The sequence below is a fragment of the Sceloporus occidentalis genome, unplaced genomic scaffold, assembly GCF_023333645.1.
Source record: "Sceloporus occidentalis isolate IW3139 unplaced genomic scaffold, rSceOcc1.0.p SCAF_1, whole genome shotgun sequence".
NCBI classification, from domain to species: domain Eukaryota; kingdom Metazoa; phylum Chordata; class Lepidosauria; order Squamata; family Phrynosomatidae; genus Sceloporus; species Sceloporus occidentalis.
Genome location: NW_028316981.1, coordinates 8,778,679 through 8,901,476, shown reverse-complemented (window position 1 = coordinate 8,901,476; position 122,798 = coordinate 8,778,679). Strand labels below are relative to the sequence as shown.

At 42.2% G+C, this 122,798-nt stretch overlaps 3 protein-coding genes and 2 pseudogenes across 8 annotated transcripts; 2 read left to right on the top strand and 3 right to left on the bottom strand.

The window, feature by feature from the left end:
- Nucleotides 1-13,251: 13,251 nt before the first annotated feature.
- LOC149320626 (uncharacterized) lies at nucleotides 13,252-50,700 on the bottom strand. The gene is made up of 8 exons (XM_089500057.1): nucleotides 50,601-50,700; nucleotides 46,158-46,283; nucleotides 42,457-43,112; nucleotides 41,338-41,449; nucleotides 38,284-39,705; nucleotides 19,797-20,503; nucleotides 18,282-18,408; nucleotides 13,252-15,969 (listed from the first exon to the last, which is right to left on the bottom strand). Exons 3-8 carry the CDS (start codon nucleotides 43,015-43,017, stop codon nucleotides 14,540-14,542), a joined length of 4,359 nt encoding a protein of 1,452 aa, XP_089356183.1. The 5' UTR covers nucleotides 43,018-43,112; nucleotides 46,158-46,283; nucleotides 50,601-50,700; the 3' UTR covers nucleotides 13,252-14,539.
- Nucleotides 50,701-51,121: 421 nt separating this feature from the next.
- LOC149320625 (zinc finger and SCAN domain-containing protein 26-like) lies at nucleotides 51,122-67,190 on the top strand. The gene is made up of 4 exons (XM_089505223.1): nucleotides 51,122-51,144; nucleotides 57,204-58,115; nucleotides 60,319-60,475; nucleotides 64,398-67,190. The coding sequence occupies exons 2-4, from the start codon at nucleotides 57,420-57,422 to the stop codon at nucleotides 65,111-65,113; spliced, it is 1,569 nt and encodes a 522-aa protein (XP_089361349.1). The 5' UTR covers nucleotides 51,122-51,144; nucleotides 57,204-57,419; the 3' UTR covers nucleotides 65,114-67,190.
- Nucleotides 67,191-72,011: 4,821 nt separating this feature from the next.
- LOC149320624 (uncharacterized) lies at nucleotides 72,012-78,716 on the bottom strand (annotated as a pseudogene). The gene is made up of 3 exons (XR_016279412.1): nucleotides 78,061-78,716; nucleotides 76,812-76,941; nucleotides 72,012-74,722 (listed from the first exon to the last, which is right to left on the bottom strand). The product of XR_016279412.1 is annotated as an uncharacterized LOC149320624 (transcript).
- A 4,773-nt stretch (nucleotides 78,717-83,489) lies between these two features.
- On the bottom strand, nucleotides 83,490-105,800 carry LOC149320623 (uncharacterized; annotated as a pseudogene). Its single transcript, XR_016279314.1, has 9 exons — nucleotides 105,687-105,800; nucleotides 100,647-101,167; nucleotides 99,024-99,132; nucleotides 97,417-97,487; nucleotides 96,098-96,218; nucleotides 95,017-95,127; nucleotides 93,357-93,461; nucleotides 91,611-91,709; nucleotides 83,490-89,561 (listed from the first exon to the last, which is right to left on the bottom strand). The product of XR_016279314.1 is annotated as an uncharacterized LOC149320623 (transcript).
- A 354-nt stretch (nucleotides 105,801-106,154) lies between these two features.
- On the top strand, nucleotides 106,155-121,049 carry LOC149320622 (uncharacterized). 4 transcript variants are annotated; one of them, XM_089503626.1, is made up of 6 exons: nucleotides 106,155-106,259; nucleotides 109,242-109,744; nucleotides 110,541-110,646; nucleotides 111,653-111,738; nucleotides 112,307-112,427; nucleotides 116,670-121,049. In XM_089503626.1, exons 2-6 carry the CDS (start codon nucleotides 109,277-109,279, stop codon nucleotides 118,226-118,228), a joined length of 2,340 nt encoding a protein of 779 aa, XP_089359752.1. In that variant the 5' UTR covers nucleotides 106,155-106,259; nucleotides 109,242-109,276; the 3' UTR covers nucleotides 118,229-121,049. The 4 variants fall into 4 exon arrangements, with proteins under 4 accessions (XP_089359752.1, XP_089359776.1, XP_089359768.1 ...); XM_089503642.1 differs by lacking the exon at nucleotides 106,155-106,259 and adding an exon at nucleotides 106,621-106,641; XM_089503634.1 differs by lacking the exon at nucleotides 106,155-106,259 and adding an exon at nucleotides 107,042-107,362.
- Nucleotides 121,050-122,798: the final 1,749 nt, after the last annotated feature.

Here is a 122,798-nt window from a genome sequence, read left to right as displayed (position 1 = left end):
AGGTCCTGGTTTTGATGAATAGGGAGAATAGAAAATTCATTGGGGTTGGGAATTGTGGGTTGTGGATTGCTGATCGGGTTGTGGAATGCCCACCACTGATTTAGTGTAATGGGAACAAACATAGGTGAGATTTGGTTCATGCAGTTCCTTTTTCTGTGCTCCTCCTGTGTAACCCCCAGGCAACATTTGGAAGCCTTTTTTTTTCTTCCCTTTCTTCTTGACAGCAGTGTGATATGTGATCCAACCACTGGTGGTTAATCTTAACTCTACTTTCTTTGAAACTGGACAACTTTAAACTATGAACTTTGAAGCTAGCTTGTTTTAGAGAACCATAGTTAAGATTAACCATGGTTTATCTTAACCAAAGTTAAGAGAAAGCGTAGTTTATGGTTTAGATTCCATGCTAAACTCTGGTCAGCTGAAACTCATCTTTTCCCAAACAACCATGCTGGAGGTGTTAGCAGGAGGTGTTGAGCAGGCTGGTTTTCATCATAGTAAGATAAGTTAAGTGTGAATCTGGTCGATGTATCCTGAGTATTAATTGCTACATGTGAAAGCTAGAGCAGGTACAGAAAAGAGCAAATAGGTAAGAGAGCTCTAGCATTTAATTGTTTTAACATTTTATTGTAAAGTATTTAATTGATTTTATTTGTGGGCCACTTTGGATTCTTTTCCAAGAGAAAAGGCGGCATAGAAATTAAATGGATAAAATAAATATCTCATGCAAGGAAAGTATGAAAGATGAGTGAGCAATTCTGGATTCTGTGGACTATTTCTCTAGTCATGGTAGGTTCTGGAGGCCATACAGACACAATTATTTCTCCTAACCTGTTCTATCCTTTCCGCATTCAGTATAAGCTCCTGCTGTCGACATTCAAAGCCCTCCATGGACTGGCCCCTCCTTACTTATCAGACCTTCTTTCTCCTCACCTTCCCACCAGGGCCCTCCGTTCTGGTAGTCAAGGTCTACTGTCTCAGCCCAGGATTTCCTCTGCCCCATCTCGGATTCGCCCCTTTTCCCTTGCTGCCCCTCACTCCTGGAACCTTCTTCCCCCACAAGCAAGAGCCATCACTTCTTTAACCAGCTTCGAAACGGAGTTGAAGACCGTCCTGTTCAGAGAAGCCTTCCCAGGCATTGCATAATTGTCACTTACTATTTGATGTTCTTTTGGTGCCTGTTTATCGAACCATTTCCTGTATTGCTATGTACTGTATATGTATTATCCTACTTGAGAGTATGTATTTTCCCTGGAAGAAGATTAACCATCCATTATGAAGCCAAGCCCTCCCTCCAGTCCATCTGCCTTGGTCCAGGCCTCGGAGGTAGAGAGAAACTGCTGGACCTCTTACCCTTCCCTCCACCACTCCCTTCTCCTTTTGTGTCATGTCTTTTTAGATTGTAAGCCTGAGGGCAGGGATCCGTCTAACTAAAAAGATTGCATGTACAGCGCTGTGTAAATTTACAGCGTTTCATAAATAAAGGTTAATAATAATAATAATAATAATAATAATAATAATAATAATATTTGGGGATGTAACTACACTTTGGCTGGCCAACGTGACTTTCATTCTCCACCAAAGATGAGGCACTGTAAAATTACTATAACTTACAAGGTGTCCACCAAAGACAAGACACCTTGTAATTTGCACATAAATTTGTGCCAGAAAAGTTTCTTTTCAGGATTGCAGCTTCCAAGATCCCTTAGCCAACATAGCTACTAACTAACTATGCCAACTAGGGACTTTGGAGACTGTAATGAAGAAGTAACTATTCTAAGCTATTCTTCTGTTGTTGCTGTTGCTATGTTGTTATTGTTGCTGCTGCTATTGTCATTTATTTTATTCATTATATCCTGCCTTTTCTCCAAAAATGAGAACTCTAAGCAGCTTATAAAATGTTAAAACCAATACAGATTAAAATGCATTTTTAAAAATCAGTCAAATATATAGAAGTGATTCTCCTTTTAAATACACTGCAGGACCCTCCCTGTATTCTTTAACATCACAAAACATCCATCTTCCAGAAAGAGACATCTAGTGCCTTCCCTTTTTGCTCTTTCATTTTACAGTTGGCCCTCCACATTTGCAGATTTGATGTTTGCGGATTTGAATATTTGCAGTTTTGATTAATGTGTTCTCTCTAGGCATCTTTAGGTCCTCCAGGGCAACACTGCCAGAAGTTGACCATATAGTTGTACTGGAGGACCTGGAGATTCCTAGAGAGATTTTTCTCAGGTAAAAAATAGTGTGTTTTTATTTGCAGTTTTTCCACCTTCCCGGGGGTCTTTCACCCCTAACCCCAGTGAATGCAGAGGGACCACTGCATTTTTATTTTTATTTAGTATTTGGGGAGGCCATGTGGCCCCTAGACAGTCCCAAGACACAAAATCGGTCTTCATAACTTCCCCAGTTGTCCACTGTTTGAAATGTTATGGGATTTGTCCTCCATGATACAACACGTTTTTTAAATAAACGCCAGCCTCAATGAGGGGGAAGATAGACAAAACAGTTGAAATTCATGATGATGCAATGAGAAGGGGGAAAAGGAGAGAGAAGGCCCAGCTCTCAGGACTGACCTAACAACCTTCTCCTTGCTCAGTTGTCCTCTCATAAGATCTCCAGGTCTCTCTGAGGTCTCATATCTCACGCAAAGCTCAATATGTTAAAATGGCAAGCCTGCAGCAGTTGAGAGGTTAGGAATCTAGCGGTAAGCATGATGCATAGAGTTGGCACAGAGAGGAGAAAGAGTAGTTGCCAGCTCAACAAAGAAGAAACCCAACCCCAGTCTTCGGTATATAATGTGAATGTTTTTACTACATACCAAATTTTCAGGGATTCATTTGTTGTGACCATGGCTGGTTCCCACTCACACTGATCAAACTACAGGATTTTGAGCATCCTGAATGACACTAATATGGGACAGGTTTTTCAGCCCCTAAATAAGGGGCATGCTGTACAAATCAAGACATTTGTGAACTCTAGATTCAATGTGTGTTTATGAAGTCGCCACTGAAAATGTGGTATGTGGCACGTTGATGGGTATGCTACTATCCTGGTGGCACCAACTCCTTTGAACTTATAACCACGTTGATATAGAGCATGGGTGGGGAAGCTTTGACTTTCCAATATTGTGGACTGGACTGTAATTAATCCATTTATATTCTCCCTTTCCCCCCAAGACTGGGGCTCAAGGCAGCTTACACTTTAAAAAGAAAAGCAAACAAAACTCCCACAATCCCTGACCATTGCTCATGATTGGCAGGGACTTCTGGGAATTGGAGTCTAAAAAATAAAAGCGGGGGAACAAAGGCCACCCTCTGGATCCTTTTCTCTTTTTTATTCCATTAGATGTGGGGCAGGCAAGTGGAAACAGAGAGCGCATCGGTCATGAAGACATCACTGAAGAACGTGAACCCCACAGGGTGTCTCCAAGAAGGGCAAGAGAGGACCTTTCAGATGGGCAGGGTGTTGCCAAAGCCTCTGAGAAGAAACGAAACAGGAAGCCAGGAGATGAGCCCGAAACCACTGGTGCTAAATCCAGTTCTTCTGAGGTAAATAAGATCTTTGCTGAGACAGGAATAGAGCCTCAATGCAAGGGTTGTGTTGTGGTTGGTAAACACCTGAGAAACACAGGGCTTTTTAAGGTCAAAAACAGCAACGGAGAGATGTACCTCTGCATGGAGTGTGGCGAAAGCTTCAAGCACAAGAAACATCTGACTATGCACCAAAGGGCCCACTGCAGGAACACCTTCTATGACTGTTCTGCTTGTGAGAAAAGTTTTGTGTGGATGGAAGATCTTACTCGTCATCAGAGAATCCATACTGGCGAAAAGCCATACACATGTTCAATTTGTGGCAATGGGTACAGCTCCCGCTCTGGTTTCATTCATCATCGGCGAATACACGCAGGGGAGAAACCTTTTCAGTGCTCAGACTGTGACAAGGGCTTTGTCTGCAAGTCACACCTCACTCGACACCAGAGAACTCACCAGGACAGAAAATTATACACCTGCACCGAATGCGATAAGAGCTTCTGTCAGATCTCACTTCTTATGCTGCATAAAAGAACTCATGCAGCAGAAAAACCTGGGTTATTATCCTGAGCTTTGGGATTATTCTTAGTTTAGTTTTTTGTGGGTTTTTCAGGCTATATAGCCATGATCTAGAAGAGTTTATTCCTGATATTTCGTCAACATCTCTGGATGACATCTTCAGTGAATGCTCTTCTAGAACATGGTCACATAGCCCGAAAAACTCACAAAAAACTATAGATGCCAGCCATGAAAACCTTCAACTTCATATTCTTAGTTTATTCTAATCCTCTGGTTCTCCTCTTTCCCATTTGCAGTCCTCGATATTTTTTGCTTCGCTTATAGTTTAGAGAAGTGTTCAAACCACGATCCTCTTCTCAAAGAGAGGAAAGATCACTTCTGGATTTTCTTTCCTGGGATTCCAGGGCTATCTCCATAAATGTTTGGTGGTGGACTTCATCCTGGTTGGATTGAGACCTTTTAAACTGTACTTGAAACATGTTTTGTAAATTCTTTCAGACCTGTTATTCTTTATGGATGTAAAACCAACAAAAACTCTGTACACGGAAGTATAAAAATAGGTAATAATAAATCTCAAATTGGGCTGTGTATTTTACAGGGATAGTGCACTGAATGTGCGGCTTTTAATTAAGTGTTTAATTAAGTTGATGTTAAAGATTCATATTGGAGATTTAATTACTTTGATATGTCTCAGGACCTCAGATCCTTTCTGGAACTCTCCCTCTAAAGAAGGTACTTTTAGATGCCAAGCAAAACCATGGGAGAAAAAAATCCTAAGTTTTTATATGACTCTTTATATGCTTGCAAGACACATGCACCTTTTGGATAAATTCTATTTGATTTTTTAAAAATTCATATGACTGTTTTTAGTGTTGTTTTGTTGTTGCTGGTTCTCTTGCTTATGATTTTTTTCAGTGAACCATCCTTTGGATACATTTTACGATGGCTGGTCTACCATTCCTTCTCTGTTTGAGCGTTGGACTCGGACAACGGAGACCAGTGTTTGAATCCAAACATGGCCATGTAAACCCATTGGGTGACCTGGGACAAGTCACACTATCTCAGCCGCAGAGGATGTCAATGGCAAACCCGACTCTGAAGAAACTTACCAAGAAAATCCCATGATATGGCCTTAGGGTCGCCTTAAGTTGGAATTGACATGAACGCACACAATTTCAACAACAATAGTTTTATATCCCATTTTTCTCCCAGCACAGAATCCAGATTTTAAAACCACAGTACAATTAAAATATTCTTTAATACAAAAGGTAAAACACAATTAAACTAAATTTCTAAACACAAGTTAAAAAGAGCCTTAAAAGGCACTTAAAACAAAATAAAAAAACTACATGCCTCCCCCCTCTCCGAAAGCTTTATCTGCTGCACTAAAACTTCCTTAAATAAAAGGAAGTACATTCTGTGTGTGGCTTGTGGTCTGCTTTTTCCCCCACCTGAAAGCATGCTAAGGAAAGTGGCCCTTTGTTCAGTAGCCACACAACACTGACCGCAGAGGCAAAAAAATGCAAACAGGAGAGAGGAAGTACAGAGGAGCAGGTGGAATCCTGAACAGAAGCAGCCTACATTGTAACATTTTGTAGTGAATCCACATTATTACAGTATTCAGTGACTAAAGAAATAAAAAAAGCTGGAAACTATTATAACACTGAGCAGTTGGGATGAGTTAAAATGGTGGCTGCAAACCTACATCACAGTCTACATTTTGTAATTTTATGAATTCATAGCTATGTTGCAGAAATGCATTGGTATGAATTACAAAGAGGCACGTCTGGGCACCAGCAAGTAAGTTCTGATGTGCATGAGACAGTCCTGGTGAGCACTGGGCACTTACGATGCGCATTGGGCACTTCTCATTCACAAAGGACATTCTGATATGCATTGGACCCTTCTGATGAACATTAGATGCTTCTGATATGCATCAAACACTTCCCATGCTCCTCAGGCACTTGTGATACATTGGGCATTTCTGATGTACGTTGGGCAACTAGGTGTGCTCCAGCACTTCCTTGCTCGTGTCCAGATATACAATGGAAAATGCCCTGATCAGGACCACAGCACTGGCTACTATTGCACAAAGGATTGCTTTGTGTTATAAAATCACATTGTGAAACGACCCAGTTCTATTTTCGTCACATGTAGGTTTCTTTACAAAGAGGTAACTTCCGTGCTGAATTCCAGCTGGCATTCATTGGTATGTGGCTTCTGTTACGTAGCGTGGAGCTGGAGCTCTCTTTCTAGCCTTGATGAGATCTGTTTGTGGACAGGCTCTGCTTGGCCACTAGTTATAGTGGTCCCCCCACATTCATCGGGGTTAGGGGTGAAGGACCCCAGTGAATATGGAAAAGCCACAAATAACAAAACCACTGTTCTTTTTACTTTAAGAGTACATCTCTCTAGGAATCTCCAGGTGCTCCAGTGCAACTCTGTGGTCAACATTTGCCAGATGTTGATCATAGAATCATACTGGAAGACCTACAAATGCCTAGAGAAGTTTTTTTTCTTCTAGGTTCTCCAATGCAAATCTATGGTCAATTTCTGGCAGTGTTGCACTGGGGGGCCTAGAGACTCCTAGAGAGGACATATTAATGAAATTCTCAAATAATCAAATTTGCAAAAGTCAAAGGCGCTGATGTGGAGGGCCAACTGTAGTTTTCTTCTTCCAAAGCCATTGCAGAATCCATTTTGAGCCACATCAAGTCAATGGGTGGGTTTGGAACTGCTAAGAAGATTCTTCCAGATAAATCATAGAATCATAGAGTTGGAAGAGACCACAAGGGCCATCCAGTCCAACCCCCTGCCATGCAGGAATTCAATGACATAGCCACGTTTGTCTAGATCAGTATGTAAATTGTAGCACCTTTGAGACTGAGTAAGACTAACATATCCTGGAGTAGCCATGTTGGCTGTATAGCAAAGTACAACAACATCCAAATCCACAAAAACAATGATACTATGTAGGGCCAACCAAAATGCACAAAATATGTGTTGCAAGCTTTCAAAGCTCCACTGGCTTTTTCTTCAGGCAAAGGGGTTAAAATCATACAGGAGAAAGAAATAAAAATTATGTTAGTCAAAATGATGTTAGTCATTGGTCTAAATTTTGTCAAGATGTTGTTGTTCTCAGTTAGGATGGTATGGCGGGATATCCATGTTAGGCAGAAGCCATTTCTCCCTTTTGGCCATAATAAGAGTTCTGGGAGACAGAGGCCTAAAGTCCAAGAAATAAAATTTAAATCCCATTAGCAACACAAAAAGGTACTTTCTTTACAATCCAGGTTGCCTTCCTCAGACTAAATCCACAATAACGTGGTTTGACAATGCTTCATGCTTCAGTGCTATGGAATACTGGGATTTGTAGTTTGTTGTGGCACCAGAGTTCTCTGTCAGCGAAGGCTAAATACTTCACAAAACTACAAATCCCAGAGTTCCATAGCATTGAGCCATGACACTTACAGTAGTGTCAAATTCCATCATTTCTGCAGTGTAGATGCAGCTTTGGTTTCAAAGGTACTATAATACCCCATTGTCTATTTGTTTATGTTATTTATTCATAAATTTATTTAAGACTCATCTTATTTACATCATTAAACATATATTTGATCTATATCCTCCTTTTCTTCCAGTATGGGCCTCATATTCTACATGTGGGGTACCATAGATAAAGAGATGCTATCTGATTCCAGTACCTTTTTCTTCCAATGGGATTTGATTTTTGCAAGAGTTTGTCCAGGTAAAGAAACTAAAGTTTTCAAAGGTTAAATTTACAAATAGGAACAGTTACTAATGAATACTTCTATAGATAAATGCCTTCTTCTATTACTTGTTAAAATTCATGAAAACACTAGTCTGAAGGTAAAATGTTGTAGCCAAGGACATATCTGTTTTCAGCTGACATTCTGTATTGCAGTTCTGGAGCCATAACTGCTCTGTATTCACTAAGCAATAGTGCCACTAGTGTAAATAGTGCTATTAGTGCAAATGCCTTCCCAAACCTACTTTAGTAAGCAGCAGTCGCATGAAGGGATGGAGGTCCATTCAGCCAGTGGTTGGGGCACAGGATGATGTTTCAGGGTGGCCAGATGTCCTAACCACAAAGGAGGACAAGGCATCGTAAAATGTAGGTCATTCAAGAAAAATGTAGGACACGACCAAAGAAAAGCTTGAAACACTAAGATTTTGGTTTGCTGTGTTTTAACTACTAAAGCCTGATTTTGTAGAACTTGGTTCCTGCAGGACCTGGCACCTGGTGGATTTCCAAGTCTGGTCTCCAGAGTCCTCCTACTTCATCTTGCGTAAGTCACATTAGCTCAGCTTCACAGGAATACACCTGCAAGTTATGTCCTTTCAACTCTGATGTATGGAGACCACATCGTGTTTTCACTGATATGGTGTGTCTCTAACACCGCCACTCAGTAGGTTTCATGGGCAAGCCAGGAATTGAACCCTGCTCTCTACAGTTGTAAGTCAACACTCAAACCACTATGCCATGCTGGCTCTCAATAGTTCCAGGGGTGAACCATTTTCAGTTGTTCTCCACAATGCTAGAAACCTGGGGGCTGAAGAAAATGCCCCCCCACCACATCCTGTTAGTTTGTTTTTTTTAGTTTGAAAAGGTTAATTTTTGGACCCTGACTCCTCTCATGGCAATGGGTTGAACTGGATGGTCCTTGTGGTTCTCTTCTAACTCTATGATTCCTCAGTCTGGGACTATGTTAGGTTATGATTCTGGGAGTTATGACGTGTAAAACTAACGTTTCCAGACACTTCTTCCTTCAGCTGAAGGTCTTCCTTCATACTATATTTTTTGTGTCACTCTTGCCATCTTCTGCAACTGTGCTGTGAAATTAAAATAAACACCTCTTTAATGAAAAGTACCGTCAGCTCTCTGTATCCACGGATTCCACCGTCCACGGCTTGAAAATATCCCTTTAAAAAAATTCCCAGTAGCAAACCTTGATTTTGCTATTTTCTGTAAGGGTCACCATTTTAGTACAACATTGTATATAATAGGACTTGAACATCCTCAGATTTAGTATCCTGGAACCAAACTCCAGCAGATACTAAGGGCCCACTGTACAGGATAAAAATAAACCACACACCATTTTAAGCAGATGAACTGCAAATAGAATTTTATTTCGACATTAAAAAAAGAAAAAAGATGTTCTCCCTTTGGATGGAAACTCTCTGTGGAAAAAACTAAATATCCCTTCCGTTCCCCAGCCCATTCTTAAATTGGTTTGAAGAACTGAAAGCCATTCTCTCACCTTGGCATGACATTCAGAAGAAAATAGGACAAGCAGAGATAGCCACAACCATCCACAGGAGGTCAGGCATGTCTTCTGAGAGACAAAAGGTTATTTTTCAGACTAGTTTCCAGGCTGGATGGGATTCTAGGAACTGGAACTACCAAAAGAAATGATGCCCAAGCTCTGCCACCGTGAGATGTATGTGTATCACATAATTACGTTTCCTGCTGCTACCACCCAAAAATTTACTACGTAGTCAGCCTTCCACATTTGTGGCTTTGACTTCTGAGGATTTAATTATGTAGAGATTTAAGCAGTGTTCTCTCTAGGTCCCCCAGCGCAATTCTGCCAGAAGCTGACCATACAGTTGCGATGGAGGAACTAGAAATTCCTAATACATCTCTAGGCATTTGTAGGTCCTCTGGTGCAATTCTGTGGTCAGCCTCCAGTGGACATTAAATACAGAACTGTACTGGAGGACCTAGAGATTCCTAAAGATGTGTTCACACAGGTTAAAAAACATAGTGTTTTGTTTAATTGTATTTGCAGCTTTACCACTTTCTTGGGGATCACGGATCCTTAACCCCAGTGAATGTGCAGGGCCCAATGTAAACAGCACAGCTCCCATCACTGCCATTTCCATGTTGTCAGATAGTGGGAGGTTGAGTGGGGATGTGTCCAGCTATTTTCTTGTACTTGAACTGGAACTCCAAAAGAAGTGACGGCCAAGCTCTGCCACTGCGAGATGTGTATCACATAGTTACTTTTCCTGCTGCTACCACCAAAAAACTATGTAGTCAGCCTTCCACATTTGTGGCTTTGACTTTTGCCACAAGGACCCCTGGAGGGTCTTTGCAGACGCCTGTCATAGCACATTACAGCTGGAGGAGAGTGCTTTGCTGCTACAAGGTAAGTTTTTAGGAAATGTTTTAGTAAATGAATGGTTGGAACAGAATTCTGGCTTATGGGGTATCCATAAAAATGAGCTGCGATGGTGTAACTCTGACTTTGCTGTTGTGTTCCTTCAAGTAAGTTTCTAACTTGTGATAACCCTAAGACAAACCTATCATGGGATTTCCCTGGCAAGATTTGTTCAGAGCGGGGTTGCCATTTCCATCCTCTGAGGCTGAGAAAGTGTGACTTGCCCAAGATCACTAAGTGGGTGTCATGGCCAAGTCAGGAACTGAACCCTGTTCTCCAGAGTCATACTCAAACCACTTAACATCACCATAATTCACTGATAGGATGCCAGCCAATGTTTCCAAGATGTGAACTACAGGAAACCCATGTTCCTAACAGTCTCTGGAATGCAACAATTCACCTTCACTACAAACCAGTTGCAAAAAAAGTTACTGGCCAGTATTCTGTTGGTGAATGATGATGGCTATCAGAACTCACCATTGAAGGGACCTCTAGAGGTCTCTGCGGATACTGTTTGCAGTGCATACAGCTACAGGAAAAGACCTTGAGACTTTTCCACGGATCCCCCTGCTCTCAGATGGCACAGAAATGGCTGTATTTCAGGGGCTGCTTCACTTGAAAGCAGGATTTTGGCCGATGGCATGCAAATGTATGGCACGGGGAGACATGCCCACATGCCATACAGACATCTTCCAGTGCAGAATCCCAGCCTTTATCTTCATGTTTTCTTTTGGTGGGGTGGGGCTGAGCTGAGACAGAACAATGGCCTTTTTGTATGAACACCAGAAAAGGGCTGAGAAGTGAATGGAGATGCGAAAAGTCAACCTTTAGCATCTTGCCTCAGCCTTTATGTCAGAATGATGTCAACATTAGAAGGAAATCAGCACCCATACAATCTTAGTGTTTCAGTGGGACTCCAGGAATCCTAAACATTTCACCCTTCCCTTTTCATTGGTATTCCATGTCAGGGATTTGAAGGGTTAAAACACAGCACACAGGGAAATGCTTGATGTGTGTGTGTTTGGCCATGAGCATTCAGCAGAAGGACAAGGTTGATTAGCACAGCTGAAGCTCATTGGCTCAAGGACACTTCAATGCCCAAGTGCACAGTCATGGATGATGAAACCACGTGTCTGGATTGCACAGGGGACACTTGTCATGGTTACACACAAGAACTCACTGGGTTTGGGAGACCACATGGTCTGGAGTCTATATAAACCCAGGGGTTGCAAGGGATAGCTTGTGGGTTTGTAGTAGGAGTTGGTTTGGTATGGTTTGGAGTTTTGGAGAGCTGTATTTGTATTATAGCACTGTGAATAAAGAGCACCGGGAGATTTGGCTTCTCTGGTGGTTTATCGGTAGAAGTCTTGCATCGCTTTACTGAGTGTCCCCGGAGGTTCCTGCATTGCTTCAGTTCCTGGAAGACATCCAGTTGCTGTTATCACAACTGCTTTTGGAGCCACGCTTCAGCTTCTAAAATTGCTAGCTCTGCTACAAAGGTCTGATTTAACCCCAGGACTCGTTTGAGTTGCTGACAGTGGTTGTTGGACCCCAGCAGTTGTGCTGACATTCCAAGCCATGCGCTGATCCCAGGAGAGCTCACAGAAGTTCCTCTTTTGGACTAGAACTCGCAGAATTGTCAGCTGGTCCATGTTTTACAAGTGCTGCTTCGGGGCAGGGTTAGCCCCAGCAATGAAACTATTGGCTCAGGTGGCAGAAGCTGGGGAAGGCCGTAGTATCCTGGCTCTTCTCTAAGAGTATACCCATACAGTACAGTTACTGCAGTTTGATACTAACTTAACTGCCATGGCTCCATCCTATGGACTCCCCTAAGATTGCTAATTTGGGGAAGGGCCTAGAAATCTCTAGTATATATCCCTGAACTACACAATTCGGTCCCAGACCATGATATACAGGTTGAGTATCCCTTATCCAGAATGCCAAAATCCAAAGTACTCCAAAAACCAAAACTTTATTCATGGGTGGCTGAGATAGTGACACCTTTCCTTTCTGATGCCACTGTGTACGCAAACTTTGTGTCGTGCACAAAATTATTTAAAAATGCACTATACATTTACCTTCAGAGTATGTGTATAAGATGTATATGAAAAAAACCTGAATTTTGTGCTTAGACTTGGGTCTCATCTCCAACATATCTCATTACATACACAGCAATAGCAATAGCACTAGCATGTACATTTCTATACTGCTTAATAATGAACTTAGCACTAAGTGCTTCACAATCTATAAGCCAATTGCCCCCAACAAGCTGGGTACTCATTTTACCAACCTATGAAATGATGGACGGCTGAGTCAGCCTTGGAGCCCCTGGGATCAAACTCACAACCTTGTGGTTGCAGTACTGGCATTTAACCACTGTGCAACCAGAGTCAATCCAAAACTCCTCTGGTCCTAAGTATTTCATATAAGGTAGACTCAACCTGTAATTTATAGCAATGCCATCCCATTTTAACTGGGATTTATAGTTTCATGGGTATTTAGAATTTTCTTCCAGAATTCTAGTGCTGTATCTCTGAGTAGACTGGACTTCTCTAGATGAGAATTCCAAGTGCCTCACCAAAGTCCAGATTGATCCCAGGATGAAGCCATGACACTTGAAGTGTTATCAAACTGTTATAATTATAGATATACCCTTAGAGCTCTCTAGCAACAGAATTCAAAGTCTTCCACAAAACTGCAAATCCCATGGTTTCACAAAATGGAGTCATGGGAGTTAAAATTGTATCGAAACACTATACCTGTGCAATGTAGATACACCTCTAAATTGAAATGCAACACTGCGACTGCAGTCAGCTTCTGTATGTGATCTGAAGGTAGGCGACACCCTCTCATTCTTTGTGTCAGGTAGCACAATGTCTTGGGCCAGCTTTGGGGACAGTGTGAAACTTCGCTCCCATTTCACAAACAAAACAAAAAACAACAGGTAAGACTTTGAATACTCACACAAGGTCTTAGAGACACAGAGGGGTCCCCCATAGGTACCTCTTCCTTTTTCTGGTTTGTAATTCCAGTCTACCCAAGCCCCCAATTAACTTTTCTAGGTTCACTTAATAAAGAATCCCCACTTAAACTAATTCTCAATCTCTATTTATTATTATTTCTTTTAGAAAAGCATCCACCCACCCCAGAACTGTGATCCATTTATACAATTCATGATACCAATTTCTAATTCTATTCTTGCGATCTTGATTTGGAAAGTTGGGGGGGGGGCAATCACATTCTTGAATGCTTCCCTGTGAATGCTTGTAGAAAACTAATGGGTCAAAGAGAAGGCCTCAACCTATCTGCATCCCTTACAGGCTATTTATCTACCTGCAGGGATGTATTGTTATTCACAGTCAGTGGGGAATACTCCAACATGGAAAACTCTCTCTCACCAGCCTGACACAGTACAGTCCAAGTCAAGATTTAGCACTTGATTCTGAGGATGGTATGAACTTTTTCAGTAAAAAACAAAAAACAAAGGCAGGGTGAAAAAAATGAACTAAAAATGCACCTAAAACCTATCTCTGGCTCTCTTTCTCTTTTTCTATTGCTGTCCAAGGCTTCAGACCCATTAGAGACAAAGTCATATAAAACCAGAGACTAGCTTTGGGGAAGAATGTAAAAACAGAACCTTGTCTTCAAGAAGGCAGGATCTAAAATGAAGGCTCATGAAACCACGTCCTCTCTCTTTTCAGTTTCCCCACTTGAAGATTGTTGGCCTTAAGGATCAGGCATTCTCCTTATGCCTCTTTGCTTTACCTTAGTCAGAATTGGTCCCTTTTCAGAATGGTAGCAAGCCACCTGACATCTTGTAAAATGCCAAAGAAATCATATCTAAGCTTCAGACAAATGGGTCCTTCTTCACAGATTTGACAGCCTCCTCCTACATTCTGAACAGTCTAAGCCTGCAAGATTTCCTCTTCTTGGGAAAGAAGAAGAAACTCTTCCAAAGATCTGAAGAACTTAGCCAGGACAGGCATCTAAGAAAAAAAAATCATCTTCTGTCTAGCTGACCTTCCATGCAATTAATGCATTTGTCGACAGCAAACAACCACCAATGGTTAAACCTCACCCATTTTGGTTTGGATGGACAAGCAACCCCCTTTTCATTTTTAAAGGGTCTTATGTTGGTGCCCTGCTCTGGAAAAAAAGTAGTACGTATCCGTTGCTGTTCCATGACAGCTGAAATATACACCTTACAAAGAAAAGAAGAGGAACTACTAAGGGATGACGTCTCGTTGAGAAATGATAGGAAGGAGGATTAGATAACCCCCAGCAGCTCATCCAACAGATTATTCAAGAATTCCCTTCTGCATGGATTCTCTGATGACTAATAAGGTTTGAGCTTTGAGTGAAGCTTTTCCCACAGTCCAAACACCGGTATGGTCTTTCGCCCGTGTGCGTCCTCTCATGAGCGACAAGGCTGGAGCTTCCGCGGAAACTCTTCCCGCAGACGGAGCACTGAAAGGGCTTCTCGCCGGTGTGTATTCTCTGATGTGTAATGAGATGTGATTTGTAACTGAAACTTCTCTCGCACACCAGGCACTGAAAGGGCTTCTCCCCAGTGTGGATTCTCCGGTGCGCACTGAGGCGAGAGCTCACACTGAAGCTTTTCCCACATTCCCCACAATGATAGGGTTTTTCGCCTGTGTGAATTCTCTCGTGGCTAACCACCTCTGAACTGCGCAAGAAGTTCTTCCCACAGAAAGAGCATCGATAGGGTTTCTCCCCGGTGTGTGCCCTCTCGTGAGCAAGGAGATCCGAACTTTCGCTGAACGTTTTGCCACAATCCAAACATATAAATGGCCTCTCCCCTGTGTGGCTTCTCTGATGTTTCCGAAGGCGTGAGCTTACACTGAAGGTTTTCCCGCACTCAGAACACTCATAAGGTTTTTCTCCTGTGTGGATTCTCTGGTGGCTGTTGAGGTATGAACTCTGGCTGAAGCTTTTCCCACATTCCAAGCACTTGTATGGTTTCTCCCCAGTGTGGATCCTATGATGTGTAATGAGGTTTGAGATGTCACTGAAACTTTTCTCACACACAGAACATTGGTAGGGTTTATCCCCGGTGTGGATCCTCTGATGGCTAACTAGGCCTGAATTGCGACGGAAGCTCTTGGTGCAGTACAAGCATTTGTATGGCTTCTCGCCTGTGTGGGTCCTCTCATGTGCGATCAAACCCGACTTCACACTGAAACCCTTGGCACAGTGCGTACATTTGTAGGGCTTCTCACCTGTGTGGGTTCTCTTGTGAGCAATCAGACTTGAACTCACACTAAAGCTTCTCCCACATTCAGAGCATGTATACGGCTTCTCTCCAGTGTGGGTTCTCTCATGGACTATAAGGCGCGACCGAAGACTAAAACATTTACCACATACTGAACATCGGTGAATTTTCTCTCCTGCTGAATCTGAACCCTGACTGAAGGTTTCTTCACAGACTATAATCTTCACAGATGCCTCATCATTGTTTGTTTCCTTTTCTCTTGTGGTTAGAGTGAGATCTTTGTAACCACCCACCAAGGGAACAGATTTTTGGACCCTTTTCCTTGTGGGCTTCTTGGGATGTTTCTCTGGTCTCTGTTGACTTTCAGACACAGCTTTCTGTTCACAAAAGAAGGGAAACTTCTCTTCAGCAGCTCCCTCGGGTGTCCTGCACAGTTCCTCACATTCAGCTTTTTTGGGCTGAGGACTCCGCACATTGTTTTCACTTTCACATGGCTGATCTAAGGGGAAAAGTATAAGATTAGCACGATCAATTGGGTTTTATTACCCACAACCCATATTTTATTTTCTCTCTCTTTTTCTTTATATAAAAAAGAAACAACATGAAGAGAATATTATAAAAATGCAAAATACACTCGGCTGCATCAACAACTCTTTGAAAGAAGCATCAAATTAATATCAGTAGCATTTTACAGCTGCTGAACCAAAACTAGTTGCAAGAAAGAAAGAGCAAAGAAACTGAAATTACAAGCCTACGTACTCTTCCCTAGGAGTAAGTCACACTGAAATAATGGTTGCTTTTAGATATGTATGAGATTGTGCTTCCCAATGATCAACTTTTGTTCATTTCAGGTCTGCCAGAAAGCTCTCACCAAACTGCAAATCACACGATTCTCAAGGACAGAGTCATGGCAGTTAAAGTGATGTCAAATTGCTTTAATTCTGTAGTGTGGCTACACCTAAAATAGAGAAAATGATTTTGCCTCCTCTTGTTCACCACAGTCTCAAGCAGCCAGAATGCACTCATTCCCATTAAAAAAATAAAAAATAAAAAATAAAACTGAGAAAAGGAAAGCATGGCCAGCAATTGGGATGATCAGATACTGTATCTTGTATTACACCTTATCACATAACATTTAGAAATAATTTGTGGAGAGTAAATTTATGAACATCTTGTTTTAAACATGCAAAGGGATCTTGAAGCACTTTAAGACTAACTGTGCAAAAGAAGGTGTAGGCTAACCTTTGGTAGACTTGAGGACATAAGCCATCCGTAGGGAGAGGCGGGAAATAGAAATAAATAAATAAATAAATAATAAGTGTATGTCTATGAAAGCTCATGCTACAACTTCTTTTACACAGTAAGTCTCAAAGGTGCTATATGATCCCTTTGCATAGTGATATCCAGACTAATATATTGCTATGGCTCTGATTGTATTAAACAGTGTGTGTGTGTGTGTGTGTGTGTGTGTGTAATCCATAATCTGATTTGTTTTTTTAAAACTGGAGGGGGGGGGGCTTTTAAAAGTGTTTTCCCTCTCTCATTTTTTTCAGTTTTTTTTCCAAGGCCTTCACATGGCCTAGTCATTGCTTCAGGGACCTCAGTGGATCAAGGGGCAATAAATAACTGCCTTGACTGAATGAATGAATAAATAAATAAATCTCTATCCAACAGGTTTGAGCTAGTTGGGAAAATGGGTCTAGTTGCAGAGAAAGTTATATCACATCTCCTCATCTCTCCAAGGATCCCAAAACTCAGGGTGGCTCATAGAGGAAGATACAGTCTTTTCATATACGAACCAAAGTATTTCCATAAACATTAAAAGACTAGCTGTGTTAGTCTGGAATATCAGTACACAAAGGGATCTTGGAGCACCTCTGAGACTGAGAGAAAGAAATTGGTAGTGTAAGCTTTCGTAAACTTAAATCTTCCTTACCAGATGCATGGAGTGAAGTGCCTAGGAACAGACCTTTATGGCGATGAATGAACAGGCTGCATATGTGAACAGCAATAGAAATGCAAAGCTTGTGGGTATTGTGATGAAGTGACATGTTCAGTTGTCACTATATGGGGGACAAAGGCAGAAGGAAAGATGCTGCCTACAGCCAAGCTGAGTAGATAACCATATGAATTGTGGAGAGAGTTATTGGAATGCACAGTTGGACATAGAATTACAGCTAAATCCCCTGTTGTGGTGATACGTGTATTAGCAAGGGAGTACTTTACATTGTCGAAAATAAAATACAGTGCGTCCGTGTGACATGTGGGCACGCCATAAGTGGCTTTCAGCACACCAGAACAAGCAATGGTGCATGTGGCCGTGGCATGCACACCGCACCACAGGAACAAGCCCCATTGTTTCCAATGGGGCTCGAGCATACGCAGTATTTCCCTTACTTGGGGGTGGTGGTGGTCCAGAACGGATCCCCTGCATAAGGGAAGGGCACACTATAGTAGCAGCAAAAGGAAATATTTTATATTTATTGAAAATGAAATGTTATCACATTTGTAGAAAATAAAATGTTGGCAGCCAGCAGAAAATGTTAGCAGACAGCAGAGCGGAGTATCCCCAGCAGTTTTCTATCCCGTTTTGCCAAAGATAAGCTCTTTCAGCTGTGTAGCCAGCTGTATAATATTTACATGATACACCTGCATTTGTGGTTTGTTATTGTTTAGTCAAGATGCCTCCAGAGGCCTCTCTTTTGTAGTGTGCCTGGAAACCACCATCAGTATGCTACCAATGTCTTTCTCTCAGTTAGTCTCAAAGGTGGCACAAGATCTCTTTGCATTAAAAGAAATATTCCACCTTACCTAAGGAGGTGCCATCTATAACAGTCTCTTCCTTAACCTCCAAGTACACCTGCCTCGGGTCAGTATCCAATGGTGCTGTGTCCACCATGGCAGAGCTCCTCATTGGTTCCTCAGGCAATCCTGGCACCTGAACGAAAAGATTGTGTTAAGAACTGTGAATGGGCCTGGGATGGGGGAGCAGTGGGATGGGAAGATGGGATTGTGTGGCCTCCATGTGTCCCACCACTGCCACCAAATGTAGGGGGTTCTCCTTGCTCCACATCTCCTTGCGCCACAGTTGTTGTTGCTGTATTCCTTCAAGTTGTTTCCGACTTATGGCAACCCTAAGGCAAACCTATCATGGGATTTTCTTGGGACAGTTTGTTCAGAAGAGGTTTGCCATTGCCTTCCTCTGAGGCTGAGAGCATGTGACTTGCCCCAGATCACCCAGTAGGTTTCATGGCTGAGCTGGGAATCGAACCCTGGTCTCCAGAGCCGTAGTCCAACACTCAAATCACAAAAATCCGTCTATAATAAAGACTTTAAAAACCATAAGGATAGGTCTTCTGAAAGAGACTAGTATTTTCCAATGGTCTTAGGCCGCCCCTGTGAAAGGGTCATTTGACCCACAAAGAGGTCGTAACCCACAAGTTGAGAACCGCTGCACTAACACCAACTGCTTAGGAATCTATATTTTATAGGACTGTAGAATTTTAACAAGTGGGAGGGACCCTGGAAGTTATCTTAGTTGGAATCATACTGCTAGGTGATTCTGGGAGCTAAAGTCCAAAATAAGTACCTTCCCCCACTCCACTTTACAAGCAGCCCAGAGACCTGTACTACTCCCAGTTACCTTTGGTTTCCTCTGCAGTCCATCTCAAAATGTCACCTTACATCACCGCTGATATTTTAAGAGGAACTGCAGAATAAAATATTTGGGCTTCCTGTGGGAGGAGGGTGGCCCACAGTGGAGGGTCAGGAAGGGGAATATTGGCCTCCACACAATTGCCCATCCTTGAATTACTGTAAATATACTCATGCATATGCCTAGAAATTTTAGTCCAAAAACTGACCCTTAAAACCTGGATCAATTTATCCATGGGTCAATGTAAATACTATACTTTAACTCATTAAAAAAGGAACCATCCCCTGGTGAAATGTGAGAGCATAATCCCTTTTCAGAGCACCAAAAAGAAACATCAACCCCTCTACTATATCATCTAACCAGCCTTTAGAGCGAGTATAAACAGTTATGCTTGTCAAAAAAAAAAAAAAATTAAGTCCTTCAGCACCATTTTCCTTTGCTTCACCCTTTACATCCTTTGTTACATGCTGCTAAATTTTGCCCTTGACTTATCCATGGGTCATATCAAAATCCATAATTTTGGCTCCCAAACCTGCCGGCTTATACATGAGGTTGACTTATAGTTGAGTATATACAGTAAATATTTCCAGAGTCCTTGTATCTGCACTACCTGCTTATGTCTGACCCAAAGGCTATGGGTTGACTGAATCGCCACGTATGAAGATTTTTACCTGCTGTGTTGGTCTCTCAGCCTCTTGCTGCTTCAGCATAAAATCCTCGGCCAAAGTCACCGCCTGGGCACATGTCTCTGGACAGCCATCTTTGACCCAGCTCTGGATCTCTGAGGGCAGGATGGTCAGGAACTGCTCCAGGATCAACAGCTCTAGGATCTGATCCTTGGTGTGCCGCTCAGGCTTCAGCCACCGGTGGCAAAGGAACCAGAGGCGGCTGCAAGCCTCGCGTGGCCCGGCGGCCTCCTTGTATTGAAACCGCCGGAAGTGCTGCCGCTGGACTTCCGTGCTGATAGCGTCGACCCTCAAGATGGCCGCCTTCACCTTCCCATAGTCCCCCATCTCCCTCTCCTCAAATAATTGCTGTCCTTCTTTGGAGCCTGGGATGAGAGCAGACATCCATTTTCCCGGATCGGCAATGACTGCCTTCTCAACGGAGGTCAGGAATACATCGTCCCAATGTGAGGGGACTGGGAAGTGGGATTGCTTCAGTTCTGACGGGGATGTTGTCAACATTTCCATGGCCTCAGGTTCGCACCCGGTTATGTCTTCATTTTTCACCAGGGCCACATGGTTGCTCATAACTACTTCCTCCAAGGCCTTTTCTTGCTCCACGGGACCTAAAGGTTGTTGTTCCACCATCTTCTCACCAGTCTCCTCAGTCACTAAATATTTGTGGAGAGCCTCCTCTTCCTGCTCTTTCGAAGCTATTTCCATTATCCCTCAGATTAAGGAGGACTTTTGCCCAGTCCAGTCGCTTCTGTCTCAGTCCTGGCCCCGTAACACTTCCAGCTTTTGTTACTTCTGGTTTTGGCAGCAAAGAGCAGGTGGGAGAGAGGGATACAACTTTGGGTCCACTTTGGGTCGGACAAGAATTCTGCATGTCACACAAGGATATAATTAATTTCTATTATTTAAAAGAGTACAATTCAAAAATGATACAAAAGCATAAAAAGTATATAAATATCAATAATATAAAGCTTAAAAAGCCATCGAACAATTTTAAAAAATTAAAACAATTGGGTTTTTTGTTTTGTTGTGTGCCTTCAATTAGCTTCCTATTTATGGTGACTCTATCATGGGGTTTTCTTGAAACAATTCTGTATTGAAAATATTAAAATGTATTAAAAACTACACTCGTCCCTCCACATTTGCAACTTTGACTTTTGCGGCTTTGATTATTTACAGATTTTATTAATATGTTCTCTCTAGGAATAACTAGGTCATCCAGAGCATCTCTACGTTCAACTTTAACCAAAAGTCACACTGAAGGACCTAGAGAGAACACTCTACTAGGCATTGGCAGCTCCTCCAGCACAATTCTATGGTCAGTGTCTGGCAGATGTTGACCAGAGTTGCACCGGTGGACCTAGAGAGTCCAAGAGAGGTGTTTTCTCAAGTAAAAAAAAAAAAAGCAGACAAGAAGAAAACCAATTCATTTGAGATAGGCTGCTGGAGACGAGTGCTAAGAACACCATAGACAGCCCAAAAGACAAACCAATGGGTCCTTGAACAAATCACGCTCAAACGCTCCCTGGAAGCCAAGATGATCAAATTGAGGGGGATCTAGAGGGGGCTGAGAGCTATGTTGAAATATCTGAAGGGATGTCTTATTGACGATATGAGGCCAGTGTGGTGTAATGGTTAGGGCATTGAACTAGGATGCTGGAAAACCAGGGTTTGAATCCTGACTTGGCCATGGGAACCCACTGGGTGACCTTGGGCAAGTCACACTCTCTCAGCCTGAGAGGACTGCAATGGCAAAAGCCATCTGAAAAACGTGCCAAGAAAACCCTATTATAGGTTTGACTTAGGGAAACAACATGAAGGCACACAACGACAACATATTCTGTGTCAGAACTAGGACACAGAGCAATAGATTCAAACTTCAGGAAAAGAGATTCCACTTAAACATGAGGAAGACCTTCTTGAAGACAAGAGCTGTTCGACAGTGGAATACTCTGCCTCAGAATGTGATGGAGCCTCTTTCTTTGGAGGCTTTTAAGCAGAGGCTTTGATTGTGAGTGCCTGCATGGCAGTGGGTTGGACTAGATGGCCCTTGGGGGGCTTCTTCCAACTCTAGGATCTTATGATTCTAGGTGCTTCCTTGGCAGGGAGGTAATTGGACTCAGGGCTATTTCACCATATACTATGAATGCATTGCAAAACCACTGAACTTTATAGCTATACATTTTCTAGTCTCCACTTCTCCAAACTGGAGAACTCCAAAAAGGACTGTGTATTAATTCGTCTTTTTATTGCAATCATTATTAATCTTTAATTTCTTAATGCCTGTCCATAAAGTTGCAATGAGGGCATCACTGTCATTATTGCTGATTATGATAACGACAACAGCAACAATAGCAATAATAATGATGATGTTCTGTGCGTAAAGTTGCAAGTTTACTGAAGCTCTTGCTGCCGCCTGAAGAAAAGGCAATCATTATTAATTTTTCATTTCTTAATTCCATGCTTCATCACTCTATGCATAAAGTTGCAATGAGGGCATCAAAGTCGTCACTGATGATGATGATGATGACAACAACAATAATAACAGCAATAATAATGTTGATGCTGTGTGTGTAAAGTTGCAAATTTACTGATGCTCTGTGCATAGAGTTGCTATGATAGCATGGCTCTCATCATTGGTGATGATGATTATAACTATAATAACAACTACAACAACGATGATGATGATGCTCTGTACAAATGCTCTGCGTGTAAAGTTGCAATGATAGTATGGCCATCATCACTGATGATGATGATGATGATAACAATAATAATATTAATAACAATAGCAATGATAATAGTGATGCCCTGTGCATAAAGTTGCAACTTTACTGATGCTCTGTGTGTAAAGTTGCAATGATAGCATGGCCATCATCACTGATGATGATAATGGTATTATGTAGTAGTAAGATTTATTCGGTTGTTAACCAGTATACAAAATAGCTTGATAAAATAATAATTGCAAAATGCAGTTATTAATAATTGTTAAAAACAATTTCAGATACAAATTCAAGGTCATGTTATACTCATATCAGTTTTCATCAACCAACTGGGAATGTATTTTACATACAATGTAACAAAATTTTGCTACATTGTGAACATCACTTGGTTTCTGATTGTCCAGAAGATAACGTAAATAGAAACTATTAGAAAGTAAATAGGAAGTAGCAGTATGTCCAGGGTGCTTGTTTAGAAGAGGAGTAATCAGCATGGCCATCATCGATGATGGCGATGATGATAACGATAATAATAACAATAGCAATAATAATGGTGATGCTCTGTGCATAAAGTTGCAACTTTAGTGATGCTCTGTGCGTAAAGTTGCAATGATAGCATGACTCTCCCCATTGATGATGATGAGAGTGATGATAATAATAAATAATAATAACAGCAATAACAGCCATGCTTTAGAGATGAGTGGCTCCAGTTTCTTTGTTGTTTTCCCTCTTTTCTTTCCCCTTCTGACTGCTGTGCTCCAATGCTTCCTCCATGCATTTCATGCAGCCCCATCCCCTCCTTCCTCTTTCTCCCTTCTCCCAGGTTGCTCACTCACCTTTGCAAAAGGGCCACCTTCTTGCAGGGCAGGTGCCTTGCAAAAGCCCTTTCCAAAACCACAGCCAATGCAAAAATAAAAATCCCTCCACCTTTTCTCTCTCCTCTCCTGCTTTCCAACTCCCCTCTTTCTCCTCCCCTCCAAAGACAGGAAGGAACTTGCAAACCCCCTAATCTTTCTGCATTTTACTCTTGCAAGTCCCTCCCTGGTCTTTCTAGCAAACTCACACTCTGTTGCCTTAACCCTTCGAGGGATCTGGCATGAAGGCTTCTCCTGCTCCAAAAGGACAGGGAGAAAAGCTAGACAATGCTTTTAACTCCTATGCAAAGGGATGCGTGAGGAAAAAGGCTCAAGCCTACCTACCAAAGCTCAGGCTCCCAGCTTTTTTCAGTCTCAAAGGGTGCTGCAAGATCTTTTTGCAGAGTGCAGAAATAATCCAGTTTGAGACTGCTGTAACTCAGTGCTATGGAATCCTAGGAATTGTAGTTTATTGTGGCCCCAGAGCTCCCTGACAGAGAAGGCTTAATGTCTCACCAAACTACAAATCCCAGGATTCCATAGCATGGAGCCATGGCAGATTAAAGCAGTGTCAAACTGCATTACTTCTGCAGTGCAGATGCCAGTCATCCAGAACTTAATAGAAAGAAAGACAAGTCACAGATGTAAAATAATCTTCACACATATCAACCCTGAGCATATATGGCTTTTGGGGGGTTTGTTTGTTTTTTAACTTCTAGGCTTTGTGATTCCCTCTTTGCAGTCTATTATTATTATTATTATTATTATTATTATTATTAACAACAGGCTTTTGAGAACTGAAGGGCTTATGTTTGAACTGCAGACTGTTGTGGGTTTTTATTTTAAAAATATCCTGCTTTTTATCCTTTTTAATTGTATGTTTTAATTTTTAAAAAGATCACATCTACAGCAAACCCTTGGTATCCGCTTTGGTTTAGTTTTAAAAATCCATGGATGCTCAAAGTCCCATTATATACAACGGAGTAAGAAAACAGTGTCCCTTATTTTTTTTAAAAAAAAGCCATTCAGTCTTTAATTTCAGGGTTTGCTTTGCCTCTGGAATATTTTCAAGCCATGGATGCTGAAATCCATGGATGCAGAATTTGTGGATAAAGAGGGACAATAGGACTAGAGCATCCACATATTTGGATTTTGGAACCAAACCCCAGAGGACACCAAGGGCCCACTGTACCAGGCTGAAACTGATGTTATCAATACAATAAAATGGATGTTTTGGTTTTATGATATCAGTGCAGACATCACCATAATAATAATAATAATAATAATTTTTATTTCTATCTTGCCGCCTCTTCGAATGGATCGAAGTGGGATCACAGCAAGGTTAAAATTACAATTACAATATTGCAGCATTAGTTACTGCACCATTAAAACCACAGTTAAAAGAATAAAAACATAAGAACATAAAAAACATAAAACCATAGTGGTCTTATGCATCTGAAGAAGTAGACTGTAGTCCAGGAAAGCTCAAGATGCCAACTTCTTTCTTTCAGTTAATCTCAAAGGTGCTACAAGATCCTTTTGCATACTGATTGTACAAACTAACATGGCCATATCTTTGAACAGTGGTCATGATTGATCATGGGAGCTCCTGAGCATGTCCAGATTGCTGTCTAGTATTCCTTTGAAAATCATAACCAAAAAGCTTCTGACCAGTGCTCAGTGGCTGATAGCCCAGAAGTTGCCTTAGAGTGGAGGCGCCACAACAATAACTATCAATACTTAATTGGAAGAAAAAAGGCCACAACTTTATTAACAAGAACAAGAACAGCTGAAAGTAGGGTTGGCCTAGAAATACATGAGGTCTGGATTTGTCATCAATCAATCCACTATTGATCAATGAACCCATTTGCTTGGTCACGGACAAGCTTCGGGATGACCAAAGGGGGTGACCAGTTAATCGCCCATCTGACTCTCTGTTAACCAGTTATTCGCATCTTCGCATCTCTGCCCTTTGTCACCAGGGGACACTGACATGATGCTGCACCTGCAATGGCAACACTGCAAATTCCAGCACCCCCAGATGCCCATAGGACCCCCGATCCAGTGCTATACAGCCCTGGAAACCATGCCCACCAGATCCAAGACCTATGCTACTGCCCCTAGGAAGTTGTGACAACACAGCCTAAACCAAGCATAGGGATGGGGTGGGGAAAGCCGGGCTGGAATAGCGCCGGCCAAGGCACCATGTGGCCTTAAATAGGCCATTTATCCAATAGGGAGCTGGGAAAGGGGGGAGAAGTCCCGCCCCCTGTCTCCCCAACCAATCATGGGCCCCATCCAACCCAGCCTCCCACCAATCCGGAGGCACTTTCTGATTTGCAGTACCGGTGCAGGCCTGGAAGTGCCACCCCAGACACCATCCACACCCAATCCCGGCCAGGCTAGCATTCTAGGGGCTCTGCCAGGCCAGTGGGCCCCACCAGCGGCACTGTTCCCTCCCCAGCGGCAACCAGGCCGGCCTCGTTTATCCTTGTAACCATGTTTTTGGAGACACCTGAGCCAGCCAATGGCAGCTCAGTATAACCCTGAGGTCATATGAACTCACAATGGAAGAGCTATGTATGGCCCATAAGTTTCCAGAATGCCTCCAGTTGGCCTTTGAAAACCTTAGGGTTGAAACATGGCTGACTTCAGGGTGTTTTGGCTCCCTTGGTTTTGGTCTGGTTGGTGTTGAACACAAGAAGTCAAAAGTCTTCTCCGGAGGAACCTTGTGATCAGCACTACACTACCACCAAGGGGCTGTGGAACTAGGGGCCAACTGGTTGGCCACTATGACCATGCTCAGCAGTGCCTGTGCCATGTGGCTCTTTGTCATCTGCGCTCTCCATTGCCTGTGCACAAAGAAGAGTCTCTGCTGCTGCAATGCAGAAGAGGAATGCCACACACAAGGGGAAGTGAGTAGTGGCCATCGTCTTCCATCTCCATCTTTGGAGATTAAAAAGCTCAGCACCTTGGATAGCTTCTTGATCCTTCGGATTCAGACCCAGAGCAGATTCGGACTCGAAGCCATAGCTCCTGATGGGGGAATGTGCAGTTTGTTATCTAAGTACAGCACGCTCCCGTGGTGTGCGCCATGCACACTGCCGCCGTGCTGCCGAGGGCACAAGCCCCATTCATTTGAATGAGGCGTGAGCATCTACGTTTTTTCTCTTCCGGGGGGGGGGGCATCCGGAACAGATCCTCCGCGTAAGGGAAGGGCACATTGTAATTTTCTTTCAAATCCTGAGAGACAATAAATTTATTTGTTTTTCTTCTTGCTGTTTCCTATTTTTCCAAATCTGTATCATGACCCAGTTCCTGGGCTCACCTTATCATGTATTCCTTGATATTATTTTTTTTGTCTCTAGATCTCTTTTTAAAAGAACCTTATATATTTTACTGATCTTTTTTTCCTTTTCTGGAGCCCATATTAGTTTATCTGTTTCATTTTCTCTATCTTCAAATCCTATTGACTGAATATCCTTATATTCTTTTCCTCAAGCTCCTCTCTTGTTTTGATGTTTGTTTTGCCTTCTTCATTCTTATATAATATTTTGCAGTTTGATGATCAAGGGCATCACAGCTTCAGTTCTGCTTACTGAGGCCCAAAACACTCTACAGAAATAACCCAGTTTGAGACAGTTTTGGCTGTTCTGGCTCGGTGCTAGGGTAGGGTTGCCATAACCCGGCGGCCCCCGTGACAATCACGGTTTTGGGGGGCCCCTCCCGGTCCCGGTCCGGTTTGGGCCCCCACCCGTGCCTTATTCCTGGTTTGGGGGCCCGCTCCGGCCATTGCCGCTGCTCCTAATGTGGCTGCTGCGGCGCCAACCCACATCCTCCTCCGGCTCCGCCTTCCTCCTCTTCCTCGGCGGCAGAAGCGCCACTGCCACCGCGCCCCCACTGTGAGGGCTTGCGCACCGCCCAGGCCTCAGCAGGGGCCAGTAGCAGCGCACGCGGCTGCCCCACTTCCCTCCGCGGGCACGCACCTGCCCTGCTTCCCTCCGCACACGCGCACCAGCCATCATAAGGAGGAGGAGGGGGGAGAGGAGGAGGAAGGAGCCGGAGGAAGGGTGCCTTGAAGGGGCCAGGGCAGAATTGGGCCAGAGGAGGAGGAGGAGGAGGAGGAAAGCTGAGTCAGTTGCCATTAGGTCTGCCTTGGTATTTTGGGGTTTTTAAATTATATTTAAAAATATAAAATACTTATTTTATTTAATTTTATTAATTTTTATTATTGCTTTTTATTTTTTATTTTATTAATTTTTATTATTGCTTGTTTTTATTTCATTTCATTAATTTTATTATTGCTTGTTTTTGTTTTATTTTATTAATTTTTATTATTGCTTGTTTTTGTTTTATTTCATTAATTTTTATTATTGCTTGTTTTTGTTTTATTTTATTAATTTTATTATTGCTTGTTTTTGTTTTATTTTATTAATTTTTATTATTGCTTGTTTTTGTTTTATTTTATTAATTTTTATTATTGCTTGTTTTTGTTTTATTTTATTAATTTTTATTATTGCTTGTTTTTGTTTTATTTCATTAATTTTATTATTGCTTGTTTTTGTTTTATTTTATTAATTTTTATTATTGCTTGTTTTTTATTTTATTACATTAATTTTTATTATCAAATATATACACTCCTGCCTTGTTTTTTATTTATTTTTTCATTATTTTTTTATTATTAAATATATGCAAGTGCATTTTTTGTGTATTTATGGTGCTTTGAATGCTAACAAGTCTGCCTTTCTTGGCCAATTATAGTGGTGGTGATGATGATGATGATTTGATGATGATGGTGATGGTGATATTGATATCACCAAGCCTCTGAGGCACGGCCAATGTAACTTGCTGTGATTTTTACAAACTCATGCGAAGTGAAGAAAAACCACAGTCCCTTGACCAAGTACACACTTCTGAGAAGTACAGTTGAACCCGAGGGCAAGTACATTTCTGCCATCTGTCTAGGAATAATGCCAAAATGTCTTCCATTTTGATCATGCCTAAAAACATGCATTTATATTAACATTTTTTTAAAAAAAATTTTTTTGCGCGTCCTCCATTTTTATAAAAATGTGTCCTACATTTGAAAATGTTGCACTACATTTGTCCTACATTTGTCCCGGTTTGGAGGTCCTCACTTATGGCAATCCTATGCTAGGGAATTCCTGCGAATTATAGTTTATCGTGGCCCTAGAGCTCTCTGACACTGAAGGTTTGATGTTTCACAAAACAACAGGTCCCAGGGCAGTTAAAGTGGTCTCAAACTGAATTATATCTGTGGTGTTCATGGAAAGATAAATGGGAAATTGTGATTTAAAAAGCGGAAGGTAAAATGGGGTATGAAAAAGTAAACAAATATAATTAATGATACAGTCCGCCCTTCTTAAACACGGATTTTTTATGCACTGATTCAAGCACCCACAGTTTGAAAATATTTTTAAAAATTATAAATTTCAAATATCAAACTCTATCAACGCCATCGGGCCTGAAGAGGAAGACCCTCCCCTCCCTCCTTCCAACTGTCATCTTCTGGCGTAGGAGGAAGTGAAAGGACAGGCCCAACGCCATCGGGCCTGAAGATAAAGAGCCCTCCCCTCCCTCCTTCCAACTGTCATCTTCTGGCCTTAGAGGGAGTGAAAGGACAGGCCCAACACCATAGGGCCCGGCCTCGATGAAGAATAAGAGCCCTCCCTCCAGTCCATCTGCCTTGGTCCAGGCCTCAGAGGGAGAAAATAACTGCTGGACCATTCCCTTCTCCTTTTGTGTTGTGTCTTTTAGATTGTAAGCCTGAGGGCAGGGAACCATCTATTATCCCCTCTGTTGTAAGCCGCCCAGATTCCCAGTGATTGGGCGGCATACAAATAAATCCTATTATTATTATTATTATTAGTGTGTTTTAAGTTGTATGTTTGTTTTTAATATTTAATAAAATTTTCTATTACAAAAACCACTTGATTTTCCATTTTTATAAGGGACACCATTTTGCTATGTCATTATATTTAATGGGACTTGAGCATACACAGATTTCGTTATACACGGGGGATCTTGGAACCAAACCCCCGTTTATAACAAGGGCCCACTGTATTTTCCACATCTCTGATAATGATTGTTAACTCAGTTGTAATGTATTTCACTCAATGCTGTTTTTGGGAGGGGGAGAGGGGAGAAAAGCATATTATGAAATGGAAATTGTATAATTTGAATTATGTACTGTGTAATAAAAATTAACTTGTTACAATATACAATTATTTTGTTAAAATATATATATCTGCAGTGTGTTTTGAACTGGAGTAGGGAAAAGCAATGGTTAGCTGACCTCAAGTGTTGAAAAGGGACCTGGGCTTGGTGGGTTGAAACATAGGGACTCTTTCATTCATAGGGATGATGGGTGATGCGCCCACTCCCTTCTGGGTTCATCTCACATTAGCTGAGTGCAGATGGCTAGAATTCTTGATCACAGTTTTCATCCCATAACTTCACACATGGTTAGCTATGTAGCAGAGGAGGTAGGAACCCTATCTGCTGTTCTTTCTTTCTCTGGCTGTGTATGCAATGCAGAATCAATGCAGTGTGACAATGCTTTTGTTAGGGCATGGAAAGATGTGCTGTGTCCACCACGACCACCTACAGAGTTGAACCACGTTGACAGGACGCCAGGGAGAAGGAATCTGAAGAGATGTTTGCAAAGGTATTCAGGCCAAGAAGGAAAATATTCCTTCACCACTGCAAACGGCCTTGAGCTCCCGGCTTGAGAAATAATGACAAGAGCACTTCATGCCTTCACTCTACACGAGGGCTTTAATAAATAAGTTACTTTAATAAATAAGTTACTTTGCCAACCAAACAACCATAACAACAAAACAGAGAGGCAGTTACTCTAACACCAACTGTCATAACTGACACTCTCTCTGAACGACTGACAGCATCAGCATTCCATAATTCAAGTGTCAACTGTTAACTGCCACTGGAACTGTAATAGGTTCCGCTACAGCTCTATCTTGTGGACACATAAATGTCATTTCCTAACAGCTTTAACTGCCATAGTTCAATGCTACGGAATTTGGGGAATGGCAGTTTTTGTGAGACATTCAGCCTTTTTGGTCAGAGAGCACTGGCGTCAAAATAAACTGCAATTCCATAACCATTAGCCATGGCAGTTAAAGTAGTGTCGAACTGGATTATTCATGCAGTGTGGATGCAGCCTAAATCTGCATCAAGTTGACTGCAGTGAGAGAATCCCAGCCTATTTCAGCCCAGTGCAGAACAGCGTATACAGTGTGCATGAGATCACAATCCCACACCTTATACCATCCACAATCTCTAGGCCCCAAGATCAAGGCTGTGTCCATAAGGGCCAAATAACACAGCCCTTACCTGTCCTCATGGCAATCAGTCCAGATGACGGAGGGCCCAATCCCCATTTCTGGTGCAAAATGTCCGTCCAACATGCTGTCCATACCAGGTACTGTCCATAAGTACTAGTGGCTCTACAGATGATGCCTTTTCATCACCAAATCCACCTTATGCTACCCTTTATGCAGATTTTTAAAACTGAGTTTTTTTCTCTGGATCTTCCAAGAAAATCCAGAGCCCTCTGGAGCAATGCCAGGTGGCTGTTTGCATCGTGTCCTGCCACCTGCCACCACTGATGCTGGCCCGAGATCAAAACGAGGTGCCCAGCCATGTAACTGATACTAGGCGCCTTGTTTTCAGCTTCAAAGCTGGCACAATGGGACACACATGAAAACAGCACTGGGCATTGTTCCAGAGTGCCCAAGTAACGGGGGATATTGTGGCAGGTTTGGGGTTGTTCCCGGAGTATTGTAACCCATGCAAACATGACCAAAGAGCTACTGCTTCATTTGCAAATCCCAGCATGTCCACAGGCTTCAGTTGCAAGTCCTATCATTTCCAATGCATTAGACGCCAGCATGTTCACCACTTCAGTCTTAGCTTGCAGCATGTCTCAGCATGTCCACTGCTTCAGTTGAAGTCTTAGCATATCAAATGCATCAGTCCCAGCATGCCCTAGCATGTTCACTTCTTCAGCTTCAGGTCCCAGCAGGTCCACTGCTTCAGTTGCAAGTCCTGGCATGTACAATGCATCACTCACAGATCCCAGCAGGTCCATCCCTTCAGTTGCAGGTCACAGCATGCCCTAGCATGTCCACTTCTTCAGCAGCAGGTCCCAGCAGATCCACTGCTTCAGGCTCAGGTCCCAGAATGTCCCAGCTTGTCCACTGCTTCAGTTGCAAGTCCTAGCATGTCCAGTGCATCAGTTGCAGGTCGCGGCAGGTCCGCCGCTTCTGTCTCTGAGTTCTATTAGCAGGGCACGACACCAGTTTCAGACGTCTGTCATTTTCTTCTTCTTCTTTTTTCTCTTGGGCAGGGGAGCCAGAGGTCTTCCAGAGAAACCAAGGAGACCAGAGTGGCCATGTGCACCTTGTCCTCTCAGATGCCTCCTGCATTCTGCCCTGATGTGGCTGTCGCTCACCTGTCTACACTCAGGTCCAGCAGGCCTATGCATGGCAATTGGCCTGCATGGCGCAAGAGCTGCAAGGTTTTATGCACGAGGTCCAGACCCAGCAGCGTTCCTTGGGAGATATCAGCGTAAAAGAACTGTGCCCACGAAGCAAGAGCCATGAAGAGAAAAAAACTAAACATCACGTTGTATGAAATTGCTGACCAGGGGGTGGTGGCTAGCCTAGGATTACAGAGAAGCCCAAGGAAGTGAGACTACGAAGTTGCTGACCAGGGAATGGTGGCTGGCCTGGGACCATGGAGAAGCCCAAGGAAGTGAGAGTACAAAGTTGCTGACCAGGGAATGGCGGTTGGCCTGGGACCACGGAGAAGCCCAAGGAAGCAAGACTACCAAGTTGCTGACTGGGGGGTGGGGGGTGGCTGGCCTGGGACCATGGAGAAGCCCAAGGAAACGAGACAACATTACTGACCAGGGAGTGGCGGCTGACCAGAGACCTCAGTGGATGCGGCTTCGGCGCTTGAAGCTCAACATGTCTAAGACTGAGCTTCTTGTCTTTCCACCTAAACCCACCCTTCACTATTCCTTTTCTGTTTCTGTTGACGACACTTCTATTCAACCGGTTCATCAAGCCCGCAGTCTTGGCTTCATTTTTGACTCTTCTCTGTCATTTATTCCCCAGATCCAGGCCACTGCCAAGGCCTGTAGATTCTTTCTCCACAACATTGCCAAGATCCGTCCATTCCTCTCAGCCTCTACTGCCAAGACTCTAATCCATGCCCTAGTGGTTTCACAACTAGATTATTGTAACCTCCTTCTGACAGGACCTCCTCTTTCACACCTCCATCCTTTAATCTCTGTCCAGTATTCAGCTGCCCGTATTGTCACATCCGCTCGCCGCTTTGACCATGTTTCACCTCTTTTATCCTCCCTTCATTGGCTCCCCTTCCCCTTCCGCATCCGGTACAAGCTTTTATTATTGACTTTCAAAGCCCTCCATGGATTGGCCCCTCCTTACTTATCTGACCTTCTTTCTCCTTACATTCCTACTCGCACCCTCCGCTCTTGTAGTCAATGTCTCCTGTCACAGTTTAGGACTACCACTGCCCCCTCCCGAATTCGTCCCTTCTCGCTTGCTGCCCCTTACTCCTGGAACCTTCTTCCCCCACATGCACACCTCATCACTTCTCTACCCGGTTTCAAAACTGAGTTAAAGACTATATTGTTTAGAGAAGCATTCCCAGAGGTGAGCCCCTCTCTGACCCAGGAAGCCTCCTTTCAACCATCCATTAAGAAGCCAAGCCCTTCCTCCAGTCGATCTGCCTTGGTCCAGGCCTCAGAGGTGGAGAAGAACTGCTGGACCTGATCCCATTCCCCACCACCACTCCCCTCTCCTTTTGTGTTGTGTCTTCTTAGATTGTAAGCCTGAGGGCAGGGAACCGTCTAACTAAAAGATTGTATGTACAGCGCTGTGTAAATTTACAGCGCTTTATAAATAAAGGTTAATAATAATAATAATAATAATAATAAGGAAGCCAGACTACCAAGTTGCTGACCAGGGGATGGCAGGTGGCCAGGGACCACAGAGAAGCCCAAGGAAGCAAGACTACTAAGTTGCTGACCAGGGGATGGCAGGTGGCCAGGGACCACAGAGAAGCCCAAGGAAGCAAGACTACCAAGTTGCTGACGGGGGTGGGGGGGTGGCCAGGGACCATGGAGAAGTCCCAGGAAGCGAGACTATGAAGTTGCTGACCAGGGGGTAGCACCTGGCCAGGGACCACGGAGAAGCCCAAGGAAGCGAGTCAGATAAAACTGTTTGGTAGATGAAGGGAATGCTATGGATATTACGTGTCTTCATTTCAGTAAGACCTTTCACAAGGTCCCCCATGATATTCTTGCCAAGAAGCTAATAAAATGTGGGTTAGACAATGCAATTGTTAAATTGATTTGTAATTGGTTGACCGGCTGAACTGAAAGGGTGCTCAACCATGGTGTAGATGAGAAAAGGCAGAATTGGACTGGGGAAGTACCAGTCAGTCACGATCCAGCTGCCTTCAGCCAAAGATTCTGGCTAAAGATTCCGTGTGGCAGTTGGGATTGGACAGTTAGGGAACTGCTTTCTAAGTCACTCCCTAAGCTCCCTAAGTCGCTCCTCATAAGGCATGGTTTCCAGACCCTTCACTATTTTGGTTGCCCTCCTCTAGACATGTGCTTAGCAGCTTGTCAATGTCCCCTTTGAATTGTGGTGCCCAGAACTGGACACAGTATTCCAGGTGAGTCTTGACTAAAGCAGAATAGAGTGCTACTATTACTTCTCTTAGTCTAGGCTCATATTGATGCAGCCTATGATCATATTGGCTTTTTTAGTTGCTGCATCACACTACAGTGGGCCCTTGGTATCCACTGGGATTTGATTCCAGAGCCTCCCATGGATACCAAAATCCTTGGATACTCAAGTCCCACTAAATACAATGACACAGTAAGTTGGGGTCCCTTGTATAAAATGGCAAAACTAAGGATTGCTTTTTGGAATGTATATATTTTTTAAATATTTTCAAACCGTGGATGCCTAAATCCATGGATAAAAAATCCATGGATATGAAGGGCTGACTGTATTTGTGATGTTAACCAGGTAAGCATTGTATTTGCCTCCACAAGGACTAGAAGCTAGAGGGAAGTAGTCACACTACTCTATTCTGCTTTGGTCAGTTATCCATGGGTCATATTAAAATCCAGGATTTTGACTCTGAAACCTTCCCTTGACTTATACATAAGGTCGACTCGTACATGAATATATACAGTAATTTGATAGATTTCATTGGACTGTCAGCTTGTAATAGAAGGTGCCATGTGAACATTACTATCTTAGCAAATTTCTTGTAGGCTGGAGTGGGAAACCTTTGGTCATCCAAATATTATGACCTAAAAACTCTAAGCTCCAATTAGGAAGGGCAGTGGCAAGGCCTTTTTTAAGTCCAAAATACCTATAATAGTAGTTCCAAACCTCCACGTGTTTTGGGGCACTGAAGTCCAAAACATCTAAAGGACAGAGTTTGAGAACCACTGACCTATAACCAACCCATCCTCCCATCTCCCTCTGCTCCCAATCTGGCTCAGCTCACCCTCTTTGGAGACAACTTTGCTCTGGTTCCTGGGAAATCTGGATTCCAGTTCCTCATGTGCCAAGAAGAGGAGGAGGAGGAGGGTGGGAGGAAGGCAGGCAGGAAGGGAATGGCTCCTCCGCCCTTGGACCTCCTGGGCTTCTCCAACTTTGCAGACCAACCCTGCATGGCCTCTCAGGCCTCATTTCCACTTACAAACAAAACTGGATTGCGATCCAAATCGATGGACCGATTCGACAGCAGAGCATGGTTCACACTACATTTGCCCCGGTCGTATTTTTTTTCCTGTAAAATAACCCACTTGTCGTTCACGTTGGCAAATGAATCGATTCAAAATGGACCCGCTTCATTTAAATTTAAATCGATTCCCATCCACTTCTCATTCACTCTTGTGCAGAATTGCCTTATCGAAAAAGACACTGAAAAAATCAGCATCAAAAAGATGTACGTTAAATGGGTCTAGCACATGGCCCCCCTCACCAAAACGCTTCAGCAATTCGGTTCAAGTGTGAACCAGGGCTATTTAAACTGCTTCAAACTGGTTTGCAAATTGGTTTAAAATGTAGTGGGTATGAGGCCCAGAATCTGGAGTCAGACCTCTTTCCTGTCTAAATGCAAAGAGGTCTCTAGGTCTTTGTTGTTGTGTGCTTTCAAGTCATTTTCTGACTTATGGCAACCTTATCATGGGGTTTTCTTGGCAAGTTTCGCCAGAGGGGAGTTTGCAATTGCCTTCCCTGAGGCTGAGAGAGTATGACTTGCTCAGGTAGGTTTCCATAGCCGAGCTGGGATCCGAAGCCTGGTCTCCAGAGTTGTAGTCCAACCTTCAAATTACTAAGCCCCGCTGGCACTATAGTTCCCTCAATACAGTGGTTTTAACAGCTGTTCTACCTCTACAAAACTAAGAACAATCCCATGAATGATTTGTTGCTCGTTATTCCCTGGTTATTCCTGGGATAAGGCCTCTCTAATTGCAATGTGCGTGATATTCTTAGTCATGATTATGCAATTTTCCCTGGATGCCTTTTGAATCCCCCGATTTCCCCCCGTGTGATAAAGTCCTGAGTCAATCAGTCTGTCCCAAAATGGCATGACTCTGAGCTACAGAAGCAATGCCCTGAGTCCAAGCCTTGCAAGTTTCCCAGCTGCCACTGCCACATGTGAAAGATGTGGCTAGAGTGAGCTTGCACAGGCAGTGAAGAGCAGGAGGCACCATCACATGAAGCCATTGGTGAGGTTGGGCGGTGGTTTTAAGGGACCCTGAAAAGAGTTTCATGCAAAACCTCATCCCCACCATGGTCCTAAAAGGCTGATGATTCCCTTTGTCTTACTTGTGCACAAATATTTTGACTAAAGGCCCCCTTGCTGCCCCTTTTCCCTCACTGGTTCTTTCTGCCACCCTTTGGTTACTGAGTTAACTAGAGGACCATCAATGCTTTGCATTCTGTCCAAGAATCTGTCTAGGAACCAGCAAGGTAGCATCAGATCATGTGTAATGTTCCAAGTAGTGTCACTTTCTACTGCTGTATTGTTGTGAACCTATCTGTGATGATTTCATTCAAACGTTTTGTCAAGCCCTTTGGATTCACTGCTGGAACCAGAGTTGTTTTCCCAGACATGCTGAATTTGTAGATCTCCACATTTCATAATCTCTCCCTTCTCACATTCTTTGCTCTTGCTATCCCCCAAGATTGCCACATCTATAATCCAAGATTTATTTTTCACAACTGCCATTGCATCTGGCATATTATCTCCTAACTTTTGGTCAGTTTGAATCTTAAAAGTCCTGCAATATTTTTATGTCACTATGTTCAGACTTATGTGCTCAACACTTCTTTATTAAAAAAAGTTCTACCACCCTTCACCACTTAAGTTTTCAGGGTGATTAACAAGCAAAATGAAAAACATTTTATCAGTACAAATGCCAGAATCTGTATTGTACTAAGCAATACAAGAAAGCCATCAAAATATCAGAGCAGGAGTGTATATTAATTTGCCGTTGTTATTATAGAATCTAGCAATGGTGTCAGAATGGGCCATAAATAGAATTTTTTGAATAAATGTCAGATGTGGAACATTTGCTGCTTTTCCTGCATCTATGTCTACTACCAGCAGAAATGTTTCTCTCCAGGATTTGAAGCAGGAATCCCATGCCCCCCCCCCCAATTCTTCCTGGAAATCTCCAGCATTCATTGGTATTCTTCCATCCAGTTATTACCAGTCCAGAGTTTGCTTAGCTTCTGAAACCAAGTGAGTTCCAAGGTGGTACTGCTAAGGGAGCAATACTAACCAAACACCCAAAAGAGACTTTGATGTACAGCCATACCTCCAATAGTGAAGCTCCTTTTTACAAAAGCTTGTTACACTCACTAAGACCTTTCTTTTCTTCCTCATCTGTCAAGCTGGAAGATTTTTAGCAACATCAACGTTTTCCAGTAATAAATTCTAAGTCCTTCCCTAAAATACAAATCCTAGGACTCCATAGGATGGCCATTAAAATCATGTCAAACTGTGGTAACCATGTAGTATGTATATATACACTGTATGATTCTTCTAATAAATTGGTCCTTCACAGATTTTGTGAAATGTCAGCAGAGCAATAATATTTCTATTTTAGAGGGAGGCTAATACTATAGTTTTCCATGTGCTGGCCAAATGGCTGTAATAAAGTTATTATTATAGTTTCCCCTCCCCATCCACCACTTTTAGTCATTACAATTCAGGTGCGGGGGGAAAACAGTGAGGGCAACTCAGAAAATAGTACAAGGCAATGAAACTGGATTATCTGTGAAGAAATGAGAGACAACAGATTGGCAACATCACACAGATCTTGCTGTATGCTTTCTAAATCCATCTTGGATTTGTGATTACTAGGACTCTTTGCAATTTACTTGTATGGGATTCCCCAGGATGGAGCCATGGCAGTTCAAATGGAATCATAACATTTTAATTATATAATGTGAAAGGGCTTGTATTGTGACTGAAGTTGGGCATGGGCTTTTCAGAGGAATCCCATTCCTGATGTATTTGCCAGGGCTTTCGAATGTTATTTTGGATTACACTTCTCAGAATTCCTCAGCCAATGTGGGCAAGGCCTCCATGCTGATTTGGAGGTGTTGTATTTCCCCCAAAACACAATGTTCTCTAGCTCTAGTCTTTACTTCTCCTTCTCCCATTTTGATAATTTGCAAGCTTACTTATTATTTCTCTCAATCATTCTATGAAATACTTTTTTACATTCTTCATAGAATTCTTCATGTCATGAAGTTAATGTTCCACATTGTCCCCCATAGTTCATTTATTTGTTTCTTTCTGCATGCATTCTTTGGTGATGAACAAGATATGAGCTGTTACGGAAGCTTTTCCCACAGTCTAAACATTTAAATGGTTTCTCCCCAGTGTGGATTCTCTCATGGACCATAAGGCAGTCGCGTACACGAAAGGTTTTCCCACACACCGAGCACTTGTATGGTCTCTCTCCTGTATGGATTCTCTGATGTGCGACCAGGTGAGCTTTATAAGTGAAAGCTTTCCCACATTCCAAGCATTTAAATGGTCGCTCCCCTGTGTGGACTCTCTTGTGCGTACTTAGGCGTGAGCTAACACTAAAGCTCTTCCCACACTCCAGACATTTGTAGGGCTTCTCGCCAGTGTGGATTCTTTCATGGCTAACCACCTCAGATGTACGACAGAACCTTTTCCCACAGAAGGAGCATTGATGTGGCTTGTCTCCAGCATGGGCCCTCTCATGGATGATGAGATCTGTGCTTGAACAAAACCTTTTTCCACACTGCTGACACTGGAACGGTCTCTCTCCTGTGTGGATTAACTGATGTTTCTTAAGACGTGAACTCACACTGAAGCTTTTCCCACATTCTGAACATTTGTATGGTCTCTCCCCAATGTGCATCTTCATGTGGAGAGCAAGCCCCTGTTTCTGGCAGAAGCTCTTGCCACACTCAGAGCATGTATAGGGTTTTTCTCCCGTATGAGTCCTATAATGTGCAAAAAGGGCTGAGAGCTCACTAAAACCTAGCCCACACACTGAACATTCACAGGATTTCTCCCCAGTATGGATTTTTTGGTGAGTTCTCAGATTGCCTCTTTGGCGGAATCTCATCCCACAGTCTAAACACTCGTATGGCCTCTCATCCGTGTGCGTTCTGTAATGCTTCTTGAGGGTCGAGCTGACAGAGAACCTCTTCCCACAGTGCGAACACTCATGTGGCTTCTCTCCTGTATGGGTTCTCTTGTGAGCCTTAAGACTGGAGCTCACACTAAAGCTCTTCCCACAGTCTGAGCACGTGTATGGCTTCTCACCTGTGTGGGTTCTCTCATGTGCAGTGAGGCCGGATCTCACAGCAAAGCCTTTCCCACAGAACAAACATTTATAGCGCTTCTCTACTGGGTTGATTCTCTGCGGCGGATTCAGAGCTGGGCTCACACTGACGTTCTGTCCACATTGAGAGCTTGTCTCGCCATTCCCATTATTCTGAATAACCTGGTCAACTGTGTTTACTCCAAGGTCATTCGAATAAGGAATATTAACAGAAATATTGTCTGAAGGAATTTCTAACTCACATTGGAGGTTCTGTTGGATTTTAGGAGTTTCTTCCTGCTCATAAGACAGGAAAGTCTCTTTCTTGGTGGATTCCAAGACTATTTCTGCCTGTTTGGAACCCTCCTCCTGGGGTGGATCTTCTTTCACCTCCTTTGTCATATTCTCCTCTTCTGTTGATATGAAGAGAGACATATTACATTAAAACAAATTCAGAGCATGGTTAAACAGGTTACACCAATGGCTACAACCTTTCCACATAAATACAGCAGACCTATTGGAGCAATGCTATTGGAGCAGCCATTCACTCAAAACCACAAGGTTGCGAGTTCAAGACCAGCAAAAGGGCCCAAGCTCGACTCAGGCTTGCATCCTTCTGAGGTCGCTAAAATGAGTACCCAGACTGTTGGGGGCAAATTAGCTTACTTGCTAATTAGCTTCCTTGCTGTTCACCGCTATGATCTTTGGAATAGCGGTATATAAATAAAACAAATTATTATTATTATTATTATTATTATTATTATTATGTACTGAGTTACCATTCAGTCTTGATTCAATTAATCTACTCTGGCTGGGGCTGCTGAATAGGATTCCAATCTTGGTCACTTGATAAATGAGAATCAGCTATAGTAAATTAATATCCAATATCACTATATAGTAAAATAAATTATAATAAATAATGTTCTTATTCTCAATTAAAGAAAAGTAGGAGAGGTTTTACCGCCACTAGACCTCTCTCTCTCGGCGTTGCTGCTGCTGCTGCTGCGCCGCCGCCGCCCCAGAGAAGCCAGAGGTGTTGTTGGGGCTTTATAGCCCTGGCCTTGCCTCTCTCTCTCTCTCTCTCTCTCTCTCTCTCTCTCTCTCTCTCTCGGCGTTGCTGCTGCTGCTATAGCAACACACACACACACACACACACATGCATGCATGCACACTAACTGCCTATCTTTTCTAGACTATCCATTTCTTTCATCCTTAATCTCGCCATTCTTACATATGCTTTTCCCTCCCTCACCACTGTTTTCCCCACTGTCAAAAATATGTCAGAATTCCCTGCTCCTCTGACTCATACAGCACATGTTCTGAGACATGTTTAGTCTCCTCCCCAGTTGTTTTGGGCCCAGACCAAAGTTTTCCTTCAAAGGTCTGGAAATCAAGCCTTATGAAGATCTAAAAAGGAAGGTAGGTATATTTAGCCTGGAGAAGAGAGGACATAGGCTGCATCTGCACTGCAGAACTAATGCAGTTTGACAACACTTTAACTGCCATGGCTGCATATTATGGAATTCTGGATTTTGTAGTTTGTTGTGGCACCAGAGCTCTCTTACAGAGAAGGCTAAATATCTCACAAAACTACAAATCCCAGACTCCCATAACATTGAGCCATGGCAGTGTCAAACTGCATTGGTTCTTGCAGTACAGATGCAGCCTGAGAGGAGATACAATAGCTGCCTTTAAAGAACTGAAGGAATGCCACACAGAAAATGGAGCAAGCTTGTTTTCTGCTGATCCAGAGACTAGAACATGAACCAATGGATTGAAATCCATGGATGGATTTGATGGGGGTGCTTTGATTGTGAATTCCTGCATGCCGGGGTTGGACTGGATGGCTCTTGTAGTCTCTTCCAACTCAATGATTCTACAATTTTAAGACCAGAAGTGTGTTCAGCTCTCCCCTGATTTTAACTCTTGACACAATGAGAAAGAAGAGTGATTCAGTTAAACTGATCCTAGTAATGTCTACTCTGAATGTACACTCTCTTGCCTTATAGGCCTCTAGCAACCAAGCAGTGAGGCTCAAGGCTTACCTAGCTCAGTGTCATCTCCATCAGCACTCTGCTCAATCAAAGGTGCCTCTTGCCACATTTCTGCCAGATCTTGCTCTTCCTTGGCAGCATTCATTTCCTCCTTTAGGAATACCTAAAAAATCACCATCGAGGAGTCAAAGAAAAGATGGTGATGATGGATTGATTAATAATAATGAGTCAGTTCAAGGCGAAAGACTTATATGGTACAGAAGTGGGTACATATATGCATGTGTGGTGGAACTGTAAAAAGGCTGAAAAGTTTTGGAAATTGATACACGGGGAAATGAAAAAGATATTTAAATTTAATAGTCGCGTGGACCCAAAGATGTATCTTTGGAACAGAAATTGGAAAGGCAAGAAGGAAAATTGATATTTTTGGCAGTAACTGCAGCTAGAGTAGTGTATGCAAGGTATTGGAAATCAGAGAAAATTCAAATCAGAGAAAATTCCTCAATAGAGGAATGGAAACTAAAACTCTATGATTTGTACGAAATGGATAATCTATCTTTTCTTTCAAAAATTAAATCATTAACAAATTTTATGAAGAATGGAATTCCTGGATTAGGTATGTACAGGTGGAAGGAAAAGAAGGCAGATATATTGTGATGACAGAATAAAGGTGGGGCACAAAAGAAGTAAATATAATTTAATACTGATGTAAAAGGTAGATGTATATGTATATATAGGTAGATGTATAAGATATAAGAACTTGTAGATAATTATAGATAATTCAGGATAATAGGTATATAGAAGATAATTGAAGTGAATGGGAATGGATTAAAACAGATAAATAAGGGTTAACAGTTGGGTATATTGGCTATATAATTAAGCTTCTGATGATAACAAGTTAGACAATGTTAAGAGTTTGTAATTATAAAATAGGGCTTGTTGAGAATTGTTTGTATAGTTTAGGAAGTTTTGATGTTTTGATGTGGACTGTATAATTGTTCTGTGTGTGTTTGTATGATATGTGTTTTATTGAATTGTTAATTTTAAAAAAATTCTTAAAAAAAGAGTCAATTCAAGATGGGTTTATAGCACTCCACTCTCATACTCAGATGGGAAGAAAACATTACTCGCTCTTGGTTTGCCCAAAGGTATCCAAATGGGTTTCCTCACCTGGTCCTCCCACTCCTCAGTCTCCTCTTCCTTTTGCAAGTAACCTTCTGCTAGGGCTACTGCTTCGGCACAGCTCTCTGGATTGTTTTCGCTAACCCAACTCTCCAACTCCGTGGGAAGGACAGCCAGGAATTGCTCCAGAACCAATAGTTCCAGGATCTGCTCTTTCGTGTGCTCCTCCGGCTTCAGCCACTGACAGCAAAGATTGTGGAGTTGACCCCAAACGTCTCCAGGGCCGTCGGCCTCTTGGTAGCAAAACTTCCGGAAACGTTGACGCTGTGCTTCTCGTTGCAGGACACCCTTCCTAGGCGTTTCTTCTTCTACTCCGTAGACCTCTGGATGTTCTGTGTGAAGTACTGGGGAGATCTGCATCACCCCTTCTAGTTTAGGGTGAAAGGTCTCTTTGCCAGCTGTTTCCCTGAAGGATGTCAGGAGATCCTTTGGATCGTCTGGCGCCTCAAACGGATGTCGGTTTGCTGATCCCCAGGCAGCAAGTTTGACCTGCACGTTGCGTGAGCCTGTTACCCAAAGCTGGGGTAGCTCCTTGCCATTCTCCTTCATGGTCTTCCACAATTCTACAGAACCTTCTGAGATATTTGTTAGCCAACAGAATGAAGCCGCAGGTCTTGAAGATAGCAACAGGCATATATTGGGTCCTACAGAAGAAGCCATAGATCAAGAAACATTCCTATTCCAACAAGCTTTTAGGAACGGAGTGAAGTGGACTTTTAATTATTACAGTGGGTCCCTGTTATCTGCTGGGGTTTGGTTTGAGGATCCCCTGTGGATACCAAAATCCGTGGATGTTCAAATCCCATGAAATACAACAGCATGGCAAAATAGAAAATCAAGGCTTGCTATTTGGAATTTATACTTTTTTCAGTATTTTCAAAGCCTAGATGCTTAAATCCATGGATAAAAAAATCTGTGGATAAGGAGGGCTGACTGTGTATTGTATTATATTATATTATATTTTTATTTTCTATCTAGCTATCTTGCTAGTATCCAGTATTGCAGTTACAGATTTGTAACCTAGACTTACGGATCTGTCACTGTTCCATATTCAATAATGCTATGCATTCGTTATTGTATGAGCCAGCATGGCGCAGTGGATTGAGTGCTGGACTATACCCCTGAGGGTATATATACCTTGAGGGGTATAGTTACAAGGGAGGTAAAATTGAAGTCTTTACCCCCATTATAATTCTGTTCCCCCAAATGAAAATTTCCATCAGTCCCCAAATTTCTAACAGTGCAGAGAGAGAGACACTGAACGTTGTTCCCATCTTTCCTTTGGATGCCTAAACTGTATTTCTACAAGTATGCTAAGGGATCCTGTAGCACCTTTGAGACTAATGGGGAAAAGTGGGGAAAAGCGGGGGTTTAAACAGTCATTATTCCATAAAGTTGCACAATTGCGAGCACTTCCTCATTATTTCTCTGTGAATGCTTCACAGGATTTCCCTGTGAATGATTTGTCGCTGGTTATTACGTGGTTATTGCCGGGAGAAGTCCTCTTTAATCATGATGTGTGTAAAAATCTTAATTGCGATCATGTGACTTTCACGGGATAATGACAGTTTAAACCCATGACAGTTAAATAATCAAACTGGACTATTTCTGCAGTGTGGAATGTTAAGAGGGTATGGAGGGCTATCCATGCAGGCAGGCCTCTCCTCCCTGCTGCCATGTGGGCTCTTGGGGACAAAGAGCCACAAAGTCCAGGAAATAAAATGTAAATCCCATTAGCAAGACCAAAAAATATACTTCTTTTGTGTCCCTGGCTGCCTCTGTCCATTGTGGGGTTATCAGGCTGGCCGGCTAGGCCCCTAGAGAATGGCAAAGGCCTTCTCCGGGGCTCAAGAGCCGCCCGCAAGGTGCCTGTAGTTTGTGTACTCCATTTTTCTTGAATGTCCTACATTTTCAGGCAAATTTTGTTCTACATTTGTCCTACATTTTTTCTACATTTTGTCCCGGTTTGGTGGTGACAAATTATGGCAATCCTAACCCTGTGTGATAAAGCCATAACTGTGCCAAAGAAGTTACAGCAGAAGCTATCATAGACTAGGTCTGTATCTGCACTGTGGAATGCTGGGATTTGTAGTTTGTCATGGCAATAGAGCTCTCTGACAGAAGGAGAAATATCTCACCAGACTACAAATCCCAAAATTACACACCACTGAGCCATGGAAGTTAAAGTGGTGTCAAACTGTATTTTTTCTGCAATGTAGATGTAGCCTATGTCTTCTTGAAAGTAGACCAAGTCTACAAGAGCACATACTACAACTTCTTTCACACAGATAGTCTTAAAGGTGCCACAAGATCCCCTTGTGCACTGATATTCCAAAGTAACATGGTTGATGTCTCTGTATTTCTGAAAACTCACCTGAAGTTTTAAGTTACTGCAATGCTAGAAATTTGGGATTCAAGGAAAATTCCATTTGGAAGGCAGAATTCTTAATAGGAGGGCAAGTCCCTCATTTTAACACCTGCTCTGATGGTGTGAATCCTAGATTTGGAAGAGACCCGAAGGGCCATCCAACCCAACCCCATTCTACAGGGATTCACAATCAAAGCACCCCTGAAAGATGGCCATCCAGCCTCCGTTTAATAACCTCCAAAGAAGGAGACCCCACCACCTTCTGACAAAGTGTGTTTCATTGCTGAACAGCTCTTACTGTCAGGAAGTTTCTCCTAATGTTGAGGTGGAATCTCTTTTCCTATAGCTTGCATCCATTGTTATGTGTCCTATTCTCTGGAGCAGCAGAAAACAAGCTTGCTTAACATGACATCACTTCAAATATTTAAATAGGGCTATCTTATCACCTCTTAACCTTCTCTTCTCCTGGTTAAACATCCCCAGCTCTCTAAGTCGCTCCTCATAGGGCATGGTTTCCAGACCTTTCACCATTTTGGTCACCCTCCTCTGCACATGCCAAGGTGCCACCCCCTGCTGCTCTTGTTCCAAGAGTGCACCTCCTTCATCCCTCTTGCTGGTTTTTCCAACATAGTACCAAAACACACTACAGAAATAATCCAGTTTGCCACAGCTTTAACTGCTATGGCTCAATTGTAGGGAATTTTGAGAATTGTAGTTTTGTGAGATATTTCGCCTTTTCTATCAGAGAGCTCTGGTACCACAACAAACTATAGCTGCCAGAATTATGTAGCATTGAGCCAGCGCAGTTAAAGCGGTCTCAAACTGGATTATTTCTGCAGTGTGTTTTGGACCATAATCCCTGACGAAGAAGCCTGTGGTTTGCAAAAAAAAAAAAAAAAGTTTGTGATTTGTACCTTGCCTAGTAATGGTATTGCCACACTATGGACTTTGGAATTCGACTTCTGTTCAAAACACAGCCACTGTGGTGTTTTTAGTGAAGAAAAGAAGAGTTAAACATCTATAGTGCAGAAATAAGAGTTGCTCTCATCTATGCAGACAGAAAGATAGCCCTGTAACCAACATTTTTGCCAATTGCCTTGGTGAGAGGTCCCAGGTCAGCTTACAGCGGATGTGGCCAACTATGGAAGACTATGGGGCTGCATTAGTCCTCCTTGAGATCTTGGAAGGCCATATACTCATTGCAATAAAAGAAATAAATTTATTAGCCCCCAAATGTGACTTGAAGGCAAACAGCAACAACAAAACATGCCAGTCCTCACAAATCCGCAAAAGCTGGAGATCAAATTGAGGCAGTGTATACCTCCAACTGTTCCAGTTTGATAGTGATGGTCCCAATTAATCCAATTTTTCAGCTGTTTATAAAATGTTGCCGTTTCCTTCTCTTCTCCTCCCGCCTTCTCCTTTTGTCCTCAGCTTACTTCAGTTGCTGCAACATGAGTTCAAAATACAAAAGTTGTTTGTAGTCCATTAACTCAACAAGGGGTAGTGGGGTGGAGGGATAGCATATCTTGCTTTCCCCAGGAGGCTCAGGCAAAATCAAACTGCTGCACCTTTCCTAGCTTGTGTGATCTTCCTCATTAACAACTGTTGCCATCTTGACCACCCTCTGATGTTGCTTGGCCACATGTGTCCCAGTTGTCATCTGTGAGATGTTGGAGGGTATGGTGGTGGACTACAGTTTTTAAAAGCAGAATGTACAGTATCTCTTGTGATTGTGAGCAGACAAAACCAGAATTCTACAGTTACCCCATGTGATATCTGAGCTGCTGAAAGAAATATATTAGCCACCTCTGTTTGTGTTACATTGTGCTCAGTACAATAACATCCCAAATCCACAAAACAGCAATACCATTTTCAAGCCAACCAAAAGGCACAAAATGCATCATACAAGCTTTCAAAGCTTCACTGGCTTCTTCATCAGGTAAAAGCAATAAAAATCATACTGGAAAACTAAAAAATATATGAAGATATGAGAGTCAAGATGTTGTTGTTGTTCTCAGTCAAGATGGTATGGAGGGATATCCAAGCAGGCAGGCCACATAAAGAAAAAGAATCATAAAATTTGCGGCAGGGTGGAGGGAATTAAGCACACACACACACACACACACACACACACATATATATATATATATAGAGAGAGTTGCTTTATGGATTTTACTGTATGGCCAACACAGCTACCCCTGGATATGTTTGTTGTGCTCAGTTTGGCTGTATACAGTATTTATTATTTACCACTCACTTCAAAAACTCCTAGAGTAGTTTACAAATTATAAATAATAATAATAATAATAATAATAATAATAATTTTTATTATTATAATACAGTCCTTACATGCATGCTTATAACCTGCAATAGCTACAACCAAAAGGAAAATGAAGGAGGAAAAATTCTCATCCCAAAAATACAATATTTCAGAGAGGAAAATTAAAACAAGGGACACAGCCAGATTTGTTCATTATGGAATATGGAGCCCCACTGAGATGTAGGGATTTTGAGAAAAGGTTCAAATAATAGATAGTTGCGTGTTGATCATAAGACATACCAAAAATCCAAAATATGAGAATATCTTTGATGGACTGACCAAAATTATTATTATTATTATTATTATTATTATTATTTTAACTGCCTTTTAAAAACAGTGCTAAATTACATTAACTGTTTTTTAATCTGTTTGCTTTGTTTAACTGCTTTAAAAAAATCCCCATTCTACCATTTTAAAAGTACTTTGTTTTAACTCGAATTGGGAGTCTCCCTTATTTGGAATTCTGAAATCCAAAATACTCCAAAATCCAAAACTGGCCACATGAGTGGCTGAGATAGTGAGGCCTTTGCTTTCTGTGTACACAGACTTTTGTTTCATGCACAGAAATTATTTTTAAAAATTATGTATAATGTTACATTCTGGCTATGTTTATAAGACATATATGAAATATAAATTACATTCCTGCTTAGACTTGGGACCCATTTCCAAAATAACTAATTATATCTATGGAAATATGCCCAAATCCAAAAATAAAAAATGAGAAATCAAAAACACTTCTGGTCCCAAGCATTTTGTATAAGGAAGACTCAAACTGTACTACAAACTCTTTTCTCTCACAGTTAGCATTGCACAAGAAGGGCAGCCTGGATTTCCAGGGAATATTTTTTGTTACTAATGGAGATGAAATTTTATTGCCTCTGTTTTATTGTCCTTTGTCCTCAGTCCCCATCTGGAAAGGAAGGGAACACTGAGGTCCCTCTTTAAACCATCCTAACAGACACCAGAAATAACATTTGAGACAAAATGTAGGGCTCTGACTCTCGCATCATCCCTATTCTTCTCTAGTATGATTTTTAACATCTTTTCCTGAAGAAGAAGTCAGTGAAGCTTAGAAAGCTTGCATGCTATATTTTCTGAATTTTGCTTGGTGCTCTACTTTGTGCAGCAAACATATCCGCAATAGCCGTGTCGATCATTTAGAAAAATACAATAGCATCCAAAATGCACAACACAGTGATACTTTTCTTGGGCCAACCAAAATGCCCTAAATACATGTTGTAAGCTTTCAGGGCTTCACTGGCTTCTTCATCAGGCAAAAATGTTAAGAATCATACAGGATGGGAAAAATTATGATGATGTTAGCTGCAAGCCTGCATTTTATCAAGATATAGCTGTTTTCCATTCAGATGGTATGGAGGGACATTCATCCAGGCAGCTTCCTCCTCATCCTAGCCCTGTGGGTACTCCAGAAAATAAAATTAAAGTCCCATTGTTGTTGTTGTGCACCTTTAAGTCATCTCCAATTTATGGTGATCCTAAGGCCATAATCCCTAAAACGAACCCTAAAGCCAAAATCCCCCAAGGGATTTTGAGCAACGGTTCAAACAATGGGTAGTTGTGTGTTGATCATAAAACAAACCCCAAAGTGGGAACACTATACTTTAAAATGGGAGGACTGTCTCATTATTATTATTATTATTATTATTATTATTTCTTACTGCCTCTCCCCATGAATATAATTTTTTAAAATATATTTTGCCTGCCTGCCAACTCATTTAAAACAATACAAATTAAACACAACACAAAAGCATTACAGAAAGACACATTAAAATATACAGTATTTTAAAAATGATTTACCTTTGTTGGTGATGGAATTCTCTTTCTTTCTTTCTAAATTGGGACTACATTTGGCATGTTTTACCAAAACAACCCTAAAACTTTCCTGATGCAAAAGCATGAAGGCTGCCTTGAGAGATTCTGGGTTCTCTGCCTCACAAAGGCCTCTGTGACCTCACAAAGGATGGAGGCATCTGAGATCTCAGAAAGAAGTAACTTTTTTGCATTGCTAATGGAATTCACTTTTTATCTCCTGGACTTTGGAAGGCTTTGTTCCTAATTCCACATGGCCAGAAAGAGGAGGAGGAGGAGGAGAGATTCTCTTGCATAGATATCCCTCCGAAGAACAACACACCAACAACACCCTGAGAAAAATGCAAGCCTGTGACTAACACTGTCATTTTATTTTCTTCTTCTCCTGTATGTTTTTAACACATTTTGCCTGATGAAGAACCCAATGGAGTTTCAAAAACTTGTATTGTGGATTTTGTGCATTTTGGTTGTCCGAATAAAGATACAGTGGTTTTATGGATTGTGGACACTATTGTACTTTGCATCCTTATATTCTACATGAACATGGCTCTGGATTTTGGTGGGCCTAATAATGGTACTCCTGTTTGGTGGATTTTGGGTGTTATTGTACTTTGTATTCTGATACTCCACATGAACATGGCTCTGAAGTTTGGTTGGTTGAATAAAGGTACCACTGTTTTGTGGATTATGGATGTTATTGTACCTTGTGTTCTGATATTCCACACGAACATGGCTCTGAATTATGGTTGGCTTTACAAAGGCATCACTGTCTGGTGGATGGATGGATGTTATTGTACTTTGCATTCTGATATTCTACACGAACATGGCTCTGAATTTTGGCTGGCCTATATAAAGGTATCACTGTTTTGTGGATTTTGGATGTCATTGTACAGAACACAGCTCTGAATTTTGGTAGGCCTAACAAAGGTATCCCTGTTTGGTGGATTTTGGATGTGATTGTACTTTGCATCCTAATATTCCACATGAACAGGGCTCTGCACTTTCTCCAGCCTAAGAAAAGTATCCCTGTTTGGTGGATTTTTGGATGTTATTGTACTTTGCTATATGGCCAACAAGGCCACCCCTGAATAAATTATCAGGATGCAAAAAGATCTCTCACTCAGTGAGTCTCAAAGGTGCAACAAGATCTTTTTACGTACTAATGTAAAATTAATAATAATTTTATTCTAGTATGTGTAAAGGGATCTTGTTGCACCTTTGAGAGTCACTGAGTGAAAGATCTCTAATCTTACAATCTAATAATAGTAATAATAATAATAATAATTTCTTACCTGCCTCTCCCTATGGATCCAGTCAGGAAACAACAACAGACAACAAATACACAACATCCATTTAAAACACAACATCAGTGAACAACACCCATCAGTGTAACAGAACAAACAAGACCATGCATTATAAGACAATCCACATTTAAAATGCATCCTTTAAAATTCACATTTAATAATAATCTGACTAGGTTAAGACTCCTTCTCTCCACCTTGTTCTGCACCAAAATACACTAACATGGCTTTCTCTCTGAGAGAGAGAGACAAAAAAGCAATATATTTCCCTTAAGATTGCTACCTAATATCTGCTCCTTCCAAAGCTTACCTTCTTCCAGACACTCAGTTCCTTTTCCAAAATTGGTCTTCAGAAACTGGAGTGTAACTCAATCTCTCCTCTTCGCCACCACCCTCCTTATTTTTTTTTATTTTTTTGTTTTACAGGAAGAGGTTTTTAAAATGTAAGCCTTTCACACATGCACACCCCTTTTCAACATATTGTGCGGCTTCTCTAGGAATCTGCTCTGTCACCTTAACCCTGAGAGGCTGGTTGCATTGTGGAAACAGAAATGGAGCCTGTTCTCTGTCTCTCTCTGGGTGCATCCGCACTGCAGAAATAATCCAGTTGGACACCACTTTAACAGCTTTGGTTCAATGCTATGGAATTCTGGGAATTGGCTTTTGTTGTAGCCCCAGAGCTCTCTGGTCAAATGTCACACAAATCTACAATCCCCAGGAGTCCATAGAATTGAGTCATGGCAGTTAAAGCGGTGTCTAACTGGATTATTTCTGCAGTGTGGATGCAGCCTGAGAGTGTACAACTTGCCCAAGGTCACCCAGTAAGATGCTCAGAACTGGACACAGTATTCCAGGTGAGGCCTAACCAAAGCAGAATAGACTGGCACTATTATTTCCCTCGATGTAAACACTATACTTCTATTGATACAGCCTAGAATTATATTGGCTTTTTAGCTGCCACATCACACTGTTTTCTCCTGTTCAAGAGGGAGTGTGTTCCACTGTTGAACAGCTCTTACTGTCAGGAGGTTCTTCCTAATTTTGAGGTGGAATCTCTTTTCCTATAGTTTGAATCCATTGATCTGGGTCCTATTCTCTGGAGCAGCAGAAAACAAGCTTGCTCCCTCCTCAATATGACATCCCTCCAAATATTTAAACATGGCCATCATGTCCACCCTTATACCTTCCCCAGGAAAAACATACCAGCTCCCTAAATCTCTCCTCATAAGGCATGGTTTCCAGGCCCTTCACCATTTTAGTCACCCTCCTCTGGACACGCTCGTTTCTCAATATCCTTTTTGAATTGTGGTGCCCAGAACAGTATTCCAGGTGAGGCCTGACCAAAGCAGAACAGAGTGGCACTATTAATTCTCTCGATCTAAACACTGTAATTCTGTTGATGCAGCCTAGTATCACATTAGTTGAAGGGTATATGGTTGTTTTCCTTGTAGAGTTGTATGATTCTGGCAACCTGCCCTGCACCCCTGTAAGGGACTGCCACTGCAAATGAGGCTGAGGAGGTAATCCCATGGGTAGCATCGAAGAAAGCTTCAGGCTTTCAGGGTAAGTTTAGCCTGGAAAAGAGGTGATATTATAGCCATGTTTAAATGATTGAACTGATGTCATGTTGAGGAGGGAGCAAGCTTGTTTTCTGCTGCTCCAGAGACTAGGACCCAGAGCAATGGATGCAAGCTCCAGCAAAAGAGATTCCACCTCAACATTAGGAGGAACCTCCTGACAGTAAGGGTTGTTCAACAGTGGAACACACTCCCTTGGAGTGTAATGGAGTCTACTTCCTTGGAGGTCTTTAAACAGAGGCTGGATGGCCATCTGTCAGGGATGCTTTGATTGGGAGTTCCTGCATGGCAGGGGGTTGGATGGCCCTTGCGGTCTTTTCCAACTCTATGATTCTATGATTCATCAAGCCAGTTGGCTTCTGTAAGTGAGAGGAGAGAAAGAAGAAGCCATCTTGTCCTTTGCCTCAGGCAGCAAAGAATCTTGGGTTAGCCCTAACTGGAGGATGTGAGGGAAAGCAGTTTCTCAGATACAAAAGCATTGCTATGCCCCATGTCATTGGGGTGGTGAAAGTAAGGGCTCATTCCCACTACAATCTAAAGTAAATTGGCAATCGGTTTATATGACTGTCGTTCCCATTTTAAACTGGTTCTGATTCTTGTGTGATCGATTTCAATTGTGATGAAGTGAGGCAAATGCCAAAACCCCACTTTTCCTGACACTCGTTTATTTGGTTTTTTAAAAATTAATTCTGGAGTGTGTTCAACAAGTGGGAACAAGGGATCTGAATCGCATCAATCTGGAGGGGAGGGACTAATGGCAGAGGGGTGTTTACTATCCCTCCTCAATTTTGGTAGATCTACCATTCCCTCCCTCTTTCAGTGCTGCCTTTTTGCTTGTGGCACGACCGATGGGTGCATGTTTTTTTTAATAAATTTAATAGAAAATTCGATTCATTGATGTTGTAACTACTTGCAAAAGCCGTCATGCCCACCCTTCTTCTTCTTTCTTGGTTAAGTTCATGGACATCATTGTTGTTTTGGAATTGTTAACTTTATATCCTGTAACTTTTCCGTAGTGTCTAAGAATTCTCATCAGAGTTTCTACACTTTCATTTGGTTTCGCAATTGTTAAAACTAGGTCATCAGCGTAGGCCCTTAATTTAAACATTTCATTACCCACTTTGACTCCTTCAATTTCTTTTTCTTTTCTAATTACATTTAACGGTATCTCTAACGCTATTATAAATAATAATGGGGAAAGTGGGCATCCTTGTCTTATCCCTTTATTTATAATAAAATTTTCTATTTTTTCCCAATTGATTATTATTTTTGCTTCTTGGAAGGAGTATATTTTTTGAATCCAAGCAAGGAAATTTCTCCCAACCATCATTTTCTTTAATACCCCAAACATGATGTCCCATCTGATGTTGTCAAATAACTTCTCTGCATATAGAAAAATCATTGCCAATTTTTTGTGTATATTTTTCCATGTATCTCAATTATGTTGATTATATTTCTAATATTATCTTTAATTTTTCTACCTGGGTAGGGTTGAGGTAGAAAATTATGGCAACCCTATACCTGGGAGAAAGCCGTTTTGGTCTGAATGTATCCAATTGGGTAATATATTTTTTAATCTATTTGCCAAAATTGATGCTAATAATTTGTAATCAGAATTTAATAATACTATAATTTTTCGGATCTAATGTATCTTTATCATCTTTTGGTAATAGAATTATATTAGCCTGACTCCATGTTGGGGGTAATTTACCACTAGTAATTTGATTAATGGTTTCAGCTAAATAGGGAAGTATTAAAACTTCAAATGTGTTATAAAATTCGTTAGTGAAACCATCTGGTCCTGCCGATTTACCTAATTTACTTCTCCTAATAGCCTGCGACAGTTCCTCTATTGAAATGGGTTCGTTTAATAATTTCTTTTGGTCCTCTGTTATTTCCTGTGTACTTCTGTTTGTTCTAAATATTTTCCAATTTGTTTTTTTATATTTACATTCTTTAAATAATTCTGACTAGTATTTATGAAAGACTTTTTTTTTTATTCCCTCTTTTTCAGTTATAATCTTTCCTCCTTCTTTTATTTTCAGCACTGTTCTTTTAGTGCTCATAGTATTTGTGTCTTATAAATTTCAATTTTTTATTAATTTTCTCTGTTGTTAATATCTCTATTTGCTTTTGGGTATATTTAATTTCTTGTTTTGCTTTTTTATTATTAAATCCTTCTTTACAATACCTTCCCATTTTTTTAATTGTCTGTTCAATTCTTCCATTTTCTCTTCTGTCTTTCTTTTCCATTCCGCCCCCTTCTTAATCAAACATCCTCTTATAACCGCTTTCAATGTATTGGACATTCACCATTCATGTTTTCTTTTTTAAAAAATCTCGATGTCTTTTTTGATTTCCCCCACTATTCTTTCATCTTTCAACAAATCTCGATATACACGCCAATTATATTCCCTTTTCCCAAATTTGAATTCAACCCTAACAGGGTTGTGGTCTGACCAAATTTTTGGAAGAATCCTTACATTATCAATTTTTGAGATGATATGTGTGGATGCCCAAATCATATCTGGCCCATGATTTGTGGCTATTAGAGAAAAAAGTAAATTCCTTTGCCTCCCCATATTTGGCTCTCCAGACATTTCGCATTGCAAGCAAATCCATCATCTCAAAAAATTCCCGTGGAAGTTTGTCTTGGTTCTTTTTCATGACTTTATCTGAGTGTCTATCCAATTTCGTATCAACGACCCCATTCCAGTCTCCAACCATAATATAGGAATCATACTCCTAGTCAATTAACTTCTCATGTATTGTTTTGTAAAATTTGCCTTTATTTGAGTGTGGGCCATATTCACCTATCACTAATATCTTTTGGAGATTAAATTTTAACTCTACCGCTAAAAAGTGTCCTTCCGGGTCCTTACATATTTCCTTTGCCTCATATTTATTATTCACATACCTTTTTTCTTAGCCTTGGTTGCAGATACAAAATCCTGACCTAGCTTATTACATCGCAAGTATTTTCTATCTTTCTCTTTAATTCTGGTTTCTTGTAAACAGCAGATATCTAATTTCATCTTTTGTAAATAGTTGAATATTTTCATAAAGGTATCACTTTTTGTGGCTTTCAGGAGGAAGCCTCACTGAAATAAGGGGAAATCACTCCCAAACTTAGGCACAGTTCAGTCTCTAAAGCAGTGGTTCCCAAACTTTGGTCCTCCAGGTGTTTTGGACTTAAAATCCCATAAAGCCTCAACTGTGAGCCACCTTTTGGCTGGGAACTACAACTCCCAGAATGCCAAGAAGAAGAAGAAGAGCTTGCTGGCCCGCTGTTTTTTTCTTTGTGTGCAAAAAAATTAAGTTGTGGGTTTATTTTTCCCAGACAAAGAGGGGGGGAAAGGAAAGCCCAAGATCAAAGACAAAGGTTCTGATTGCAAAAGTGGAGATGCTTGCAAAAATCTGCCAAAATGCAAACCCTGGTTTACAGAGAAGGAAACAGAGAAGAGAAAACCCAGTTTCCTAGAAGGTCCCCCTCCTGATTTGGACAAGCCTTTTCCTGTCTTGTGTCTCCTCCCCTGGAAAGTGAGTCTTGTGGATGTACTTTTGTTTGCTTCCTCCTTGGAGCAGCTGGTTATTGGAGAGCCCCTTTTGGAAGGACAGGTGGGTGACTGCATCTCCCAAAGGTGCAAAGAGGAGGGGGGTCTTGTTGTGGTTGTTCCTGACTTATGGAGTTTTCCATCATGGGATTTTTCTTGGCAAGATTTGCTCAGAGGAAGGTTGCCATTCCCCTCCCCTGGGGCTGAGAGAGTGTGACATGCCCAAGGTCACCCAGTGGGTTTCATGGCCAAGCTGGGAACAAAGCCCTGCTCTTCTGGTGTTCTAGTCCAAGGATGTAACCACTATGCAGCCATCCCAATTAGTATTATGGCCACTGTTATTATTTATATTTATATTTGTATTTGTTTACATTTGTTCAGCGAAGGTTTGCCAGTGCCAACCCCTGAGGCTGAGAGCCTGTGACTTGGCCAAGATCACCCAGAGGGTTTCCACAGCTGAGCAGGAACTTGAATCCTGGTCTCCAGAGTTGCAGTCCAACACTGAAACCACTACAACACTTTGGCTTTTGGTCCTTATCTGACTGTAAAGGACTGGTGGAAACCATAAGGTGAATTAGCATGGGGTTTATTAGTAAGTTTGTTCTGAGGGGATTTGCCATTGCCATCTTTACCCTCCTCTGAGGTTGGGAGATTGCGACGTGCCCAAGGTCACCTGATGGGTTTCTATGGCCAAGCAGGGATTCAGATTCTGGTCTCCAAAGGCATAGTCCAATGCTCAAACCACTATACTTGATGCCAGTAATGTATGTTTATTTTTTATTTAGTGGTTTAGTTTAGTTTGGTTTGTTATTGTTTAGATATGTGTATAATATTTGTTTGTGGTTGTGTTTAGATTCAAGAAAATGATTTTAAAATGCGTCAATAAAATGTATACATGTGATGGGTGGGATGGAGCGTGGGGTGATTCAACCACATCGTTTTATTTTGTACTTTGCTCTGATATCTGTTAGATTGGGTCAGAAATAATGCAGCTCCCTGAAATATTGTTGGACAACAACACCCAGCATTCCTCGCCACTGGTTATGCTGGTAAGGAGTGTTGGGAATTGCAGTACAACAACATCTGAATGGCCACACAATTCCCACTCATGGCTTAGATGAAGGCTTTTAAAATGTTTAAATAAATAAACGGGTACAGATGGGACATAGGTCCAAAACACACTCCAGAAACAATCCAGTTTGAGACTGCTTTAACTGCCCTGGCTCAATGCTAGGGAATTCTGGGAGCTGTAGTTTTGTGAGACATTTAGCCTTCTCTGTTAGAATGCTCTGGGGCCACAATAGACTACAGTTCCCAGGATTTCCCAGCACTTAGCCAGGGCAGTTAAAGCAGTCTCAAAGTGGATTATTTCTGCAGTGTGTTTTGCGCCATAGGCTACCTTTGCTAGGCTTTTGTATGTAGTAGACCTTTGTGGCATACTGGTTGGAGTGTTGGACTGAGACTCTGCAGACCGGTGTTTGAATCCCAGCTCAGCCATGGAAACCCACTGGGTGACCTTGGGCAAGTCACACTCTCTCAGCCTCAGAAGATGGCAATGGCAGACGTCTGAACAAATCTTACCAAAAAAACCCAAAAGCTCAACCTGTTAGGTTTGCCATCAGCTGGAAATTATTTGAAGACAAACAACACACCCGCACACAGAGACCGCTGTGTAACTTATTAGCTACAAAGTGGACATAGTCTACCTCTGCAAGGCCTTTGTGTGTAGTAGACCTCTGTGTCTGTTTTGTTCCCCTTCTAAAAATCTCCTCTCTTCCTCAGGGAAGAAAAAAAAAGTCACCTTTTCTGGAAGAAATTGGCTCCGGTTTTATTGCAGAGCATCTGACTGCGTCAGTCACCGTGGGGCAATTCTTTCACTAAGAACCCGGGAAACGTAGACTCCAGTTCTTTATCCCCTGCACCACATTTGCTGGATCCTTCCAAGAAAGTCCATTTCTAGAGCAAAGACAAGGATCCCTTTCAGAAGCAGGAGGGGAAATGGCCGCTGCCGAGGGAGCTCCTCGTGTTCTCCAGGAGAAAAGTATCCGGGAGTTTCTCCAGAGAAAACCTAGGGAAGAGATTAAACAGGAACCCTGCGAGGGTTTACTCCAGCAGCAGGAGACCCAGTGGCAGGAGTTCCTGAAGACTGTTGAACCCCCTGTTCAGTCAGGACGGGAGGTCCCATCAATACCGGAAGAACCCACGCCATGGGACGATGCCAAGGCCTTCCTGGCCTCCTTCGAGCAAGTGGCCGAAGCCTGTCGGTGGCCCAAAGAGGAATGGGTGACCCAACTCCTTCCAGCTCTCAGTGGTGAAGCCAAGCAGGCCTTCAACCGTCTCGATACTGGAGACCGGAAAGATTACGGGAAGGTCAAGGCCACCATCTTGCATGGGGACGCCATCATCCGGGAGAAGCAGCGCCTGAACTTCCGGCATTTCCGCTACCAGGAGGCTGAGGGGCCAAGGGGGGTTTACAATCGGCTCCATGAACTTTGCCGACGGTGGCTGAAGGTCGAGAGACACTCCAAGGAGCAGATCCTGGAGCTGCTGATCCTGGAGCAGTTCTTGACCGTCCTTCCACCGGACATCCAGACCTGGGTGCAAGAACGTGGCCCAGTGTCCTGCACCCAGGCAGTGGCCCTGGCGGAGGATTTTCTTTGGATGCAAAGAGAGTCTTTGCGATGGGAACAGCAGGTGAGTTGTCTTTTTCCTCTGGAGCACCTACCACGCTACCAATGTGTGGAAAGAGATATACAGTGGGCCCTTGGGATCTCCTGGGGTTTGGTTTCAGGATCCCCTGTAGATACCAAAATCCATGGATGCTCAAGTCCTGATAAATACAATAGTGCAGTAAAATGCACCTTATATAAAATGAGAGAAATTGAGGAGGAGGAAATGCCATAAATGACTAGAAAACAGATGTGCTCTGGAGTTGTCAAACAAACGTTGATGAGCCGTGCTGCTATAAAAAGGCTTTATTTATCTTGCTTGACACATTTTGGAGGACTCTTTTTCAAGAGTTAGTTCTTCTATTCCTCTCTTTTTGTCGACACAGTTTCCGTGTTGCATCAAAAGAGTCGTAGTATATAAAGAGCATTTTCTACCCTTGATTCAACGCAGAAACCCTGTTCACAAAAAGGGATGAATAGAAGAACCAGCTCTTGAAAAAGGGTCCCCCTCAAAACGCGTCGAGGAAGATAAATAAATCTGTTTTATATCAGCATGGCTCATCAACATTTCTTTAACAACACCGGAGCACATCTCTCCTTTTCTAGCCATATATAAAATGGCTAGTATTTTTAAAAAATATATTTTCAAGCGAGTGATGGATGAATCTGTGTACAGTGCGCCTGCGCCATACGCGGGCGCGCCACACGCGGACTTGAGTGTACGTGCTCAAGCCGCGGCGCGCGCGGGGCGGAAGGGGCGGCACGTCCCATTTAATTGAATGGGCGCGTGCGCCCGTTGCGCCCCGCACGCGCCTGCACCGCCGCGCACGAGCCCCATTGTTTCCAATAGGGCTCGAGCATAGGCGGAATCTGCCTTACGCGGCAGGATCCGGAACAGATCCCCCGTGTAAGGCGAGGATGCACTGTATAAAGGACCTGTGGCTATGGAGGGCAGACTATACAAAGAACTGAGCCAGCCCTGTTGTTGGGCATGTTGTGGCAATGGTCTGAACTTAGTGCCATTTGTTGGGAAAATGTGGTCAGATGAGGCTCAAGGTCAGTTTTCCTCTCTGGAAGCACCAATATTTTTCTGTCGTCTGGTGCTGTACAGTCTTACGTAAAAGCTTTCCTCTTACATAGTTTTTTTTAGAAATGATTTTAAGGTAGTAAATACGGGAGCGTGTTTGTGGTAAACATTTTGCATTGGAGTATGACACTGGGGATCAGAGTTCGAATCCTGGATCGGCTCTGCAAACTCACTGGGTGACCTTGGGCAAGTCACACTTCCTCAGCCTCAGAGGATGGCAATGGCAAAAACCCCTCTGAAGGTACTTGCCAAGAAAACCCCATGATAAGGTTGCCTTAGGGTTGCCATAAATCGGAAATGACTTGAAGACACACAACAGCAATATATCGTTGCGTGTGTGTGTGTGTGTAAAACATACTAATTACACACAAGGAGAAAAAGTAATAGACTACCTCTACAAAAGGGAGAAGAGGAAAAAATACAAGTAATAATAACTTCTTTCCCCAAAGCATTTGGCTGTACTTGAAATTATGCTTTAACTTCCTTCCGCTAATAATATAAATCTCCTTCTACGTCTAATGAATTTATCTATCATTCCAACCCCATATTGAAAGACAACCCCATTTTCGTTTTTAAAATGTACTAAACAAATCCCAGTCTTTTTGAGCATACTCCATTTAATCCATTTCAGCATACTCATTAAGTTTCATTGACTGTTTCCCTGAACTGATATCACAGAATCCTTTCCATGTTTTAACAGAATGGTTCTCACATCTGTAAACATGTACTGCACAAGTCTACCAATTTTTCTCCAATTGTTCATCCAACATCCCCAAGAAATACAGCTGAGGTTTCTTCTGTACTGGAGTTTTCAGTATATCTTCAGTGATTCTGTGACTCCATTGTCAAATGAATGTGAGTCTAAAATTGCTGAGCTTTTACTTATTATAGTATTCTGCCCTCCCCCTCCCCAGTTTTTATAGGAAAAGAAAAGATTTGGGGGAAATGGAGGAAAATTGTTTTTCTCCAACATTGTGTGTGTTTTTTTCAGGCCTTTGTATAGTTACAGAGGGCTCTTCTGAATGGTTGATCACAAGAGCAGTGGCCTTGATTGAAAGGGAGGAGAAAGAGGTGCCAGGCCTTTCTTCTTCCTTTGATGCTGCCAGTAATCCCTAATCCTTAGTCCTGTTTCATGTTCCAGTTCTCCCAGCCATTTCAGGCAAAGACAGCGGTGGCACACTTGGGGCCAGGAGGCATCTCATTGCCTGAGGCAGAGTCAGCGTCATCTGAAGGTGGACAAAGACTTCTGAGCATGGTGGTCAAACAGGAGGCCAACTCTGGAAACCTCAGTTCACATGGTGAGTGAAATGTTGGGTGACTGAGAAGAAGGCTACATGTCCCTTTGTAAGGTGCTTAAGAATAAGGGTCAAAATCCTGTATGAGATTTATGCCTTTGTAAGTGAAGTTAAACCTGCGAGAAGTGGAACTGAACATTCATAATGCTGATATCTAGTAGAGGGCTGCTATGGTTTTACTACATAGCTGAGCCAGCAAAGTGAGCATTTGGACTGATATACATTGGTCACCAATGCACATTAGGCACCTTTTCTGGTGTCCTGATACACATCTTTGCAATTTACTAAGAAGGGTTTTAGCACCTTTGCTACTTAGGGCCAAAACACACTGCAGAAATAATCCAGTTTGAGACCACTTTAACTGCCCTGACTCAGTGCTAGAGAATTCTGGGAATTGTAGTTTTGTGAGACATTTAGCCTTCTCTATCAGGAAGCACTGGTGCCACAACCAACTACAGTACCCAGAATTCCCAACCACTGAGCTAAGGCAGTGAAAATGGACTCAAACTGGATTATTTCTGCAGTTTGTTTTGGCCCTTAGGTAACTGAACATAAAGTTATGTCAGGTATAAGGTGATACAGGATTCCAGGAAAGAATGCATAATAATTAAGAAATTTAAATTTTCTTAATATTTGTTTATTTATTTCATTAGCTATTTGTTTTCCTGCAATATTTCAATATTGAAAATGGGCACAAATTTTAAAAACACTCAGAAGTGATCGTGATTGAACACAATTTAACAAATTGGAATATTAAGTTAAAAGTAATTTAGGTGACACATTGATTAAAAGCCAAGTTCCATATCTCCTGTTGTACTCAGCAATGTAAAGTGCCCAAAATCCACCTTAGTAACAAGACCGTTGCTATTATTATATCAAGGATGATGTGGAACAGCAGCAGAGACAGACCTCATTGACAGAGCAGGGGACCCAGAGAGCTCCACCAAAGGGAACAGCTGCAGCTAAGCCTCGGAGGTTGCGTGCGGTGGTCGTTGGGGACTCTTTGCTGAGGGGCACTGAACCAGTGGTTTGTGGGTCTGACAAGATGTTTCGGGAGGTGTGCTGTCTCCCTGGGGCAAAGATCTGTGATGTGACAGAGAGGCTGACAAGACTTGTCAAGCCTACTGACTATTACCCCTTTCTTTTGGTTCATGTGGGAACCAATGATACTGCAAGGCATAGCCTTCAGAATATCATAAGGGATTATGAGGCTTTGGGTAGGATGTTGAAAGAAGTAGATGCACAGGTTGTCATCTCCTCTCTTCTCCCAGTCGAAGGGCATGGTCCAGGAAGGGAGAAGAAAATAGCGGATGTAAACAACTGGCTCTGCAGATGGTGCTGCCAAGAATGATTTGGATTCTTGGATCATGGGCTGCGGTTCCATGAGGAGGGACTTCTGGCAAGGGATGGGTTGCATCTCACACCAGTTGGCAAAAACGTCTTTGCCAATAGTCTCAAAAATTTGATCAGGAGGGCTTTAAACTGAGATATGTAGGGGAGGGAGGACAGGATCAAAATTCAAAATGACCTGAATAGACTAGAAAGCTGGGCCACAGCTAACAAAATGAACTTCAACAGGAAGAAATATAAGGTACTTCACTTAGGGCGGAAAAATGAAATGCACAGATATAGGATGGGGGGCACCTGGCTTAAGGAGACAACATGTGAAAGGGATCTAGGAGTCCAAGTAGACCACAAGTTGAACATGAGTCAACAGTGCGATGCGGCAGCTAACAAGGCCATTGCGATTTTAGATTGCATCAATAGAAGTATAGTGTCTAGATCAAGGGAAGTAATAGTGCCACTCTATTCTGCTCTGGTCAGGCCCCACCTGGAATACTGTGTCCAGTTCTGGGCACCACAATTCAAAAAGGACATTGAGAAACTGGAATGTGTCCAAAGGAGGGCAACTAAAATGGTGAAAGGTCTGGAAACCATGCCGTATGAGGAAGGCCTTAGGGAGCTGGGTATATTTAGCCTGGAGAAAAGAAGGTTAAGAGATGATATGATAGCCCTGTTTAAATATTTGAAGGGATGTCATATTGAGGAGGAGCAAGTTTGTTTTCTGCTGCTCCAGAGACTAGGACCCGGAGCAATGGATGCAAGCTACAGGAAAAGAGATTCCACCTGAACATTAGGAGGAACTTCCTGACAGTAAGGGCTGTTCGGCAGTGGAACACACTTCCTCGGAGTATAGTGGAGTCTCCTTCCTTGGAGGTCTTCAAACAGAGGCTGGATGGCCACCTGTCGGGGATACTTTGATTTGGATTTCCTGCATGGCAGCGGGTTGGACTGGATGGCCCTTGCGGTCTCTTCCAACTCTGTGATTCTATTATTCTATGATTCAGTTATTCTATGTGGTTTGAATCTTCCCTGAAGATGCCAGCCACAGATGCAGGCAAAATAATTTCTTCCAGAACAAGGCCACATAGCTCGAAAAACCAACAAAAAATTAATGTGAGAGAGCTCTCTCAGTATTCCCCACCCAGCCAGCTGCGGCCAATTTGGGGCTGTTTGAGTTCAGGACAACTAATATAGGAATCAGTACTGCTTCTTGAAACTGTAAGTGATATATAGCCATCCTTACTGGCAATGGTGTCACTAGGGTTGGTATCATATACCATGTGGCCATTCATGGAAAGGGCTGCTGAGCAGCAGCAGCAGCAGCAGACTACCTTGGTTTCCCTCCCCTCCCATTGCCTTGCCCTCCCACCTGGCCTACTACTCACCTGATCAGAACAGACAGACCTTCCCCTTCCCACAGAGTGTTCAAAAGGAAATTGGCTCCTGCCCCCAAGCAGTTCCCCACTCTTGTTCTAAAGCCATCTAGGCTGGCAGACATTACTATGTATTGTAACAGTTACTTCCGCAGACATAGAATTGAGAGATATAGCTGTGTTAGTCTGCAGAATCAGCGTGTAGAGAGATCTTGTACCACCCTTGAGACTAACTGAAAGAAAGAAATTGGCAGCATGAGCTTTCATAGACTTCAGTCTACTTCCTAAGATGCTTTTGGACAAGCATACTTCCTTTTATTTTTGCTTAACCTCTGACCATTCTGCTTCTGTCTGGTATCCTACGTTCCGACCTGTGTTTCTATGCTGACCGAGGAGAAGAGAAAGGCCTACTGTCCTGCTAAAATTGGTTTTCTTCTGGCTACTAACCACATATACTCATGTATAACTCTGCTTCACATACTGTATAAGTCGAAAGCAGGATTTGGGGCCAAAAAATGGCTTTTGATATGACCAGTGGATAAGTTGAGAGACATTCAGTGGAGAGGGGAAAGCACCAGTACTTCCCTAGAACCAGCCATCCCTGGCCACTACCACCACCATTTTTCCACCCAGGCATTCGAAAAGGTCTTTTGCCCCTCTATTCAGAGTAGGGGATGGTTCCTTTTTTAAAAATAAAAGTTATGGTACAGTATTAACTCGTATTAAAAAAAAGCTTCTCTCAGTAGAGTGGTGAAAGGCAAGATCTTAGTCCATCCTGGGAGACCTTAAAACAAGCACCAATCTCCTCTATTCTCTTCGTGCTTTTTTGAGGGGAAGCACCAAAGAATTTCTGTCACTGCCACTATTTTTTTACCCAGGTATTCAAAAAGGCCAGAAGCGGTGCTACGGCAGAGAGAATAGAGGGGTCCAGTGCTTCTTTCAGGTTCTCCTGGAATGGACTAATCTCTTGCCTTTCACCACTCAGAGAAGGGGATGGTTCCTTTTTAATAAAAGTTAAAGTATAGTACTTAACATTGACTCAAGTAGACCCTGGTTTTTTGGGGGTAAGTCTTTTTAACTAAAATTTCTAGATTTCTATACGAGTACATAGAGTACTTTTATAGGATTATCTCCAAGTCAGTTATTGGTTTAGACTAGGGTGTGTCATTCCTTTCTGAATTTAACCAGAGCTTTCTCTGTTCCACCAGATGATATTCAGCAGAATGAGATTAGGAAGGAACTTTCTGCAGGAATTCCATTAGAAAGGATGGAGCAAGAAGAGGTAGAGGAAAACTGTGGAAATCAGAGGAAAATAAGAAACCACCAAACAGACAAATGGAAGAAACCCCCCATGGTTTGTCAGGGTGTTGCATTCCATAGCACATCCAACCCAGAGGACAAACAAATTGAAAAGAGAAAGTATAAGTGCAATGTCTGTGCAAAGGTCTTCGGTTATAAGTCAAGTCTTAAGATACATCAGAGAAACCACACTGGGGAAAAGCCCTATAAATGCCTGGAATGTGGGAAGAGCTTCTATCGGAATGACATCCTTGCTTCACACCAAAGAATCCACACAGGAGAGAAACCGTATAGCTGCTCACATTGTGGGAAGAGCTTCTGCGATCTGTCCACCCTTATTAAGCACCGGAGAATTCACACTGGGGAGAAGCCCTATGTATGTATGGAGTGTGGCAAAAGCTTCAGTCAGAAGGCAATCCTTAATTCTCACCAACGAATTCACACGGGGGAGAAACCGCATAAGTGCATGCAGTGTGGAAAGAGCTTCAGTCGGAGAACACACCTTGCTTCCCATCAAAGAATCCACATGAGAGAGAGGACATATAAAAATGCAGACTGTAGCAGAGGCTTTTCTGAGCAGCCTGGTCTTATTAGTCATCAGGGAATACATGTTGATGGGAAGTAGTATAAATGCCCCCAATTTGATCAAAATCTAAATCAACGTATATAATTCCTGGAGCATCAGAAAATATACACAGCAAATGACACTATAAATATTTTTCATTGTGGAGAGAAACTTAACTTAGGAGCACCTGACAATACTTTGGAACATTCTAGTAACTGACTGATTGACTAGTCTCCTAGGACAAGTTATCTTCCCCTCCTGGAGAGCAGCTGAGTTTCCACTTTAGTAGGGCTTAGAACGAAATTTGCTCTTGCCATGGAAAGGGGAGTGTTAGAAATGCTTCAGTTTCCACCTTTCTATGGAGATAAGAACTGAAGAGACTATATGTTCTGGATCAGAAGTCAAAATAACCTTAACAGATTAGAGTTGGGCCAGAACTACCAAAATGAATTGCAAGGTACTATACTTAGGCTGAAAAAATGAAATGCACAAATATCGGATGGGTGACACCAGGCTTGACAATAGTACATGTGAAAGTACAATAGTACATGATTCTGTCGTCAGTTTTGACAGACCAGATAGAATTACAGTCGGTTCTTCAATCAAAGCAGGCAAGAAGGACATGCGCCTTGCTGATTGTGGGTGTGCATAGACTAAAGTTATATCTTCCCCATGGTGTTCAAACATGCGTTGAGCATGCCACTTAATCCAATTTCCTTGTGTTTCCTTACCAATTGGGACTAACCCCACAATTATTTTGACTCACTGTTCACTTATTTTTGTGGGTGCCTCCATTTTCTCTTGTTGCTACTTATTTATACTTCCAACAAAAACCAATGTTTTGGTTTCCAACTCGTTTGACTCTCAGTTCCACCTCCTCAGAAAATCCTTTGAGATAATATTGTGCTCCCTCCAACCGAATGACCAAACCAAAAACAGTGTGAAATACAAACAAGGGCACAATGAACTTTAAAAATCCCCATCTCCCTCCTTCAATTCCAAGTTGTCTTTGAACAGGTTTTCCCATTTGAGCGTTGCTTGTCCTGATCCCCCTGTGCGCTGGTTTATGAGGATTTTCTAGTGGTCTTCCAATTAAAAGTCTTATCAAAGAACAATTTTCATACTTACACAGCAGACAAAAGGTAATCAGGAGAAGCAAGGTTACAATCACAATCCAGATCTCTGCTTCCGATAATTACCCCTTCCTGAAAAATTTCCACCTTTCTGAAAAATATAAAACACATTCAGGTTAATCATTTTCTTTATACAGTTTTATTTGATTCCCAGAAACTTTGTGCATCTGTTATATACATATTCACTGTTCATTACTAAATAAGAAGGAGAGTCCCTCAATCCCTCCCCCTCTTGTTCTTTCAAATAGGAAAGAACATATAATTAGTCCATCCTGGCCTGATAGAAAAGTCAGCATTTTCCCTAGGTTGTCATAGCTTAATTCTCCTCTGAATCCACAACTTTAGTATTTCTGAATTTTTCTCACAACATTCATCTCAAACAAACTCTATTCCCTTTGTCAATAATCTATTCATAGGTCTTGTAAATTCAGTGTATTGTGGAACACATGACCGAACAAAACCAAAAGCTCCCATTTTCTTTGCTTCCTTGATTCCCTCCTTCATCCTTCCCCTCTCTATCTCATTCTCATCTGGAGTCAGCCCTTGGCCATTGCTGCCAGATCACCTCTGCCAACTTTTTCCTTCTCTCCCTCTCTCTTTCTCTCAACATACACAAACCTTTTTATCAACATATGCAAACCTTCTTACAATTTACAATCTGCAATAAAAAACACAGTTTTTTTCTTTCATTTTCTTAGAACCCCTGAAGTTCTAGGTATTTTCCTTTATGTTAGTACTTTTATGTTTTATCTTTTTTTTAATACTTGATAACCAGTTAGTCATGACCAATTGTGCTTTAACTGGAATCAGGTGTATTGAAACATTTAAACTCAGCCTCATGGGATGTGCAGTTATGGTTGGTTAACTAATCTTGGACCTTGTATAGGACATGTCAAGTTTTCTAATTCACTTGTCTGTATTGGTTTTGACTGTTAACATTGTGATAACTTTGTGTGAGACAATGATTCATAATGCTTCCATTTTCACCCTTGAACAAGTCTGGATTTGGCGTTAAGATAGTTACATTTCTTTAATAATAAAGTTTATTGTTAAAACAATTATCAAACATTCAACATACAAACATACATTCTTCTATTAACATTTTATAAATAAAGAGAACATATAATGAATTTCCCACTCACACCATTATTAGTTCAGATATCCTCCATATTATTTCATATTAAATTACTACCCAAGTATTAAGTCCAGTTCTGGGCACCACAATTTTAAAAAGACATTGAGAAACTGGAGTGTGTCCAAAGGAGGGTGACTAAAATGGTGAAAGGTCTGGAAACCATGCCCTATGAGGAACGACTTAGGTAGCTGGGGATGTTTAGCCTGGAGAAGAGAAGATTAAGGGGTGATATGATAGCCCTGTTTAAATACTTGAAGGGACATCACATTGAGGAGGGAGCAAGCTTGTTTTCTGCTGCTCCAGAGAACAGGACCCGGAACAATGGATGCAAGCTCCAGGAAAAGAGATTCCACCTCAACATTAGGAGGAACTTCCTGACAGTAACAGCTGTTCGACAGTGGAACACACTCCCTCAGAGTGTAATGGAGTCTTCCTCCTTGGAGGTCTTCAAACAGAGGCTGGATGGCCATCTGTCAGGGATGCTTTGATTGTGATTTCCTGCATGGCAAGGGGTTGGACTGGATGGCCCTTGCGGTCTCTTCCAACTCTATGATTGTATGATTCTTCAGCACAAATGTTATTTGGCAATTTTAGGTAACACATTTGCCACAGTCCATTTACCCCCCTGGATATATTCTAACTAAATGTGTCCCACTTTTATTTGGTTATCTCTACCAGTCAATGATGTTAATCTCCTTCTTTAGAGGTTGGGTGGCCATTTGTCAGGGATGCTTTGATTGTGTCTTCCTGCATGGCAGAATTGGGTTGGATTAGATGGCATTTAAGGTCTCTTCCAACTAAGATTCTAAGCTTATGTTTGGTAACCAGCGTGGCGTACTGGTATGAGTGTTGGACTATGATTCTGGAGATCAGGATTCAATTCCCCGCTCAACCATGAAATCCACAGGTGACTGGATAAATCACATACTCTCAGCCACATGGGAAAGCAATGGCAAACCTCCACTGAATAAATCTTGCCAAGGAAACCCTGGGATAGAGTTGCCATAAGTCAGAAATGACTTGAAGGCACACAACAATAGCATAGGTCTTGGGAGTTTGAGAAAAAATGAAAAGCTAGAGGAAGAATTAAGTTTTGGTCTTATCTTAAGCCTCACTGGAACATCCACATTTCCATATTGACTGCCATTTCAGGATTTTTGGATATAGTATTTCAGCTCATCAGTATAGCTTTGAATAAACAAAAGTCTGTGTTTAATAAGACTGTCTTTTAAAACAGAACAACAAAAGATTGTCCAACTTTCCATGATTTAAAGTTTCACTTGTAATTCAAACTGGTTTAAATCTGCCTCTTCCTCAAGGGAATGTTTTTCTCCTGTGCCAGCATGTGTAGTGCTCTGATCTTTGGACCAGGACTTCTGGAAACCAGGGTTCAAATCCCCTTGGGCAAGTCATCAACCACTATCAGCCTTAGAGGAAGGAAATGACTAGGTTCCTCCAAATAAACCTTGCCAAGAAAATCTGAGAATAGGGTTGCTATAAATTGGAGTCAGCTTGAAGGCATATGACATTTCCCCCCTGCAAAAATATGTATGTGTGATATTCAGCACTGTGTTTTTTACACAGGGAGGAAAAGAGTGAATAATAAGTTTTATTAGTTTGGTAATTCCAACAGCATTTCTGAGACGGATTGGTCTGTATAGGAATCAGACTTACTCCTTTGCCATCCTCATCTTTAAGGCTGGGATGAGCAACAGTGCCATGTCCAGGGGCCAATTTTCTGCTTTTTCTTGGATTCTGTAGGGAGCACACAAGCTAAACACACACACACACACACACACACAAAACCCGACCAAAAGAAGAAGAAAAAAGAACAGCCAACAACACCACAAGAGTCTGGAAATAACAGAGCAAATATCTATCTTGAAGTATAAATATTAACAATAATTATAAAACAGTTTTGCATACATCATCCAGACCTGGAGAAAGAACAATGATTTGTTATACATAGCCCCTGTGGTTTTTGTGGTGGGTTTCTAAGTATTTGATAATTATGAGCAGACTTTATGAAATAAATGACATAAGCCTGAGGGCAGGGAACCATCCAATTAAAAAGATTGTATGTACAGCGCTGTGTAAATTTACAGCGCTTTATAAATAAAGGTTAATAATAATAATAATAATCCTTTGAAGAATTTAGGGAATATCACAGTGCATCTGGCTTTTAAAAAACATTGTCTTGTTTCCAGTGTTCGTGGTAATAATTTTTTCTATTTGTGCAACAACATCCATTACAAAACATCCTGACAAAACATACCGTGGACCCTCCACATTCCCTGGGGTTAGGGGCATAAGACCCCTGTGAAAGTGGAGAAACTGCAAACAAAAAAACACTTATGTTTTTAATCTGAGAACGCCTCTCTAGGAATCTGTAGGTTCTCCAGGACAATTCTGTGGTCAAGATCTGCCAGACGTTGACTATGAAATTGAGCTGGCAGATCTACAGTTGCCTAGAGAAGTGTTTTCTCTAGGAACCTGTAGGTCCTCCAGCATAACTTTTGGCAGAAGTTAGCAACAGAGTCATGCTGGAGGACCTACAGATTCCTAGAGAGAACATATCAAATCTGTGAATCGTTAAATCCGCAAAAGTTAAAGCCGCAAATGTGGAGGGCCAAATGTGGTGCTGTACAACCATTATGTGCTGGTGACAAAATTACAGTGGCATTAGACACAAGATGAGAAAGGTTAAAATAAAAACAAACAAAAAGTTACTGGATAAAATACTAACCAATAATAATAATGACAGGTACAACTGATCCCCTTTTCAATCCATGGCTACTGTCTTGAAGAAATTGTGGCAGATCTTTTGCACTGTCACTGCAAAGGTGGCCCCCTTACATGTGATGGATTTAGAATGATCAGCCAACACGTCACAAATACAGTGAGCCCTTATTATCTGCTGGGGTTTAGTTCCAGGATCCCCTGTGGATACCAACATCTGTGGATGCTGAAGTCCCATTATATACAATGGAGTAGTGAAATAGTCTCCCTTATATAAAATTCCAGCAGGCATGATCTTTGTGCTCACTCTTAAGGCTGGATGGATGAGAGAGTAGAGGGCTCAGTGCTTCCAGGACAGATTATACTCTTGCCTTGTTTCACTAGGGGATGGTTCCTTCTATTAAATAAGAGTTAAGATACAGTACTTACAGCGATCTGTTGCATGAGTTTTTTTGTGTCAATTTTTTGACCTAAATTTCTAGACTTATACATGAGTATATACAGTAGATCTTCCACCTTCCCAGAACCACAAACACATGATCATTGTGTATAAGGGGGTCTGTGTTTGTTAGAATTAACCAAAAGTATACAGTGGGTCCTTCGTATCAACTGGGGTTTGGTTCCAGGACCCTCTGTGGATAGAAAAATCTTCTCAAGTTGCATTAAATGCAATGGCATAGTAAGATGGTGTCTCTTATATAAAATGGCAAAATCAAGGTTTGCTTTTTACAGTGGATGTTTGAATCCTTGGATAAAAAATCCATGGGTATGGAGGGCTGAGTGTATTTCTGATTTTCAAAAACAAGTACAGTGGACCCTTTTAATATGCTGGGGTTTGGTTCCAAGATCTCCAGTGGATAACAAAATCTGTGGATGCTCAAGTCCCATTAGATATAAAGACATAGCAAAATGGTGTCCCTTATAAAAAATGGAAAATTAAGGTTTGATATTTGAAGTTTATACTTTTTTTTGAACATTTTCAAACCGTGGATGCTTGAATCTGTGTATAAAAAAATCTGTGTATAAGAAGGGCCGACTATTTTATGTTCAGCGGTGTAGTGGGGTGGGGTGCCATGTGTGCAACCTATTGAAATGATGAAGTGCATCCTTTGAATGCTTCCAAGAAAGCCAATTCAGTTTTGGGAGGCTTAACTGAAGACAAGACCACAAAAACAGCCATGAGGGTTGTTTTTCCATTCCTGATTTAAGGTTAAGCATCCAATTCATCTGCTCGTCATACAGTCAATCCATGATTTGGGGGCACATTTTTGCCTCCCTAGAAATGTACACAAATGGTCAACCCAAAGCCTTTGGCCCAGAACTACTTGCAACAAGTTTACTGCATAGTTCTTCAGTCAGTACTTTCTGCCTTTTGAGTGAGGACTCTTTTTCTTGACCCATTCTCCCATGAGAAATTTAGACAAATGCCAGTCAGGGGTGCATTCTTGCTAATAAAAATTCTGGGGCCTCTCCTTTCTCCTACAAGTGAGCTTCAGCCCACTCCCACCATCTTTTAAAGCATTTTAAAAGGAAGCAGATGAATGACACAGCCCATTTCTGCCACAAAGTAAGTGTTTGACAGTGGAACCCACTCCTTTGGAGAGTGGTGGCATCTCCTCCTTTGGAGGTTTTTAAACAGGCTGGATGGCCATCTGCCAGGGATGCTTTGATTGTGAATTCCTGCATGGCAGAATAGGGTTGGACTTGATGGCCCTTAGGGCCTCTTCCAGCTCTATGCTTCTATGAAATATTTCCAGTTGTTTTGGTGGATTTCATTTATTTATGTATTGTACAGGCCTGTAATTAAAAAACAACAACTTTTACCCCAATACAGTACTTTAACTTTTTAAAATGTATTTTTGGGTGTTGAATTCAATAACACAATACAAATGTTGAACCACACACAGTTCTTTCACAAATTCTTTTTTTTTTTTTTTTAATTATCAATTCAGTTGTTACTCAGCTTTGATCAAGTGTGGACACTGATTTTCTTTAGTGATTTCAAATTGATTTTTGTGTTTCATATCAGCAAATTAAAGTGTTTTCTTACTCTTTGCATTTCATTCAGACACATATTACAACAACATATAAATGTCAGAGCAAATTGTGGGAAAAAACGTACATGATGGAGCAAATCTGAGGTGATATTGGGATTAGAACACCTAATTCCTATATAAAACCAGCAAACATTTTTTGAAAAGTTTTGATGACCCTCAGTTTGGCAGGTGTTTCCCCCCCATCCCCAATGGATTCTTTCTTATGAGCAATATACATACTCACAAAAACAAGTCATGTCAGACTACTTTCATTTTATATAAAGGGAATGCTGAGGATGTAGCATATCCTGATTTTAGTAAGGTCTTTGGCAAGGACCCCCATGATATTCTTGCAGAAAAGCTAGTAAAATGTGGGTTAGGCAATGCAACTGTTAGTAACTGGTTGGACGACAGAATTGGGGGCATACTTATCAAATTTGCAGATGTCACCAAATTAGGAGGAGTAGCAAATACCCCAGAGGACAGGATCAAAATTCAAAATGACCTGAATAGATTAGAAAGCTGGGCCAAAACTAACAAAATGAAATTCAACACGGACAAATATAAGGTACTGCACTTAGGCGGAAAAATGAAATGCACAGATATACGATGGGAGACACCAGGCTGAATTAAACTACATGTGAAAGGGATCTAGGAGTCCAAGTAGAGCACAAGTTGAACATGAGTCAACAGTGCGATGCAGCAGCTAAAAAGGCCAATGCAACTTTAGGCTGCATTGATAAAAATATAGTATCTAGATCAAGGGAAGTAATAGTGCCACTCTATTCTGCTTTTGTTAGACCTTGACTGGAACTTTGTGTACAATTCAAGAAGGATGTGGACAAGCTGGAGCATGTACAGGACACCAAAAGGTTGAAAGGTCTGGAAACCATGTCCTATGAAAAGTGGTTTAGGGAGCTGGGTATGTTTAGCCTGGAGAAGAGAAGGTTAAGGCGTGACATGATAGGCATGCTTAAATATTTGAAGGGATGTCATATTGAAGATGGAGCAAGCTTGTTTTCTGGTGCTCCAGAGACTACGTCACAGAGCAGTAGATTTAAGATACAGGAAAAGATATTCCATTTCAACATTAGGAAGAATTTCCTGACGGTAAGAGCTGTTTGAGAGTGGAACTCACTGCCACAGTGGCTCTCACAGAGAGTGGTAGGGTCTCCTTTTTCAGAGGCTTTTAAACAGAGGCTGGATGGCCATTAGTTGGGAGTGCTTTGACTCTCTACTCCTGAATAGCAGAGGGCTGGATTGGATGGTCTTTGTGGTCTCTTCCAACTCTGATTCTAACTACTTGTATAATCTTATGAGTCTAATGTCCAATCCAAAATGATCCTCAGTCTAGGCCTTGGGCTAGCAGAGTGTGGACTCCAGATGCTGATGTACTCTAACTCTCATAATCCCTAATGGGCATAGATAATAGAGAGGAATGATGAAAGTTGTAATCCAAAAACATCTGAAAGGGCCATCCCTGCTCTTCACATGTCCATAAAATAATTAAACACAATTTACCAAAACATCCAGTTAAAACCACAAATGATTCACAAATGAGTCCCTAAAAGAGTAACTACTGCAAAGACCCTGCTTGATCAATCTTCTTTCTACGCTTTGGGAACAGATGGCACATGGATCAGGGCATCATCTGTTGCCTTAAGAATACGGGAACCTAAAACGGGTGCTGCACCTCCTGCATGAATTCTCTGATGTCTAATAAGGTTTGTGCTCTGACTGAAGCTCTTTCCGCAAGCCAGACATTTATATGGTTTCTGCCCTGTGTGTATTCTTTGATGTTTAACAAGACCAGACTGGTCACAAAAGGTCTTATTACAGTTTGAACATTTATACGGTCTCTCCCCTGTGTGGATTCTTTGATGTGAAGTAAGGTGCGTACTTTGGCTGAAGCTCTTTCCACACTCCAAGCATTTATATGGCCTCTCCCCCGTGTGAATTGTCTTATGGTTTATAAGACCAGACTGATTACAGAAGCCTTTCCCACAATCCAAACACTTATATGGTTTCTCCCCTGTGTGGATTCTTTGATGTGATGTGAAGCTTGTGCTATGACGAAAGCTCTTGCCACATTCTGAGCATTTATATGGTTTCTCCCCTGTGTGAATTCTCTGGTGTTGAATAAGGCTGGTGCTTTGATTGAAGCTCTTGCTGCAGTTTGGGCAACTGTACGGTCTCTCCCCTGTATGTATTCTCTGGTGGGAAGTAAGGTGTGTGCTTTGACTGAAACTCTTCCCACATTCCAAGCATTTATATGGCTTCACCCCCAACTGCAGTGCTTGATATTCAGTCATACTTCTGTGCTGACTCAAGCTCTGCTCAAACATCAAACTTTTGCTGGGTTTCACCCCCATGGGAATTCTCCAACGTCCACTGAGACACTTGTTCCTTCTCTTTTCTCCTTGTTCTTCTTCTTGTATGATAATTTCGTGGTAGTCTCCATCTGGACAAGGAATGTCATTATCACTCCCTTTTTCAAGCTGGGTTCCTGCTTGCCTCTTTAATGCATTTTCATTGCTGGCACTCTCTTTAAACACCTTGTACTTGTCTGTTTCTGATGTCATTCCAGGGAGTTCCCTCTCCTCCTCACTCTCCCATGCATCACCTGCTGGAATAAAGAGAGAAAACCAGTCAGCCCAGGGAGCCAGTATTGAAGAGACTAAATATAGACTCCCTCCTTGGGAATGGACTCTGATTGATTGATTGGATTTCTCCCAATATAGCATCCAAGGTGGCTCCATCCTGAACACACCTGATCTTGTCTGAAACTAAGCAAGCTTGGTTTAGTTAGTACAGGACTTGGTACTACAGTCAGCCCTCCGCGGATTCCACCATCTACAGCTTGAATATATTCACACACACAACTCAAGCAAACCTTGATTTTGCCAATTTATATAAGGCACACCATTTTACTATGTCATTGTATTTAATGGGACTTGAGCATCTGTGGATGTTGGTATCCACAGGGGGTCCCACAACCAAATCCAGCAGATACCGAGGACCCAATCTGCTTGGATGAAAAAACATCAGTGAATACCAGTTGTCTCCATGTAAAGCTAAGACATTTGTTTGTTTCAAACTCTGGAGCCCCACTACCAACCAGACATGTTGCAGGCTGGATGGCCATCTGTCGGGGATGCTTTGATTGTGATTTCCTGTATGGCAGGGGGTTGGACTGGATGGCCCTTGTGGTCTCTTCCAACTCTACGATTCTATGATTCTAGAGTTTTTAGCTCTTATTTGGTCATGCCCTCCATTTTTCTTGAATGCCATCCATTTTGTAGTGCCTTGTCCTCCTTTGTGGTGAGGACATCTGGTCACCCTGTGCTGATGCAAAGTGTAAAGCCATAAGAAAATTCTGGAACACCAGGAATAGCTTTGCAAGCTTATTAGACGAGCAGTGAGGGACGTTTTAAAGTCGGGGGCAGATGGAGTACAGTAAACCCTCCACATTCACTGGGATTAAGGGCACAGGACCCCCATGAAAGTGGAAAACCTGCAAATAAAAAAAACCCTTTTTTACCTGAGAGGACAACTCTCTAGGAATCTCTAGGTTCTCCAGGGCAATTCCATGGTCAAGATCTGCCAGAAGTTGACCATGGAATTGTGCTGGAAGACCTACAAATGCCTAGAAAAGTGTTCTCTTTAGGAATCTCTGGGTCTTCCAGTGTGACTTTTGACAGAAGTTGACAATAGAGTCTTGCTGAAGGACCTAGTGATTCTTAGAGCAAACATATTAATCAAATCCATTAATAAGCAAATCAGCAAAAGTCAAAGCCACAAATGTGGCTCAGCATGAAAGAACCCCCTGTATATGATTCATATTTTATATTATGCTACTCTTGCCTGTTGTTATTGGTTTTAATAGTTTATTTAATAGAGTGGTTTTAATATGTTTAATTCTTTTTTAGGGAGGGTTATGATATATTGTATTGTGTATCAGATGTTTTTATACTGTAAGCCGCTCTGATTGCCTTATGGTAGAAGAGTGGGATATAAATAACCTGTGGGAAACAGGTAGTCCATGCCATCCATTTTGTGACTTCAAAGTCTTTCTAAAGCCAACATTAGCCCCACTTTTTAACCAAGAGCTTGCGTGGTGTAGTGGTTTCAATGTCGGATTATGACCCTGAAGTCCAGGGTTTGATTCCCTGTTCAGTCACAGAAACCCACTGGGTGAACTTGAGTGAGTCACACATTCTTAGTCCCAGAAAACCATGTGATAGGTTCAATTTAGGAGTACCATAAATCAGAAACAACATGAAGGCACACAACAATTTTTCAACCTGTTTGCGCCAAACCAGGTCAATATTAGGGTTGCCAGAATGAAAAATGGAGAGGACCTCTGCATCTTTACTAGAAGGGCGAATTTTAGCAAGTGTCACTTGTTGTCTGGTTGCATGACAAGCCACACCAGCTGGGCAGGAGCCCAGCTGGTTTACTTTGACAATCCTAGTCAAAACTGCAACAAAATATAGTAGCTTTGAAGCCAATACCCCCAATATTTTCAAGTAATATAAAAATACAATCATGATCTCCCCCAATCAGCCAAAAGTCAACCAAAAACAAAACTGGAAGTGACATGCAGTGTGCTGCCAATGTCGCCTGGATGCAAAATCACCTCCAGTCGCTCCACAGTTGACCATCTCTACTTCGATACATCCAAACCAGGCCCTTGAAAAATAATCTCTCCTTACCCAAGGGATTGGCCTCTACTTTGTCCTTTTCCTGCTTGGTTTCTATACACAACTGTCTCTGCTGGCTCTCAGGGGGTGCCGGTGCCATCTCAAAAGGACCAGCTGCCACCTCCTCTTCCTCAAACACCACCTATGGTGAGCAGAAAGAAGAATTCGTTCAGCTCTTTCTGACAGAGAAGGCTAAATGTCTCACCAAACTACAAATCCCAGAATTTCACAGCATTGAGCCATAGCAGTTAAAGTGATGTAAAACTGCATTAATTATGTAGTGCAGATGCAGCCTTAAATCCCCAGCAAGGCATGCAGCCACACAATCAGGAATTGGACATAAAGACAGGAAGAAATCTTCTTCATATTTGGAGCTTGGAAATGTTTTTTGAAGTCTAAAATAATAAAATAATAATAAAACTTTTATTTATATCCTGCTTTTTGTGAAAACAATCAAGGCAGTGGTGTACAGCAGATTAAAAATTAGATGAATAACCAATTAAAAACACATTAACAATGGGCGGAACCAAACATAGTCCATGAGTCCATGTTCTATGAAAGTCCATGTTCTATGAAAGTGAGTTCATAGTCTATGAAAGTCCATGGTCTATGAAAGTGGTCACTGTATGGCCGAGTGCTTCATTCTGGAAAGGCCTGCTGGAAGAAATCTGTCTTGACAGCTTTCTTGAAGCTGTCTAAGTTGGTAATTTGACGGATCTTGTCCAGCAGACCATTCCACAGGCTGAAAGCAGTTGCAGAAAAGGCCCTCTGCGAGGTTGCAGTTAATCTGGTCTTTAAATGCTGCAATAGGACCTAAGTGTACAGGGTGGATTATATGGAAGCAGGCAATTCCTTAAATAAGTTGGACCCAAGCCATGTAGGGCTTTAAAGGTGATGACCAACACTTTGTATTGCTCCTGAAAATCAATGGGCAGCCAGTGGAGTGATTTCAAAATTGGTATTATGCGGTCACTCCTAGATGTTCAGGTGACCAACCTGGCTGCCATATTCTGTACCAACTGGAATTTCCAGAGATGGGTGGCCCAAGTAGAGTGCATTGCAAAAGTCGAGTCATGGGGTTACCAGTGCATGTTCTACAGTTTCCAGGTCCCTCAGTTCCAGGAAAGGGTGCAGCTTGCTAGTATAGCCATGGCCAAGCTGCTCAAGGGACTATGGGAATATGGGGACTGCATTCTGAATAAAATAAATGTTTTCATGTTTGTAAATCTTGACTTTTCAGGAGCTCAGTGACAAGTCTCACCTGGCATTCATGACAGTCATTGAACTCTTTCTGCCTCTGCAGAAAATCCTCTGCCAGGCCTACTGCCTCGGAGCAGGTCTCCGGACTGTATTCCCGGACCCAGCTTTGGACTTCAGGTGGTAGGATGTCCAGGAATTGCTCCAAGATCACTAGCTCCAGGATTTGTTCCTTGGTGTACCTCTCAGCTTTCAGCCACCCCTGGCAAAGTTCCTGCAACTGGTTGTAAGCCCCTCTAGGCCCCTCGGCCTCCTGGTAGCAAAAATGCCGGAAGTGTTGACGCTGCCTCTCCCGTCTCAGGGTGTCCCCTTGCAAGATGGCCACTTTCACCTTCCCGTAATCTCCTCTGTCTCCAGCCGCCATCCTCTCAAAGACCAACTTGGCTTCTCCTCTGAGGGCTGGCAGGAGTTGGGTCACCCAGTCTTCCTCGGGCCACCGACAGGCTTCGGCCACTTGCTCGAAGGAAACCAGGAATGCTTGAGCATTGTCCCATGGTGTGGGCTCCTCTGGTGACTGTGGGATCCCCCAGCTGGATTGAGGTGATTCTTCCGTCTTGAGGAACTCTGGCCATTGAGCGTCCCAGCAATGTGCCAAACTGTCTTCTGATTCCTCCTTCATGGGATGTGGAATTGACTTCTTGTGGAATGTGCCAGTATTCCCAGAACGCTGGGAATATTTCAAGGGTCTCTTCCCTCCCTCAGAATTCAGTCTTGGCTTATGACTGGCAGCACTGTAGAAGCCATGAGGGGCTTTTCCTCTGATGTCCAATGCCTCTCTTTGCCCTGGGGTTGCTGGGCTTTGCTCTTCCATTTTCATCCTGAGGAAAACCTCTTGAATAAATAAATGACAGCGAGCTGGATCTCAGGGGATGCTAGTGCCGTCTCAAAAGGGCCAGCTGCCACCTCCTCTTCCTCAAACACCACCTATGTAAAATGGTGTCCCTTATATAAAATAGCAAAATCAAGGTTTGCGTTTTGGAGTGTTTTCAAACCGTGGATGCTTGAATCCGCAGATAAAAAAAATCCATGATACAGAAGGCTCAAGGCAGCTAACAACAAGAAACAACAATACAAAACATTAAAATGCAGTTCCATTTTTTAAAAAAATTAAACCATTTTAACAAGTTAAAATAATTACACATTAATAACTGAAATGTACTTAAAACTCTGAGCAAACCTTAAAATCTGAATTACGTTTGATAGCTCAATCCTCGTCAGTTTATAATAGCTGGGTGAAGCCATTTTAAAACAATAGCAATTTTAAAATAATAATAAGAAGTAGGAGTAGGAGCAGTGAGAGCCAGAGTGATCTAGTGTTTTGTGTGTTTGAAGATCAGGGTTCACATCTCGGTTTGGCCATGTAAACCCACTGGGTGATTGTGGGCAAGTCACACTCTCTCAGCCTCAGAGAATGGCAATGGATCTTTCAATGGACAGAGGGAGAGGCAGAACCACACTCCCTTCTATCTGACCCATATAGATCATTCTGCAAGAAACCCATTCCTTTAGACACAGAGGATGGTGGGCTTGCATCTGGACTGCAGAATTAATGCAGTTTGACACTGCTTTAACTGCCATGGCTCCATGCTGTGGAATCCAGGAGTTTGTAGCTTTGTGAGATGTTCTCTGTCAAGAGAGCTCTGGTTTCAAATCCTAAGATTCCATAGCAGTGAAGCCATGACAGTTAAAGCAGTATCAAACTGAATTAATTCTGCAATGTAGATGCAGCTGGGAAGCATGCCTTTCTTTTTTATTTTCCAGATCTCGAAGGAGATGAGTAGAAGGAACCTGGTGGGGGGTTTGAAGGCATTGGGGGGGGGTCTCCTATACCCCCCAATATTTCTCTCCTGCTCCTTCCTCCTCTGCTGGGATTTTCCCACTCTTTCATTCACCTTCTTAGCTGCTTTTGAAAATCTTCCTTCCTTTCTTTGTTGCAGCTGCAAAGAGATTTGAAACCAGATCTCTTCTTCTTTCTTCTTTTTCCTCCTCCTCCCCTTCACTCTCCAATGCTTTGCAATCTCCTCTCTCCTCTCTAGGAAGCCAAGCTTGGTAGGATTAACCCTTTTGGAAGCACTCCAGTGGGAAAATAGGAATTGTTTGTTGTTAGGTGCCTTCAAGGCAAGGGAGGAAGGAACCTTCCCAAACCTGAGGGAGAAAGCCAAGGGACACCTCTGGTGTCCAACAACCAGACTTTCTATTTCTTCTTCTTTATTTTGGTCTGTTTCAATTAAAAACAAACAAAACAATGCAGATTATATTTCTTTCTATTAAAATATAATGCATAATATTTTGTTGTTGTTGTGTGCCTCCAAATCACTTTTGACGTACAGTGACCCTAAGGCGAACCTATCATTGGGTTTTCCTAGAAGTTTCTTTGGAGTACGATTTGCTGTCATCATCCTCTGAAGCTGAGAGAGTGTGACTTGCCCACCATCAAAGTTTTTATGCTCGAGCAGGAATCGAACCCTGGTCTCCAGAGTTGGAATCCAACTCTCAAACCACTTCACCTCACAGGCTTATTATATGCAGTAAAATACAATATATAATACAATATACAATAAAAGTGTGTGTGTGTGTATATATATATATATATATATATATATATATATTGCTTAGACTGTATGTCTTTGGCAGGATTTAATGTTTTGAATTATATTATTATTATTATTATTATTATTATTATTATTATTATTATTATATTTGTATCCTGCTGTTTTCCCAGAACTGAGACTCAGAGCAGTTTCACAATATTAAAAAATAATACAATTAAAACATAGAAAAGCAATACATTAAAACAGAACTAAATCGTTACAATATTAAAATAGTAAAGGGCCATGTAAATTTATGGTGCTATACAAATAAATAATGACAACATACAGTGGGCCCTTGGTATCCACTGGGGTTTAGTTCCAAGACCTCCTGTGGATACCCAAATCCATGGATGCTCAAGTTCCATTATACACAGTGGCACAGTAATATGGTGTCGCTTATATAAAATAGCAAAATCAAGGTTTGCTTTTTGGAATTTATATATGTTTGGATTATTTTCAAACTGTGGAAACTTGAATCTGTAAATAAAAAATATCAGTGGATACAGAAGGCCATCTGTATTGGTAAATTACTGCATTCATTATATGGTGGAGCCTGTGTAGGGGATTAAAAAACAGAGAGCACTTCTGAAAAGTTTGCTGTGCATCCCAGGGGGATTCAGTTAATTGCTACGTATGTGTGGTTTGAATCACAGAGTTAGAAGAGAATCATAGAGTCGTGATAGTTGCGTGCCTTCAAGTCATTTCTGACTTATAGTGACACTTGGCAACCCTATCACGGGTTTTTTTTGGCAGAATTTGTTCAGAGGGAAAGAGGAGTCACGAGGTGGATGTGGGATGCTTGGACCACACTAGGTGACAACCAAGAGGGGGATATATTTGAAGTCGGAAGCTTTCATGGCTGGCATCCATAGTTTTCAGTGGGTTTCCCGGGCTATGTAGCCGTGTACTGCGAGAGTTTATTTCTGACATTTCCAGCCAGAGATGCAAGCGAAACGGCAATAAACTCATCCAGAATATGACCACGTAGCCCAGAAAACCCACAGAAAACTAGGGGGATATATACTTGGTGGAGAGGTACACCAGGTGGAAGAGGTGTGGCAGCTGGACAAGGGAGGATTATTTAGCATTGAGCCATGACAGTTAAAGTGGTGTCAAGCTGGATTATTTCTGCAGTGCAGATGCAGCCCCATCCTTTTTGAAGTGCTCCTCTGGTCCAGTGAATGGGAAGGAAATTATGATGGAGGCTGGATGGTCTTAGAGAGAGGAGGAATGACCAAAGAGGCCTTTGGGCTGCTGTTGGAGGTGTCGGGATGGCAGAAGATTTGGGGGCCCAGCAGGACCAGCTTCCAAGAAGCCATTTCTCTGCCTCTCTAAGCACTCTCTCACATTTACACTCATTCTATTTCACATTTTGCCATGCTGTTTCTCTAGCACATTGTCTTTCACATGCTTACTCCCTCAGGGGTTTGTTCACACTAATTCTCAGATCCATTTCTCAAAAGATGCTACACAGTGTTCCTTTATCTCTATGTTTGTGACACACGCAAGGCTCTCTCTTGTTTACATGCTCAGCATGCCTTCTCTTCAATACCTTCTTAACCAGTTAATTCTTACACACTCTCTCTCAAGTCATATCCTCTTTCCCTCACTCACATTTATTAACACACAACTCTTCTACATGCGCATTCTATGACACTTTCTCTCTCATAGCCACACACACATTCTCTCACACTCTCGGTACCTCCCTTAGTGTGAGAGTGTCTTTCTCTCACACATGCTGTAATGCTCTTTTTCTTCCTCTTTCTCCCTCAGATAACATTCATTCAGTCTCACACCCAAAATTTTCCCTCTCACACACACATTCTCATAAATGCACTTGTGTATATACACAAGATAGTGCATGTTTCTGCATGACTGTGAGAGATTAAATAAGCGCGAGTGCGCATGACTGAGTACATATCTGTGAGCATTGGGATGAGTGTGGCTGTATGTGCAACAGTATGTGCAAAATTTACATGTATTAAGTCATAGAATCATAGAGTTGGAAGAGACCACAAGGGCCATCCAGTCCAACCCTATTCTGCCATGCAGGAACTCTCAAAGAACCACTGAGAGATTGCCATCCAGCCCCTGTTTAAAGACCTCCAAAGGAGGACACTCCACCACCCTCCAAGGTTTCATAGAATCGTACAGTTGGAAGAGACCACTAGGGCCATCCAGTCCAACCCCCTGCCATGCAGGAACTCTCAAAGAACCCCTGAGAGATGGTCATCCAGCCTCTGTTTAAAAACCTCCAAGGAAGGAGACTCCACCACTCTCAGAGGGAGTTTGTTCCACTGTCGAACAGCCCTTACTGTCAGGAAGTTCCACCTAATGTTGAAGTGGAATCTCTTTTCCTACAGCTTGGATCCATTGTTCCGGCTCCTGTTCTCTGGAGCAGCAGGAAACAAGCTTGCTCCCTCCTCAATATGACATCCCTTCAAATATTTAAACAGGGCTATCATATCACCTCTTAACCTTCTCTTCTCCAGGCTAAACACCCCCAGCTCCCTAAGTTGTTCCTCATACAGCTTGGTTTCCAGACCCTTCACCATTTTGGTTACCCTCCTTTGGACACGCTCCAGTTTCTCCACATCCTTTTTGAACTGTAGTGCCCAGAACTGGACACAGAATTATTCCAGGTGAGGCATGACCAAAGCAGAATAGAGTGGCACTATTACTCCCCTTGATCTAGACACTATACTTCTATTGTACTGAATTTATTTGAACAATGTTAGTTCCTTGTAAAATGTTAAAATATAAATACTGTATACATGAACGTGCAATTGAAAATACACACACTAAACAAAATATTTTTATTTGTATACTACACTGGAGAGACATTACATCCTCATGTAATGGGTAAAAAGCTTTCCATTGTGGGAGAAAGGCAGGATATGAATCCTTGAAATAAGTCTGAGAACTACTGCATTTAACGAACTGTTTCAACTTATAATATCATGAAAACAGTATTATATATTGATACATTGTAATTGATCTTTTTGTCTTAATATACTTAAGGAGTAATTTAGAATTCTTATTTCCAAATTAATAGAATTTTGGATTAACAAACTGTAAACTACACATTTTAAATAAATATCGAAAGCTTGAAGCTTTGCCCTTTTGCATGAAAGTTCATGCTATGTAGTAAAAGACCAAGATGACTGGACTTTTTCTTCAATGTTGACAATTCTTTTATGTGAAACTGTTTTTTTTTAATGTATGCCATACTATACTGTATTAAAACTAACATCAGGAGCCATATTTGGCATAATAAATAAAATCTGCCAGTTATACATTCTGAGATTATTTAATGGATTTTATCTTTAGAAACTGTGATTGGAGAAAGTCCATGGACATAATTTTGGATATTTCCCCCCCACTTGCAAATGCAGCTCAGCTGCCAAGTGATCTGAAGCTGAGATCAAACCTACCTGGGCATTAAGGACCTTATAAACAAAATTATTTGAAATTACTCTAGCTTGGAATATTCCTTATGTCTGTGGGAGAATACTCTAACACTATGAATCATCCAGATCAAAAAGAGGAAGAGCTACTGTGATCTATACTTTCTGTTCTGGCGTTTAGGTCACATTCACAAATTAAGTGTCCCTCCTGGAAGTCTGTTGACAACTCAAAAATATTCTTGAGGACATTTGCATTGACAGGTCAGGTGCAGTATTAGTGCAATGCGTTTTGAGCCAAGTGTGAGCATAATACAGTATGACCCCCGTATCCACAGAAGATACATTCCACGGAAGAAAGAACATATTTTTTTCAGGACAGGAGTAAATAAAACCGTGGGTACCAGTCCCATAGTACTGTACCATTTTGTATTGTATTGTATCCTATTGTACTGTACCACCTTCCATTTGATACTCAATAAAGATATAGTAGCCCTTTAAGTCTGTAAAAGTGCCAGTAAGACTAAATTTTCTGACACTCTTAGTTGGGCCTGCTTTGAACCTTGTGCTCCATGCAACTGTCTAAACTACAGACAAGGCAGCAATCTGGATGAGTTGCACTTATGGTGTGTCTCTTGAAACCTAAGTATACCTGGGGCCTCAGTCTTTGATTTTCTGAATCCTGCTCCTTTAGACTGGACTCCCTAGGAACCCATTAACATTAAGTGTCATAATTTTCATGGCAGGCATTGTGGTGGAGTCTAAAACATTGCTTTAATGGCTGGAATAGGAACAAAGATATTGGCTCTCCAATGCACCTCAATTTTCAAATAATTAAAGCAACAAGAAATGTAAATAAAACCAATAAAAATGATAAACAAGCTCCATTCTAATTCTGGAGAGGAGTTCATAGTAAGAACTCCTAAGCCTTTGCCTGAAAAGGGGAAGGGTGCCTTGAGGCAAACTTTAAGGAGTCAATGCAACATGGGGACAAAGACCTTGACTAATGGCTAGTCTACTTGTAATCCATTTTTACACATTTGCATTGACATAATTTTCTCCATTTTGTTGCACATATTTGCATCTATTCTGCCTTCCTCTGCTGATAATCTGCATCCTTCCAGATACTCAGGTAAAACTCACAGAGCTTTTTTTTTTTTTGCTGAGTTTTTTTGGCAGTGCAAGAGGCTAAACTCCTGCAAATTGTATGTGACCAGATCACATTCTAACCAATTTCTATGAGGAGTATTTTAACTTTATAGACTAGCCCTAACAATACGTTGCCCCTGTGTCCATTACACCACAGTAGTAAATATGCAGGCAAAAGAGGAAAAAATATCATTCAAAGATTGCTTTTGTAGGCATATTGTGGTAGCAACAAGAAAAACAACTCTGGATGCTCTTGTAAGGTACAAAAGAAAAACTTACATTTATTGTCACAGGAAATTAGTTCCGGAGGCCAGGTTAGTTTCTACTTCCAGGAGGGCCTTTACGATCTCGGCCCCCAGCCTCTGGAACTCGCTGCCCATAGAGCTCCGCGCAGCCACCTCCCTACCCCAATTTAAGAAGGGGTTGAAAACCTATTTATTCAAGCAAGCCTACCCCTGAATACTTCCCCCCAGAATGTGTACTCACCTCCCCCCGTTCCCTCTGCCAGCATTAGACTGGCACGAGGTTGTAATGTTTTTAATGTGTCTAGGTTTTATTGTGATATGGTTTTTGTATATTGTATTTGTTTTGATGTATATTGTACTGTTTAACTTTGTTGTGCACCGCCCTGATTTGAAGAAGGGTGGTATAAAAATAAAACTTTTATTTATTATTTATTTTAAATTCATCTTAGAATAAAAGGAGATAAGACAAAAGATGCTGACCTAAGCTTGGTTAGAAAAGCCCCTAAAAGCTGGCTCTCATGTAAGCTAGCATCCATTATTGGGGTTGGAACCCAATGGATGCTCATTCCCAGACAAAGGAAAACGAAGACATAAACTTCTCAGAGAAGGGGGAAGTGACCTCTTCAGTTAACATGGAAACAAAATACTTGAGTAAACCAGACCAAAGAAAGATACAGAGAAGTGAAAACAAAGGGCAGGTATTATCTAGACTCCCCTCTCCCACTAATAATTTTACACATGTGTTGATGCTTTGTTGCTTCCAACAGCTTTAATGACTGTATAGGCTTAATAACCTGACAGTTTTAAAGTAATTTCTTCTGAGATTTGTTGTTTGGGCATCACCAAGCTTGTGGTTCAGGTACAGTAAAGTTTCTACGATTCCTCTACTGCATTATCTTCTGGCAAGTCAGTTGGTGAGGCAAGATGGCTTTTAATGAGAAAGGCTTTTGCAGGATTATTTAAAACAGTAAATTTGCCTCCAGACTGAATAATTAAGTTTGTAGAATAACTCCAGTGGTGTTTCCTTCCTCTCTCAAAATGTTTGTGGAGCTTTGGAAAACATTATCTTTCTGAAGAATTACAATAAAGGAGAGCCAGGATGGTTTGTTTTGAAATTTGGAGATCAGAGTTCAAATCCCTGCTTGTCCACTTGGTAACCTCTGAGCCTCAGGGGGACGCAAAGGCAAGCCCTCTCTGACTAAATTTCTCTGAGAGAATCCTGTGATAGGGTTGCCGTAAGCCGGAAATGATTCGAACACACACAAGAAGATGGGCTAATGTCCTGAAAGAAGGCCACAGGATCACCTTGATATATTGTAGAATTTTTATTCTTCACAGCAGCCAAGATGGTGTCACACATGCTTTCCATAACAAACTTAACTATAACATCTCTTTGTCTGCCGTCCTCCTTTGATCCGAGTGGAGGCGTTCTGAAGGCAGCCATGATATTTGGTTTACTGAGTAGCATATCTGGAAGTAGGCATGCACATGTGCCTTCAAGCTGCCTGCCAAAAAGCTAAGTTTGATTTTAAGATTTTATATAAGGGATGCCATTTCAGTAGCTCTTTGTATCTAATTGAACTTGCGTATCCACAGATTTTGGTATCCACAAGAGGTCCTGGAACCAAGCCCCAGTAGATATCAAGGGTCCACTGTATTTGCATACCTGAGTGAGGACTATATACTGGGGAAAAGAGAGGGCTCCCACAAGTAAGGGCGCAGTTTATAGCATACCTCAGTTAACAAAGCCTCTGACAGTTAAGCTCCTTTTCAGAAAGACTTTTCATGCTGGTCCAACTTCTCCCTTGGCTTTCTTCCCTTATTCACTGTCTAGCTGGGGTTTATAAAGAAACATTGGTGTCGGGGGGGGGGGGGGATGATGAAGGGCTGAAGAAACACAGGCAGGATTGAGTTGCAACAAGAGCATGTCTACACTAAATAATACAACAAAGCTTGAGGTGGGAAAGAGCGGTATTCTACTCTAGCTGATTCTATTGAAAGTTATGTGAGTGTGCCTATAGTAGGCAAGATAAATGGAATAGAAAAACAGAGCGAAAAGAGAACATAGCTAAGTCTGCCTCAGTAGCTACCCACAGCATATTTAATCCCCCACCCACAGAAATCTATGTTCGGGCATCAAAATGGAAAGCATAGTGGAGGCCAGTGAAAGAAAAAGTCCTCTTGGAAGTATTTTGGAAGAAACTTTCAAACTGTCTCTAGAAAGTTCACAACATTTTTGTATCCAAACTTGACATTTATATGGTCATTGCATTTCATGTGTGAACATAGTATTTACCACACTATCCATATCTGTATGGCTTTCCTCCTGCGTGGATTTGCTGGCAGACTCCCATAGCTGAGCAGTAATCAAAACTGTTCCATACTGGCCAAGAACAGGGTTACTGTTATGCACTCTCTCATGTCTGTTAAGCAGTGTTTTCCGAGCAAAGCATTCCCCACACTCCTGGCATTTGAATGGTTTCTCTCCTGTGTGGACTCTCTGATGACTCACAAGGTCTGACTTGTAAGCAAAACATTTCCCACACTCCTGGCATTTGTATGGTTTCTCTCCCGTGTGGACTCTCTGATGAGTCAGAAGGGCTGAGGAGTGAGCAAAACATTTCCCACATTCCTGGCATATGTATGGCTTCTCTCCTGTGTGGAGTCTTTCATGCTTCACAAAACTTGACCTATGAACAAAACTTTTTCCGCATTCTTGGCAAGTGAATGGTTTCTCTCCTGTGTGGATTTTCTGGTGATTCACAAGGCCTGATTTCTGAACAAAGCTTTTCCCACACTCCTGGCACTTGTACATTTTTTCTTTTTTGTGGATTCTCTGGTGATTCACAAGGACTCTCTTGCAAGCAAAACTTTTGCCACACTCTTGGCATTTGTATGAGTTCTCGGTTGAGTGGACTGCCTGGTGGATGAGAAGACTTGAATTCCGATTAAAATTTTTCCCACACTCTTGGCATGTGTATAATTTCTCACCAGTGTGAACTACCTGATGAGTCAAAAGGTCTGTACTGCGAATAAAACATTTACTACATTCCTGGCATTTATATGGTTTCTCTGCAGTATGGAGTTTCTGATGGCCCACAAGGTTTGCCTTTCCAGTGAAACATTTTCCACACTCCTGACATTTGAATGGCTTCTCTCTTGTGTGGGTTCTCATGTGGACTAGAAGAGTTGAATTATGAGTAAAATATTTTCCGCATTCCTGGCATTTGTGTGGTTTTTCTCCTGAGTGGCTTCTCTCGTGGACATGAAGGGTTGAATTCTGAGCAAAACATTTCCCACATTCCTGGCATTTGTACGGTTTCTCTCCTGTGTGGGTTCTTTCATGAGTTACAAGGTCTGACTTGCGAGCAAAACATTTCCCACATTCCTGACATTTGTATGGTTTTTCTCCTGTGTGGACTCTTTGATGGGTCAGAAGGGCTGATGAGTGAGCAAAACATTTCCCACACTCTTGGCATGGGTATGGTTTCTCTCCTGTGTGGACTCTCTCATGTTTTATAAAGCCTGACTCCTGAACAAAACTTTTTCCACACTTCTGGCATCTGTATGGTCTTTCTCCTGTGTGAATTTTTTGATGAATCAGAAGGATGGATGAGTGAGCAAAACATTTTCCACATTCCTGACATTTGTAAGGTCTCTCTCCTGTATGGCTTCTCTGATGTCTCATGAAGCCTGACTTATAAACAAAACATTTCCCACACTCCTGGCATTTGTATGGTTTCTCCCCAGTGTGAACTATCAGATGATTCAAAAGGTTTGAGCTGTGAGCAAAACATTTGCTACATTCCTGGCATTTGTATGGTTTCTCTCCCTTGTGGAGTCTCTGCTGCCCTGATAGGTCTGCCTTGTATGGTTTCTCTTCTAGATGGAGACTCTGGTTTTTTCCAAAGTGCAATTTGTGATCAAAATATTCCATGCATTCCGCTCCAGCAGGGGCCTGTTTATGAAGTATAAGGTCCATCTTTTGGGGAAAACATTTTCCACATCTAGCGCATTTATTGTAACCTTCTTCTTCTGTGTCGGTTTGCTGGTGTCTCACAAGATCAAATTTGTTTACACATTTGTCACCTATATCCATTTTCCTCCAGTCATCTGCTAAGAAGAAGCACAAACACAGACAAGATTGACTCCCACCTCATATAAAAGGACTCCCATCCTAGAATGGGAAAGGGAACACTGAAAAAATGGGAAGAGATACTCCTATTTCCCTTTCTACCCTCCACAGGTATCGGATGCCTAGGTTGTGATCTTTTCATCTCCAGGCAAATGTTGCTTTATTGCTCATGCCATTTTTAAGAACTGATTTTAATTTGTTTAGATCTTATGATAATCTTGCTGCTAATGTTATTTTAGTTTCTTATGTTGTCATGTTTTTACACTTTTGTTTTAGCTTTAGTAAGAGGACTCCTTAGTCATTGTTTTATTACTGGCATTTGTAATTTTAATTTATTTAGTAGTTTAGTTTGATTGACAGCCAGTATGGACAGTTGGACTATGACTGTGGGGACATCACACTGGACAAGTCACTCGGTCTCAGCCTTAGATGAAAGCAAAGACAAACACCCATGAAAAAATCTTGCTAAGAGAACTCCATGATATGGTCCTTAGGTTCACCATAAGTTGGAAATGACTTGAAGGTACAGAACTGTTTAATTTGCCCAAACATACTCCCGACTGGGAGGGGCATTTTGCCACACTTTTGAGACCTTCATCGGCCGTTTTTACAAACTAGAGTGACTTCTTGGTCAATTTCTGTTATCATGCTGCCAACCACTGTGCCTTACATAGCCTTGGGTCTATTAAAATATGGTTTAAATGCACCCTACAAGATGTTTGGAGATTTGGGGGACAAAAAATAAAAGATTTGTTTTGTGAGAGCTGGTGGGAAGTAGCCACCATTCAAGTGTTATTTGGAAAGATGTGGCCTCTCAATGAGTTATCCACTAGTGATTTAAGATACCTGAAAGAAGAAATGTGGGACAAAAAAAAACACCCAGTAAAAACACCTGTAGCTTTCAGGCCTGGCTTGCAACCTTGCCGAGGCATTTCCTAGACACAGGACTATCCATCACAGTCACTTAGGTAGGACAGTGTGAGAGACTGAGCTATGCAGGAGTTTCACTGCTGCGCTAGGAATGCAATCCAGTTTTCAGTGGTGTTTATGAGGGAAACTGTTTGTATAGAGCAGTGGTTCCCAAATTTTGTTTCTCCAAATGTTTTTGACTTTAGCTCCCAGAAACCCTTACTGTTGGCCATGTTGGCTGGGCTTCTAGGAGCTGAAGTCCAAAACACTTGGAAGCCAAAAGTTTGGGAATCACTATAGAGCCCCTAAAATAGGAGTGGGCAGCATGTAGCACATAACATATGGCTCTCTCTATTTTTTGGTTAACCCCCATTATCATTTTCAACTTTCAAGAAGATGTGTATTCTCCAGGTACATTCTTTATGAAGAGACCTAAACTCCTGGAACCACTGTTCTATAAAACAAGGAGCACACACATTGCCTTGCATCCTTTGAGTGACTTAAGCATGTATAATGCAGACAATAATGGCTCATAAAATTAATGTATTGGCAGGCCCCTAGGCATGTCAATTTTTGGTAGGGGCGCAGAACTATTGTTTTCCTCCTGGCTCATCCAAAACCTTCTCATCCCCCAGGAGCTGTCATGACGAGGGAGGGCTGCTGCTACTCCAGTTGATCAGATGGAAGTGGGTGGGGAGTGACAGGATTCAGACATGGAGATATGGCTGCTCTAATCTCCCAGGGGAAGGAAATTCCGGTAATGTGCAACTCCTCATCTGTTCAGTAAATGCCAATAGGCCCCCCCGCCATTCCTGAAATGTAGCCAATCATGCTTTAAAACTGTGCCATTCAATGGTTTCAGGCAACAAGCCATCAGCAAGCATTCCCTGGTGAGTTTCCAGAAAATATCATCAATGGGCATAAAGACGGTACTAGTCCCCTGCACAACGGGGGGTGGGGAGCTGCCAGTCCTCAACATCAGATAGCTTAGAAAGCACTGCTCTGACCTGGACGTCTAAACCTTAGAATGGCTGTAGGAGTGACCACCAGAGATTTTCTAGGCAACTGCCTATAATACTGGAGAATAATGTTGTGTCTAGCTGGATTACTCAATGAATCACCTGATCCAGCATCCAAGATTTCTGCCACCGCCAAGGCCTGTGAATCTGGCACCCACAGTTCTTCCCTCTGTTCTTCTTGATCTGGGTTTGTCTCTGGAACTGAAGTTGGGGAAAGATGAGAACAGAAAGGATTAGAAGTACTCTACAGAATGATACAAAGTGTTGCCTTGGGCAAGTTCAAGACCAGCAAAAGGGCCCAAGCTCAACTCAGGCTTGCATGCTTCCAAGGTCGCTAAAATGAGTACCCAGACTGTTGGGGGCAAATTAGCTTACTTGCTAATTAGCTTACTTGCTGTTCACCGCTATGATCTTTGGAATAGCGGTATATAAATAAAACATTATTATTATTATTATTATTATTATTATTATTATTATTATTATTATTATTAGCAGAAAAGGACTCATTGCCAACCATGGGGTTTGTTGAGTTAATTTCTTTTTGGAAACAGTGTTGGAAAAGCCTTGCATATATATTTACCCACATAGGTTACTGGGACACAAGATGTTTCTCACTTGCTTGTCATCACTCAAAGACTGGGCTAGTGATCTGAGATGAGTCATCTTTATTGTGCAAAACTGGATACAGTACTCTGGAGATGCCTGATCAAAGCATAGTATCACAGTAACAGCATCACAGTACTGATTTTATATTTGGCTTAGGGCAGGAGGGATAAAGCATGAGCCATGGGCTGCAATGGGCCATAGAAAGCCCCAAACCTTGTTTTTTTTTTAATGGTGTAATTTTGAGGCCTTCCAAGACATATTTCCTAGACACAGAGCTATCCATCACAGCCACCTAGGTAAAACAGTGTGGGAGACTGGATTACCTGTTTCACTGCTGAGCTAAAAATGGGACCCAGATTTCAATAAGGTTCACGTGGAAAACTATTTGATTATAAGGAAGAGCCTCTATGATAGGAGTGGGCAAGATGTGGCCCCATAGACTGCATATGCCCTGTCTTGAGTTTCGGTTAGCACCCATGTCTCTCCCTCTTAATTTGTTAGTAAAGAGGGGGAAAGAAGTCACTATAGTGGGAAAAGTCACTATAACTTTGAAGAACATGTGTATTCTCTGGATGGTTTGGTTATGAAGAGATCCACACTCCTGGAACCACTGTTCTATAAAACAAAGAGTGCACATACAGTGGTTTGCTTTCTTTGAGGGACTTATGCATGTATAATGCAGCTTATGATGGCTGATAAAATTAATTTATTGGCAGTGCACTGTACTTATGCATGTCAATTTTTGGATGACAAAAATTGCAGAGCTTCTCTCTCCCGCTTAGCTCATCCAAAAGCCTCTCAGGACCCAGCAGCTGTCAAGACCTGGGAAGGGCTGCTGCTGCTCTGGTTAACCAGAAGGAAGTAGGGGGATAGGACAACAGAGATCTGGCTGCTCTAGGCTACCAGGGGAGTAAAATGCAGGGAATGTGCAACTCCTCATCTCTTCAAAAAATGCCAGTATACAACCCAACCCCTGAAATGTGACCTATGCTGCTTTAAAACAGTGCTATTCAAAGGTATCAGACCACAACTCATCAGCAGACAAAGATAATGCCAGTCCCCACACACACTGGGGGTTGGGGGGAATTGCCAGTCTTCCATATCAGATAGCTTGGAAAGCACTGCTCTGAACTGGAATTCCAAACCTTAGAATGGCTGAGAGAGTGACCAGATGTTTTCAAGGCAACCGGATCTAGAATTGGGGGATACTGTTGTGTTTAGCTGTCTTATTTGATGTATCACCTGATTCAGTATCCAAGATTTCTGCCACACCCACATCCTCTGAATCTGACATCCACAATTCTTCCTTCTGTTCCTCTTGATCAGGGTTTGTCCCTGGAACTGAAACTGGGGAAAATGAGAACAGCAATGATTAGAAGTACTCTACAGACTACTACAAAGTGTTGCCTTGGGATATTTGCAGAAAAGGCCTCATTACCAACCATGGGGTTTGCTAAGTTAGACTTCTCTTTAAAAAACAGCAGGAAAACTTTGCATAAATATACCCACATAGGTTACTGGGACACAAGATCTTTCTCACTTGCTTGCCCTCACTCAGAAGACAGGGCTAGTAACCTGGGCTGCACAGAATCATTTGTAGTGTGCAGAACTGCATATAGTACTCTGGAGGGTCCCGACCAAAGCATAGTAGCACGGTCCTAGCATCACACTGTTCCATATGTACTTTCCATCAGGGGTGGGTAAAGCATGAGCCTTGGGCTGCACTGGGCCCCAGAAGGCCCCCCCCCTTTTTTTAAATAGTACACTTGTGGAGCTTTGCCAGAAGCATTTCCTAGACACAGGACTATACATCACAACCACTTAGGTAGGACAGTGTAGTATTTTGGGTTACCCAGGGGATGGCATCCGGATTTCAGTGGGACTCATGAGGGAAAAAGATTGACTGTATCCCAAACTTTGGTTCTCCAGATTTTTTTTTTAATTCAGCTTCTGGAACTCCTGATTAGGCTGGCTATGGCTACTGGTAGTTGGTCCCAATCACGTGGAAGACTGAAGTATGGGAACCACTGGTATAGAGCCAATAAGATAGGAATGGGTGACATGTGGCCTATAGGCCACATATGGCCCTGTCTGGTTTTTTGTGAGCCCCCATGGCTCTTCCTCCTACCTTTGTTGTTACACCGGGAAAAAAGCCACTATAGTAGAAAAAGGCTACTATAATTTTCAAAAAGGCCTGTAATCTCCGGATGTTTTGTTTATGAAGATACCCACACTTCTGGAACCACTGTTCAAGTACACACTCTGGCTTGCATCCTTTTAGTAACTTATGCATGTATAATGCGGTTTATGAAGGATGATAAAATTAATTTATTGGCAGTGCATCGCACCTCTGCATGTCAGTTTCTGGATGGGGTGCAGAGAGCTACTATCTTCCTCTTGGCTCATCCAAGAACTTCTTACCATCCAGCAGCTGTCAAGACCTGGCAGGGGCTGATGCTGCTCTGGTTAACCAGAAGGAAGTTGAGGGGATGGCATAAAAGAGATCCAGCTGCTCTAGGCTCCCAAGGGAAGGAAAATGCAGGTAACATGCAGCTCATAATCTGTTTAGGGAATGACAATATGTCCCCGTAAATCCTGAAAAGTGACCAATGCTGCTTTTAAAAATGTGCCATTCAGAAGTATTGCACCATGAGCCATCAGAAGCCATTCTTTTGAGATTTTCCAGGAAAGAAAGACACAACTGTATTCAGTGGGCACAAAGTTGGTACCAGTCCCCAGCACACTGGAGGAAGGGGAACGACCAGTCCTCCATAACAGATAGCTTAGAAAGCACTACTCTAAACAGGATTTCCAAACCTTAGACTGACTGAGGGAACGACCAGACATTTTCTAGGAAACTGCCAATAGTAGTAAGGAGTACTGTTGTGTCCAGATGGCTTACTTGATGAATCACTTGATCCAGTATCCAAGATTTCTGCCACACCCAAGTCCTCTGAATCTGGTACCCACAGTTCTTCCCTCTGGTCCTCTTGAGCAGGGGTTGTCTCTGGAACTGAAGTTGGGGAATGATGAGAACAGCAAGGATTAGAAGTATACCACAGAATACTAGAAAACATGGCTTTGGGATATAGTCAAAATAAACCTCATTGCTAACCACTGGGCTTGTTAAGTTAGATTTCTTTTTGGAAACGATTGTTGTACAGCCTTGCAAAAATATATCCATAGAGGTTACTGAGCCACAAGATCTTTCTCACTTGCTTGCCATCACTCAGAAGACTAGGCTAGTACTCTGGGCTGAACAGAGTCATTTATAGTGTGCAGAACTGGTTATAATACTTTGGAGAAGCCTGATCAAAACATGCAAAACACCCAGGCCCACAAAGAAAGGCCACCAGCTCTCTAATACTTGTTTAATACCTACTCCCATCATGCCTGTCCACTTAGGAGACTGGCTATGATAGATTGAAAACTGCAATTTCATAACATCTGGACAAATATCATATGCTCCAACTATCCCGATTATGACAGGAACAGTGCCAATTGATTCTGTGCTGTCCCACATCTTCAGGTGCTTTTAAAATAACCCAGTTTCTCTCTCTTCTTCCCACCTTCCCCATTTGTCCTCATCTTATTTTAATTGTTGCAAACTGCTTTTAGAGTGCAAAAGTACTTTGCATTCAAATTAACTCATGGTGTGGGAGAGAAGAAGGGACAATATCTTGACCTTCCCAGTAGTCCCAGGCAAATGAAAACAGCTGCAATCCTTTAGTTTTCTTCCTGATTAATAATTTTTGCCATCATGACTATACACTCTGAAGTTGCTTGGTGACATGTGCCCCAGTTTTCATTTGTGAAATGTTGGGTGTGATATACACATTCACTGACCTGGTGCTACAGATCACCCAGTGGTATGAGATGGGACAGCTCCAACTTGGAAGCAGAATTGTTGTTGTTTCTTTCTACCACTATTATTTCATTTGAAAACAAATATTCTCATCAGCTAGGGAAAGTGAACACCTTACCAAAAGATGTCACAGTCCCCTGGTTCTCCTCCATGACTTTCCTGTGCATAGCTCTCTGGCGTGCATCCAGTAATGCCCACTCGTCGTGAGAGAAATCCACCTCCTCAAACTTCACCAGATCCTGGATGAAAAGGGGGAAAAATAACTCTGGCACACAGGTAATATCAAGATTATCAAGAAACCTAAATCAAAAGTCGGTGGATTAGTGGTAACCTGCACAATTTAAACCAGTGGCTCTCAAACACTGGTTCTCCTGGACACTTTGAATGTCAACTCCCAGAAGCCCTAGCCAGCTTGATTAACAGTCAAAAATTCTGGGAGCAGAAGTCCAAAACATCTGGAGGACCAAAGTTTGGGAATCACTGATTTAAACAGTTATGCATTTGGCTTCCAAATGGAGGAAAAGATTAGCAATGGCTCCTAGTAATTTATCACCACCAGGTAACTTGCACCCAAATGCTAGTTCCCCCTATTGGGAAACAACAGGAGGAGAGGTCTATGGCTTTCACACACAACTTGTGGGTTTCCTAGAGGTGCCTGGTGGTCTACTGTGAGAACTACAATGTTGAACAAGATGGGCTTCTGGTCTGACTCAACAGGGCCCTTCTGAAATTCAATTAGTATCCCTTATATATTTGCTCTTTCAGAAATCTTATCTTACAAATGTGATGAGATCTGGAGATTTCCTTAGTCCCTTACAAAATAATATTATCCGCCACTTGAATCTGCCAGATTTAGAATATGCTCCTATTTTGTGCATATGGCGAGTCTGTTAATAAAACCTGTTATAATGTATTTTATGTATGTTCGTTTATATGCTGTGTATGTACTACGCCTGCTGTTATTTAGTTTGTTGCTGTCCTTGTTTTGCTTTTATACAGCCTATGGTTTGTTAGCTGAAATAAAGGCATTCATTCATTCATTCATAAAATGCTCCTATTTCCACCATTAAAATACTTTCTACCTGGTTTGCTCTACAGGTATTACTCATGAGAAGCTTCTCAGAGGGAAAAAAGGTTGTAGTTTGGATTTACAACTAATATGGTTGAAAGCGCAGGGAACAGAATCCAAATCTTTAAGCACCCTGAGCCTGCATGGATGAATGAATCTATGATTCTATGAATCTGTCAGTTTCAGTTGCTCCTATCTTCACATTTTAACAAACTCTTCAACCTGAATGGGATGGGTGATTTTGTGGTATATCTTGATCAAGAATAAAAGGAAACAAAATACTTGTCTATCCCTACCATGGACATGAATGGGGAATGGAGTTACCCAGGGTACTCCCTCTCCACCTTCCAAGTTATCCTTCTCCTCACCTGATCTGCTTCCACTCCATCAAAATGTACCGAAGATGACTGAGTACTTGCTGCCACCATCATTCCAGTCTCTGTGTGTGAGAAAAAGAAAGAGGGAACCCAAAACACATCTGCTTGTCTCAGAGATTAAGACAATAATCCAGATTTTTCTTTAATGTATACACTGATTGTTGTAATTGTGTAGCTGCATATTATTTCTGGATCAGGGAGACCCAAAAGCAAACCTATCATAGGATTTTTGTGGCAAAATTTGTTCAGAGAAGGTTTGCCTTCATGACGTTGAGAGTGACTTGCCCAAGTTCATCCTGTGCATTTGCAGGGCCAAGTGGAGATTTGAACCCAGAGTCGTAGTGCAGTGCTCAAATCATTACATCACACTGGCTTTCAAATGTATATGTATATAGTTTTAATTGTGTTAGTCTTTTTTAGCTATTTTAACTCTGGTCTGTTTTATCTTAGCAATCTATTTAATATTATTTTATCCAATTTACATTATTTTTACTGATTTCATCTAGAACTGTTTTAAATTGTTTTAATTGTATGCCACTCTGGGAACTCATGACAGAGGAAAGATATAAATATTTAAATAAATAAATCATCTGCAACATTTAACATTTAAAACCCTGAACAGCTTGAGACTTCAACTCTTGAAGAAGCATCTTTCCCTAAATATTCCTGCCCGAGATCTGCTGGAGTGACCCTCCTCTGCTCCCTATCGGTCAGGGTAATATACTGTCAGATTGCATGTCACTTTGCAGTCTTTAGAGAAAGTGGGATGTAAATATTTAAATAAATAAATAAATAAATAAATAGTCTTTTGTGGGTTTTTCAGGCTATGTGGCCATGTTCTAGGAGAGTTTCTTCCTGACGTTTCGCCAGCATCTGTGGCTGGCATCTTCAGCCAAAGCATCTCCCACAGCTCACACAGTATATATATATATATATACCCAATTTTTTTCCAGGCAAAGAATTCTCTGAAGATGCCAGCCACAGATGCTGGCGAAATGTCAGGAAGAAACTCTGCTAGAACATGGCCACATAGCCTGAAAAACCCACAAAAAACTATGGATGCCAGCCATGAAAGCCTTTGACTTTACAAAAAAGATAAATACAGACATTTTCTAGGCAGTGATCCCTTCCACTACGTAATAAAATAATGAATAAATATAACATTTGTTGTAAATAAACAAATCAATGAATGAGTTAAATCTAAATGGGCTGGGATCTGTCTTACCCTTAATTTGTACAGTGGAAACTCGCCTTACGCGGGGGGTATGCTCAAAGCTGCGTATAGCGTGCCCATGTATAATGGGCTCAAATCTGCGTTATACACGGGCGCACTGTATTTTAAGTGTTTTATGCCTTTTCTGTTTCACTTGGATAGAAACACACCTCTTCCTATTTGGTGCCTGGGTCACAAATAACAAAATTGCTTCCCATGAATCAGGTCTTAAGGGGTGAAAAATTAAAGCCCATTTTTGAACTGTGGAAAGGACTGGAAACAATAATCCTCTCCTGAAAATTGATCACTTCCATACTTTCTGCAGGGGAAGCCCAAGCTGAATTAAACACACCATTTCAGTTCCTCTTTTCTAATTCATTCTTACCTGGCAAGATAACACCTCTGTCACTCTCCTCCTTTATCTCTCTTTGCTGAGGGCTCTGCCTGGTTTTCTTCTCTAGCAGAGACTGAACACCGATAGGCAGATTTTTTATCTAAAAGAGGAATGAAGGACTATATCACACATGGCGCAATCGCAGTAGTGAATGAAAATGCAAATATACTGGCTTGGGAGCATTCATTATTGTACATCTCCACAATGGTGCAACTGGGGTGCTTTCTGCCATCGATGGTTCATTGCCTTCTCTTCCATACTGCCCCTTAACCTTACCTCCCTGTCCTATGCTATAGTCAACATGGATTTTTATTGTTTTTTTATTGTAACACAATTCTGGAGTTATGGCAATGTGAATTAGAGAAACAAAGATGAAAGAAAAGAAAAAAGAAAACAAGCCTGTTTGGAAATAGCGAGGGGGGGGGGGGAGAGAGGAGAAGACTGACATCATGTGACTGTCTGATGTTGGAAGTGCTGTGGGAGGAATTTATCACACCTGAGGACTAATGGCACAGCAGCACAATTGGGCGCTTATTGAGGGTTTCCCCCATCAATGAACAGGTGTAACACGCTTTGGAGGTACAGGAACAATGGACTGGAGGAAACATTGTGTGGCTTGAATCACAGAGTTGGAAGAGAACACAAGGACTACCAAGTCTAACTCCCTGCAATGCAAGGTACTATTTTCCAACTTTAATTATGGTTTAAAAGCCACATGTGATAAAGTCCCAAGGCATCAAATGAGGATCTGAGGGGGGGCTGGAACTTAGAAGAGGGGCTTAGGGCACTCATCCTCAGATTTTTCAAAAAAATAACAGACAACCAGTTTTAGGATATACGTCCTTACATTCTTGACTCCTTAGAGCAAAGCTAGGAGCATTACCATCTAGAACCGACTGGGTTCTTACTGTCTACAACCAACCCTGCCAGCATATCTGCAATTGCCTTGGGAAACAAGCTGCAAGGAGGACACCCAATTTGTTTGAAAGAAGATTTATAATTCTGAGTCATTACTTCTGTTTCCCTATTACCATGTATGGATGTGAGAGCTAGATAGTTAAGAAACAAGATAGGAAGAAAATCAAATCATCTGAGATGTAGTGCTGGAGAAGAGTGGTGAAGATACCATGGACAGTCAAAAAGCAAATGAGTCTCAAAGCAGATCAAGCCAGAAATCTCCTTGGAAACCAAGATCACAAAATTGAGGCTGCCGGACACATCATAAGAAAGCACAACTCATTAGAAAAAATAATAATGCTAGGAAATGTAAAGGGAAGCAGAAAGAGAGGAAGACTGCATGCTAGATGCATGGACTCTATTAAGGTGAACATGGGTACGATTTTGAGGAACTGAGCAGAATAATGGAGGACAGGAAGCCTCGGAGATGTCTTACCCATAGTGTCGCCATGGATTGAGATCGACTCGAGAGCGATAAACAATAACAACATCAACCTTATGTTTTAAAGGACAGCTTTCATGTTTCCTAAAGCAATTACAACAACTCATCCAACAAATTTCAGTGTCAAAGCAACAAATTTGGCAGCGGGAGTGGGGAAATTTGTCACATATACCCCACATTGTCTAGCTCTGATTTAAAGGGTGAAACACTCTCACCTGCTCGTCTTCCTGCTTCTTCTCCTCTGCCTGACTTAGGAGAAAGTCCTCTGCCAAGGCCACTGCTTGGGAACAGGTCTTTGGTCCACACTCTCTCACCCAGCTCTCCATCTCTGGGGGCAGGACAGCCAAGAAGTGCTCCAGTACTACAAGGTCCAGGATTTGAACCTTGGAGTGTGACTCTGGCTTCAGCCACTGACAGCAGAGATTGTGGATCTGGCTGCAAACCTCTCGGGGTCCCTGGGACTCCAGGTTACAGAACTGCTTAAAGCGCTGGCGCTGTGCATCATTGCTGAGAGGGTCTTCCCCAAAGATTTCCTGCAGTGTTCCTTCCCAGATTTCCTCACTTCTTTCACTCTTGACTACTTCAGGGTCTCCTCCTCTCTCAGGGCTGGCAGAGTTCTGCTCATCCATTTTGTATCTAGATGCCACACACTCTGCAAGGGGGAAGGGGGTCAAAATGACTCCTTTCTCTTCTCTCTCAAGACAAAGAATTTCTTACCAGGGTGTATCTTAAAGACCTGCAAACAAACAAAAAACAATGTTTTGTTAATATGTCTTATGCTATGAGACCAGAAATTTTCCTGCTTGGAATGCAGTCAGATCAAATTGATAAGAAATATGAAAAGAGACTGCAATACGTGAATACAGCTGTAAGAATAATATAGGTTCAGATATGGAAGGCCACCAACACACCAACACACCAACACAAGGAGATTGGCTGATAAAGAGGAATGGACTTGCTGAAATGGACAAATTGATAATGTTGATAGAGAAATCTTTAAATAATTGTAAGTAAGATAAAGTTATACTGGTCCTACAAATCAGCTTTAGATTTTGTAAAATAAACAGAGTTGTTACAGTTGGCCTTTCATATCCACCTTGATTTTGCCATTTTATATAAGGCATACCATTTAACTATCTCACTGTATTTAATGGGAGCATCCATGGATTTTTGTATCTGCAAGCGGTATCTGGAACCAAACTCCAGTGGATACCAAGGACTCACTGTATAATGTAAGAGACATAAATAACATTATATATAAGGAAATACAGAAATTGTGGCATATATCTACCAGTTTGTGGGACGGGGGAAGCAGTAGTGTGCATTTAGTAGTTTAATCTAGTTTTCCCCATTTTTTGTTATTATTGTTAATATTTTAGGTATATTTACAAAATTTGTTTGCAATATGTTTATGGTCAATAAAGATGATGTTTTAAAAATATGTATCACGATGCATGGACAAAAATAAATGAAAAAACTCAAAGTAGATTGAAGTGGAGAGATTTCTTCATTTAAAAACCACAAACAAAAGCCTTTTCTTTACTTGAGAGTGAAAAGTCATAGCATCCTCCCCCAGTCAGTCTTTCATGGAACCCTCCTATCTCTATTCAATGTTCCAAGCCCTGCACCCACAGTCCTTTCCCATCATTTCTACTGCTCTTGCCAGTTCAATTCTATATGTGCAACTGTAGTGCGGGTGGGGAAGACTATCTTGACCTTTGCTTCAGGCAGCAAAATGTATGGGGCCATCTTAGGTCCCAAACACACTGCTGAAATAATCCAGTTTGAGACTATTTTAACTGCCATGGCACAATGCTAGGGAATACAGTTCCCAGGATTTCCTAGCACTGAGCCTGGGTAGTTAAAGTGGTCACAAACTGGATTATTTCTGTTTTGGACCTTAGTCTCTTTCAATGGACTCCCCTTCAGTTGCCTTTCTGCTCTGATGTCTGAGCAACACAGGGTCAAAAGGAGTCCTTGGGAAGAAAATCCATTTCACACAATCTAAGGGTGCATCGACACTGTAGAAACAGTGCAGTTTGACAACACTTTAACTGCCATGGCTCCGTCCTACAAAATCCTAGGATTTGTAGTTTGTTGAGACAAACTAGTGGAAGACAAGTCTAAAGACCTTGTAAAGGTACAAATTCCATGATCCCATAGGATGGAGCTACAGAACGCAAAATGCTGTCAAACGACATTATTTCTACAGTGTAGATGCACCCTACGTTCCTATTTCTTAAGGAGGATCAAGGTATTTTGTCATCTGAGATGGAAAATATTACAACTATCTCTCTTCCTCTTTTCCTTCTGCCCAGTTTAAAAAAAAGGAGGGGGGAGGGAGGGGGGGAACAAAAACAAAAAAGAAGAATGAAAGCCCACCGAATAACCAGCAGCTTCCCAGTTTTAGGCAACATCACAGAGTAAGAGGGGTAATAAAGAATACCAGAACCTTATTGAGCCTCTAGAAAGCAATATTTTTGTAAGCAAACATGCACAAACACTAAGGCAAGTCAGTTTCACTTCCTAAGAAAGAAACAAAACACCTTTCAAAAGAGAACCGAGGGATCTTTTCCACCACACAAACACGGCCAAAATCAGTTTATAAAATACCTGCTGATCCCAATTAACCAGAGCTGATTGAGCTGGAGAAAAGAAATAGAACATTAGGTTTAACTACGAAATGTCTCTTTTATGCAACGGAGGCGCAAGCATCCGGATGTGGGTTGCTCTTCCCCAATGCTCCAATAGGCAGGACACAGACTTTGAGAACCACCAGGAGGAGGAACAACCCTTCATAGCCCTCAGTCCCTGTTACAGCTAAAACAACTAAATTTTCTTATATATAGTGGTCCCTCCACATTTGCTGGGGTTAGGGGGTGAAGGACCCCCATGAATGTGGAAAAACCACAAATATTTAAAAAAAACACCTACTCATTTTACTTGAGAGAAGACCTCTTTAGAAATCTCCAGGTCTTCCAGTGCATCTGGCCAACATCTGCCAGAAGTTGATCATAGACTCATGCTGAAGGACCTACAAATGCCTAGAGAAGTGTTTTCTCTAGGAACGTCTAGGTTCTCCTGCACAAGTCTATGGTCAACGCCTGGCAGAGTTGCACCGGAGGACCTAGAGAGAACATACTAATTAAAACCATGAATATTCAAATCCGCAACAGTCAAAGCCAGAAATGCGAAGGGCCGACTGTAAATAAAAAATTGTCTAGCTGTTGTGTGTATGTGTGTGCGTATACACACACACAAGCTAGATTTTTTAAATGTACTTCATTTATATGCCGCCTTTCATGGCTTCATCTCCCAGTACTGGACTCAAGGTGGCTTCCATAACAACAAATTAATACTCATAACCAGAATCATTCAAGCCATTGTATTCCCCATCCGCTTGTATGGATGCGGGAGGTGGACAGTGACGAAAGTCAAGAAAAAGGAAATCAACTCTATTGAGATGTGGTGCTGGAGAAGAGTGCTGAGGACTCCCTGGACAAGGGTTTTATGACCTTCATAGCCAGAGCTTTTGCTCTTAAAGGCTGGAGGGTATGCAGTCTGCACTTGCTCAGCTATAATTTATGTTATCTATACTGTCATTATTTTTGTGTTATTTTAATATTTACTAACCACAAAGCTCCATGTGCTTTATTGACTACAGCAAAGCCTTTGACTGCATAGATCATATGGCTTACACTTAGATGACTGGGAGTGCCACAACTTTTGGTTGTCAAGGCAAGGATGTTAAAGCCAAGGGTTAGTAGATAACCATATGAATGACCAAATGCATCAGAGGAAGGAGACTTAAGTCTATGAAAGCTTACGCTGCCAACTTCTTTCTTTCAGTTAGTCTCAAAGGTGCTACAAGATCTTTCTACATATGAATAAGAACTGGAATGTAATCTTGGCTGTGGGCAACATCCCTGCTTTGTCAGCCAAGGAGCATTGCTAAAACTGAACTTGTCACCTCATCTCCACACTGTTTTTGCATACTGATTCTACAGACACGGCTATCTCTTTGAATTCTTGCGTTCCTATGGACACTCACACACAGAGAGACTGCTATGTAGGTCTATCCCTGGGCTTTCCACTCCACCAAATGCATCTGAGAAAGTAGGCTCAAGTCTAGGAAAGCTCGTGTTACCAATTTTTCCCGCTTCTGTATGATTTCTAAAAATCATCTTTGCCTGATGAATATTTTAGTGGAGCTTCAAAAGCTGTAATGCCTTTGCCTGACAAAGAAACCAGCGGAGCTTCACAAGCCTGCAGTGTGTATATTGTGCATTTCAGTTGGCTGAATAAAGGCATCCTATATTTATACAGCTTGGGAAAGAATGCAATAGGACCTTGGAAGATGCAAGTCCTGTCCTTGCCCTACATTTTCAAAGGGCTGAGGTCTTTCAAATCGTTTCAGTTGTCAGTTACACAATTCAAATGACTTCCTTGCCCCTAACTTTTGACTACTTCTGATTTCCCTCTGACTTTCTTATTCTCCTGTTACATAAGGCATTTCTTTTTTCCATTCTCAGTAAATACACAACTGCTGTTTTTGTCCCCGTTATTTGCGTTTCATTTGGTGGCATTCCCCCCCTTTCCCAAATTCTTTGGTTTTTAGGCCTTTTGGACCTTTTCAGTGATTGCTCAGAATGGATGCCAGGAAGCACTAAAACCCAGCTTCCCCGGGTTCAAAAGGAGAAACCAAAGAGACTAGACACTCTAGAGCCAGCATGGTTTCACCACTGGACTAGGACTTTGGAGACCAGGGTTCAAATCCCTCCTTGGATCATTTCTGCAGTGGGCTTTGGGCCTCAAAGGCGCTGCTTAATGGTGCTGCCGCTTTCCTTTCATCCTCCTCCCGCTTTTGAGCTACAAGAGACTCACATGGCTGCTTCCACACTGAAGAATTAATCCAGTTTGAGACCGCTTTAACTGCCCTGGCTCAGTGCTAGGGAATCCTGGGAACTGTAGTTTGTTGCGGCACCAGAGCGCTCTCTCTCTCTCTCTCTCTTTCTGACAGAGAAGGCTAAGTGCCTCACAAAAATACAGATCCAGGATTTCCACAGCATTGAGCCACTAGTTAAAGCGGTCTCAAACCGCGTTAATTGTGCAGTGCAGACGCATCCTTTGAGAACGGCACTAAAGGCAGGAGGCGGCCATTCCGGCGTCCCCTCCGGCTTTGTTCCTCCCTCGCCTCCCACTGGCTCCCCCAAACCGGCTCTCCGTCCGAAAAGACAGGATTCGTAGGGACTGACCAGTCTTCAGGGCGAAGGGCGAGACAAAGGCTCCTCTCTTCCTTCCACAGAAAAGGGAGCCTCCCCGGCGGAGCCCTCCAGGGACCAGCGTCTGCCACACAGCCTCACGCCAGCCCCTTCTCTTCCTCTCTAGGAAGGCTATCATCTATGGCCGGAAGGGCGGGGCCGAGGCTAAGAGTGAAGGACGGAGGGAGGAGCCCTGTCTCCCAGAAAGACCTGATTGGAGGAAAAGGGACCACGTGATGACTCCTCCTCCGGGACTGCAGCTCCGCTCTAGGAAGATATGCCTCTATGCCCGGAAGAGGCGGGGCCGAAGCTAAGAGCGACAGCCGGACGACAGGAAGGCGAAAACGAAGGCGGCCTTCCATAGGGAGCCAATGGGAAGAGGAGGAGGAGCCATGGGTTGACGCACCGCTCTAGGAATATTCCTATCCGTGGCCGGAAGAGGCGGGGACAAGGCTTCTGTTTCCCAGAAGGAGCCGAGTAGAAGAGACGGAGGCGCGTGTCGGCTCCTCCCCTCCTCGGGCCTTGCCTTCTCCTGAGGCTCCTTTTTCTGTGGAGAGAGAGAAGGCGGTGAGGCCCCTTTGCTTCTCCCGCGCCGATGCGCCTTCGGGCCCAGGAGGGAAGAGAAGAGGCGAGGGAGGCCCCGGCGGAGGGGAAGGGCACCGAGGAACAGAAGCGTAGAGTTGGAAGAGGCCCCCAGGGCCGCCCAGTCCAGGGCCAGGAAGAGCCCCCTCCTCTTCCTTGGCAGCCTTGGGGTTGTTCCCCCTCGACATTAGGAGGAACCTCCTGACAGCGGAAGACACTCCTTCCTCGGAGGTCTTTAAGCAGAGGCTGGAGGCCTTCTCTCACAGGGAGAGCTTTGATCGGGAGTTCCTGCATGGCAGGAGGGGGCTGGGCTGGGTGCCCTTGGGTCTCCTCCAACTCTGGGATGCTATATGCATTTCTTCCTGAGGTAAAATGTTCCCTCCTTGCTGCAGACGGAGACGCAATAAGACCCTGGAGGAGGAAGGGGACTACCTCAAAGGCCACCCAGTCCAACTCCTTGCCATGCAGGACCTCAAAGCCAGAGCATCCCCTGCAGATGCCATCCAGCCTCTGCTTCAAGCCCTCCAAAGAAGGAGACTCTCAAAGAGCCCTTACCCTCAGGAATCTCTTCCTAATATTGGGAGCAGTCTCTCTTCCCATAGATTGAACCCACTGCTCTGGGCCCTGTTCTTCGGAGCAGCAGAAAACAAGCTTCTCCATCCTCAGTGCAGTGGGCCCTTGGTATCCACTGAGCTTGGTTTTAGGACCCACCATGGATAACAAAATCTGTGGATGCTCAAGGGCAGAGCACAATGGTGTCCCTTATATAGCATGGCAAAATCAAGGTTTGCTATTTGGGGATTATATATTTTTAAAATGCACTCATCCCTCCACATTTGCAGCTTTTGCTTTTACACATTTGATTATTAGCGGATTTTATTACTATGTCTTCTCTAGGAAAATCTAGGCCCTCCAGTCTAGTCAACTTTAACCAAAAGTCACACTGAAGGACCTAGCAATTGCGAGAGAGGACACACCATCAGGCCTTTGTAGCTCCTGCAGCGCAGTTCTGTGGTCAGTGTCTGGCAGATGATGACCACTGAGTTGCCCTGGAGGAGCTAGAGATTCCTAGAGAGGGGTTCTCTCAGGTAAAAACGTAATGCTTTTGTTATTTGTGCCCCTAACCCCAGCAAATGTTGACAGAAGAGGGTATTTTCAAGCTGTAGATGCTTGAATCAGTGGGTTAAAAAATCCATGGATACAGAGGGCCAACTGTATGGCATCATTTCAGATATTTAAACAGGGCTGTTAAAATACCTCTTCACCTTCTCTTCTCCGGGCTAAACATACCCAGCTCCCTAAGTCTCTCCTCATAAGGCATGGTTTCCAGATTCTTCACCATTTTGGTCACCCTCCTCTTTTCTGGCCTCACAGTAAGCCCCTGAAGCAGTCTGAGACTTAAGATGGTGCTTTGTTACATTTTTGAGGGTGAGGACCTGAACCAGGACTAATCTTCACCTGTTGATTTAGCCACTAAGCCACCCCACCTCAGCTGGCTCTCTGCTTCAGAAGCTTATAAACTCATGCCAGAGATGGTGCTACCTTCTGTGGTTGCCAGAGTGAAGGCTGGGGTGGAAGTCTGTACCTTTAACAGTTGTGTAGGAGGGGGAATTTCAGAATATGTTGCTTGTTGTGCATACAAGGAACAAGCAGCATCTGCTGAAATTCCCTTTCTGCCAACCCTAGGCAGAATGAAGCAATTGCCTCAGGTGCTTGATGCTGGGAAGAAGTAGTGATAGTTTCTCTGCTACTCATTCGTTTTGATGGAGGACAGAGCTGGATAAACCACAAAGGTTATTCTAGGAAACAGAATGCTATCTTGTCCTTTGCTCAGGCCACCTGGGCTGGTCTTGTAGGCATTGCTAAGCTACAGTCAGCCTTCTACATTTGCAGCTTTGACTTTTACAGCTTTGATTATTTGTGGTTTTGATTAATATGTCCTCTAGGAATCTCTAGGTCCTGTAGCGCAACTCTGCCAGAAGTTGACCGTAGAGTTGTGCTGGAAAACATAGAGGTTCCTAGAGAAAACACTTCTCTAGGCATTTGTAGGTCCTCCAGCATGATTCTGTGATCACGCTTTGGCAGGAGTTGACCATAGAGTTCCACTGGATGACCTGGAGATTCCTAGAGAGATGTTCTCAGGTAAAAGGAATAGTGTTTTATTATTATTATTTGCAGTTGTTCTAAGTTTGTGGGGGTCCTTCCTCCCCTAACCCTAGTGAATGTGGAGGGACCACTGTGTTACAAAGAAATGTTGTTTCTGCCTAAAGATAAACAGTTGAATAGGTGTACTAAAGAGGGCCAGCATGGGATAATGGCTTGAGCATTGCACTGTGATTCTGGAGGCAAGGGTTTGAATCCCAGCTTGGCCAGGGAGGCCTACTGGCTGACCTTAGATAAATCACGCTCTCTCAGCCTCAGAGGATGGCAATGGCAAACCATCTTTGAAGAAACTTGCCAGGAAAACCCAATGACTAGGATTGCTTTAGGGTCGCCATGAGTCAAAAACCACTTGAAGGCACACACCACAAACAACAAGGTCTACTAAAAGAGAGGAGGGTGGTGGGAAGGATGCCTGCAGAAAAACAAAATGGTTAGGGACAGAGTGTTTAGGAGGACACTGCATTGCAGGATAGTCTTGGTTTGTGGCTAAAAAGGAAAGGAAATCATTCACTCCCAAGCTGTCTTTAGTTTCTTTCTGAAGTAAATGTTATGGTCTTCACAGAGAAAGGAACCACTTTCCAGCCTGAATTTGATTATAAAACTTCTTGCCTCTAGAGGAGTGATTCCCAAACTTTGGTCCTCCAGGTTTCTTGGACTTCAATTCCCAGAAGCCCCAGCCAGCTTGGCCAACGGTCAGGAATTGTGGGAACCAAAGTCCAAAACATCTAGAGGCTGAAAGTTTGGGAACCACTGGAAGGTCTTCACAGAACAGCTAATTCACAGGAAAACATGTTTTCTTTATAGGCTTTGGTGTCCCCGGTGATTTTTCCTGTGACACTATGGCAGAAGAAGCACATATTCCTTTGGCCATGTTGGGAACTGCTTGGGAGAAAAAAATAAAAATGGAAAATCCAGATTCAGTCTGCTATGAGTTAGGAGAAGACCCTCATCCTATTCAGGCTGAGTGCAAAGGAGAGTACTTGGGAAGAACCATGGAGAAGAGCCTGGGGAAGGAGGCTCTCAGTTCCGATATCTTGTACCAGCACTTCAAGCAGTTTGACTACCAGGAGGCTTTGGGACCCCGAGAGGTGTGCAGCCGGCTCCACCATCTCTGCCATCAGTGGCTGAAGGAAGAGGAAAGCACCTCAGCTCAGGTCTTGGACCTGCTGGTTTTGGAGCAGTTTCTTACCATCCTTCCCCCAGAGATAGAGACCTGGGTGAAAGAATGTGGAGCAGAGACCACTTGTCAAGCAGTGGCCTTGGCAGAAGGTTTCCTCATGAGTCAGGCAGAGGAGAAGAAGCAGCAGGTAAAAGTGTTTCCTCCTGATGATTTCAATGGGTCGGGGATATTTGTAAGGATACTGAAAATTCTTGAACAAACTGATGTTTAAGTCGAACAAAAAGGAGAGATGTGATAAGTCAGTAGGCGATGCTGGGAACAAGGATTCAGTCCTGAAAAAAAAGTTTTCAACTTGAGTATATTCCTGGACTCAACCCTGAGGCTGGGTTTTCAAGTTTCTGTGGCGACTGGGAGTGGTTTTGCATTGTAGAGTTCCACTTGTGCCTGTTCCTGGAGTTTACTGATCTGACCATGGTGACGTGTGCCTTAATGTCAACTTGTAGAGGTTGCTGTACCATACTATACTTGGGGCTTCTTTGGCGAATGTGCCAAAACCTCAACTACTTCAGCTGTAGCTAGATTGCTAACTGGGGTTGGTTAAAGTGAACCCATGACTCCTTCATTATTATTATTATTATTATTATTATTATTATTATTAACCTTTATTTATGAAGCGCTGTAGGTCTACTGGTCATTGGTCTGATTCCAGACACAGTTTGTAGTGCTATTGATACCTTAATTATTTTTTGTATTTTTTATTATCTCTTGTGGTGATTGCATTCACTGCTGTAAGCAGTAAATGCAATCTGGGAAGTCCCCTTTCCAGGGAAAAGATGGGATATAAATATTATGGTGGTGGTGTAAAATATGTAGAACTCCCCAGCGTCTGTCTTCTTTGAAAATCATGCAGAGTATGAAATTGGATGCTTCAACTCATTTTCTGAGTCTCCTCTTTCTTTTCCTTGCTGCTGTTTCCCATGCAGAATATGACTGTGGAAGATATGGCTGCGGAGGAGAAGTGTCCTTCTACATCCACTCAGACATTGCACCCCAGTTGTATCATGCAGGATGGCGAGTTCGCCTCAATGAGTAAGGGCTAACAGGGGACTTTACTGTGTGGCCCCTTCCCCTTGAGCATGCTTGAAATATCTGGGCTGTATGAATTGCAGTGCTTTAATTGTTTTATGCATCCTAACTGCTTTGAGATTACATGTTTATAAAGGAGAACAGATGAATGGAAAGGTTCCTTCTGTGGAGTGGTATCCTGGCTACCAGACAGGCCCAGAGTCTACTCACAGGTCTTGCCACCACCCAGTGCAGGAAAGATCCAGGAACCTAGACTGTATCACCAAATACCAGACCCAGACAAGGCTCACTTTTCTCTGCCTCCTTCATACAGTGAAGCACACGATGGATATTGTTCCCTTATGTTGGTTTCAACTAGCAGCTGCTTTGATAGTTGATCCTGGTTAAATGTTAGGTGTAAATGTGTGCAGCCAGCAGGGACCTGCAACAAAATGAGGCCATCTGTGGAAGCTTCCAGCCGCTCAATTCCCCTCCTCTTTGTTTCCCCATATCACCTGCTGTTTCCTCAGAAAAGCCAGTCAGCATTCCTTTCCCACTGACCAATTCTAGTCCTCAGTATGGTCAGGGTGTGTGTGTGTGTGTCCATTTCAGACCAGAGTAGCTGATAAAGACGGCTCTCATTTTCCTTCCTGATGAAATTTAAAAATACCTTCTCTGTGTGAACAAAAGATTTTTCGCTGCCTCTTTTTGTACATGTATGTTTCCTTCCTGAACTTCCTCCTGCAGTGAGTCCATTCAATTTCCTTCTGACCCACATTTTGGTGTTTTTCCTTCATTTTTTCTTTGGCCATCTAGTACTCCCTGGAACACTTGTTTGCTGGCTTGACATGCATTTATTAAGATATTTTTCTACCTCTCTAGCCTCAGAGTAGCTTGATTTTCTTTTTATGTTCCAGATATATGTGTGTTTATGTCTGTGAGTTACAGATTTCCCCATTTGTATGTGAATACTGAAAGACTGGAATTAGAAATAAAGTTAGCACCTTTTTGTCTTTTCTGTTTCTCACAGAAATTGAATTAACAGCACGACCTACCTGTTCAAGCACATTTCTTAATTATGATGGACTCAGAACAGCTTCTGCAAGACTGAGTCAGGTAGGGGGAAGGATCCGTGTTGGGTTAGGAAGGCATCAGGCTGTGTGCCCATGTCCCCTGCATCTCCCTATCCAAATAAATAAATAAAACTTTTATTTATATCCTGCTTTTCTGTGACAAGACAATCAAAGCGGCTTACAGCACGTTAAAATCCACATTTACTAATTTATGTCCCAAATTCCCCCCCTTAAAACAGGATTAAACAAGTTACAATTAAAACATCTATTAAAAACACAATAAAAAATACAGTGAGGACAGAGCGGTGGGCTGATACATGATGTGGGGGAAATCATTCTGTGGCCGGGCACTTTTATTCAGGAAAGGCCTGGTGGAAGAGATCTGTCTTGACAGCTTTTTTAAAGCTAAGCTGGCAATTTGACGGATCTCGTCTGGCAGACAGTTCCATAGTTCTGTCCTCACAGAATCTCACTCTTTTCCTTTGCTTCTGCCAGACTTGCCTGGTAAAGGCTTGCGAATGCTGCTGTGTAAATTATTTTGGGGAAACTACAAACAACCTTGTCCTCTTTTCTGATTTGGTTTGGCTCACAGATAACATGTCTGTCTCCAGGTGACCTTTGAAGATGTGGCTGTGTATTTCACAGATGAGGAGTGGGCCATGCTAGACCTGAGCCAAAGGGCTCTTCATAATGAAGTGATGGAGGAGACTTTGGGCATTGTGATCTCCTTGGGTAAGTCTCCCTCTTACTTAGGGCTAATCAGATCTGCTGTAAAATAAAGTCAGTACTCTCTTTTTGTCTTACTTTAGTAAAGCAGGCTAAGTCATCGTCTCGTATACTGGCTTACCTCTGATCTCTCTTCCCTGGAAGGCTTTCACAGGCAGACCTTGGCCAAGGCTGCATTGGATGATGTGGAGCTCAAATGAAGCACTGCAGAATATTTGGGTCTCCACTAGAGGTGTCCACCTCACCCTGCTTTGCTTTCTCTAACTGCTGTTGTGTCTCTGTCCAGCCATTGTTCAAAATGAAAGATTGAGTTGTTTCAGAGCAAGTGAGAAGGTAAAAGCAGAGGCTTCTCCCTCTTTAGGGAGCAGCCATATTTTTCTGGTTCACTTCCATGGAGTAACTAAAGGTACAATGTTAAGAGCAGTGCACTGTGGGTTTTTGGGGGGTGGGCAGGCGAGCTTTTCTAGGCACCAGTTCTCTGTAGGACTATGCAGGCTGGAGACTTTAAAAATGGAAAATTAACCAAAATGGCTCCCATTAAAAATAAGGTAGAAGATGAAGCTGATTTTGCAGCAAAAATGATTATTTCTTTATTAAAAAGACAGAAAAAGATGACAGCAGAAACCAACAGAACAACCAGTGCAAGTGAAAAAAGTGGAGAGAACAGTATGGAAGCTAAAACTCTTCTATTCAATTCAAAGGAGGACTAGGGGGTATAGCTAAGGGGCTCACACACTAAAACACACATGGATTTTCTCACACTCCAGTGTTGAGATGATAACTGGAGATTGGGCAGCAGAAGGTAGGTTTCTCTCTGTGAGTCTCTATTTTATGTTTTCCTAACTTGGTGGTTGGTCTCCTAAGAGTGAAGGGAAATACCTCTAGGTGGGACAAAACATGAGCTCATGCAAGATTAAAAAAAAAACAACTCAAACCCCTTTTTGCAAAAGGACAGAGGTAAAGTGCCCTTCAGGTTCCAATAATGGCTCTTAAGTGGTCTGAGTAAGATCAAACAATGGGGTTGTGTATACAGGACAAAATTCCAATCAAATATTCAGTCTTTGAAATCCAGATGCGTTTGCCAGCCTCTCTAAAGGCAGGTCAATACCTCACCATAGGGAGTGTCCCAGTCTGAGCCAGTTTGACAGGGTCTCCATTCAGTGGAAATAGACAAGACAGTTAAGCATTGATTGCTCTCAGTCAGTGAAATGATTTCCTTATCAGTAAAGGCGGGAAGTGGGGAGGAATTCTAGTTTGTAGTTTACAGTAAGACTAGGTTTTTTCCAAGCTGGACAAAGAGTCCAGGCCACAGCCCTAACTTTGCCCAGTATGAATTCTTCAGACTCTGGCAACAGACAGCTTTCTTGCCTTATTCATCAAATTCTAATATTCTTATCTATTGAGCATACCTCATTCCAACAAAATGGTAGAGAATTGTAGAGGGAAGGGAAGGAATTAGAAATAGTACCTACTATTACTTACCCAGTCCTCAAAAAGGAGAAAGCAGAGACCCGATGTGGAGGCTGCAGATAGTTAGTATGAATGGATGTTGTGTTATGTTGGGCAATGAACCACAAAATTATTCTTCCCTGGTTAAACTGCTGGTTATGACCTTTAAAGCTTATGCCGCATGGGCCTAAACCAGTAGTCCCCAAATTTTTTCAGGCTACTGCCCCCTTTTATTTTGGGTGGCAGCCACAGTACACACACACACCGCAGCACATATTTTTTGATATTAAGTCTACTATTCTACTGTGGCCAGTCTACTGGCCACATGACCATGGAATCGCCTCTGACAATACTGGCGCCCCCTGCTTAGTAACAGGGATGAGCACTGCTGCCTACAATTGGACACAACTAGACAATCTTATCAAGGGAAAACCTTGACCTTTTGTACTCCAAATTCAAAACAACCAATCTTGGTTGCTGCTCCATTTGCACCCAGTCACCTTGGGAGCAGTAACCAAACAGCTGGGTGAGCAGCAACCAAGAAACTTCTTGCTTGTACCAGCCTTGAAGCTAAAGCCAGTGCAGGCAAGAGGCTTCTTGGCTGCTGTTTAACTGGCTGCTCAGTTGCTGCTCCCTTTGTACCCCGTCATCCTTAGAGCAGCTGCCTGAGCAGCAACTGAGAAACCTCTTGCCTTGCAGCAAAGGCCAGTGCAGATAAGAGGCTTCTTGGTTGCTGCTCAGGCAGCTGATCAGTTGCTCCTCCCAAGGTGACCAGGTGCAAGGGAGAAACTTCTACCCAGAGAGGATAGCAGATTATGTATGTGTAGGGGTTTACAGAGGACACATGCTCTGGACTGGAAACTGGTGTGGGCAGGAAAGGGAGAGATTTTAACTACAGGAGCCACTCCAAGGCACAAAGGACTCTTTCTAAGAATCGAGCAGAGATACTCCTTCCCCAGCGATAGTACTTCCCCACACAGCTTCAATTAAAAAGATTGTATGTACAGCGCTGTGTAAATTTACAGCGCTTCATAAATAAAGGTTAATAATAATAATAAGTGTCTACCCTCTCACAAAATATGGTTTCCTCTGCTACTTCTTCTCTCAGATTGTCAGATGAAAGGAAGCAGGAGCAGCAGTGCAACTCCAACCTGCTAGCCAAGTCCTAGCAAAACTCACAAAACTTAAGCAAGGTCCCAAATTTCAAAGCTCCTTTTTGCCACCACATGTGTTCTAGCTCTTTGCTCCAGTTTGTCCCAAAATATTGCCACTCTGAGCCACAGAAGCAATGCTCTGTGCCAGCCTCACATAAGTTTTCCAGTTGCCACTACTAGCAAAAGACACTACCAGTAAGAGAGTGAACTCGCATGGGCAGGCAAAGAGCAAGAAACACCACCACACTAAATGATCAGTGAGGCTGTTTGGTGGTTTTCTGGGGACCTTGAAAGGAGGTTTAATGTAATCTTCATCCCCTTTAGGCTCCTGGTCCTAAAGACTGTTGGTTCCCCTTGTCTTTCCTGCATACCAATACTTTGACTAAAGGCTCCCTTGCCACCCCCTTTTTCCTCACTGCCCCCCTGGATCCTTCCACTTTCTCCAGGGGAACGTACCACCCACTTTGGGAATCACTGGTCAAGACTATTGAAGATTGTTTCTCCCCATATTAGTCAGCCTGAGTTTGAAGATCTTTGGAGAAGGACTTTGTATTGATCATACCACTTTTATAGGTACAGTCAGTGAGAACAAAGGTAAGAATCTTCTCAGTGGCTGCTCCTAGGCTGTGGAACTCCCTCCTATGGGAGGTCCAGTTAGCCCTGGTTTCTTTTCACCAGCAGATGAAGATCTTTTTAGTTAGGCAAGCTTTTGGCTGATTTTAATTATATGACGAAACAGTATTTAAAGTGGTGTGCTCTATTTTTGTTTTATATGGTTTTGTTTATGTTTTGAATATTTGGGGGGGGGGGTAAGCTGCCTTAGGTCGTTTAGCAAGAGAAAGGCAGGAAATTAATTAAATACACCATTTGCTGAACAAAACTGATTCTGCATAAATGTTCACAGTAACATCCTGAAAAATCTGCTGCTAGCTCCTAAAGACCTTGGCAGGAGATTGCAAAGAAGACCAGTTGTTGTCATTATTATTGTTGGACTGAAGTAATATTTAACACAGTAACATCTGGTTTGGTATTTGTTTTTTGTTGTTTTTTTGGCTGACCTCTGTGATTCGTTTTTCACACATGAGTAAGGATGCCATTAGCTTTAGACTTGTTATAGTACATATACATTCTTGCTATTTGGTAATGAGCATTGTACCACAGCTAAAAAAGCACATTGATCTGTCAGCCATCAGTATTTGTTCTGTATGTGGCAGAGTCACTTCCTTTCCTGCAACAGCTTGCTCAAGATCAGAAACAGTAGCAAGTATATTTATATACCACTTATCAGTGAACTAGCACCCCCTAAGATGTTTACAATGTGTAATACCATTAGAAACAAACCAGACATTGCCAGCCTACAGGCTTACAATGGAAAAGATTATTAGAGAAAGGAAATTGGAATGTTGTATGTAACAGGAGGGAGAAACACTAGTTCATAAGATTCCAAAATCCTTAGTGCAACTGACTGAAGGAAGAAGTTGAGGGAGGGCCTCAGCAAAGATGGTTAGTAGAGTCAGTGGAAAAACTGCAATGTCCCATCTCCCTCTCCAAGACTTGAGACTAATGCTGAGTGGTGAGAAATGACTTTCATACTTAGTCTTCTATTTATCCTTTGGGTTCTGACCTGTCTTTCTGTCCTTTCCAGCTGGTGATGGGCAACTAAACGAGAACAAAGGAGAATCATGCAAGCTGTTGTCTGAAAGAGTGGCATATAAACAGATGGAAGAGAACGGAAGAAGTGCTGACACTCAAGGAAACAGGGGCAAAGCACCAGCTTCTCAAGGTGGGGAGAGCTATGGAATCTCCGTTGAAGAAATCCCACAAAATGGAAAGGAGTGTATTTATCTTCCATCTGGGAAAAGCGTTAGTTGTAAAACAAGCCTTAATCGTCATGCAAGAACCCACGAAGGGGAGATGTCAGTCAAAGGTGAGGATGGCGGAGAGATCTTCAGTGTTTGGAAAGGTCTGATTTCCCATCAGACAACACAGATGAGCCAAGTACTCTTCAAATGCTTGGAGTGTGGAAAGAGTTTCAGTGAGAAGACTCAACTCACTTGGCATCAAGCAACTCACACAGGGGAGAAACCATTTCAGTGCTTGGAGTGTGGAAAATGCTTCAGTCAGAAATCAATCCTCACTCGTCATCAAGCAGTTCATACAGGGGAGAAACCATTTAAATGTCTGGAGTGTGGAAAAAGCTTCGGTCAGAAGGCCGATCTCACTCGTCATCAAGCAGTTCACACAGGGGTGAAACCTTATAAATGTCTGGAGTGCGGAAAAAGCTTCAGTCAGAAGGCAGACCTCACTTGTCATCAAAGAATTCATACTGGAGAGAAACCATTTAAATGTTTGGAGTGTGGAAAAAGCTTCTGTCAGAAGGCAAACCTTATTGGTCATCAAGCAACTCACACAGGGGAGAAACTGTTCAAATGCTTGGAGTGTGGAAAATGCTTTAGTCGAAAAACAAACCTCACTTGTCATCAAGCCATCCACACAGGGGAGAAACCGTTTCAGTGCCTGGAATGCGGGAAGAGCTTCAGTCAGAAGACAAACCTCATTGGTCATCAAGCAACTCACACCGGGGAGAAACTATTCAAATGCTTGGAGTGTGGAAAAAGCTTCAGTCGGAAGACGCATCTCACCTGCCATCAGAGAACCCATACAGGAGAGAAACCATTTGAATGCCTGGAGTGTGGCAGGTGCTTCAGTCAGAAGTCACTTCTCGTTCATCATGAGGCAACTCACACAGGGGAGAAACCATTTGAATGCTTGGAGTGTGGGAAACGTTTCAGTCAGAGGACAAAACTTAATTATCATCAAAAAATGCATGCAGGAGACAAACCATTTACATGCTCAGAGTGTGGAAAGAGATTTGGTCAGAAGTCACTCCTCGTTCGCCATCAAGCAGTGCACACAGGGGAAAAACCATTTAAGTGCTTGGAGTGTGGAAAGAGCTTCAGTCAGAAGATAGATCTCACTCGTCATCAAATAATTCATACAGGGGAGAAACCGTTTAAGTGCTCTGAGTGTGGAAAGAGCTTTAGTTGGAGGAAAAGCCTCACAGCTCATCAGGCAGCAGCAAACCATTGGGATGTCTCAGAAGTGCGAATAGTTACAGTTGGAGATGATGACTCCATATTTGATACAAAAGAATTCATAGATGTGAATGTGGAAAATACTTCAATCATTACTCACATCTTATGACACACAAATTCACACATAGTAGAAACTAAATCTCCTTTTGTCAATGAGAGAACAGAACAAAGAGGAAACAGCGCACTGAGTGTCAGACTACTATAGTAGCAAACTCCTTTTTTGACAGTTAAGAACCCAGATAGGAATAAAGGTGTTTAAGTACATGTAATGAGTAATGAACTTCAGTGAGAGGTAAATCTTAACTTAAAGAATATAGATGGGGATTGACCTGACAAATGCTTGGAGTGTGGAAAGTCTAATTGGAACTTCAGGGAAACTGCTATTTAAATGCTTTGGGTGTAGAAACAGCTATTTTAGGAGAGACTGCCATATATACCATTAAATGATGCACAGTAGTTGGGTGTGATATTGAAAGGAATGCCTTTTAAAACTTTACCACATATCTAAGAGTTCATGTGAATGCTTAGATTTCAAACTCAGTTTTAATATGAAATAAAGCTTACCAAGTTCAGCCATGGAAATCTACTGGATGATCTTGGGCAAGTCACCTCCAAGTAAATCTTGCCAAGAAAATCCTGTAATAGAGTTACCCAAGTTAGAAATGACTTAAAAGCATATCACAACATAAAGTTAACATATACTTTAAAATAATTTTTGTTCAGGTTATTGGACTTGTTTGCAAGGTTACAATCAAATTATTAATCCACTTCTCTGCTAACAATATAAGACATCCTTTGTGAGAATGTCAAGTAAAGAGTAGCTGAATCTGCTAAATGATACAGAATCATGAATTTGGATATGTAAAGAAGTAATTAATCTGTTAAAGAAAAGGTACACAAAGAAGTGTCGGTCTCAATGATTTCTGGGTGATAGATATAAAAAAACTAAGCAGTGTGGGATGGTTGATACCTTATTAACTGAGTTTGAGGCCATCTCTAAAAGTCAAGGATTGGTTTGTTTGTGTGATGAAGTCTTGTAAAATGAAATGTTTTATATACAACTGTAATAATTTAAAGATTTGTCCTTTTTGTCCTTCAATAAGTAAAAACCCTATAGTTCATTATCAGTTCATTGTAAGTATCTAATCCATGATACATTTTGTGTAACATATACATCTCACACTATAGAAGTACTTATGTATTCTTTGCCTACATTTAAGTAGTTGAGTTTGATTTATTTTTTTTAACAGTGTGAGTATATTTGATCTTGCCCAACCTGATTGATGTATATTTCAGCTTCTTTTGGATCAGAAAAGGGTGTTGAGAGAAAAGAACTGGTACTATAGAAAGGTACATAAATCTTGCTAAGTCTTTTCCCAGCATTCTCTGAAGAAAATATGTACTTGGGCCATTGTGAGTTTTTTGCGCTCTACAAATGGAGTCTGACAAGAATAGCCTTCTGTATCAATGCATGAGTTCCAGCCACTTTGGAATGCTTTGTACCATCTTTTTCCCTAACAAAATAATGATGTGTCCAAAGACCTTTTGTGTAATGATTTCGAAGCCATATACCACCAATGCCACCTGTCCATAATGTACAGCCTTTGAATCTTGCGAGGACATTTATTTGACTATTTATACCTTGCTCTTCAGCCACAAAGGCTCTCAGATCCCATGTCTCATGGGGAGCAAGCAGGATTGGAGAAGTGTCTGGGTATGCCTCCATTATTGTTGTATACCTTCAGGTCATTTCTGACTTATCCCGGCCCAAAACTGAGCCTATTACTGGGTTGTCTTGGCAAAATTTGTTTAGAGGGGGATTGTCTTGGTCTTTCTCTGAGAGAGCGTGACTTGCCTAAGATCACACAGTGGGTTTCTTCAGCCCAGCAAGGATTTGAACCCTGGTCTCCAGTGTCCTAGTCGCAACATCAGTATACTACACTGTCCTCATATGCACTCTCAGCAATGCAGTAATCCTTTTATGATGCTTACCAATCCTACCTGCTCCCAAAGAGGCATGGAATTGGGCCTGTGGGTGGGGGGCTTGAGAGGCTGTACAGATTCTTGGTGTATGTGTGTGCGCTTTGGACACTACAGAAGGAGGTAGTAAAAACAAAACAAAAAAGCTTCCTTTATATACCGCTTCATACTGAACGAACAGTGTCTAAGCGGTTTACAACTGTAAGCTAACTTCTGCAGCACTTGGAGCATATTTAATTATGAAGGGGGAAATGATGTGTGCATATGGTGCAAGAAATGCAAGGACCAAAGAAGAAAGATTTGGCAGATTTGGAGAGTGCTGTTCAGTTTAATGGTCTACAACTCATGGCATGGATTGTAAGCCAATCTTGGGAAAGTTCCTTTTTCTAGACTACAACTCCCAAAGACCCATGATAGCATAGCTACTGGATTTCTTGGCACTATAGTCCACTAAAGGAGATCACCCAAGTTATGGATGCCAAAGAGACCTCTGCCATCACCTTCTAGAATTATAAGTGGTTTACTTTAGGCCCCTCTCTTGGCTGAGGGTCTGGTGCTGAAGGCAAGGTGTCACTTGCTTCCTCATCTTTCCCAGTCGTTTTCTGATTCTCCCAATCACTAGCTTGAACTTTTTATTGAATTTTATAAACCATACAAAGTGAAGAAACATGTAGAGCCAAATGGAAAGAGCTATACAGTCATTGAACATTAAATCATAACAGTAAGGAAGAATAAAAAGGGGGGGACACAAATATGTGCACACTGTTCTTTTTTAAGATAGATTTGTATTGATCAGTCCAGTTCAGAGAAAGTCCATATTGGCTGTAACAATGTCTATAAACTCTGTGTATGAAATCAGAATGAGCTGATCCAAAATTTCTCTTAATTGTTCTGTAGGTTTGTGTACAGATGTCTTTATTAGCAAAGATAATAAATCTTAATAAAATTGCTGTCATTGTCTCCTGTTTGTTTCTTCATTTTCTTCACATTCATGTTTCACGTAAGGTCAGGTTCCAGACTCTGTAACCACCACTGAAAGAATAGGCCAGCTCCTTGACTCCACAGAGAGCAGATCAAGAGACCTAAGACTCATAATGAGTTCAAGCTTAAAAGAGAAGTAAATAATAATCAAAAGGGTGTAATGTTTGGACCAAAAGGAAAAACAAGGCAGCAGATCCACTGCATGGAAGACATCGGGGCATCACTAAAGGGGTGCACAAGGTACAGATTGCAACCAGTGATACTCAGTGGGGCATGACACCTGGTCAGGTAATAATGCTGCTGCTGCTGCTGCTGCCACCACCTACTAGCAGACTCTTCAGGGCCAGGTGGGGTTACTGGCCAGCTGGGAAAAGGAGTTGGTGGCAGCAACAGGTGCCCTGGTGGTGGCGCAATGGGTAAATGCCTGTACTGCAGCACTCACCTGATGTAGTGAGGGAAGCAGCCTAAATAGGTGAAGAAATTATACAGGAACCACTTTAATGAATGCAGAGCTCCAGAATTAGATACAGTGAATTCAAGAGCACTAAAGGAATGTACAGATGTAATATCAGAAACTTTAAGAATTCTTGGACAATAATGGACATAAGCAAATCTTGTCTCCAAACGAAGAGGGGAAGACAGCTCAGGCAAGTAGCAGCCCATTAGCTTGACAGTGATACCAGGGAAGTTTTTAGAAAAGAGCATTAATCAATTTGTGACCACATAGAAAAGAATACTTTGTTTAGTAAGAACCTACACCAGTTCCTCAAAAACAAGTCATGTCAGACTGATCTTACATCTATTTTGATAGCATTACAAGTTTGGTAGATCAGGAGAAGGTTGTGTGTCCAATGTATCTTGATTTCACGAAGGCTTTTGATAAGGTCCCCCATGATAGTCTTGCAGAAAAGTTGGTAATGCGTGGACTACATCAATCTACTTGAAGTGATGGTCCTTAGCCTGGTGCCTGTCCCCAGTAAGTTTCCAGGAAATTAAAAAAAATGTATCCAATGGGGCACATATTTAGTGCTGCTCCCATACACTGGGAGAAAATAATTTCCTGTCCCTACATCTGAAAGCCTGAGAAGCACCAGGCAACATGATGCTACTGTTAGATCTGTAAACTGGTTTATGGTCCAAGCCCAAAGACTGCTTGCCAATGGTTCCTGGACACCAACATGTAATCTTGGAGAGAAGTGGGGTGACAGGGTTCTGTCTCTGCCTTGATTTTGTTCAACATCTTTTATACATGATAACAGAGTAGAGAGCCTGCTAGTCAAACGAATGAGGAGAGCCAGAGTATTATAGTGGTTTGAGCATTGGATTGCAATTCTGGAGACCAGGGTTGGGATCCCAGCTTGGCTATGAAAACCCACTGGGTGACCTTGGGCAAATAACACGGTCTCAGCCTCAGAAGATGGCAATGGCAACCCCCCCCCCCGAAGAAACCTGCCAAGAAAACCTTATGAACAAGTTCACCTTAGAATAATCATAAATCGGAAATGACTTGAAAGCATATTAACAACAGCAGCAGCAGCTAACATTTCAGAAAACAAAATCAGTGAGTGAATTTTTTTTAGTGAGTGATTTTTTTTAAAACTCTGGGAGAGTGTGTTTGTTTCTGAGGGGGTGGAGCTTCTGTGAGTCACTGGGGGGTGGAGCTAGCAGAGTAGGTCTATATAACTCCTCCTAGAGCCCTTTCAGACCAGTTCCTGCCA

Excerpts from the sequence above, each read along its gene's own strand:
- LOC149320626 (XM_089500057.1), bottom strand. The coding sequence starts at position 43,017 with ATGAAGGAGAATGGCAAGGAGCTACCCCAGCTTTGGGTAACAGGCTCA. Across the intron at positions 39,706-41,337 it reads TGGAGATGACACTGAGCTAG|AAGAGGAGAATATGACAAAG; the intron begins GTAAGCCTTGAG and ends TCATATCAACAG. Across the intron at positions 15,970-18,281 it reads TATAGATGGCACCTCCTTAG|ATCAGCCATGTGAAAGTGAA; the intron begins GTAAGGTGGAAT and ends TTTTCCCCTTAG.
- LOC149320625 (XM_089505223.1), top strand. The coding sequence starts at position 57,420 with ATGGCCGCTGCCGAGGGAGCTCCTCGTGTTCTCCAGGAGAAAAGTATC. Across the intron at positions 58,116-60,318 it reads CTTTGCGATGGGAACAGCAG|TTCTCCCAGCCATTTCAGGC; the intron begins GTGAGTTGTCTT and ends TTCATGTTCCAG. Across the intron at positions 60,476-64,397 it reads TGGAAACCTCAGTTCACATG|ATGATATTCAGCAGAATGAG; the intron begins GTGAGTGAAATG and ends CTGTTCCACCAG.
- LOC149320622 (XM_089503626.1), top strand. The coding sequence starts at position 109,277 with ATGGCAGAAGAAGCACATATTCCTTTGGCCATGTTGGGAACTGCTTGG. Across the intron at positions 109,745-110,540 it reads CAGAGGAGAAGAAGCAGCAG|AATATGACTGTGGAAGATAT; the intron begins GTAAAAGTGTTT and ends TTTCCCATGCAG. Across the intron at positions 112,428-116,669 it reads GGGCATTGTGATCTCCTTGG|CTGGTGATGGGCAACTAAAC; the intron begins GTAAGTCTCCCT and ends TGTCCTTTCCAG.